Genomic DNA, 125,422 nt, shown 5'->3' with positions numbered 1-125,422 from the left:
GCTGTGTACTAGAAAAGACTATGCACAGGACTAAGGATTTGCACTGAAACTAAAGACAAAACCTTTCACATAATGTGAAACCAATCCTCCGTAAAATCAAGGTCTCCGTCAAGTGGATAAAATCTTAAAAAAAAAAAAAAAAAATTCTCTCACCCCTTCTGCCCCTCCACTACTCCCACATTCTCTAAATAAATAAATGAAATTATAAAATGAAAAGTGTGCATTATGCATCAGGAAAAGGAACACTATTATGTTTGGTCTACTATCTTGAAATCCTAGTGTTTGGTAGTTAAATTAGAAACACCTGAATACTACATTTATTTGTTTAGTAGTTTCTAGCTCTTTAATAGTAAATTCTCAAACAGTGAAACCACCCTTATAATCTAGACACATAGAGTTTCAACAGCAAAAAAACTCCTTTCCACTATCCCTTTATATTCAAGCCTCTACCCACCCACATTTTAGTGATTATATATAGAGTTAAAAGATTCCCATTCTGGTTTTTTTTTTTAAATTATCTCTCTTTTTTAAAGATTTTATTTATTTATTTGAAAGAGAGCATGAGAGGAGAGAGGTCAGAGAGAGAAGCAGACTCCCTGCCCAACAGGGAGCCCAATGTGGGACTCTATCCCAGGACTCAATCCCGGGACTCTAAGATCATGACCTGAGCCAAAGGCAGTTGCTCAACCAACTGAGCCACCATAAATCAACTCAGGCACCATTCAGGTTTTTACGTGACATGAGTTTTTATTTTTGCAGAGTAGATACTCAGGAGTGGGATTCCTGGGTCATGTGGTAAATGTATATTTATAAGGAATCACTGAGATGATTTGCAGAGTGACTCTATCATTTTGCATTCTCACCAGTATTGTAAAAGAATTCCCATTGCTCTGTATCTTTGCCAGTATTTCATATTGGCAGTATTTTTTATTCTAGCTATTCTGATAAGTGTGTTGTAGTTTTAATTTGTACTTTGCTAGTGCAGTGATGTTAACATCTTTCACATGCTTATTTATCATTTTTATATCCTATTTAGTGAAACATCCATTCATGTCTTTTGTTTTCTTATGCTTAAGTTTTGAGCATTCTTTGCATATTCTGGATACAAATTCTTTGTCAGATAGATATGTGATTTGTAAATATTTTCTTCCAACACGTAGCTTGTCCTTTTATTCCCTTAACCGTGTCTGGTAAAGCAAAAGTTTTTTATTTTCATGAAATACAGATTATGAGTTTTTTCTTGTGTAGATTATGTTTTGTTACCATATCTAAGAACCCATCATCAAACTGAAAGACATGTAGATTTTGTCCTATGTTTTCTTATAAAATTCTTATAGTTTTGCATTTTACATTTAGATCTAGTTTTAGACTTTATTTTTGTATGAAGTGTGAGTTTTAATATCAAGTTTCTTTTTTTTTGCATATAGATGTCCAATTGCTCCAACACCATTAGTTTTTATTTTTATTTCTTTAGCTTTCACCATTAGTTTTTTAAGACTGTCCTTTCTTTATTGAACTGTTTTTGCACCATTGTCAAAAATCAGTTGGCCCCCCCCCAAAAAAAAAAAAAAAAAAATCAGTCGGCCATATTTATGTGGATCTTTTTGCTGTTTTGTTAATTTATGTTTCCCCTCTGTGATACCACATTATCTTGACTAGTTTGGGTTTATGGTAAATCTTAAAAATAGGGAATGTGATTCCTCTAATTTTATTCTTCTTTTTTTGAAATTGTTTTATCTATTCTCATTCTTTTGCTTTTCCATATAAATGTTAGAATGAACTGGTTGATATCTATAATAAAGCTTGTGAGATTTTGATCGAAATTATTTGACTATGATGTATTTAGGTGTGGATATTTGGGGATTTGTCGTTTTTGGAGTTTCTTATAGCCTCTTGAATCTGTAGGTTTATTTGCCAGGTTGGGAAATTTTCAGCCATTATTTCAAATATTTTTCCAGCACTGTCCAGTTCAGGATGGTATGCAGAGTCTTTTCTTTCCAGGGGTCTGATAACAAATGTTAGACATTTCTTCTTCTGCCACAGGTCCCTGAAATCTGTTTTTTTGTTTGTTTGTTTGTTTGTTTTTTCCCCCTCCAGTTTATTTTCTCTGCCATTCAGAGTGGTTAACTTTTATTGATCTCCAAATTCATTGACTCTTTTCCCATCTTCATTTTCTGTTGAATCCATTCTGTGTGGTTTGGGTTTTTGTTTGTTTTCGTTTTGTTACTGGTATAAAATTTCCATTTGTTTATTATCTTCTATTTTCTGTCTTAATATTTGTTGCAAGATTATTTCTGATGGCTTGTTCAAGTATTTTTTTTTTTAAGATTTTATTTATTTATTTGACAGAGATCACAAGTAGGCAGAGAGAGAGAGAGGAGGAAGCAGGCTCCGTGCTGAGCAGAGAGCCCGATGCGGGGCTCGATCCCAGGACCCTGAGATCATGACCCGAGCCAAAGGCAGAGGCTTTAACCCACTGAGCCACCCAGGCTCCCTTGTTCAAGTATTTTTATAATGACTGCTTTAGAGTCTTTGTCAGATAATTCCAATATTGATGTCATCTCAGCCTCATCTGTTGATTTTTTTTCTTCCACTAGTTGAAATTTTTGTGGTACTTTGTGAAGTAATTTTTTATTGTAGTGGGACATTTTGAGTATTATGAGATTCTGGATCTTGATCAGATTCTATGGAGAATGGCAATTTGTTCTAGTAGGAAATCAACCTGATTAGGTTCAGAATGTAATTGCTAATTAACTTCTGTGGGGTATGGTCCCTATATCAGTTCAGTTTTCAAGGATTGCTTTTTTCTTTGGATTTATTTCAGGTTTGTGCCCCTCAGTAAGGGACCTAGACAGTTTGGGACCTAGCTGATTGGATAGTTTAGTTCTGAAGATGTTCTGGTATGCTGAATAGGGTCATATCCAAGCATTAGTGACTTGAGGGTTCATAAACAACTTTATGAGGTTGCTTTGCTGTGTCCTTCCCATGCCAGGATCTCTGCTGCTTCCTGGTTTCCTAGGGTCCCCTTCTCAAACCTCTGGCCATAAACTTGGGTTTCTTGTTAATCTACATTGTTGCTCTGTCTCATACCTTCATACATTAGCCTACATCCTAACCCATGTGGAGGGACAGAAAGAAAAAAAGCAGAGGGACTTGTTCTACACTTTTGAAACTACAGGTCCACTAAACAGAGAAAAATTCCCTCCTCTTGTATATAGCTCTTATGGGATTTCATCGTTTTTGGCCACCACTGCAGAACTGCTTGGGGGTGGGGGGAGTCTTTGGATGCCAATAGGAAGTCTTTGCTCCAACTAACAGAACTACAAATGTAGTAACTTAGTCTTGTTTCGAAGTTCTGTAGAAATCTATGATCTGCGTAGAGATGATTGCTCAAGGGGAAGTAGTATGAGACACATACAGGACAGATAACCCCTGTAAAGTTGAACAACAGTTTGATCTAACTTAATGCCTATGGTGGGAAAACAGTGATGGCTCATCAGACAGTTACTATTTTACTTATCATTTTGGAAGTGGTACTATATTTTCAAAAGTCCAAGCCAAATGGTAGGGTTTTAATTGTGAAATTTCATGTTTATTTATACAATGTTACCCTTTAAAAATACTATTGTCTGCCTATATTCAGGAGATACTCTTTTGAATGCTTTTGTTTTTATATTTTTTGTTTTAGCAGTTGCTGTCTTACAAACAGAATGCAGTTTTCTTTAACAATGCATACAGAACCATTTTCCAAGGAGGAATTAATCTTCATATTAAATTCATCATTTTTTCCAATAAATTTTGATTGCCTAAACTGTGCCAGACTCAAAGCATTTGAGTATTATCTGTTAACCTTATTACTTCTCTTGGTTATAGGAATTTAGCAGATTAAGTTGAAATGTACATTTAAATGTTAGTAGCATGTGCTAAGCCTGAACTTTATGGTAGAGTTTTTTGTTCTGTTTTGTTATGGTTTTTGTTTTAAACCTGAAATAGGGCTGATTGAGTGAATAGATTGTTTGAATGAACTGGAATCCCATTGATACGCTGTTTTCTTTTTCTTTCATTTCTTTCCTTCCTTCCTTTTTACAGAACAAAAAATACTAAAGTGCTGTCCTTCTATCTGCATCTATTGGAGCAGTTGGTCTCTGCCTGTCTGCTCTTTCTGTGGTTTAATGACAAGTTTATTGTCATACTGTAGGTAATGAGATTGGATAAGGAGAGGAAAAGCATTACAGTTTCTAAAGTTGTTCAGAGGATTTGTATTTGATGAGCATTAGGAAGGTGCTCGATTCCTGAGCTGGAGGACTGAAAGTGGAAACTGAGAAGCTTAACTAGTCTGTCAGTACAACATAGGGTGGCTTCTGTGGGGAAGGAAACAAAACCCTAGATAAAGATTGGGTAGTGAGGTGTTATAATACATAACTTGCTTATACCAGCATGTAAACAGAAGAGGCTGCTCTGAGGGAGTAGTGATGGGCCACTGCAGAGTTCTCTTAGGTGAGAGGCTAATTCTAGAGAACATGGGAAAGACAGGGAGTCCCTCATAGGTGCTCTAGATCTAGTAGGTCAAAGTCCAGTGTGCAGAAAGGCCAGCAGAAGGTAATCAGGAAGCCAGGATAGAGGAAATGTTTCCAGAGTACCTGAGTAAAAAAGTCTGATTCAGCAAAAATTCCTCGTACCTCTTGCCTAAGGCCAGAATTGTTTGTGCTGACAGTTGGAGGAGGGGGTGTCATGGACATGGCTTAAGCCAGGCATGGGAAGCTAGATCATTCCACAGTGACTGCATGGAGTCATCAGTGACGTCCTGGAATAAGGCAGTGGGAATGAAAAGGTGAATATAAAAGATTTCAAAGGAATGAAGGGAAAAACTTCACAATAGGGAATCTAGGAAATGAAGGGGACAAAGGCAATGTTTAGATGTCCAGGAACTAAGTAAGGGATTCTGACAGAAATTGGTAGTTGTAAAGCTACTTGAGTGGAAAAAATAAATTATTTTCTCTTTGTTGATGTTGAGATGTTAGTAGTTCTGCTATGGATTTGACAAGAAGCCACTAAGGGCCTTTGATTAACTTCTACAAAATAAAGAGGACTGAAGCCATATTAGTAGGAGCTATGGAAATAGTTAGAAAGGACACATTAGAAGCACATTCAGACCACATATGAGGTATTCGACAGCACACACACTGAATATAAAGCTGTTATTGTGTGGCAAAGATTGATAGTAAAGAGGCTGCTTTGATAGAAGAGTATGTTTGAGAAGGTGGGATAAATGGGATCTGGGGTTTTGTGGAGAAGTAAAAAAATAAATTAAAAAAAGCTTTTTTTATTGCTTCTGATTAGAGGGGGAGAATTTTGGAAAGATAACAGAGGCTCATGTTGGTTTTAGTCTTTATTTCCTATAAATTGAGGTCATCCATAGAGAATGAGGTAAAAGAAGAATTTGGAGTTAATGCAAATATCTGGAAATAAATACTGCAAGATGTCTTTATAAAGTAAAATAATGGATAAGAACTACAAGGAGGACCTTCACATATTAAGACCTTTCCAATCTCCTAGTATCTCCTCCCTCTGGTGAGTTTTCCCATTTTCTGGTCCTGAACACCATTCTTTCCCTTTCATTCCTCAAGTCCTCTACCTTTGAATCCAGTAATTGTTAGGTTCACAATATTCCTTTCAATTTATCAAACTGATAGACAGAAATCAGGTGAAGATTTTGAAACAAATTTTATTGGAAGAATTTTGATACAATTATTTATTCTTTTTAAATACACCTGAAGTTAAAATATATACATGAATATCTTCAAGTAGAAAAAAAATGAAATATACATGATGGATTCATTGTATATTTAGGCAAATCATAATTGCTCACTTTAGCACATCCAAACCAAATTACAACAGTCCTTGAAATTTGACATTCCAATCTAGCCTTGTATTCAAATGTTTGTTTAGAAATGTCTTGGTGCCAAAATCTTCATATAGGAAGCAAATCCAAAGTCAAACTTGGTCATGTGATTAGAAACCATTAAAGACAGGGAGGTAAAGTGTTGTAGGGGTGTTTGGAATATGTCGAGAAGGGATTTGGCAATTTTTAATTCACAGTATTTCCGATATTAAAGATCGATTCTGTTTATTGATCAAACTCACAAGTGTTGGCAAAATATCACTTGGGAAGAAATATCACAGAGTTTTTGCTATTAGAGGAAGCAATGTGATTATTTGGCAAACTCCTGACAGGATACATCTAGTTCAAAATAGAATCTTCACTGAGGCTAACTGATACATGATATGTGGTACCTAAACAAAATTCCAATATTAAAATTAAAAATAAAGCTTTTTTTTCTTTTTCACTAGTAAAAAGGGGAAATTTTACCATGGCAGCAGCAATTAAAAGATGAAAAATAAGAAATATAGAGAAGCTCTACTAAAATTTGGTATTTATAAGGGAAAAAAGAGAAAAAAAAACTTCTAGGAATATTTAAATCACTAAATGAATATATGTAGTGTTTTTGGTTTTGTTTTTGTTTTTTTAGAAGCACCTTCAGGTTATACCCCTGAAAGAGTTTTGGATAATAATATATCTGGAGATAAATGAAACAAGGTATGTCATACACAGATCCTTAAAGTAGTATCAATAGGGCAATTTTCCATAGAAACCAAGGAGGCAATGTGGTTTCTCATTTGGCAATACATAATGTAAAAATTCAAGTGACCCAGCTTCCAGTCTCAGTTCTGCCAAATTTCTATCCAAAAACATGGATAACATCTCTTTATGTCTACTGTGCCTGGATTAAAAGAGTAAAGCAGCTCACAGGGTTCCTTGAAAAATAGAGGCCAAAGTTGATACAAAGTCACTTATTTGTGCAAAAATGCCAAAGAAAAGCTGAGGTGTCTTCTGTAATAATAAATCACTGGTTCTATCTGTCCCCAACCATTAGTTTTGTATCCACTACTACCTACAATATTTACTCACTAGTTAATCATTTACTGAGCATGTAAGTGGAAGTTCATACTAAGTTTGGGGATAATGAGATAGATGATGAGACAAGGTATTCTTTTCTACAAACTTTCCAACATCATCAGAATTGCCAAGTACTAAATTTTCAAAAGCCACGGGAAGAGTTCAAAATTCAATACTATTACTAAGCATAGACTGCTACTAATTATAAAATAGATTTCTTCCTCAGAAAGGTGTCTATAAAATGTAATGTTGTACATCCTCAGATCCCTCTCAAGCAGCACAAATTATTCTTGGAAGATAATTCCCTCAACAATTATGTTAACCTCTCTTAGCCAGGATGGATTCAGTTTCTCTTTACTTACAGACTGGCAAGGACTCTCTTCTGAGTCAGTCCCTTTTTTAAGCAACTTTGAGCATCAATAAAACTTTCTTTTGTAAAGGTTTTAAAAATTCTTAAAGGAGTTCTGATTATTCTTTTTAGTCTGCACAGTTTAAATTCAATGGCAAAGGTAGGAAATAAGCATGAGAGCACTGAATGAAGGAATGAGTTTAAGCAATGTATATGTAACAACTGCTACCCCATAATCAGTTTTGTCACAGTAATTGTTCACTGATTTTATTGGAGAGTCTGTTCAAATCTGCTACAACCTCTTGTATCTTTTTACCACTGTAGAATGATATACATAAAACGGAGCTGTCATCAAAAAAAGCTCTGGATTTAAAGTCAGTGCGTTACCACTGGCTATCCCTCAGGCAAGTCATTTAAGTTCTCCCACAACAGCTTCCTCATCTGTAAAATGCGGTGATGATTACGAATTCCTTCCCCAGGGAGGGAATTTGAAAATACTCCGTCCATCATAAAAGCATGCAAATTTTCTTTCTTTATTGAAATGTGAAGCTTTCAAATGTGACAACACGGAAAAGGCCATACAAAGACACAGAAATACTTAATAAAGGTTGAATCCCACCCTTTCCATATAATTTGTAGTTGGGAAATGGTTAAATACACACCAAAGATGCCCTCATCAAAAAGACTCACATCCATTTGGTCTTTAGATATAATGATACTTCTCAGCAGATGCCTTTTTTGATACATAATTTTTCACTGTAAATCAGTCTATCTCCATGGTAGAGATCTGGATCGCTAAGGCTGCTGGTGGGTCATGTCTTGAGACAATCTTCTTCTATTAATAAAACTTTTAATGACTGTTCTCGAAAAATAAAATTTCTCTCTCTTTTTTTTTTTTTTTTTTGCCAAAGTTCTTGTGAACTGGAAAATGATTTCTTGTTTTGAAGATGGTAACAGAAAGAAAAAAGTTCAATTTTATCAAGTTAATGCTTTTACATTAAGAGTAAGCAATTTAACATTTGGGGTTCTGGTGAGACTTCAAAATTTCACCCTATTGAATTAAAAGACTTGTTTTGTTCTCTATTTCATTTAATGCCCAATTTTGTGTGGTTCTGAGGATAAATGTTAAAAATCCAAAAACCTCCCCACGTAAGTGAAAATTGAAGTATCAAGACCAAAATGACATGACCTATGAGAATTAGCCTGGTTTCTAGAAAGTACCAGCTCACAGACTATAAACAAAATAAAGAAACTAAGCAATCCTTAAACTGGATTTAGCCTTCGGCAATTAACAGAAAAATTCACTCACAAGTTAAAAGTATCCAAAGTACAGATGTCATCATATTTTAAAAACCAGGAACTGGTTTCATAAGAGTAAAAAAGTAAAAGAGTACAAAAATTATTATTTTCCATAAAGAATATTCTAAACCTCATAATGGAAGTATGGAAATAATATTCTGAACCTCATATTTATGAAAAATAAGACAATAAAACTCCATTATAAAGTGCCTTAATGTACCAAAAATGGAGGTCAGCTTTCCTTTATTTACAAATGCTTTTTCATCACATTTACAGAAAGGCAAATATTACACTGGAGAGGCAGCACAGTAGAATAGAAAGAACTTGACTTGGAGTCAGAAGACCTGGATTCTAGTCTTGGCTTTGCCACTAATTATCTCTGTGACCTTGAGTAAATGACAGCATTTCTGGGCTTCAATGTTCTCATCTGTAAAATGAGAGGTAGAACGAGACTGCTTTTAAGGACAGTCCCTTAGATGTAAAATTCTGTGTTCAGCAATGACGTATTTTTGCTCTTAAATCCCAGCATTATATAAGGATGCCACCATATTAGTAATCTTTATAAAACTGATAATTCCATAGGTAAAAACATTATAGAACTCTGATCAACTGCATTTGGAGTCACCAACTGGGCTGCTTTACAAGGTACACAAGTCACAGTATTTTAGTTACTGGTGTCTACACGGAGGCTTTGAAGAATGCCGAAGCCTCTGGAGACAAGGGACTTTCCGATGTCACTAAACGTCTGCTGCTGCTTGCTTATGCCTCCGCAGAAAACCGCTCGGCGATGACAGGAATACAGAGATACAGTTGAACTACACACTGTCCTTCACAAAAGTGCACAGGGAGTCAGCAAAATAAAGCCACACATATGGTAAGCCCTTTGAGTAATATAATCTAGACTTTAAAACACAAAACTAATATAGGTGTATTTCTGTTTGGGGATGTTTACTAAGCAAGGTAAACTTTCCCAGAGCAAAACAAATTTGTTCTCCAGGGAATATTCTGATTTTTTAAATTTATTTATTTTTTTTAAGATTTTATTTATTTATTTGACAGAGATCACAAGTAGGCAGAGAGGCAGGCAGAGAGAGAGAGGAGGAAGCAGGCTCCCCGCTGAGCAGAGAGACCGATGTGGGGCTCGATCCCAGGACTCTGGGATCATGACCTGAGCCGAAGGCAGAGGCTTTAACCCACTGAGCCACCCAGGCGCCCCGAATATTCTGATTTTTAAAATACGAGCAAACTTATACTCAGAGACTCACTGCCTGCCTTCCCACCCACCCCAAGAGACTACATCTACATCTATTTCTCCCATCTATTACAACAATCAGGTAGTTTCTCAGTGAAATTACCTACTTTAGCACTAGACCTGTGCCAAAAACACAGGTGAGACAGAGTATTTGTTAGAATGAGAACAAAATTGCTTTTTCTCACACTGATTTGTCACTGCTGCACACACAGGTTTAAGGACATTTAATTAAAGCATAAATGTTAATGCCAACCTGCCAAATGATACGAACTGGAAATCTCTTAAATAAGGTGCAAAATTAGAGTTCCATATCAGTGTAATCATCTGTATGCTCGATGATTATCAAAGAAAAAACACATACGCATGCGCTTGTGTATTCAGAGTATAGTTAAAATGATGCATACTTTCGCATAGAATGGAGGGCCTGATGAAAGGCAGAATTCGACCTTCAGAATGCCCTGGTCAGGTATACAGGCCAGTGCAAATACTGTGTCCATATGTGAACAATCAGTATGATTAGATATAATACTAGCTTTTAAAGGCACACATCCGAAATTCCCACCTTCCTCTAGATCTGACATTTTCCACAATATGCCAGAATGCACAGAATATCCCAGGCTTGGTAGCGGATACAAACTTCCAAATGGCCATTTACACATAGAATGAAAAAACAGTACATTATCAGAACGTTTCCTTTTATACTTTCCCTCCCCAAACTCTCAAGAACTGTTTTAGTTAAACACATTCTACTGCAGGAATTCTTAGCTTTAGAACGGCCTGGCAGTAAGTAAACATGTTTTGAAAATACTGCTTAATCTGCAAAAAGGGGACTATCAACAGCTCATAGCAATCTGCAGCAGTTTGGGAAAGCATAAAGAAAGTAGTCCAGTTCTCCTAATACACTTTCGTTCATAAACTGTAGATCAGAAATAAGGAGAAAGATACTCTAAAACTTACACAAAATCAACAGCAATTTCTGCCCCATCAGTGAAAAAGTGCTTATTATTGGCCTACATTCTAAACAATCACATTTCCATCCTGCAGAGTTTTTTCCCCCCAAGAATTCTCGTTGTTTTTTTTTTTAAGTTAAGAGGGAACATACATTGTGATAAAATGAAGAACAATGGGTAAATATCTCTCCAGATCAATATTTCTTCAGAAACACAGAGAATATTTGAGTGTTCAAGCACTTGCATCTCAAATCACAATTTTATATTTCAAATAAACAAAAACCTAGAAATCAACTTATTAACTTTTAAGACACCTGTTTTATCACAATTGATCTGTATCTTCAATAGTTCAAACTCAATAAAATGTTGCTTTTAGGATTTTTGAAAGCAACTCTATTTGTGCAATGCTTGCACAGGAAAACAAATTGTATGACTTGGCATTTGAAGAATGAGAAAACAAAGTAACACTGTCACAACCATTTCTGCCTTCCCTCTACATTGCCTTTCGTTAATAAAATCCATAGGGGCTCCTGGGTGGCTCAGTGGGTTAAGCGTCTGACTCTTGATTTCGGCTCAGGTCACTGTCTCAGGGTTGTATGATAGAGCCTGGTGCCAGGTTCCATGCTGGGCGTAGAGCCTGCTTAAGATTCTTTCTCTCCCTCTGCCCCCCCACTAGAAAAAAATAAAAAATAAAAATAAAAATAAAATAAAACCCTTAAAAATAGCAAAGAGACACACAGGGAAGTTTTCACAGACACAGTAGCTTTCAGAGAAATTTGGGATTTAGCAAATGTTTTAAGTAAGTCAAAACAATCGTCTATATAACATGTGTTTGCAAAGTTTTGAAAACACAGTCCACAGAATAATGTGGTAACTGAATTTGATTTAGAAAGCAAAGTAACACCTATTTTTTGATCAGACAGAGTAGTAAGAGAAAACTTATCATATATATAAACCTAGGCTGGAAGTACACACAATCTGTATACATCACTTAGAAGAGTCTTACACTTTGTACAGATTATAGAATTATCCATTGGAAAAAACCATACACATGACCTTTGATGGTACATTTTTATGCTGGCAAATACATTTTCTGATACAAAGGCACTTTGAAAACCCAATATGGTTTGGTTCATAAGTTTGCAAGGTACAAACAATTTTACAAACATATGATTATACTGAAGAATGTCAACCATCGTGACATTACATATAAAACGATTTCCATTTTTTTTTTTTTTTAAATAACACTAGTTTTGTGTAAATGAAAGCAGTGGTTTCCAGCAGCTTCAGTGAAGACTTTCCAGAAGACTGGACGCCCAGCATCTGGATTTGTACTGGCTAGGATGACGACTGGGAGTGAGGGCATTTTTGAAATGGAAAAAAAAAACAGTAAACAAAAAATAACATTCTGGGACAAAACTACAAACGTCAGAAATCAAAACGGTTTGGAGGGAAGAGCACAAAAGACAAGACCAAAAGTCCAAGAGAGATCCTCTTAATTTTGCTCCCTTAGCTGTGTGCTCCTGCCCGAGCACAACTGCGGACACTACCTGGTCTACTTGGCGCTGGGGAATTGTAGTGACGAGTTTTCTGTTTTAAAAAGCTAGCTACAACATTTTGAATTGTACAGTACCGGAAATATTAGGTCCCCCAAGAAGGATAATTTCTTTCATTTGTTACATGGCCGCAAAATCAATCTGTACATAAAGCTGTCTCACTCCAGCCTGAAAAGTTAAAAAAAAAAAAAAAAAATCAGAAAATCGAACCAATCAATAGCACCCTATACATTTTAGAAAAATAACAGAAAACAAAAAAAAAATCTCATTTTTTGAAAAAGGAAAGCATTATTTTTCTTTTCTGTCTCTGGAAAATAATTCTCCATTCTTCATCAGAAAGGGCCAGTCATTTTATCTTAGAAATAATTATATTCATAATTGCAAAAAGATCCTCCATTTACCTCTACAGAAGCCATGCTCTTGATTATAAACAGTGTCCAAGTGAAATCTGGAACAGTAAGGTTACCCATCTACTGGTACTCTGCTAGCGAACAGTACAGTGCTTGCCTAACTGGCTACAAAAATCATAAACTGATTCAGTCTCAATCTTCCTGTGACAGACGATGAGCGAACACTTAAGTAGGACCATCTGTTGGTTATTTAATTACATTCTAACGCCTCTCTTCAATTTTGGATATGAACCCGCTATTCAAGGACTGCTTTCAAAATTGCTCCCAGCTCTCCTATATTATCAATTGTTGCACATTTGCTGCCTACAATTCCTTTTCTCTATTCTCTCTTGAACGCATTTCAACTGAACTTTTGCCACCCAGCACTTTGCAGAGCTGTTGGTCAAGGTCACCTCCAAGTTGCTTGGACCAGTGCTCACCTGTCCATCCTCTAAACATTTACTCTAAAGGCAAGGACATGGGCACATACTCTTTCCTACTGAAACACTTCCCTCTCACTTGGCTTTCAGAGAAGACTCACTGGTGACCTTTTACCTCAATTATCAGTCTTCCTCAGTCTCCTTTGCTGGTTCTTCCTCCTACCTTTGAGCACTTAGCACTGAAATACTTAAAGGCTCAGTCCTCAGATTCCTTCTTTTTCTCCATTTGTTCCCTAGCTGATCTCATCTAGTATCCAGACTTTTAGTACTATCTGAGTGCTCACACCTCCCACACTTGTATTCCCCCACTGGGACCTACTTGCCATCTACTTCACAGTTCTACCTAGATGTCTGACTTCCTCCCTGAAAGCCTGGTGATCTTGTATATTCTGTGGCTCAATGCCATCCTCGGTGTTACAACCTAAAGACCTTTCTTTCTCTCACACCCATTAGGAAAACCTGTTTGCCTTACTTTCAAAGTAGCCCAATCCCAGAACCTGATCATTTTACATCACCTCCACTGCTATGTTTACTGTCACTCACCCGTTATAACGTAACCTCTACATAACAAGGATTTCGTCTTTTTTTTTTCCATTGCTGATTCCTAGTACCTCAAATAGTGCCTGGCCCATAGTAATTAATCAGTAAATGTTTACTGGATGAACAGAAATTCTGTTAAATTCCTTTCAAACAAAAATAACTTTTAAAAATTAAAGCATACAGTAGTTACAATAAGCATTTTCTTGCCAGTACCAAAGAATGAAAGGTAAATTAGAATATTAATGGAGAGAGAAAAAAAATCAGTCGGGGATTAACACTACAGTCATTTCTAGCATGGCCTTTTTTTCTTTGCATTCAAATAGGTGGACTCTGCACAACTCGAATCAGTGTGTGGGAGAAGCAGGAACTACTCAAATGGGATAAAAAGCTGAGTAGACCCTAGAAGCTTACCAGCACAGAAGAGGTTTTAGCTTTCTTGCCTCATTAAAAAAAAGTAATAAAAATGAAAAAAAAAAAGATAGTAATAATAATAATAATGAAATAAAATTTAAAAATCCTTGCTTTGGTCAAGTTAAAGCTATGCAAAACTGCTTATTTGTTATTCAAATTTATGGAAACTACATTTAAGAGCAGCCTTTCCTTAAAGAGGCTTATGGCAGAAAAAAGACAACTCAACATCTGCATGATTTTGAGCTAAGATTTAAAATCAAATCTCAGTTTTTCTCATTTTAAAAGCATTGATACATACCAAGTTTACCTATCTCATAAAATTGTTCTTTGTTCATCTAATATTTGACATGTATTTAATAAACCCTTGTTACAACCCAGGACTGTATATGAATATATGAGAAAGGTTTTCATATGCTGTAAAAGGCTATTTAAATAAACTATTATGATTCGTTGTACGTATATCTGATTTACTCAACCGAGACTGTCTCTGAAATAAGTAAGGAACTCTTCTGCAAAATTCTTCTATATCTAACCTTAAGAAAAAAACTACTGCCCAAGTAAATTGGCTTAATTCCTTTTCTCCTTTTCTCTTTTAACAAAATTGTTAATGAAAGTAAAATGGGCAAAGTGAGTTGGTTTCCTATTACTATCCCTGCCACTTCCCTCAGCCCCAGATTAACACAGTGAAGACGGTAATAAGAAATGAGGTTAGCCCAAGGCAATAAAAAAAAAAGAGGAAAAACAAAGAGGCTAGGTAAATTGATCTTTGCATAATCATGAGTTAATTACTCAAGCTTGTATCTTTCCCCTGAGGGGCTACAGCTTTACATAAAAAGTCAGTCTAACAGAAAAAGTCATTTTGCTTCATCCAGCTGTCCTGAGAGGGATGGCTTCAAGTTTTCCACCCTCCCATATTCCTTTCTCAATTTCCTTCAAAGTAGAAAGAAAAGCAGAATTTCCAAAGAATCCTATAGTGAGTCACCTACTCCCTGAATGCAAACTAGGTTTTCTATACAGTTTATCCACACCATAAACACAAGACAAATAGTCTAGCAGATCAAAACAGGGCTCCGTTGCATCAAACACTCTACCGCTGGGATGGCACTGGGAGCTGGAGCCTGGTCTTTAACAAGTGAAAACCATATAATATTGTGTCTTATATCATAAGTCATGTAAACCATGATTCAGTCAATACTTTTTGGATCATTAAGACATTTTTAACACAATGCGCTCCTAAGAAAATACATGTGAACCTGGTGCCGCAGACTTAGAATATCCTCATTATCAATATTCATCGTTGCAGAAGGGAAACAAATCAGGAGTAAAAAGAAAGAAAGAAAGAAAGAAAGAAAGAAAGAAAGAAAGAAAGAAAGAAAGAAAGAAAGAAAGAAAGAAAGAAAGAAAAGAAAAGAAAAGAAAAGAAAAACACGCAGGAATATGGCTATAGAAAATTATTGGTTTGTCTATATTCTCTACCAATTCCACAGAAACTTTATACTTTAGTTTTTGACTGAACATATAACATTAATCTTTATCCCTTTAAAATGAAGTCTTGAAAACTGCCTTCGTCCACCATGTGAAACCTAAATCGTCTCAGAATTAGTGAAACAGTGAGTGAATATGATGAAACGGTAAGTCATGAGCAGTAACTTGGGCCTGGGTTCCTTTTTCTGTAAACTACAAACAGCAGCACCTGTTCTGCAGGAGGCTGGGGCGAGGCGTGAAGCAGCTGTCGCAGCGCCTGGCGCGTGGTGGGCTCTCAGTGAAGGCCCGGCTGCTGTTGCTGCTGCTGTTCCTGCTCTCTACCAACCAACCAGTGAGGGCTTAAACCTTGTGGATTAATTAAAAACAACGAACCTAGGGGCCTGTTGGTCTCCCATCCCATGGCCGTTTACTCCAACCTCCTCAGGAGGTTAAGTTCTGGTGGACATCAAGCACACAGGATGAAGAAAATGGAAAACTGGCTAAGGAGAAGTTGCAGAGTTGGCAAGCAGAACTGACACTTAGGACAGATGAAAACCTTCTACAGACAGGAAAACAAACAAAGGGTGGAAGACTAGCTAGCCCCCAGGAGAGGGGTAAGTAGCTTCTCCCACTCGCTGCCCTTCCCCTCCAGCAGACAGGAGGCTGGGCGGGGTCAGTAGTCAGGCAGGAAGGGATCAAGAGCATGGAGGCTGGTGAGGTTCCTGAAACTAGGGGAACTCCCATTTGGGCATGGGAGGAGGCTTTCTGGTTCCTTCCTGGGTATCAGTGTGAACTTCTATTTTGAGGCTAGAGGCTAGAGCACCAAAAGCTGAAGCAGGAATCAGGGGGTTCAGGACTTAATATGCACAACAGAAATAGGCAGAAAAGGAGAAAAGATGAGGAAATCACAACAGAAGTTCTATCAGGGGGGTGCCTGGATGGTTCAGATGGTTAAGCATCTGCCTTCGGCTCAGGTCATGATCCCAGAGTCCTGGGATCAAGCCCTGCATCAGGCTCCCTGTTTGGTGGGGAGCCTGCTTCTCCCTCTCCTTCTACTGCTTCGCTTGCTTGTACTCTCTCTTTGTGTCAAATAAATAAATAAGATCTTTTAAAAAAAAGTTCTATCAGGGAACAAAGTGGGTTTGTCTTCTGTGCTTTGTGGAACTGAAGAGGGTACAAGTGTATTCTAGATTTTTCTTCTAACATTATTTCTAACAAAATAGTATATTAAAAAATTAACAGATGGTATCAGCAAGTTTAAAAGACACATAAAATGTTAAACTGCCATCTTAATCTTCTTGTTCATATATTAAATACAAAAAATATCTATTTCATCAATTCCCAAAGGATAACTCCCTTTTAAAGAGTTAGTGCAGGGGAGAATGGAAGAGAGAACTTTTTCTATGTCAACAGAAAAACTTGTAGTTTAAAAACTGGATTATCCCTTACCTAATAATCCTTAAGGAATCTAAGTTCACCCAGTCACTTATTTTACTCTCTAGTAATGCACAGCTTTAGCTGGCCATTAAAGACTTATACCAGGGAAAATGAGAATAAAATCATGCCTAATATACAGTTCTAAAATAGTCATGCAGCTTAGAGTTTTATCAACAGAAAAGAAAGCTGTAATTCTCAAACTGATGTTGGGTTTTTCAGTTTAAAGTTGTCTTCACAGATATTTTAACAAGGACAACTTTTTTAACCCAAACTATCATTTAAATTCTGATTTAAGATCAGTTATAAGGGTGTCTGGGTGGCTCAGTTGGTTAATCATCTGCCTTCAGCTCATGTCAGGATCCCAGGGTCCTGGGATCGAGTCCTGAATCAGGCTCCTTGCTCAGTGGGGAGCCTGCTTCTCCCTCTGCCTGCTGTTCCCCCTGCTTATGGTCTTTGTGTCAAATAAATAAAATCTTAAAAAAAAAAAAAAAAGATCAGTTATAAGAAAGATACCTGAAAATGTCATAAAACCAAAAAGTAGGGGCACCTGGGTGGCTCAGTGGGTTAAAGCCTCTGCCTTCGGCTCAGGTCATGATCTCAGGGTCCTGGGATCAAGTCCCGTATCTGGCTCTCTGCTCAGCAGGGAGCCCGCTTCCGCCCCTCTCTCTGCCTGCCTCTCTGCCTACTTGTGATCTCTCTCTCTCTCTGTCAAATGGCTAGGTAAAATCTTAAAAAACAGCAACAACAACAACAACCAAAAAGTATTAACTTATTACTGAGGAAATCCTTCTTTTAGTCTTTCGGAGCTTCAATTCTGCATATGTTAGAACTAAAACAATGATCACTAAGCAATTTGAAAATAATGAAAGGTATGAAATATAAGTCATTAGTAGGGTGATTCCTCCTCGCCTCTGGAAAAAATGTGTTGAACCATCTTCACTGCAAGGCCCTGCTCTGCAAGGAATGAAATAGAGTGGGCTTGACCTTGGTTGATGAAAGGGCTGAAAATATTTTTCAGAGCTTAAAAATTTCAAAACCCCAATACAGATTCCAAAACCAAAGAAGCAGCTGAATAAACTTTCAGCTTCAGCCATTGTAAAAGCCAAGATGTCTAAGGTTTCCAGAAGAAGCTCCTCCACCTACTGCAGTTGCGACTTCAGCAGTTCCTAAGCCCGGACACAGCTGCTTGCGCATTTCTAAACCTAGAAACAGCATTCCTTTTCAGAGGGAAAACCGTAACTAAGTGCCCAAGTCTTGGGAGAGTACTGCGGCATGTCCTGGAGGTCAACAGAAGCTCACACTAAGGAGGGCGGAAGGACTAGGAGACAGGGGAAAGGAGAGAGCGTTGACCTAGAAATGACAGTGAAAAAGCAAGGTTATTGCGGCCACATTCTCCTTTTGCCTCCAAAACTCCTCCCGTTTTGAGATGTGAGAAGGATTCAGACATACTGTGCAGGTCTTGCATGCCTCATTACGACATGACAGTCATACAGACTTCAGAGTGTCTCTTTAACAAGATACCTAGTTCTTAAAATTCTGGAGTAAGCGGTACAGCATACAGCTTCCCAGTAGAGTAAGTCTTGCTGTTGCCTACATAAAATTATTTCATTATTTATCCCCAAAGGAACATAACCATACATTTCTCATTATTAGAGAAGAGAGATCATTTAATTTATGCTAAGATCCTGAATTTAAACTGCATATTATGTTCTGTTATCCATGTCTGAAGATACAATGTGTCTGTTTCTCTTCCTCTCCTCTGTTTTCCCACCTTCTTTCCCTCTGTGTGTGTGTGTTTGTGTGTGTGTGTGTGTGTCTATCTCTCTATTTCTATATATCATTACCACTTTTCATGCTGTGGTTAAACAGACCAATGGGAACCCAACCATATTTTTTCATACTTAGCACATGTAAAGATGGTGTTGGTCAAATACAGTTTGAAGAATTTGTTTATTCAACAAATTTTTTATACACATACATTTTTCTTAAGCATTGAGAATGGAAAATCATGACGTTTGGAAGAAACCTGCAGATAAATATGTGTATCACAAAATGAAGTTATGCAGCTTAGAGGGGTCTTTAGGCTTCAGAGAGAAAGTAACAACTAAATTGCGCCTTTATGTTAGAGGAGAGGATCTTTGTCCCACACAGAAAAGTAAACAGTCTAAGTAACAGAAAAGTAAACAGGGGTATGAGGTATATAAGAATGAATAGTGGGAGGCTTGAAAAGTTAATGGGGTCATGCTAAAAAGTTTGGGTTTTATCCTGGTGACAATGAGGAACCTCCAATTTTTGTTTTTTTAACTTATTTTGAAAAAATAAAATCAACTATCTTTAATATTTTGCCACATTTGCTTTATTTCTCTATATTTATTTATAATCTTTGTACTTCTGTTGAAACATTTGAAATTAGACATCCTGATCCTTTGCCACTAACTCCTTCATGGATCTGGTAAGAATGGGGACATTCTTCGATAACCACAATCCATTATCACACCCAAGAAATCTAACACCTACACAATTATTATGAACTATTATGCAGTCCATATTTAAATTTCCCAATTACCCAATAATTTCCTCTGTGCCTGTTTTTCCCCCCCAATCTAAGATTCAGTTAAGGATAAGACACTGCATTTAATTGTGAAGTCTCCTCTAATCTAGCATAACCTCCCACTATTCTTCCCCCCTTTGCAGGCTAACAGTCTCGTACAAGTTTCTACAAGCTGGGTTTCTCTGGTGGTTTGCTACTGATTAGATTCACATTAACCATTTCCGGCAGAAGTACCACACACTCTCACTGCATCACACCAGGAGGCACAGGCCAGTTTTTAAGTACACATTTTTAAGGCATGGAAACAGTTGCTCATTAGATCTACGTGTTCGATAATTTTGGCAGCAGTGTCAACATCCAGATTTTTCACCAAATATTTCTAGCAAACTAGAATGAAAAAAGAATTTGTATTCTCTCACTCTCTCCTTAGATGTTCTTGACATGATGTTCTTATTCTCCCAACAGATACCTAGTTGATTATCAGTCACATGACTATGTCAACTTCAGACAGCATAAGCATCAAGTAAAGTGATTTGGCTGCAAGCTATGTACTAATTTATGATTCCAAATACAATAGCATATTAAGCTTTTAAATCTCACAAAACTATGGCTTTGCTATCACACAAAAATGTTAACATAGTCTACTTTTAGCTAAAGCCACTGACAAGGCATTATTCTTATTCCAAATGTTATTTTAGTTCTTGGCTTTAAACAGCATTTAACATGTCTTATAAGTAGTATACAGTAAAGGAGAATCTACTTTTTCTTTCTTTTTAAAAGATTCTTATTTATTTATTTGACAGAGATCACAAGTAGGCAGAGAGGCAGGCAGAGAGAGAGGAGGAAGCAGGCTCCCTGCTTGAGCAGAGAGGCCGATGCGGGGCTCGATCCCAGGACCCTGAGATCATGACCTGAGCCAAAGGCAGAGGCTTTAACCCACTGAGCCACCCAGGCGCCCCGAATCTACTTTTTCTTAAAGGAATTCCAATCAGTATAATGACAGAATGAGACTATCTTCCTTAAGAGTATTAGCTAAAATAAGAACTCCCAATTTTGACTGTATGGTTGAAAGAAAGTACTGTTATGTTTCCTTATAGTATTGTGTGTGTGTGTGTGTGTGTGTGTACGTGTATTTATATACATACATATTTAACATGCTAAGTAGTAAATATTTCTTAAACTAGTAGATAAGATAAATTCAAAGAGTTAAAAGAGTTAGTGAAAAAGTCATACCTGAGTAAAAATATTATGTGTTTGGCTTAAAATCCACCTGGCATCAGCATCAGGGGCTACTACTAATTTCAAGGTCCCAACATAAACATCAGAACATAAGGTCCAGAAATGCTGTTCTTGTAAACTGTAAACTCCTTGCAACTGCTGCACCTGGAACAGAAAGGGCAGATATTAACACTGTAATCAAACATAAGGGCCCCCTTGTTTTATTAGGTATGCTGTTTTATTATTTTTATTCGTCAACAGTTCAGTAAACTGCTATTTAGATTATTAAATGTAACACTGTTATTATACGACATATCAGTAAACATGGATTCTATTCTCTAGCTCAAAGGAGGAGTCAGAGATTATTTGAGTTAGTTAACAAATACTTATTGAGTACTCTTTATGTGCCATGGCAGGTGTCTGGGAAATATGAATGATCACATGCCAAAATCTGCAGGGCACAGCTGAGAGAGCACCTAGACAGAAATTTACACTTTCAAGTACACTGATCAGAAAACAAGTATAAACTCATTTGCATTTAGAAACTAGAAGAACAACAAAGTAAACTCAAGGAAATAGTAAGGAAGGAAATAAAGGACAGAAATTAATGGTCTAGAGACTTAGGAACTATTAGAAATCACAATATCAAAAAACTAGTTCTTTGAAAGATTACTGAAAATAGAAAAGTCAGTGTTTCTCAAAAGAGGCAGATTTAGGACAGGACGGTTCTTCCCTGTGTCAGAAGCTATGGGACCCTTTGTATCTATCTCCAAGCCCCTAAGGAGCTAAATGCCAACATATACTTTTCTCTGAATCATGTTACAACAAAAAGAAGAAGGACACCTCTCAGTTTTTCCAATGGCTCCTTAAGGTTTCCACAGCCTAAGGCTGACAACCACTGGCAAGACTAACTTTGATGGAGGTTTAAAAACAAAACAGAGGGATGCCTGGGTGGCCCAGTCGGTTAAGCGGCTGCCTTCGGCTCAGGTCATGATCTCAGTGTCCTGGGATCAAGTCCCATATCGGGCTCCTTGCTCTGTGGGGAGCCTGCTTCTCCCTCTGCCTCTGCCTGCCACTCTGCCTGCCTGTACTCTCTCTATCTCTCTGACAAATAAATAAATAGAATCTTAAAAATAAAATAAAATAAAATAAAACCAAAACAGAAAAAGCAGAATGAAAAAATAAAACTACAACCACTTTTAAAAACCATAAAAGGGAATACTGATGAATGTGTAGCTTGTGAATATATAAAGTACTGCCACTAAGTGGAATCCAAACACTTCTCACCGTCTCTACCGTTATCAGCATAGCTGACATTATCTCTAGTGTGAATTATTATAATAGTAGAAGTGTAAGAATATAGTATTATAATAACTGGTCTATTTCTGGCCTTGTACCTTTTCCTCCTATTCTCATCACTGTATCCCACGTGCGATCCTATTACTTTAGGTCAGATCCTGCCTCTGTTCAAAATCCTCCAATGGCATCCCACCTTACTCTGAATAAAAATCAAAGCTTTCACAATGACTTATATGGGCCCATGTCACATGGCCTGCTTGTTACCTAATCACCTCCTCTCCTACTAGGCATCCCCATGCTCTCTCTTTATCAGCTAAATCAGCCTCCTCACCATTGGCTGGAAAGTTTCGCACACTCCTGGTGCAAGGTACTTGCTATGCCCTTTGCCTGAAGTGTACCTTCCTTCCACATTTCTACTGGGTTCATTTTGTCTGGGTTTTTACTCAGATGTCATCTTCTCAGTAAGCTACTGTAGCTCCTGTACTCTTGGTCTTCTATTACTCTATGTAAAATAATAATGTTTTCATTTTTATGTTTCTTTGCTATGTTTTACTTTTTGGAGCATAATATCACACACTGTATTATTCATTTATATTATTTATACTTTTTATTGTCTGTCTCTCCAGCAGAACTTAAGCTCAAAAGGGCAGGGCTATGTGTATTTTTTAATGTTTTGTATCCTTACCATCTAAAACAGTGTCTGGCCCAAGTAAGTGCTTAGTAGATTGTGTGTGTATAAAGACTTAGAAACTCACTCCTTAGAGTACTTTTAAGGAGAGTAATTTTAAGGAGACAGTATATGTGTATAACACACACACACACACACACACACACACACACTAAACACACAAGTTTGAAAATCTAGACAAAATGGATAAGTTTCTGGAAATATAGAAAATGCTATAATTAAAAAAAAAAAAGAAAATGCCATAATATAAGAAAAATAGAAAATGTGAAAGGACCATTAAAAATTGAAGAGGTAAAAAAAAAAAATTCAAAAGGTAGAGGTTCATATCCAAAATATAAAAAGAACTCATATAACTCAATAGCAAAAAAACAATCTGATTAAAAAATGGACAGAGGATGGGAACAGACATTTTTCCAGAGAAGACATACAGATGGCCAAGAGCGAAACGTGCTCAACTCACTAATCATCAGGGAAATGCAAATCAGAAACCACAATGAAATGCCACCTCACACCTGTTAGGATGCCTATTACCAAAAAGACAAGATCTTTTTCAATTCTGAGATTCTCTGATTTTTAAGTAACCTATTTGGGATGTTAATTAAGAACAAGTTGACCTTAGAGCTATCAAAAAATATTCCTTTTTTTTTTTTTTTCAGATTTTGATCAATGTAGGCATTATTTTCTATAAACTCTAAAACAGTTGGTAGGAAATTTGAGAAAATACTAATAATAGCCTTTTTAAAAACTGCTTTTACTGGGAAAGTGGTCAAGGTGGACTTATTCTTCCTCTTTCAGGACTCTGATGACACAGTGGCTTGAACCTGATATCACTCTACATGTTTCCGAATGGCATCCTCACGGGATGGTCTACTGTGAATAAAACAACCGACTAAATAGATCTCCTCTACCTCTAAGAGTGCAAGTACTCTTGTAGCCAAGACTGAGGAATGCTCCTATACAAACTGGCTTCAACTCTGCTCAAGTTAAATAATATGGGGAAAGCGTAGTCATAGATGCTTTTCCTACTTGGACAGTGTGGTATAATAGAAAGGGCATGAGCTTGGGAATCAGACAGATATGAACTAGAATTCTGGCTCAGCCACTAGCATTTGTGACCTTGGATAAGTTACTTAAATTCTCTGAACCTCGATTTTATCTAAGGAAAGGAAGATAAAACTTAGCCTATATAAATATGGTGAAGACAAGAAACCATATATGTAAAACAGTTAGTTCAGGGACCAGCTTATAGTAAGCATTATTCAATAAACTGACCCTTTCTCTTCCACAGTTATGATGCCTACCCTACCTTAACATGATAACTACAAATGTCAAATGAGTAACACTTCATTTTCCATATCTAAAAAAACCCCTTTTATACTTTCTTTTTCCTTCTTCCTCTTTCTTTCTCTCTCTCACTCCCCCTTCCCTTTTCCCTTCATTTCCTTTCCTTCTTTCAAGATTTATTTATTTGGCAGAACACGAGCAGCAGGCAGAGGGAGAGGAAGAAGGAGAAACAGGCTTCTTGCTAAGCAAGGAGTCCTATGCAGGGCTTGATCACAGGACCCTAGGATCATGACCTGAGCCAAAGGCAGACACTTAAGACTGAGCCACCCGGGCACACCCCACCTTTTTTTTTTTTTTTTTTTAAGATTTTATTTATTTGACTGAGAGAGCACAAGCAGGGGAAGAGGCAGAGGGAGAGGGAGAGGCAGGCTCCCCACTAACCTGAGAGCCTAATACAGGGTTTAATCCTGGGACCCTGGGATCACTCTGGGCTGAAGGTGGACACTTAACCACCTGAGCCACCCAGGCACCCCTCCTCTGGCATTCCAATCTGTTTGATGACACTGCCTTATAAATGATAAAATAGAAGTACATAAAAATCCCTTATCTTGTACCACCAAATCCACCAGTTGACCCTCATCTATGTCAGCACTTTCTGCCTCCCCTCTAGGGGTACGGTAGCCCTGCCTCCCCTCTACACTGAATTCCTCCATAGTGCTTCTGGTTCTACCATTTTTTTCTTCTTTAGAGAGAGAGAGAAAGAGAGAGAGCGCACGTGAGCACGCAGGGAGGAAGGTGGGTGGGAGGGGCAGAGAGGGAATACAGAGCTCCATGCAGGGCTCGAGCCCAGCACCCTGAGATCATGACCTCAGCTGAAATCAAGAGTCTGACTCTTAACTGACTGAGCCACGCAGGTGCCTGTGGTTCAGTTCTTTTCATCTTCTCAAGAACTGCATTCCTGCAGTGGCCACCTTCACTACCATATCATTGATTTCTTCCTCTAGGATGGCCCGTTCTTATCAACAAACATGCTCCAGAGCTGCACTGTGTAATACGGAAATCACCAGACACCCGTGGCTATTTAAATACAGGAGAATGAAACTACATTAAAAATCAATTGTGCTACCCATACACCTGGTGTATGCAGCCACATTTTGCTTGTGATTTCCATACTGGGCACTGAAGATTATATAATATTTCCATTACTGGGGAAAGTTCCATGGGACAGCACTATTCCAGCATATCCTATTTTAAAAACAAACAAACAGCTCCTGCCGTAATACTATATCCATACTCAGGCTGTCAGCTCATTTCTTTGCTCCCTTTAACAGACATACTTCTTTTTTTTTTTTTTTTTTTTTAAAGATTTTATTTATTTATTTGACACAGAGAGATCACAAGTAGACAGAGAGGGAAGCAGGCTCCCTGCCGAGCAGAGAGCCCGATGCGGGACTCGATCCCAGGACCCTGAGATCATGACCTGAGCCGAAGGCAGCGGCTTAACCCACTGAGCCACCCAGGCGCCCAACAGACATACTTCTTGAAAGAGTTGTCTGTAGCTACTATCTCTACTTCCCCAACTCATTTTCTCCTAATCTACTCAAATCAAGGTCTCCTTTCCAAACGCCTCTGAAACTGGTCTCATCAAGTTATTAGTGTTCTTGATGCCGATCAATGATCACTTGTCTTCCTACCTTGCTCGCCCCACAGAAAGGGCATAACTGCTTCCTTCTTCAGTTCTGAGAGACCACCTCTTCTGGTTTTCCAGCTCCCTTCCTAACCACTCCCTTTCCTGGCTTTCCACCACCTGTGCTGTAAACCTGGAGCTAAAAGTAAAGCTAAAAAGAGCTGAATTCTCCCAAGGAAATCTCACATAACCCCAATATTTTAAATATTATTCATATATCGATGACTCAAAACTCTCCCTAAAACACCAGATTTGCATATTCAACTACTTCACTGACATTTCCCCTAAGAGTATAGAAGGCATTTCAATTTTAACGTATCCAGAATAGAACTCTTGATCTAGAGGGAGCGTCCATCCTCAAACCTGCATCAACACAGCCTGAATCTTAACAAATGGTACCAGCATCTACCTAGTTGAGTGTCACCACTTTTTCTCCCCGTCACTAACATAATCCATCTCCAAAAATGTATCCCAAATGTGTCCTTACCTCCATCTTCACTGTTCCCTTGGTAGTCCTAACCACCATTTTTCCCCACTTAGATGACAAGAACCTCATAACTGGTTTTCTTTGCTATCATTCTCTCTGGAATTTGTTCTCCAAATAGCAAGCAGAATAATCTTTTAAAAACATAAGTTTTATGACCCTCTTCCCACCTAAAAACTTTGTCATACTTCTCCCCGGATTAAGATTAAAACTAAACCTCCAAATAAGATCCAAATCTCTGTATGATCTGGGCCCTACCATTCTCTCCAGCCTTTCCAGCCACTCATCCCTTTATTGACTATGCTTTAGCCACAGTGGCCTTTTCTTGTGGTCTTCACAACTCTAAACTAGCTCCAGCCGTAGAATTCCCGCATTAGCATAAAGAGTTCCTTGGCCTAAAATACTCTTCTCCAGGATTTTCACAGGGCTGGCTCCTTGTCATCAGGGTTTCAATATCCTTGAGTATAACTTCCTTAGTCAATCTAACGTGATCATCCCTGTCTACCACATCACTTTGTTTATTTCTCTTATAGTAACTATCATGGATATTTTCTTATTTACCAATTTATTGTTTAGTGCCTGTTTTTCCCCACTAAACCGCAACCTCTTTGAACACAGACACTCTCCGTCTTGCTTACCCTTATATACTTAGTACCTTATTAGAATACCTGGCACAAAGTAGGAGCTCAAAAAATATGTTGAATAAATGCTTACATTATCTGCTATTCATACACGTATTTTAGAAGAACTGCTCAAATTCTAAATGAGGACAATCTCTGCCACATTTTCTTTAGTGAAGTTCAATATTTTCCAATGATTTTATTCTGGTTTGTACAAATGGCATTCATGGTTAGCATTCAATCTTGGAAGAAACACTAAATTATACACATATGCTACCCTTATTTGTAAAAGTTAAAAACCCTAATGGCTTGAAAACAACATAAAATCTAATGGTTTGGAAGCTTTGAAACTTACCCTCTGATAGCACTGAGGCAGAGTATTTTCCAACACCGGAGGAGTTCTCTGCATTAATATTCCAACAGACTCTCTTAAAAGAGGAATAACACTAAACAGAAGTAAAAAAAAAAAAAAAATTATTAAAGCCACATTCTGATAGTCCCATTCTGCAAGAAAGTAGTCATATAATGCTTCTATAATAGAACAAAACAAGATTTATCAGAATAATATGAGGAAAAAGAATCTAGTCGTTCTAAATTTTTCATATGATCAGCAAGTTATTATCTAAAATAAAAGAGCTAGGGGTGCCTGGGTGGCTCAGTCATTAAGCGTCTGCCTTCTGCTCAGGTCATGATCCCAGGGTCCTGGGATCAGGCCCAGCATCAGGCTCCCTGCTCAGCGGGAAGCCTGCTTCTAACCCTCCCACTCCCCCTGCTTGTGTTCCCTCTCTTGCTATGTCTCTCCCTGTCAAATAAATAAATAAAATCTCAAATAAAATAAAATAGCTAGACCAAAATACACCAATGTATGAAACACTAAACTATACTACTGAATAGTATTGGAGCATCTAAAAATCTAAACACAGCAGTCATTCAACTACTATTTAAAATACAATTTCAGTTGGCCAGAAGCTTCCAAAGTAATCTATAAGGGACATCATGGCTGACTGGTCCTTAATGTTTATCAAATATTGACATGTATATATCTGAACAGGACACATACAAAATATATGTTGTAAAAGAATATACAAAAAAATTAATATGGTACATTAGTCCATTCATCCAATATTTTTATAGCCCAATTATATATCAGTATTCTTTCATTATTCAAAAAATACAGAAGCCTGGATATAACCACAGATCTAGTGTATCAACACTTTTAGTGATGGGGCCCAAACATCCATCTGTACTGATGTAGCTAGTCCTCCACCAATATTTGGAAATTACTATTTTAAGCTATTCGGATGATTAAGTGTACAGAAACAAGTAACAGTATAATGATAAGGGTGATTCAGTGCAATAGTTCTCTTATCTAGACATCAGGTTCACCTTAGTACAGTCTTACTTGTTTTCATTTCTGACATAAAATATCTGAGGGAAGGCCAAGGCATCTGTTTTTAAACAGCTCTCCACACGATTCCACTGAATCAGGGTGGCAATGCCCTGCTCTACTGCTTGAAGCAGACTAAGAGAGAGGTCAGACAGCTTCATTACACTTAATAGCTTAAACCAGTGCTCTCTTTCAAATGTGGAGAATCTCAAACTTCCCGAAGTAAAAAACCCTCCTAATTATAGCTGTAGGAGATAGAGATAAAAGGAACAAATATACATTTCAAGAAAGGCAGAAGTTGAGACGTACCTTAAAAATTAGTGATATTTCTTTTTTAAGTTTTATTTTTATTTAAGCAAACACACACCCAACATGGGGCTTGAACTCAGGACCCCAAGATCAAGAGTCACATGCTCCTCTAACTGAGCCAGCCAGGTAACCCCCAAATTAGTGGTATTTCTGACATGTGGAAAGGAAGAGAAGACATTACAAGAACAAAGACAATGAGAACAGAGACAATGCTTGTCTTGTTCACAATTAAATTCCCAAGGATGCCTAGTAAAATGCCGGTCATAAAGTGGGCCCACAGTAAAAACCCGTTGGTTAAATCAATGACAGATTTATAAATATTAGATGTTTTAGAATCTAGATTAAAGATAGGAAATAGCCACAGGGAGGCATTGACAAGTCCATTCCCACACTTTATGTGCACAGTGAGAAGTACTTGGATAATGAGAGTAAGACAGGAACAGAGACAACTAGGAAAATTAAACAGATACTGTGAGAAATAACCAGTGTCTAATTGGATATAGTAAAGAAATAGTAAAGCAACATCAAGGACAAGCCCAAAAGGCAAAATGTATGGAGGGGATGGCAATAGTGAAAATCAAATTATCAATGTAGAGAGGAGGTTAAGTCATATTCAAGCCAAAATATTCTTTAGTCAGATTAAGAGCTAAAAATAATTAGATACCACCCTTAATTCCTTCTTCTCCCTTAAAACCCTCATGCTCTAAATCACCAAGTTCTCATGATTTAACACCCTACATATTTCCTGACTCCATTCCCTCCCCTTCATTCTATTAAACATGTCTACAATAATCTCCATATCTTCACTTGGATTATTATAATAGCCTCCCAAGTGGGCCATTTTTTAGTATATGTGCTGCCGAAGCGAGCACTAAGTGGGTCATTTTTATCTCTAGTCTTATTTCAAGTACTGTGATAGTCGGCTTCGAAGATGGATCCCAATAGTCCATGTCTCCCTAGTATTCATGTTCTTGTGTAATCCCCTACTCTTCTCTTAAGTGTGGGCTGGACCTAGTGACTTGCTGCTAATGAATAAAGTACAGCAAAAGTGACAAGATGGGACTTCTAAAATTAGATTAAAAGACGCTGCCTTCCATCTTGTTCCCCTGCTCTCTTGCCCTCTCACTTCTTCACTCATGGCTGTCATGCTGTGAGCTGTTCTATGGAGAGGCCCAAGGGACAGGGCACCGAGGGATGCCCCTGGAGAGGAACTGAGACCCTCAGTCCAATAGTATAGAACGAACTGAATACTTTCAACAACCACTTCAGGGAGCTTAGAAATAGATTCTACCCCAAATGAACCTTGGAATAACTGTAGCCCTGGTTGACACCTTGACTGCCACCTTTGTAAATGACCCTGAGCCAGAGAGCCTCACTGGATATGACCAGGTTCCTGAAGCAAAGTAGACTATAAGATAATGCCTATTATTTTAGCTACTAGGTTTTTGTATAATTTGTTATTCATCCTTAGATAACTAATACAACCATTCTTTATAAAACTATTAGACTAATTTATCTAAAATCAGTTACCTGATCCTGTCCCTTCCCCATTAAAAAAATCCCTTGAAAGCTCCTCCATGACTTGGGGATTAAATGTAAGCTCTTTAACATGGCATATTTTTGGATCTGCCCCACCTAGCTTCACCTTCTATCAATCCTTGCTTCACATTTTCAGCCCTCTAAATAAACATACCTGGACTTTACTTTTGGCTGTTCCTCCTTTCATGCTTTGCTCATGTTGTTACCTCTGCCTAGAATGTCCCTAAACAGCCCTGTAGTCTGGCTTCTATTCCTTCTTTAAAATCTCAAGTGTCACCCCTTCTAGGGTATATTTCCTGATCCCAAACTGTTTTCCAAACTGTATGAAATGTCCTCTCTGTGCTCCTATTTAAAAAAAAAAAAAAAAAAAGGAAAGAAAATCAAAATCTGATACCTATGGTAATGTTAGACGGAGAGCAACTGAAGTGGAATTAAGGATTTTGACAGTAAAAGAATATGGTTATTCCTTCAACTAACCTGAAGAGCAGTGTCTGTTTCTACCTACTGTGCCATTATTATACAGGTGAGGATGCCCTGGATTTATAAAAAAGGCAAAGAAAAACAAGATGGTAGACTGATAAGGTACAATTCAACCATTATGACATTTTTCTTTCCTCCCTCCTTCATTTTTAGGGAAAAAGTCAGGAGTATTTTTATATACCTTATAATTTTTATGTTTTCCCACTTTCCTTACTATTATTCAGAAAGTAAGGCACCAAAATGGTCCTCCTAGAATAAGAAAAAAGTTTGAGAATAAAAAAAGTTTTTTTTTAATGCCTCCTCTAGGAGGCACATAGAAAAGTTTCACTCTTTTGAGCATTTTTTCTTCAATCTTTATCCCAAGGAACTGCTAATAATGCCTAAAGATATCTGAGGTGCAAAATACACTCGAATAGAAACCACTTGAGATACTTGAGATATACCTGGCAAATTGATTTACTCCATCATTAATTAGGTAATCCTGCTAATGAATTTTTATTAAGCAACTGCTAAGAATAAGCAATTATTAAGCACTACTGTATACTCTGCTTGGCATCAGATTTTCTAGAACCAGATGGAATCCAACTCTTGAGTTGCAAATGAAGGTCTAGAACACCAAAGGAACTTGCCTAAGGACACAGCTAGTGAGGAGAGCCAGAATAATAAGACCGAGTCTTTTGACTCTAACTTCAATTTTGAAAAGTTAAAGTCAACAAACATTTATTATATGCCTACCATTTGCCGAGCATGTGCTAAGCACTGAAAATAAAAAGATAAATAATATACAATAGCTACTTCAAAAGGATTCATAAGTTTTGGTGAAAAAGCCTCTAGACAGGTGACTGGAAATCAGGCAACAAACACTTATTCAGGGCCTACCATTTGGAAGAAGGCACATATGAATGCAAAACAACTAGACATGATGCGTATACCCATTTTCATTTCCCATGAACTTCTGGCAACAGTTTTCTTTATTACTATGTTGTAAACTTACTTTTAAATCTACTTTTAAAAATAAAGAAGAGTTGGGAAAACTGGAAAAGAACTCAACTCTACTATAGCAGAAGGCATACAATATGAACAATGATACTATTAAGCAACAGGTGTGAAACATCTTTTTGCAAACAACTTTAAAATACTTGATGTTTTAGAATACCCTAGGCTATTATAGTCTTATTTTTCGAATTTATGTGTGATTTAAAACACAATAAAGAGATGACTGAGTCCAAGCTATAATAATCCTTGAAGGGACTGGCCTTCAAACCTGGAGGACATTCCTCTAATATACACTCTCTCTCTCTCTTTTTTTTTTAAAGATTTATTTATTTGGCAGAGAGAAAGAGAGAGAGAGAGATCACAAGTAGGCAGAGAGGCAGGCAGAGAGAGAGGGAGAAGCAGGCTCCCTGCTAAGTACAGAGTCCCATGTGGGACTCGATCCCAGGACCCTGAGACCATGACCTGAGCCACCCAGGTGCCCCTCTAATACAGTCTTTAATAAGTCACCCAGGAAAAAAAAAAAAAAGTCACCCAGAACCATCTACAAATTTATCCAAACTTTGTTCAAATTTTTATGTCTATATTTCATGTATGTTGCCCCTCAAAGCCAGCTGCTCCTAACTACCACATCAGTTAAAAAAAGAAAGAAAGAAAGAAAGAAAAACCCTAATTTTTTCCCTTTTTCCATAAAATTTGTTTTCACATGTGGCCCTTAGTTTGAAGATTGTAGAACTGATGAAGAATTTCCATGATCACAGATAACAAACTATTAAAAGTAACAGGGAATTTAGAGATCACTCATTTTAACACTCAGTTCAAGAACTATAATGCATAATCCTAATAGGCTTAGTCGGTTAAGCCTCTGACTCTTGATTTTGGCTCAGGTCATGATCTCAAGGTGGTGAGATCAAGCTCGTCTATGGCTCCACGCTCAGCAAGTACAGGGAGTCTGCTTAAGATTCTTTCCGTCCCCCACTACCCCTGCCCCTAGTGTGAGCAAGCACATGTGCTCGCTCTCTCTCTCAAAAAAAAAAAATTAAAAAAAATCATAATGCAAATGAACATTTTAATAAAATTAATTTTAAAATAACTAAATAAAATTATCACAATTGATATAAGGAATTAATAATAACAACGTATTTTTTAGGTAACTGTCAATGAGGTATTTACTGATTTTGCCGTTATTATAAAATTCAAAATGGTTGCCTGCTTCAGTGGAATTTTAATAAAATGTTTACATTCAATAGCATTTCACCAAAGCACACTGATGTGTCACACTAATTTTGTCCAACAGTAATTCTGAAATTATTTAAGGATTTCAGTTGTATCTTTAAGTAGGTCATGAAACTGTGGTGGAAAAAGAAAGGTGCTTGCTAAGTTGCATGGTGATATAGCAATTTAGAAGGAAGGTCAATTTCTATAACAATTTCAAAGATCGTAAAATGTAAAAGAAACCTGCAGAAATTTTAGTTTTGCCTTTTAAAATTGTGTTTAGCTCAGGAGTTTGTGTCCATATTTTTCTGATTATAGTAATGGGATATCATAAAACAGATTTTAGCATGCATCTATCTACCCATAATGAAAGGATATGGGGGAAAAGACAAGCTTAGCAAATTCCTGACTTAGCTAACACTCAGAGCTGCATCCAAACCCAAAAAGTAAGCATTTGGAAACAATTAGAGGTTCACTTCTGGTTGACTAACTCAATTCTAACTTTAACATTGAAACACCATTTTCCTAGCATATATAAAAGGCATGAGTCATTCGGTATATGAGTTTACCAGTAAAACAGGGTAATGGTTTAATTCTTCAAACGCTGAAGGTAAATTAAATGTATAATCATATAGTCATAAACATAAACTTAATGTAGGCTTAAATGCTAACAGATTAAATAAGCAATAGTTATTACTCTTTATTGCCAGTAACTTTGCAAATGAAAATATATTCAAATTTCACTTGAGAAGCAGCTTTTAGTGAGTCTCACTATTTCAACTGTAAATTATCTAGCAGTAATGATAAGCCAAACAAAAGAAAAGGGGATACATTATGAAAACTTCTGAAGAACAGACTAGTGATAATCGTAATGCTAGGCAATAAAAAATTTCAGAGCTGAAACTATTACTTAGATCTGAGAATAAACATCTATAATAATAATTAAAACATAATTATTGATTCAACTTTTTGAATTGGCTTATGGGCTCAGTCCTTCTGCATATTATCAAGGGTTCTTACAATCTATGAACCTAGAAAAAGATAGGTGTACTTTTTAAAGAACCCATAAACATTGAAGGTCTGGTATATGTCATATACTTGAAAATGTTTAGTGGACAAAAAGCCAAAGAAAACTGACCCAAAGTTGAAATATACTTTACATTTAGACACAGTAGTCCTAGGGCAAGCTATAAATAAGCAGCTATATTTGCATAAATATGATTATTTCATAGTGATGAACAATTACCTATTAACACAGAATTTCAAGAATCATAATGCAGGGGTGCCTGGGTGGTTCATTCGGTTAAGCCTCTGACTCTTGATTTTGGCTCAGGTCATAATCTCAGAGTTGTGAGATCAAGCCCCAAGTGGGGCTAATACAGAAGAGATAACTCCATACCACAGGAACTGTGGTTTACCTTATAATTATGCTAGGTTTCAAAACCTACGGTTTAAAATCAATGCACACAGTACCTACTTTAGTCAATAATGGTGATAACTGGATACCCGAAAATACCCCTAACTCAGAGCCAAAGTCATGAAAAGGTCACCCTTTCTTTAAACTTCTGGAACTTAGTTATAACACTTAATAAATCTGGTCTTTGGACCAAAAGCATTAGTAAGTAATGTCATATTAGTAAGTAATTAGTAATGTCTTTGTTTAGACAACACTTAATAGTGTTTAAAGTGCTTTCATAATTTTTTTCTTATTTGATCCTCACATCAGCCTTAAGTAACCTTAAGAAAAACATTCCATTCTGAAATGACAGAATGTCAGATATAGGCAAGATTTTAAGAGATATTTAGGCCAGCTCCCTCATTTTGCCTAAGAGAAAACCATCTCAGGGAGATCAAGACAACTTGCTCTTTGTTACATACTAGGAAGAGGCAGAGTTGGATGTGCTGATTCCAATGCTAAAGTTCTCTGGACTCCACTACAGCATCTCATCATGATTAAGTCCTCTAGAGTCAGAGATCGTGTCATGTTCTTTTTAGTCCCAGTGCCCAGCACAGTACTTGAAATATATAAGCACTTGGCACATGTCTGCTGAATATATAATCTATTTAAGAATTTCAAACACTCTGGAAGATTTTAAGATTATAGAATATCCCTTGTTTGATGTGACTTTCAACCCTTCAAAGTAAGAGCTAAATAGAAAAACAACAGGGGTCCCCTCAATTTAGTTACTCCCCCAAAGAATTTTTTGTTGAAGATTTATTTATTTGACAGAGAGAGAGATTGTGAGATAGCAAGAGACAGAGAGAGCAGAAGCAGGGGGAGCAGCAGGCAAAAGGAGAGGGAAGCAGCAGGCAAAGGGAGAGCGAAGAAGCAGGCTCCTGCCAAGTCAGGAGCCAGATGCGAGGCTTGATTCCAGGACACTGGGATCATGACCTGAGCTAGAGGCAGATGCTTAACTGACTGAGCCACACACATGCCCCTCCCAAAAGAATTTCTAATAAAAAGAAGCAAAAGTATCTTATCCTCTATTCAAGTACAGATGAGAAAGAATTAAACTCAGGCAGGAGCAATCATTGTTCCCAATTCTTGATTTGCAATTTATTATCTTAATAAAAGCTCCTTTCTTTATTCTCATGAATAGGAACTAAAATCAGACCCGCTATATAAGAAAAAAATTATTAAATCATTTATTATATATCCATAAAGAACAAGGGTATAGATAAAAAAAATGAATGCAAATTCACACTGATATCCTGTCAAGAGGCAGTGAACTGGAAAGAGACAATGGGATCAATGAAGGAAAAGGGCAAAAAGCTCCACAAAATACACAGTTTTCAGAAGAAGGGGCAGGAATAAATTCACATTATTTGTATTACATATGGTGACATTTGTACTGAAAAGATAATGAGACCTGGAAGAACCTCCCCACTACTTCAGTAACCCATTTGAAAGCAGCAGCTGGAGGATAGACAAAAGCAGGAGATAAAGTTCTTTAAGGAAATCTGCATTTTGCAAACAGTTTAGAAGTGAAGACACAGGATCTTGTTTAGAAAAACCAGATAAGATGGCAGGAAATATTTATCACCATTATCAAAATCAAATTAATTATCATTCACATAGGTTCAGTGATCACAAATTTTAACTCAGAACAAAAAGGACTTGAGGTCAGCAAGAAAAATGCAAAAGGACTGGAACCAAAGTGCTGATTAATCTCTAGGTTCAACAAGGTTATTAGGAATCTGGGCTAAACTCTCTGGTGAAAGTTAAAAAATGGTATACCTGTAACTGATTCAATCTGTGCGGTATTCAAACCATAAAATTTCCTCACCCTATAGTAACAGAGCTTTGCCTCTAGATGTGTGTGTTCCTGTGAAGAACCTGGTATCTGGGAAAGAGGGCAGAGACAAGTAGCAAAGGGCACTGTTAATATGCAGCAACTCATCTGACCTCTTAAATGATGGAAGCAGTCACCAACATACTATATTTCTTTTTTTCTTTCATATTTATTTTATTCTTTCCCTCCTTTCTCTCTGTCTCTTTTCCCTCACTTGATAATGAATGAATGAGGCAGTTAACTATGGGGGAAGAAAAAGGGGCAGGTGAGAAACCTTTTAAGTGAATGGTGCCTGCTTTCCAAAAGCATTCTTTTGGGGACAGAAGGGAGGCAAGCAATTAACACACAATGCTTCCCAATTTTTTGCCAATTTGTGCTAGACTTTATATATCTTAACCCACTTAATCCACACATAACAAATTATGAGGTAAGCATTACTGTTAACCCCACTCTAAAGCTGAAAAATTGAGGCATAGAGAGGCTAAGGCACCATAGAGCTAACTGGTGAAACCAGAACTTGAACCCAGGCACTTGTGCTCCACAGCAAATGCTCTTAGCCACACTGCAGTATTTCCTCCAATGAAGTCAACATGGCTTTGTTCGCTCTCACAAAGCACCTCTGTCTACAGGAGAGGTCTGACTATTAGGAAAAGCTGACCCTCAGGGTGAATAGGAAGCCTGGACCACAAAAAGAAATTTAAAAGCTCAGGAAAAGAGGAGCAGTAATAACAATGTAAATGTTTTCCACTATCTGAGAGCTGATTGGTATTGTCAAAACTTGAATAGAAGCAAATTCCTACACCTAGTTACCATTATGGGCCCATCTTCAATGATAACTTCCAAAGTCACTGTTTGTGAGAAGTAAACCAAACATGGGAAATATAAAACAAAGGCAAAAGGACCCTTATTAAATTATTTATACAAATCAAACTTTTAAAATACCACTCTGAGAACAGACCTTTTATTGAGTATCTCAAGGTAGATTTCTAATTGCTACATTACACTGGATGCTGACTACATGAAAATACTTAGTTGCTGAGATGGTGGGGGGGATCATGTTTTCCAAGGATTAATTAAGCAAGAGAACAGAGTAACTTAAGTGCAGGCTATAGCTAGTGGGAAGAGAGTTTGAAATTAATTACACACAACTTAACAATTAATATTAAAACTGAAGAACCAAGAGGGACTATGTTTTTTTCTTTTGGCAGCCAAGTGAAAAGTGGAAAAAAAAAAAAGAGTAAGAATGAATAAGTGACTCAGAGTTGAAAAAACAATATGATTTCTACCTTTAAAGATTTATGTTTACTTTTTATTGTATTTTTTTTTTTAAGATTTTTATTTATTTGTCAGAGAGAGAGAGAGACAGACAGCGTGTGCGCACAAGCAGGGCAAGCAGCAAACAGAGGGAGAGGGAGAAGCTGGCTTCCTGCTCGGTGGGGCTCAATCCCAGGATCCTCAGATCATGACCTGAGCCAAAGGCAGCTGCTTAACTGACTGAGCCACCCAGCTGTCCCCACTTTTAATTGTATTAAAAAAAAGTATTTTAATTCCAGTTAATTAATATACTGTGTTATAGTAGTTTCAGGTATACAATATAGTGATTAGAAAATTCCATATATTATTCAGTGCTGGTGATAAGTGTACTCTTAATCCCCTTTACCTCTTTCACCCATCCTCCACCATACTTTTTTTTTTTTTAAAGGTTAAAAATGTCAATGATTCTAAAGTCAAAAGTATATTAAAAAATATATATATATACACATATATACGTATATATGCACATATATATACGTATATATGTGTGTGTATACATATATATGTATATATATGTATATATTTGAAGTCTCACTTCTATTCCCTTCCCTTTGCCAAGAGGTAGACACACTTGCTTTTGGTTCATTCTTTTAGAGTTTCTTTTGGAAATTTGTAAGAAAACATGCATGTTATATATGTATCCCTTCTCCTGCTTCTATAAAAGGTAGCATGTGGTGCATTATCAAGGCGTTGCTTTTTTTTTTTTTTTTTTTTTCTTTTCTTTTCTAAGTAGGCTCCATGCCTAGTGTGAAGCCCAAAGCAGGGCTTGAACTCAGGACCAGGAGTCAGATACTCAACTGACTCAGCCACCCTGGCATCCCTCAAGTGTTTTTTAAATAATATATCTTGACAATCACATATTACCATATAGAGGTCTTCCCTATTCTTTTTTTTTATTATTATTATGATAAAAAAACATTAAGTTTTCTGTCTTGACCGTTTCTCAGTAACAGCAGTGTTAACACTGTTGTGCAAAAGATCTCTAGAACTTTTTCGTGCTGTAACAGTGGAATTCCATACCCATTAAACACTAATTTCTCCTCCTCTCTGCTCTGGCCCTTGTCAACCACCTTTCTATTTTCTTTTTCTGTAATTCTGACTACTTTACCTATTTCATCTGAATGGACATATCATATAGTACTTGTCCCTTTTGGACTGGCTCATTTTGCTTAGCAAAATGTTAAGATTCACCTATGTTTTATCAGGTGACAGCACTTCCTTCTTTTTAAAGACTGCCTAATATTCCACTGTATGTATATACATTTCCGTTAATCCATTCATCTGTTGATGGACATCTATCTGGGTTACTTCCACCTCTTACCTCTTGCAAATAATGCTACAATGAACACAGGTATGTGCACATCTCTTTGAGATCCTGCTCTGAGTTCTTTGAGATGTATATCCGGAAGTGGGATTGCTGGTAAATCTATTTTTTACTTTCTGAAGAACATCCATATTTTCCATAATCGTTGTACCATGCCATGCCTACCAATACTGTACAAAAGTTCCAAATGCTCTACATCCACATGAATATGTATTAACTGTTCTTTTGATAATGGCCATCCTGATGAATGAGAATGAGTAATTTGGATTTCCCTAATGATTAGTGCTGTTTGAGCATCTCCTCTTATGCTTATTGGTCAGTTGTATATATTCTTTGGAGAAATGTCTATTCAAATCTTTTGCCTGCTTTTTCATCAGATTATTTGTTTGTTGTTACTGTTGCTTGAGCTGTACATTTTCCTTATATATTCTGCATATTAACCCCCATCAGATATATAATTTATAATTATTTGCTCCCATTCCACAGGATGCCACTTTACTCTGCTGATTTTACTCTGCTGATTGTTTCTTATGAGGCACCAATAGTTTCTAAGTCTCATTTGTCTATTTTTTATTTTGTGGCCTATCTTTTGGGTTCATAGCCAAGAAATTACTGCTAAATCCAATGTCCTGAAGCTTTCCCCCTAAGTTTTCATCTAGAAGCTTAAGAGTTTTAGATCATATATTTAGGTCTTTAATCCATTTTGAGTTAAAGTTTGCTTGTGGTTATAAGGTAAGGGTCCAACTTTATTCTTTTGTATGCAGGTATCCAGATTTCTTAAAACCATTTGTTGAAGACAGACTGCATTTTCCCCATTGTATAGTCTTGGCACCCTTGTCAAAAATAATTTGGCTATATACATATGGTTTATTCCCAGGCTATTTGTTCCATTGGCCTATCTTTATGCCAGGACCACACCATCTGAATTACTCTTGCTTTGCAGTATGTTTTGAAATCAGGAAGTGTGAGGATTCCTTCTTTCTCAAGATCGTATTGGCTATTCATCATCCTTTGAGATTCCATACAAATTTTAGGAGTTTTTTTATGCAAAAAAAAAAAATGTTATTGGGATTTTGATAGAGGTTGCATTGGACCTGTAGATCACTTTGGGTAGTATATATATTTAAACAATATTAAGTTCTGAGATTCATAAACAAGAGAAATCTTTCCCTTTATTCTTCATACCTTCTTTGATTTCCTTTAGCAGTGTTTTATAGTTTTCAGTATACAAGGCTTTCACTTCCTTGGTGAAGTTTATTACTAAGTATTTTATCATTTTTGGTGCTGTAGTAAATGGGATTATTTTCTAAATTTACTTTAGATCAGTCATTGTTACTATATAGAAACACAACTGAGTTTTGAGTGTAGATTTTGTATTCTGCAACTTTGTTAAACTCTTTTATTAGTCCTAACAGCTTTTTAATGGAATCTTTAGAGTTTTCTACATATAAGAACATGTAATGTGTGAACAGGAAATTTTAATTCCTTTTTCAATTTGTATGCCTTTCTTTTTCTTGTCTAATGGCTCTGGTTAGGATTTTCAGTACTATGGTTAACAGTAGTGGTGAAATTGGGCATGCCTGCTTTGTTCTTGATCTTGGAAGAAAACTTCCAAGTCTTTCTCCACTGAGTATGATGTTAACTGTGGGTTTTCATATATGACTTTTACCACATTGAGGTAAACTGTTTTAAAAGTTTTAAAATGTTTTAAAAGTTTTAAAATGTTTAAAATGTTTTAAAAGTTTTAAAATGTTTTAAAAGTTCTTAGTTTGTTAAGTGTTTTACCATTTCATTGCTGTTGAATTTTGTCACATGATTTTTCTGAGTTGATTGAGATGATCATGTCTTTTTTCATTCACTTTCCATTTGGCATATAACATCAATTGATTTTTTTATGTTGAACCATCCTTGCATTCCAAGTGTAAATTCCACTTGGTCATGATGCAAGATCCTTTTAATGTACTGTTGAATTCATTTTGTCTAATATTTTGTTCAGGACTTTAATATTAGTCAATATTCATGAGGAATATTGGTCTATAGTGGTTTTGTTTCTTAAAGATTTTATTTATTTACTTGTTAGAGACAGAGAGAGAGCACAAGTAGGGGGAGCAGCAGGCAGAGAGAGAAGCAGGGTCCCTGCTGAGCAAGGAGCCCATTGCAGGACTCGATCCCAGGTCCCTGGGATCATGACTTGAGCCGAAGGCAGACACTTAACTGATTGAGCCACCCAGATATCTCTTGGTCTATGGTTTTCTTTTCCTGTCATGTTTTTGTCTGGTTTCAGTACCTGGGTCACTCCTGCCTCACAGAATGACTGGGAGTCTTTTCTCCTCTTTAATTCTTTGGAAGAGTTTGAAAAAAGAATTGGTGTCAATTCTTCTCTAAATGCTTGGTAGAATTCACCAGTAAATTCATCTGGTTCTGTGCTTTTTTGTTGTTGTTGCTGTTGAAAAGTATTTGATCAGTGCCTTAATTCTTTAATTACCGGCTCCTCACTATAGGTTTGTTCAGAGTTTTTTGCTTCTTCATGATTCAGTCTTAGTAGGTTGATGTTTCTAGAAATACATCTATTTCTTCTAAGTTTTCCAATTGTTGGCAAATAACTGTTCACTGTAGTTCCTTATACTTTTTATTTTTGCAATATCAGTTGTAATGTCTCCTCTCTCAGTGTTAACTTTAGATATTTGAGTCTTTTTTTCCTAGAGTTTGTCTAGCTAAGGGTTTATCAGTGTTGTTGATCTTCTCAAGAAAACTAAGTCTAGGTTGTGTTGTTTTCTATTCTCTGTGTCAATTATCTCTGCTCCAATCTTTACTATTTCCTTCTTTCTGTTAACTTTCTAGTTTTTCAGTTTTCTTTTTCAAGTTCCTTAATGTATAAAGTCAGGTCGTTAATTTGAGGGTTTTTTTTTTTTTGCTTCAAAATTAAAATGAGATAAAATAAAGTCATGTGACTATCCTGAGATTTTTAAAATGTAGGTTATTTATCACTATGAACTTCCCTCTTAGTACTGCTTTCACTATATCCTCTAAGTTTTTTTTTTAAAGATTTCTTTTTTTTTTTTAAAGATTTTATTTAGTTATTTATTTGACAGACAGAGATCACAAGTAGGCAGAGAGAGAGAGAGGAGGAAGCAGGCTCCCCGCTGAGCAGAGAGCCCGATGTGGGGCTCGATCCCAGGACCCTGGGATCATGACCTGAGCTGAAGGTAGAGGCTTTAACCCACTGAGCCACCCAGGCGCCCCTATCCTCTAAGTTTTGATATGGTGTGTTTTGTTTTCATTTGTCTCCAGATATTTTCTAAATTCCTTTGTAATTTCTTCTTTGACCCACTGGTTGTTAAAGAATATGTTATTTAAGTTCCACATAATTTTAGATTTTCATGTTTTTCTAGTTATTTCCAATTTCATTCCATTTTGATCAGAGAAGATATTTTGTATAATTTAAATCTTCTAAAATTTGTTAGAACTTTTGTTGTTACCTAACATGTAGTCTATCTGGCATATTGTTCCATGTTTGCTAGAGAAGAATGTGTATTCTGCTGTTATTGGATGCGGTGGTATACATATTTCTGTAAAGCCCAGTTGGTTTACAGTATTGTTCAAGACTATTCTTTTCTTATGGACCTTCTACTTGGTTGCTCTATCTGTAACTGAAAACAAGGTACAATATTCTTCTTTGTCTCTTGTGGCAATTTTTGTCTTAAAGTCCATTTTGTTTGATATACCTATTTTGTCTGATGTAAGTATGGCCACTTCAATCTCTTTAGATTCCTGTTTATATAGAATATCTTTTTTCACCTTTTCACTTTTAGTTTGTATATATTTGGATCTAAAATCCATCTCTTATAGGCAGAACAAAACTGGATCATGTTCTCTTTGTTTTTGTTTTTTTTAACAGGGCAAGGGGCAGAGGGAGAGGGAGAGAATCTTAAGCAGGCTCTACACCCAGCACAGAGCTGGATGTGGGCCTCAATCTCACAACTCTGAGATCATGACCTGAGCCTCAATCAAGAGTCAGACATTTGACCAACTAAGTCACCCAGCTACCCCATGCTATTTTTTTAATCCACTCAGCCAACCTATGTCTTTTAATAGGTATGTTTAATCTGTTTATATTTAAAGTAATTACTGGTATGAAGGACTGCTATTCCTATTCATTGTTTCCAGTCTTATAGCTTTTTGTTCCTCTTTTCCTCTCTTGCTTTGTGTTTCATTGATTTTTCTGTAGTGACATGTTTTGATTCACTTCTCATTTCCCTTTGTGTATATTCTACAGACATTTTCTTTGTGGTTATCCTGGCATGTGACAAGTTACTTTCCTCTTACTTTCAAGATTCTCACTTCATATGTGACATGTGACAGTTTAATTATGATGTGTCTCAGTGTATGCCTCTTTAGATTTATCCTAATTAAGTTTCCTGAATTTGTATGTCCATTTCTTTTCTCAAAGTTGAGAACGTTTTGGCCATTATTTCTTCAACAGGTTCTCTGCTCCTTTCTTTCTTCACTTTCTAGACTCCCATATTCGTAGGTTGTTGTTCTTGTCCATCAGTCCCTTTGGCTCTCTTCACTTTTCATTTTCGGTTTATCTGCTTTAGTAATCTTTGTTAAGTCCTGTGTTCAAGTTCACTGACTCTATCTTCGGTCTGGTCAAATTCACTAAGTCCTACCAGTAAATTTTTCAATTTAGTACTGTTATTCTTCAGTTTCAGAATTTCTTCTTGGCTCTTCTTCCTAGTTTCTACCTCTTCGTTCATATTCTCATTTTGTTCATGCATCATATTCCTAATTTTGCTTATTTGTCTATCTATGCTTTCTTTTATTTTTTTTTAAAGATTTTATTTATTTATTTGACAGACAGAGATCACAAGTAGGCAGAGAGGCAGGCAAAGAGAGAGGAAGGGAAGCAGGCTCCCTGCCGAGCAGAGAGCCTGACGCAGGGCTCGATCCCAGGACCCCGGGATCATGACCTGAGCTGAAGGCAAAGGCTTTAACCCACTGAGCCACCCAGGCGCCTCTATGCTTTCTTTTTAGTTAATTAAGCATCCTTATCATGGTAATTTTTAATTCTTTATCTGGCAATTCATATCTCCTTCTTTTTAGGATTTGGTTTCTAGAGATCTAAGTTACTTCTTTAAATGTATCGTAGTTGGCTATTTCTTCACATGTCTTATTTTTTGTTTTTGGGATTTTGGCATCCGAAGAATCAACCAACTCTCTCAACTTTATAGTCTGGTTTCATACAAGGATGACTTTCTCTACTCAGCCTGGCTAGAGATTCTGGGGGCCTCAAAAGTCTTTTCTTGGTATGTGTCCTCTATGTGCTTTTTTGCAAATAATCTGTCCTGTTTGGAGAGGTTTCCTGGCTTCTACTCAGGAGCTTTTATGTGTCTGTAATATTACAGCAAGCTAGGCTGTAGTAAATCCAGTCCTAGGGTTCCATCTAGTGTCTGTTGGGGGTACTGCAGACTCTAATGCAGGACGTTCTCAGTCAGGGATGCCCAACCAGGCATCCTGTTTGTCAGTACCTGGATACAAGCAAGCAAGACACTCTCTCTCAGGCAGTACCTTCCAAAAGTCTGTTGGTGGTATGTTCAACTCCGTTCCCTCTTTAAGGATAATGTGGGAGTTGGGGTTTTCCTCCCAAACATTCCACCCTGTGCAGGGGTGGGGGTAGGAGTGGCTCTAATGATAAGAGTTACGAAGTGTCAAACATTTCCTACCAAGCCTCCACATAGTTGGCTTCCCACTAGCCTGGGATGCAGGAAACTTTGAACTAGTTTCAGGATTTCGGCAAATCTATTTTGTCAGTTTGTTGTGTTAAAGTTCTGTCCTTAGTGAAGGAAAGAGAATTTAGGGCCTCCTGTTCTGCCACCTTGCTGATGTCACCTCTCTTCCCCCAACTTCTTCTTTTTAGGACGGCACAGAACTCCCTTTCCAATTTTTGGCTGTAACAAATAAAGCCACAAAGAATGACCTTATATATTCTTTTACATTTTTGCCAGTTCAAATTCAGGACACAAATATTTCTAGAACTAGGACTCCTTAATCAAAGATAAATGCACAATTAATTACGCTAGATACTGTCAACATTCATTCTGCAGAAATAGTATCATTCTCATTTCTGTCAGCAATGTTCTGCCTATTTTACCTAGAGCCTTGACAAAAAATTATGCAAACTTTTGGATATTTATCCACCTGATAGAGGAGAGGTGGTGTCTCAATGTAATTTTAATTTGTGTTTCTTTTTTATAAGTGAGGCTGAACTACTTTTATATGTTTAAATGTCAGTTGTATTTCTTTTCCTGTAAACTAAAACAAAAACTTATATTTTTGTCCATTTGTTTATCAGGCTGTTAAGTCTTTTAATTTTTTAATTTTTAATTTTTAATTTTTCTTTTTGGAGCTCTCTCTATATTAGGGAAGTTAGTCTTTCATGTTCTAAGTAGCAAATATTTATCAGTTTATTATGTCTTTTACTTCCCTTTTAATTTTGTTTTTTATTTTTATTTTTTTGAAATATTTTATTTATTCATTTAAGAAACAGAGAGAGACAGAGTATGAGGGGAGGTCAGAGGGAGAAGCAGACTCACCATGGAGCAGGGAGCCTGACACGGGACTCGATCCCAGGACTCCAGGATCATGATCTGAGCCGAAGGCAGTTGCCCAACCAACTGAGCCACCCAGGTGGCCTTTGCTTGTTTTTTAAAGTTAGAAAACCAATGTTTCCTTTCTAAAATTCTGCCATATATTTCTAGGGGGTGCCCATGGTCACCTGCTACCTTTGGCACCAGGTTTTCTATGTGGCTGGCAAACAGAGGGTGACCATCAGCAGACCAGGTATACAAGGGGGCTGGGCTTTGCAGCTGGTACCAATAACTTCCTACTTCACTTCCTACTACAAGATAATGATCTTGCCTCCCAAGTCCCAGATCTTGATGCTGGGGCCCGTGGCAGCGCAGAGACAGTATCGGTTAGGACTGAAGCACAGGGCATTGATGATGTCCCCACCATCCAGCATATAAAGGTGCTTGCCTTCATGGAGATCCCACAGCATGGCTTGGCCATTCTTGTCTCCAGAAGCACAGAGGGACAGTCACAGTGTTCAAATAGCTGATGTGGCCAATGTGATTAGTCTTTAGCTTGCAGTGTGGCAGCTTCCATACCTTGACCAGCTTGACCCAGCCACAGCAGATAATAATGGGATTGCTGCTACTGGATGGAAAGCAGACACAAGACATCCACTCCACATGGCTCTCATCCTGGACAGTATATCTGCATACAATCCATAGCTTGATGGCTTTATCTCAGGAGCTACTGACAACTTGTCAGTTGTTGAAGGCCATACTCAGCACATCCTTGGTATGGCCTACAAATCTGCATGTGGTGACACCGTGGTACCTGTTGTGAGATCCCTGAGATGAAGGAGTCCATCCCAGGAGCCTGAGAGGGCAAAGTGGACACCTGAGGAAATGACCACATCACTAACAAAGTGGGAATGACCCAAAAGGGCATGCTGTGGGATGCCATCATCAGTCTTATCTCTGGTCAGCTTCCACATGATGATGGTCTTATCTCAAGAGATGGAGAGTATCATGACCAGGAACTGGGGAGTGGTGGTGATCTGGGTCACCCAGCTGTTGTGGCCCTTGAGGATGCCACCAAGTTTCATCTGCTCAGTTATGGTGGCAGCAAAGTGCAAGTATCAGCGTGGTGACAAGAATGGAGTTCGATAATATTTACTGTAGGAGTGCTTTACTTGTTAATTTTGTTGTACCTATGGAAATATTTAAATGCTTTAAAAAAAAAAAAAGAATGGAGTTGGATAGCTCAGAGAGACAGTTGTGGCTATGCTGAGGAAAAGAGCTTGACTTCCCTTTCGATGCTTTCTTTTCTATGCCCAAGTTTTTTCATGTAACTTAATTCACCAATCTTTTTTCTTACTGATTCTAGGTTTCGAGCCATAGTTATTCCCCTAATACTCTCTTATTATAAAATAATTCAGACATGCTTTCTCCTAGTATTAGCATGGTCTAATGTTTTACTTTCTCATCAAGTTTGGAACTTGTCCAAGTATACATAGTATTAGCTACAGTTCCAAATTTATCTTTCTCCAAATAGCTGTCCAGTTATTAGAAAGCCCATCTTTTCCCCACTGAGTTGAAATGCCACCTTTATCCTTACTAAGTTTGTATTTGCACATAAATCTATTTCTGGGGGCATCTGGGTGGCTCAGTCAGTTAAGTGTTTGCCTTCATAGTGTCCTGTGATCAAGCCCTGAGCTGGGCTCCGTGCTCAGCAGGGAGCCTGCTTCTCCCTCTCCTGCTCCCCCTGCTTGTGCTCTCTGTCAAATAAATAAATAAAATCTTTAAAAAAAAATTATTTCTGGACTTTCTGATCTGCTCTGATAGATTTGCTTCTTTAGGCACCTCCCTATTTTAACTCTAAAGGCTTTCTTTACATATTTTATTTTCCAGGGTTTTTTTGAGCATTCCCTCCTGCTTGTTTGTTTTTCCTTATAAGCTTTAAAATCAACTTTTACTACCACCCTCCAGGGAAAAAAAAAACCTGTTGGTATTTTTATTAGAATAGTTTTAAGTTTATAAATAAATGTAAGAGTTAACATATTTATGATATTGAGTCTTCAAAAACAAAAAAGGCTCTGTTCAAGTCCATTTGTATTTAGAAGTATTTAAAAACTCGTCCTCACACAAGTTTTGCACATTTAATCTATAGACTGGATTTTTTTAATCTATAGACTGGATTTTACCTTTATATATAAAGGGTATTAATTTTGTACATCAATTTTATATCTTTAACTGTACTAAATTATGCTTGTCAGTTTTTCCATTATTTTCATGAGTTTTACAGAAATAAAATGATAGGTTTTACATAAAATAATCTCTTCTTTCAAATTTTTTAAGTCTCAAACACTCTCGTCTAAAGTAGTCTCAAACACTCTCTTGTCCAATAGGCTAATGATCACTAATACATTACCATATTTTCTCTGCTCTTTCCAATATATGTATTTTTAAGATTTTATTTATTTGAGAGAGAGAGAGAGAGAGAGAGTGCAAGCGAGCCAGGGAGGAGGAGTGTGGGGGAGGGCAGAGGGAGAGGGAGAAGCAGACTTTCCACTGAGCAGGGAGCCTGACGCAGGATCATGAAGTAGAGCTGAAGTAGATGCTTAACATACCGAGCCACCCAGGTTGCACTCTTTCCAATATTTCTAAGACTGTCCACCACCCTCTTAACTAGGATTCATGCTCTGAACTACCAAACACACAAAATAATTTGAGTGACTATTTCCAAATTTCCCCAAGGATAGTAACATAACCAGTACTTTTCTAGATGCATAGGTGAGAGGTTAATACTTATAAACAAATGAATTCCTTAGGGATTCTCTCCCAGAATGCTGGCTGAGAAAGGCTGTTAGACTAATTAGTGTTTATAAATGCTCTCACTATGATGGTTTTATGTATGATTTAAAAATAGTTATTATACAATGATGTTCCCATTTATTCAGTTTTATAATTTAGACACATATACAAATAAGTAAAAAAATTAAGAAACTGCTTACCTTACCCCAGAAGTATAGTTCATAAATTATAACCACTTGAAGGATGAGGCGCAAAGGAATTAGGCAAAACCACTTTTGAAAAAAAATGCCGTAATTTCTTATGTATATGACTATTTGAAGATATGACAGCTTCTTACATGTTTTAAAAAATGCTACTTTTTAGTTAATAATTATCTATTTATCTATTAAGTTAATAATTATCTATTATCGGGGCACCTGGGTGGCTCAGTTGTTAAGCGTCTGCTTTTGGCTCAGGTCATGATCCTAGGGTCCTGGGATTGAACCCTACATCGGGCTCCCTGCCCAGCAGGGAGCCTGCTTCTCCCTTCACACTCCCCCTGCTTGTGTTCCCTCTCTCTCTGTCTCTCTCTGTCAAATAAATAAATAAATAAAAATCTTTAAAAAATAATAATAATTATCTATTATCACAAATAATTATCTATTTAACCACAGAATCAACAAGATTTTTCAAAATCAGTATCTGGTCCAAATTCTGTATTCATTAACAATGATGATCATCCATGATTTAGAATTTCAAGTACATAATTTTGTTTTCATTAGTGTATATTCTTTCTATTTCATATCTCTATTTATGATGATAACTGTCATTTCTGAAGTCTGTACTTCAGTTTGCCTCTGCAAGTTGGGCTATTTTTTTCTTCAAAATGATGAGAACTAAATTACTTGAAAAACTTTTACAGCTAACAAAAGACAATTTCTTTTGTTCAAAAGTTTTTCTTTGTATTTACAAATGATTATGGTAAAAATAATCCATAAAATTAACCAATTAAAAATAAACCAGTTTCCACAAATGGGAACTGGTGAGTTGTAGAAAACCAATTACGAAAAAAAATTCCAGCACAGCTTCAAAGATACCACACCAGAAACAACGCTCTTTCCTGCATCCTGTTTATGTATTTTTTCCCCATCATACATAGGTACCTCTTTTATTTAAGTGAATCAAAAATCAAGCTACAGATCTATGTAAAAGGCATCACTTTTAAATAAATCACAGTGTGAATCAAAGCTACAAATAATTGTTCAAATTTCTGCATGCTAAGTTATGAATGTACTTGCCATTCCAACTCAACTACTTAAGGGAAAAGGAGAAAAATGACTCTGAAATCTCTTAAAAAATGTATTTTCAGAAGATAAAAAATGACATTCTCACTGCTGAACTGGATCGCTGCTTTTCACTGAGAAACAAAATTCATCACAGCACAACTCAGTTTTACTGAGCAATTTAAAGCATCCTTCGCCTGTGTTAGAAAATGTTGAGAGAAAAACTTTTTCTAAGAAATCACTTTCACTGTGAAAGTGAAAACGGAACACTGGGCAGCCTACAAGAAGAGACGCCTATTTTCATAGCATGTTCTCAATCAAGAAACATTTAGGTCCAGAAAACATATAGAGCCCTATTATTTCTTTTGCTCTTGGTGAACTGCAAATACATATATAAAAATTAAGGGTAAGGAAAATTACTTCTTTATACTAATTTTGTTGAGTTGCTAAGAATTTTCATGTATTTCCTAAAATCAGTTTTGGCTAACCAGGCAAACTCTTACTTAATTTGAAAAACATCTCAGAGTGATCTGCTTACAATTATTCATTATCATATGAATATTTAAGCAAATTAAGTTTGCTCCCTTAACATAAAAATAGACAACTGAAATGTCTTTATTTTTGTCTTTATTTTGTACTCTAGAGCTATTACTTTTTTTATTACCATCTATTTAAAAAAATATGTTTTTGAGGTAAAGTCAGAAATGTTAATTTGCCTTAGAGATGTTAGGAAAGAAGCACAATTTTAGAAATGCATCACACCACCCAAAATAAATGTAAAATAAAATACAACAGCACCTCCCCAGAGAGACCCAAATAATGTATATATGTATATATATGCACTCTGATATTTTCCTGATACATATATACTTCAGATATAGACTCTTATTTAATAATGAATCATTCTATGTGTTGCCCTGTACCTCATTTTACTTATTATCATTGAATGAAAGACCTGCTACCTAATAATCATTATGAAACTTTACTGACTTAAAATAATAATTGTATTTTTACTTTTCATCTAGAAACTTTGAATGCTTTCATGCTGACCAAGATTAATAATCAGCATATATAGTAGAAACTCAATGTAAACAAAACAAAACACCACTCTAAAAATAACTGTAAAGAAATGTTATTAACAGTAGTAATGTGACTTTCAGGTGTTGTGATCCCAACTGATTTTTCTTTATACTTTTTATTGTACATCATTTTCCAAGTTTTCTACAATGACTATGTATTATAAAAAAACTAAAAAAATTTTCTTAACAATGTAATTTTAAATACATGCTATAATCAGAAATACTCTTTTAAAAAGGGGGCTCAGAATAAAAGAAAAAAGCCAAAATAAAACCCACAAAAATGTTTACATGGTCCTTTTGGCTGGTGGAAGTATGAGAAATTTTTTTCCTTATCCTCTTCCATACCAAGTTTCTCTATCAATAAACTTATTTCCATAATTCAAAAAAAAAGTGTAATTTTCATAAAATCCCCAGCCTCTTCTCTCAATAGCAGGAGCAAAGAAAAAAAAAAACCAACCCTGGCTATTGCCTGAGGACACTGTTGTCCCTACAGCACTGTTTTCTCTCCCACACTCCAGTACTGCTGGCGTTAGTGATAAGGTAAATGTTCTCACTACTATTTCCAGATCTCTGCTCCACCTACTTACCCACCAAAAAACAGTTCCTTTAAGGCCCAGGCCATCAGATTATTCCACCTCTACCCATCTTGACTCCCAGTGCTATGATTCTGGATAGCTCCCCTCCGTCACTAAAGAGTGTAGCCATGGGCTTATTCTCTTTCCCCCTCTACCTTTCTCATGACTCTTACTTTAAATACCCATGTGGGCAGCCCATCCAGCACACATGGCCTCGATCTGATGAGTTTATCCTGGACCCACGCCTACAGCCACTCCAGAGACCTGCAGATGCCAAGTTCAAGCCTCTTACAGCCTGAACCTCCCTACTCAACCGCACTCACCCTCCTGCCAGAGTTCCGAACTGCTAACCCTCTCTCTTGCTTTTCTCCTCTTTTTCAGCATCTATTACCACCTTTTTAAATCCTTATTTCCCACCGCTATAATCCCTGCTGTGCTCCGTTCTTATTCTGTCAGCACTCCTCTGACAACCCCAAACGGACTGAATCTATTTACTCCATACCTTTCATCAAGTAGCTGAGAAGACTAGAGAAAAACATACAACGGTGCTGGTGGTTTTCACTTTAAATTCATGACCACAGAGTGGGCCCCCAGCGCTGGCTGGCAATCCTGTTGCTCCCCTTTACAGCAAAAGTCCTTAAAGAGGAGTTAACTACAGTTGCTAACCCCATTTCGCTCCTTCCCATTCTCTCCTGAAGTTCCTCTGAAGAGGCTTTCCTTCTCATTACCCTTCCGAGTGTCTTGGCTAAGTTACCAATTATCTGTCATAGCAGCATTGAACAGGGTGGATCACTTCTTCCGTTTGAAACACTTTCTTCACACGGCTCCTAAGACAATGTGCGTTTGTGACTCTCCTCCCATCTCACTGGCCACTCTCCTTAGCTCGAGCTGCTGTCTGTGCCCTGCCTTTCAGGGTTCAGTCCTCAGACCTCTTCTCCTCTCTACCAGCTCTCAGTCTCTGGGAAAACTCATCCAATCTCATGGCTTTAAGTACCATACACAAGCAGATGACACCAGAGTTTATCTTCCACCCCAACCTTCTCCCTGAACTCTAGACGCTCTGCACTCTGTCCTGTATATTGCACTTCAGCTGTACTGTCCTTCTCACTGCACCTTACACAGGTCAGGCAGCTTCCCACCTGAGTATGTTTACCTGAAGTTCCCTCTCCCAGGAATAATCTTCCTTTGAACAGTTGCCTGCCTTTCTCCTTCACTATTAAGGGCTCTGTCACCTTATGCAGAGTACTTTCCAAGCCCTTCTAAAATAACACCCCCTTACCTTGCTTCATAGCATTCACCACCCTAAGACATTACGTTATCTATCTGTACGTTCACCTGCTTTATTCACTGTAACCCCTATTAGAATATAAGCTCTGTAGGGGTTGGGTATTTGCCTGTGTTATTTACTGTCTAGCACAGAGTATGCACTAAAACATTTATTGAATTATTTTTTTAAAAGATTTTAATTACTTATTTATTTGACACAGAGAGAGAGAGAGCACAAGCAGGCAGAACAGCAGGCAGAGGGAGAGGGAGAAGGAGAAGCAGGCTCCCCAATGAGCAGATAGCCCATGTGGGGCTTGAACCCAGGATCCTGGGATCATGACCTAAGCCAAAGACAGATGCTTAACTGACTGAGCCACCCAGGTGCCAATGATTTTTAAGAGATGTTAAAGTTCCCTGGTTTATCTCCAAGAGGTGAGATTATGAGAACACTTCAATAGATAAGTTATATATTTCACTAATGTTTGAGGTTTTTTTATAATTAAACGTATTGCTTTTGTCATCAGAACAATGGAAAAGAACACATAAAAATATTAAAGTTTAACAATAATGAGAAAGAATCAAATTATATAAATTTGAGACTTTATGTAAACTAGTGAGAAAACGTTTTACAAATAAATTTGAAAGACTTACATAAGGATGATACACAGGTTTTATCTTGAAAGTTAACTGTAGTTGACCAATTGTGGCTGCGTGAAATACTATACTGAAAGGAATCCTGAAGCTAAATTGGGTTCTCCAGAATAGAAGGACGCTTTTCAGGAAAATGGAAGGGGTGTGAATTGTGATTCATGCCAAATAAATGCCACTCAATGACTTTATATCTGTATGTGTACCATTTCCAATCCTTTGTATTCAGCTGAGTTCTCCCAAGAATTCCACATTTGTACATCCCTGCCTACAAGAGATCTCTAGACAAACATCTAATGAGAGACTTCACACTTGGTCACAACCAAAACAGACCTTTTGATCTGCAGTGCTTTTCAAAAAGAAACAAACATCATTCTTCCTCTAGTCTTTCCTCTTGCATAAGGACACCTTCATGCAGTAGGCTGCTCATGTAAAAGCTCTAGGAATTATCCTTGATTCCTCTTTCATTCAACCCTGTACTAAACATTCATAATCCATAAGCAAAGCTTATTAGCTCTAAGCCCGAAGCATTTTCTAACTTTATCTGTATCTTTCCAGCTCTTAGATGAGACTGAGAAGTAAACGGGTAACATGAGCTACCATGGCCTTTCATTTCATCGACTCTAATAGGTTTCTAGCTGCTCTGCCTTTTTTGCACTCTTGCTCCCTGTAATCCATTACCTACATACCAGCCAAAGTAATTTTTAAAAATACAAACCAAATAATGTCACTTCCCTATGGTTTCCCACTGCAGTTGGGAAACTGCAGTGTTTCCCTAACCCTGGCTAATTTTCCCAGGTCTGTCTCTCCAATTTTATCACAAACCATTCTCCTCTTACTCCCTACACTCCTGCCATATTGGTCAATGCTGTTTTCACTCTAGGGTTTTGATACTAGCTGTTTCTTACAGAATGCTCTTCCTCTGACAGGCTCTCTGGTAACATTCTGGTATCAGTTTAAATGTCCCCTCTTTAGAAGACTTCCTTTACCACTCAATCTAAAGTAGCAACCCAATCCTACATCCTATGTTAACTCTCTACATGCTACAAATAACTATTTGATATTTGCATAGTTTATTTATTATTTGTTGTCTCTCTCTCTCTCCTACTGTAATGTAAGATTAAAACAGTATCATATCACCACTCTGGTGAGAGGGTCTATTTAATAAATATTTGCTGAAAATGATTTGTACAGTTTTTAAATGTGTCATATTCCAGTAAAAAAGTTGTGAGTATGTATTTATTTTTTAACTGAATGGGAACAGAAATAAATAAGAATTCCTTATTTGGGAAAAGAAAAAGTAATTGTCCAAGGCTATAAAAACATTAATTTATTTTGATTCAAATCCAAAATATACAAGCTTTTTGCCTGGCAGATTCCAGTGCTGACTTTACAACAATGAAAAAAGAACTTGCCCTCATGGGGCTTAAAAGAGAAGAAACAAGCTATTTCAATTTGATAAGTAAATGCCACGAAAGGAATAGTAAAAAGTGCTATAGGTGTATATATATATAGCCTGAGAGGTGGACAATCAGGAAATGCTTCCTGAAGAAAGGGCTGTTTAAACTGCAATCTGATCTGAAGGATAAGCAGTAATGATGGACATACTTGTGGGAGGAGGGAGACAGGCACTCAGGATGTAAGAGTATCTTGGGCAAAGGATATATGGTCAAAGCCCAGAATCCAAGCAGCTCATAACATATTTTCAGGAAACTTAAAGTAATTTAATGTGGCTGGAGAAGATATAAATTGAGAAGGGGTGAGAGAAAGACTGAGAAGTAAATGGGTAACATCATAATGCCCCACTGAGCAGTTTAGACTTCTTCTGAAGGTAAGAAAGTGCCACTGAAGAACTTAAAGCAAGGTAATGTTTCTCCATTTACCATAATCTTCATTTAAGAAAGATCACTGTGGCCACATGGTAAAGAAGAGTTTAGAGAGAGACAGAGAAGCCCATCTCTTCAAAGCGACAACAAATAGAAGAATTAGGATAGTAAGAGCAGAGCCAAAGTAAAAAAAAAAAGCAATTATTAAGATCCTACTGTAAGTATTAGAAGCAACTAAAACTTCTAATACAAAACAAAATAAACATGGGACATGCAAATAGAGAGGTATAAAAGTTACCAAATCCATCAAGAGTTAAGTTTTATAGAATTCTCTGAGATGTTAGCTGAACTTTCAAGAAAGTATAGTTAAGATTTCCAAAGATGGGGGTGCCTGAATGGCTCAGGTGGTTAAGCATCTGACTCTTGATTTCAGCTCAGGCCATGATCTCAGGGTCATGAGTCTGAGTGCCGCGTTAGGCTCCAAGCTGCGGATGGAGCCTGCTTAAGATTCTCTCTCAGTGGGCTCAGTCAAGTGTCTGCCTTTGGCTCAGATCATGATCCCAGGGTCCAACCATGGCTGTCTCCCCGCTCAGTGGGGAGTCTGGTTCTCCCTCTCCCTTTGCCCCCATCATGGGCACACACACACTTTCTCACTCTCTCTCAAATAAATAAATAAAATCTTAAAAAAGATTCTCTTTCTTCCTCTCCCCACCACTCACATGCTCTCTCTCAAAACAAAGCAAAGATTTCCAAACTTTCAAACTTTATAAGACTTTTACACAGTAGCATTGCTTTCTAGTATAAATAATTTGAAGAAACTTAAAAAATAATCTGCATGTTTAAAATGTGTAAATTTCTTTAAAGCAAGAACTTCAAAATCTGTATTTATGAGTAATTGATAAGATTATAATTCCTCATAATTAAATAAACATATTCTATTCAACCATAAGCTGTAAAAATTATCATATGCCCTCTAGTTATCATCAGAAAGCAAGTTTTGCTGACAGTAAAATCATTATGGATAAATAAAAACAGTATAATCAAGACATATGTATATATATTCACATAAAATAATTCAAGACTGAATAATTCAAGACTGAAAGGCACTTATTATTTCATTATTCTGATAAAAATTAAATCAATAATAAAATATATTTCAGACTGTGATAAATTTGAAATACTATTTAATCTAATTCAGCAAATATTTATCAAGAATTTATACACACACACACAGACACACACACTTCGCATACACATTAGCACAACAGGGATAAACTATACTAAGAGACAGACCCCTCCTCAAGAATTTTATAAAACTAGCTAGGGAGACAGACACTTATATACCTCAATAAGCATTTTTATAAGACTTCTGCAATGATAATGTAACTTTATAAATTAAATCGTTGTAGAAGAGACAATAACATTCTTTTGCATTTGTAAGATACAGACTAAGATTCTAACTATAGTTAATATATTTTATATTATCAGTGTTCTACTCTACAGATAGAATGTTAGATTAAAAAATATCCTACTAATTTGGATTGCAAACCCAAAAGACTAATTGCTAAATACCAAAAAGAAACATTAAAACCTAAACAAGAAATAAATGGCAAAAGAAAAAAGTAGGAAGATGCAAAGAGAAATAATCTACATAGGAATTTGTTAAAGGCCAAAAGAAAGCCAACACAATCATAATTTGCATTGTAGATCTGTAATTTAAGTACCACATTTCTCACCTCTCATTTTATTTTATTTTTTAAAGATTTTATTTATTTATTTGACAGACAGAGATCACAAGTAGGCAGAGGCAGACAGAGAGAGAGAGGGGTAAGCAGGCTCTCTGCGGAGCAGAGAGACCAATGTGGGGCTCGATCCCAGGACTCTGGGATCATGACCTGAGCCGAAGGCAGAGGCTTTAACCCACTGAGCCATCCAGGTGCCCCCATCACCTCTCATTTTAATACCTGAAAGTAACATACAACACTTACCTTACAACTATAAGCATGGCTATCAGGATTGAACAAATCGGATCTGCTATCATTAGACCAAAATTTTGCATCATGATGGCAGAGGCAATTACACCAATACTCCCAAGTGTATCTGCCAGAATGTGTAAAAATACACCTGGGAACAAAGCATAATCAGAATCAAAATAGTATCTTCTGATCAATGAAAAATACAAATATTTCTTAAAACTGTATTCTTGACTTTATATATTAAAAAACTAAATACCAATCTGAAAATCAGAGAGAATTTAGATTCACTGCTCAATAATGAAGTAATAATACTTCCGAAAATTGAAATAATCTTTCCTTTTTTATATCAGCAGGGGTTAAAATATCTGATTCATAAATTATACTTGTTTTTAATGTTCCTTAATATCTGATATAACATACATGAGGGATAACAGAAACAAGTTTATTTTAAGCACATTCAGCTCTGGTTAAAAAATTCCACAAGTTAATTAAAAATTTATTAGAAGAAAATTGTATTAGGCTGAAAGAATTGTTCAAGAAAGTGTTTATGATTACAAATACATGTATACACAGAGCCCTCTGCTGGTAATTAAAATTATTACTACTTGAGACTAAATTTCCTATGGACTGTAACTGTAAATCCTGATATACTTATTAATTATCCTGAAGGTTTTGTTACCTAAAATTATACATTAATCTCAAACCTGATAAGAAAGAAAGTAGAGATATGAATATTTAAAAGCAAATATAAAATATTTTAGAGATTTTAATAAAATAATAAAATAATTAAATTAACACTTGCTAAATATTTAATATTTAAATATCAAATATTTAAATATTAGTAGGATACTGATATTCTGTCTTGAAACCTATATAATATTGTGATATTGTGATTATAATAAGAAATACATATTTGGTCTTCATTCTGGTTTCTGGAAAACCCTTGGAACTTCCTAAGTGACAGAGACAAAAGTGTCTCTCATTAATGTTAATATACTTTTGGACCCCACCTAAGGATGGGAGCTGGCTGCCAGGAGAATCAGTCATATGATTAGAGGGTTGGAACTTTCAGTCCCAGGCCCCTCTGACCTCCGGTTATCAGAGAACTGCTTGCTGGTATGAGAATACATTCTTCACTCTCCCATTGGAATTGGGCACAGAATTAGTTCGTGGTCAGAAGTTGGGATCAGAACCAGAACCCAGTAAATATTAACACTTAATAATCATATGGAAAACCATTAAAAAAATCAAGAAGTTTAAAATACATTATTTCTTAAACAGACTTAACTAAGACAATAAATTATTCAACATTTATATCTTTAATAGGTAAAATTTACTGTATAGTAAAACATTGTCTTTGAAACAAACTTAAATCATATTATTAAAAATGGAACATTTTAAAATAGCATTTATTCTATCTGAAAAGAAATAATATGTAAAAAGCATGTGTCTACTTTAGAAGTATTTATTCTACTTCTTTATTATTCACTGGACAATTAAAGGCAAACCATTTATTTTTTAGGTATAAAACAGATTTGCTAAAACTTGAAAACACTTTCTAATAATTTAAAAACAGACTATTACTGAATCAAATCTTAATGTGCTCTAGGAAATTATCTTCGCTTCGACTACTGTGTAATTTTATATCAAGTATTATACCAAATATAATTCATCCCACCGTACTTAATATATTTCTTCAATCGTATGGAGTATTGACCTTTATAACTATTTTTCAAAAAGCTAAATGGCTCTATTTCCTATAACAAAAATATGCTGAAGCATACTTAGAGACAAAAAACTCTTCTTCTAGGGTATTTCAAATAGCAAAGAATTAAACAGACTAATAAGTTTAAGTTTAAAAAGTTTAAAAAATAAAAGTTTAAAAAATAAAACTGAAGAAAAAAACCCATCAAAGAAGACTGAAGGTATCTATGCTTCAAAACTCTTAAGTGACATGTGATTTCAAGTCTTTATATTCTTTAATCAGTGTTTTAGTAGGATCAGACATGAAAACAGCTCTAAATACTGAAAGGGAAGAGAAAAGAATCATTTGTTCTTGATTTTTCTTTGACTGAAAAGTCCCCAACCTGAAAATTGGCTTTATTAGCAAGTGTTATTAATTACCTAAACCCTACTTACTTTCTAGTAGTAGAAGTACTACTTCTTGAAAAACTGTTTCACGAAGAAAAATCACTAAAGAAAAAAGTTTAAACCAGTATGTTTAACTGATTTAAAAGTTGAGAGCTGGACTTGGTAGCATATGGATATTTTCACTGCCCAAGAACACTCAAGCCAGAGGTCATATATATATTTTCTTAATTTTTTGTACTTCGTATCTGGTAATTTTAATATGTGAGTCATTGGGGTTCTAAATCTTTGCTTTGTTGTTGTTGATCCTTTCCCCTAGCCAGAGGTCGTATTGAAGATGCTACAAATAACTGAAAAACTCATTTACCTCAGTTTTCATGTATGAGTATCCACGTGGAAACTCTGAATGCCAGACACTTTTCCCTATCCTTGAGATATCTATTGGGCTGCTGCAGCCACCATTAACTGACGGATACTCAGAAAACATAAAGTAATTTTCATAACAGCTTATATAAAAGATAATTAGGAAGGCAAATCTAACCTCCCTCCTCTCAACTTGTGATGATTTCCAAAACTAAAAATAAACTCATATTATCAAGGCTAATTTATAGCATTGGATATAGATGCATTCCATATGCATGATTACAAGCTATTTCAGCAAATGCTGTTCTAAACCAATTCTATATATTTTGCAAATGGAAAACTAGTGACTGGAAGACACATTTAAGCCTCCTGAAATAAACTCCTCAGTATGGAGGAGCACATTCATAGTGGGGGAAAAAAAGAAAAGCTAGAGCTATATCAAGAAATAGTGGAGAAAAATAGGCACACTAGGGATTGGATCACAAGCTATTGAGAGAGTCAGAGTGAAGTCAAAAGTTAAAAGCAGGAAGGTGGGGAGCTGGGAATTAGGAAACTTTGATGATGAAGTCTAAACAGAAATTCAGAGCCAAAGATGGGCTCCTACCGCAAAAAGAAAAACTGTCATAATTCACAGACAAAACTGATTTTCTCTGCTTTATAAAATTTTGTAATGTACTGTTTTACATGGCATGTAAGCTCCTGCTTAGCATCGTCATTTGATGCCAATGGATATGACAAAGGTTTCACTTTGCATTTTATATATAAGTTAATATTAATATAACAGAGTTAATTTTTTAGAGCAAGTTTACATTCATAGCAAAACTGAACAGAAGGTAGAGAGATTTCCCATATACCCCTGTCCTGGGCATAACATTCCAAATTGTCAAAATCTCCTAGCAGAGTAGTACATTTGTTACAAGGGATAAAACGACACTGGCGTCATTATCACCCCAAATCCAACTACATTAGTGTTCACTCTTGGTCTTCAATTCTGAAGGTCTGAATGCATTTCATTTTTTCCTCTAAATCTTTCCACAGTGTAAATACATACTAAATACTGAACTTGGAAAAAATATTTAGTAATTCTATGAAGGCAAATATATTATACTATAATATTACTGTAGTCATGGGCATGACTATTATTTATAGTTAAGCAGTATAGTTTCTAACCTCTGTAATCTTATTAAATCTATGAAAATAGCCAAGTGATAGTTTGCTAGTGATTTCAAGTCTTTATATTCTTGAAATATGCTCGCTAATATGCCTAATGTTCGCTAATATGCCTAATAGTATATATTTAAAAAGTCACAAGGAAAGATAATACTATAGACACAAATACTTTTACGTATTTTTCTTACAGGAAAATTTCAGATAGCTCAATACAATGAAACCTGTTTCATAAAACTGAGAAATACACAAATTGCTTGTCATACCTTGTAAAATCTGTCTGCTGGGTCCTGCTGTTTCTTTTAAGGAGGGACCATCTGTAGAGAGTTAAGTTATTTTAAAATATATCTTCAATTACCAATTCCATTTTTCCAATTCATTCAAATATATCATGAAGAATGCATGACTATATACACAACAGACTTACAAAATTATTTTTTAAATTTAATATAATAATTTAATGGAGATAGACATGGGCAACTTCAAAATGCATCAATGGTACATATATTTAGGAAATTAATATATTAAGCAATCTGGTAAAAAATGGTAAATTAAGAACATAGTGAAAAGTCTCCTGCTATTCATAACATATCTTATACTACAGTTTGCTACATTAATTTTACAACTGGAAAACTGAAACAAAACAAAACTATTGCTGAAAGTTACAAGAAGTCCAAGAAATGAAGCCAGGTCAGCACCCAGGGTAACGGGACTGTGGCAAACAAGTTTTCCAACAGCTTCTAGATGGATGTGGCAAGCTTTTCAAAGAAAGGAGATAAAATACTTTCCATTTTACCTTTATGATGAAAAAATTTAAGAATACTGTAATTTCTATACTGACTCTGAAGATACTATGAGCTTTAACATCAAAGCAGAAAACATAGGTAAATGATGTAAAAGATCAGCAATACTGAGATCACCAGGAGGTCTGACAAACTTTCTGAACATATCTAACAGAAAGCCTGCCTGGGGTCATGGTTCTTGGCCCACAGTACCAAAGAGCTGACAAGCCTTCCCACAGCTTTGATAAGAGATGGTAACAATGCTAGAAGACGTTGCCCAGGGATATGGCACTGCATATGGTGGGGAGAAAGACGTAGTCACCTTAAAAAATCGTGCTGATTGTCAAAAGGGTTAACTGTCCTAAAAATCCAGCTCCTGATCAAGGCAAGAGATTTGTCTAAAGGTAGTAGATCCAGATAAAGACAGTAATTTTTGACATAATTATGTGGAAAGGTATATTCTGCTATACTAATATAATGGTTGTATAAAACAACATAACTCCCACCTACCTATGTAAAATCTGAAAAGTCCTTCTGGACAAAAAAATCTGTTATCTGTGGTAGAGACTAGCTACTTGTTTATCACCCATTTCTTCTTCTTCTTTGGTAAACAAACTACATTTCTCATGCTCTCTTAAGTTATATATCTAACAGTGTTAAGCAAAGAAATATGACAGGTAGGGTGCCTGGGTGTCTCAGCTGGTTACATGTCTGCCTTTGGCTCAGGTCATGATCCCAGATCCTGGGATCTGGTTTGCAGGGAGCCTGCTTCTTCCTCTCTCTCTGCCTGGCACTCTCCCTCTGTCCAATAAATAAATAAAATTTAAAAAAAAAAGAAATACGACAGGTAAACCACTTCTAGGCTCATAAAAATGCCCCACATGATATTCTATGCACCCTATCTCCAGGGAGATACAGGGAATCCAGTGAAGGATTCCAAGGGTCAAGAATCTCAGGGATGAAAGGAACCTAGATCCCTGAATTGAATGAGAAACACTCACCATCCTTTACACTGTTAACCCAAGAGCAATATATATACTTTTACTGCTTGGGTCACTGAGATAGGAGCAGTTAAACCAAGCAAACAAAAAACTGGCTAGTTTAACTGACAGTGTAGCATTTCAATAAATATAAAGCTCACAGTATTTCCCACTGAGACTATGATGTCTCCCAAAATGGAATCATGGCCCTATTACTTGTGTATCCTCAGACTGGCTAATAAACAGTGGAGGCAGAAATAACAGTAAAGAGAAGATTCTGGAGTCAGATTTCCTTTTTTTTTTTTTTTTTTTTTTAAAGATTTATTTATTTATTTATTTTGCAGAGTGGGAGAATCTCCAGCAGACACCCCACTGAGCAAGGAACCCTATTCAGGGCTCAATCCTATGACCCCGAGATCATGACCAGAGTCAAAATTAAGAGTGGGACACTCACCCAACATAAAAAACTAGGAGGCAGACGCTTAACGGACTGAGGCACCCAGGAACCACTGGAGTCTGATTTCCTTGTGTTTGAAGCCTAGCATTTCCTTTTACTAGTCACTATGATCTCCATGCGCCCTGAGGTCATGTAAATTCTTCTTTGCCACTTACCCTTCTCCCCCTTGGCTAAAAAAAAGCTACCTTTCACCTATTTAAATTCATACTGCAGTGCATTACTCAAGGTATAAAAAAAAATTCTAGGGCAACAAACAAGGAGTCAATTGCAAATATTGGTGGTAATGCTACAAAAGTAATGACTCTATTGACCAACCAGCAAAATCCCTTTGTAAGCAATACAGTTTCCAATTGTTTTTAATAGAATGCTAATGAAACTATCAATCTATAGATCATCAAAAATAATTTTTGATAACAGATCACTATGTAATTTTTGGAATGTAATTCTGAAGGTGTTCAAAGAATTGACTGGAACTGCTATAAACACAATTTCTTCTATTTAAGGTTTCTTATTACTTACATTATAAAGCCAGAAAATAGGAACAGAATTATTGCCAAAACATTTTTATATTAAGTGTCACTTATCCATACACTAATTGAGGAAAAAAAGAGCTCAAATTATCTCACTAAGATATGTATTTTAAGTAAAATGTTGCCTCTTATGATTATACATGTATCAACATTTTTCAAATAGAATTACTTTAATTTTTAGTAATAACTACAATAACTCCATCCAAAAGAAGTGTTTAGGGACGCCTGGGTGGCTCAGTTGGTTAAGCGGCTGCCTTCAGCTCAGGTCATGATCCCAGCGTCCTGGGATCGAGTCCCACATCAGGCTCCTTGCTTGGCAGGGAGCCTGCTTCTCTCTCTGCCTCTGCCTGCCATTCTGTCTGCCTGTGCTCGCTCTCTTTCCCTCTCTCTCTGACAAATAAATAAAATCTTTAAAAAAAAAAAAAAAAGAAGTGTTTAAATGCTAAATCTTATGTTTCTAGGAAATAAAAAATTTAATTTATATATGCATTTTATTGCCAAGAAGTAGAACACATGATCAATCAATAACTTAACCTAATATAATCCATTATTATAAAATGCTGGAATGAAAATAAAAATTCAAAGATAAACAGGATGTTGTTAAATTTATAACTATTTATAAGTTTTTGAATGGGTGAGAGTAGTTCTCAAATCACTAAGTTATTTGGAGTCCACTGAATATATTCCAGAGTAATAGAGAAGTTCCATTCTAGGGGCACCTGGGTAGCTCAGTTGCTTAAGCATTTGACTCTTGGTTTTTTACAGTATGTTTCTTACAGTTTCTCAAAAAGTTAAAAATGGAACTACCATATAATCCAGTAATCACACTACTGGGTATCTACCCAAAAAGTACAAAAGCACTAATATGAAGGGATATATGTACCATTATTTATTGCATCATTATTTATGGTAGCCAAATTATAGAAGCAACCCAAGTGTCCAGCCATAGATGGATAAAGAAGATGTGGAAGGGAAGTATCAGGCAATATTTACCAAAAATTACAATGAAAATGTGCAAAACTGAAAATCCCTGTTGTATTTTTATAAGCCTATATGTAGTACAAAAGGCCTTATTGTACTTCAAAAAATTATAATTTTCATTTGCTAAAATGTAATTGTTTTTCATTCACTGACACTCATTTAAAATAGTGGCACACAGTATAATGTAGTCACTGAAAAAAAGCTATATCCATGGAATTATACTGAGTTAATTTCATTATATACTAAACATGAATTAGCCCTGGGAACCATTTAGTCTGATTCATTAGAAAGGCAGTTGATTACAAAACCTTTTCAAGAGACTCTTTCAACTAAAAGAGTAATCTATACAAAATTTCTGTGTATTTGGAAGGCTGTCCATTTGAAAATATTTTGGCTGTACTCACCATGAGAATGAAAGTGCCCATGCCCATGAGCATGATCATGACTATGTGCAGCACTGTGTTTCAATTCGTGACTATGGCAATGATCCCCATGGCCATGTGCCTGATCCAGAACACCATTAAAAAGGGAATGACTGTGTCCATGGCCTAAAAAGTAGAACAAAAAGTATGTAAAAACATATTATGAAAATGGTTATAATAATGCTGACATTAGTGAAAATAATTAGCTTTAAAAAGAGATTCAATTAAATATTTACTTGTAAAAAGTGTTACAGATTCATTAAAACTGAGTTCCTACCATGGAATATGGGAAGGAAATGAAATATGGAGGGAAGTGGTAGACTTTACTAGAGATGAAAATAAGTGAGAAGTACACAGAAATATTTAGAGATTAGATAATGTTACTCATTCGTTAAGAAAATACTTATTTGGAAGATACTATGTTATAGACACTGTTCCTATAAGGCACTGGGGATAAAGCAGTGAAGACCACAGATAAAAATCTTAGCTAAAACTTTGTGAAGTACTATTATATATACAATCAAAGATGAAACAAAATGTATGCATATGGTCACTTTGAGGCAGAGGCAGGGAAGCCACTGTATTTGATAAAAGATCAGCAGAATTACATTATAGCAGGTAGAATCTTTAGAAAAAACAAAAACAAAATAATGCTGAATCCTCTGTCCATAGCAGACCTAAAAAGTATTAAACCACCAAAGAAACATCTTATACAAGATATTCCAAAGCACAGAAAAAGATCAGATGTTACCCAACTCAAAAACATCACTAATATTCACAAAAATCCTAAATACCAGTAAACCAAATCCAGTATTGCATTATATGAAAAATCATGAATAAGGGGGAGATCAACTCCAAAATGGTAGAGAGTTGATACTGGCAAATTAGCTCTCTCTCTAAAACAATACAAATATAAGGGACACATCTAAAAATTAACCAGTTCAGAACTCTGGTAATTAACCAAAACCAGATAACAAACTAAAAAGCACCCATCCAAGAAGAAACTATCAAACTTCGTAAGACTAGATGGTTTTTGCTGTTTTTACTTGGGGCTATTCCTGTTTCACCTCCTGTACCACCTCAGCTGACAGTAGCTAAAAGCCAGCAGCACTGCAGACAATGGAAACAGCTTCTTTGAAAGCTGTTAAAAGCAGCATCTCCAGAGCACAGTTAAATATTTTGTTCAAACTTGCAGATCCTTAGGAAAATCTCTATTCTCAGTGTGGCGAATATTAGAGTCAGCTCTAAAAATTCAGTGGCCATACACTGCAGGAAAGCAATAAATCCAAGACAGTCATGCAACAAGAAAAACAGCAATATTAGCAACAACAAACTCTGAAGGGAGAGGGTAATGACACCAGAGTCATTATGATATAAAATGTCCAGTTTTCAACAACAACAAAAATTATAAGACACACAAAGAAAAATGAAAGTATGCCACATACACAGAAAAAGAAAAGCAACCAACAGAAAATGTTCCCAAAGGAGACCCCGATTTTAGACAAAGACTTTATTTAAATCAGCCATTATAAATACGTTCAAAGAAATAAAGAAACCCATGTCTAAAGAATGAAAGTATAACAACAATAACTCACCAAATAGAGCATATCAATAAAGAGAAATTATAAAAAAAGAATCAAACAAAAAATTCTGGAGTTAAATATAATAACTGAAATGAAATATTTATTAGAAGTGCTCAACAACATATCTGAGCTACAGTTAGGCAAACCTAAAGATGGATCAATAGAGACTGTCCACTTTGAGGACCAGAAAAGAAGAAAATTAAGAAAAATAAGCATAGCCTTAGAGACATGTGGAAAATCAAGTATACCAAATTAAGCATTAAGGAGTCCCCAAAAACCAAAGGAAGTAAGAGACAGAAAAAAGTATCTGAAGAAACAATGGCTAGAAACTCCCCAACTTTGATAAAAAAAAAAATACTAATCTACACATTCAAGGAACTTAGGAAAATTCAAGAAGAATAAACTCAAACAGAGCCATATCTAGAAACATCATAGTCAAATTGATGAATGTCAAAGAGACACTGAAAACTGTACACCAAGATAAAAATAATTTACCATATATAACAGAACTTGACTAAGATTAACTGGTGACTTCTCCATAAAAACGATGGAGGTCAAAAGCCAGTGGGATGACAAAATCAAAATGTTAGAAAAAGACTCAACCAAGAATTCTAAATTCAACTCTCTCCATTAAAAATAAAGGAGAAATAAGATATTACCACATAAACAAAAACACTACCTGCAAATGAAATGAAAGAACACTAAAGAGTAACCAAAATCTACACAGAGAAATAAAGAGCACTGGTAAAGGTAATTATGACAGAGGATAAATGTATTTTTAAATTTGTGACTTGTTTCTTCTCCTGCATATTTTGAGAGACAACTGCATTAAGTAATAATTATAAAACTGTACTGATGGGCATCATAAAAACACACAATTTGTGTGACAATAATAGTACAAAGAAGGGAGGTGAACAGGGAAGTATATTGGAGCAAAGGTTTTGCATATTACTAAATTACTATTAATCTGAACTAAACTGATTTAAATTAAGATGGTACTTGTAATCCCCAGGACAACAATTAGGAAAATATTCGAAAATACATAGTAAAAGAAACAAGAGAATTAAAAGGTATACTAGAAAGTATCTACTTAAAAACAGGAATCAGGGAATAGAGTAACAAAAAGAACAGAAGATAAAGAAGACAAATATTATAATGGCAGATGTAAATCCTACCTTAATAGTAATTACATGAGATGTAAATTGTTTAAATTTCCCAATCAAAAGACAGAGACTGTCAGAATGGATTAAAAAAATATGATCCAGTTACATTTTGTCTATAGGAGACATACTTTAGAGTCAAAGACATAATAAACAGGTTGGAAGTAAAAAGACAGAAAGAGAAATACACCATGCAAGCAGTTAAAAAAAAAAAAAAAGAGCTGGAATGGTTATCATAATATCACCCAAAATAAACTGTAAGCCAAAAATTACTTTAAGGAAAAAAAAACATATATAATAACATGTTCAATCTATCTGGAAGATATGATGATTATAAACATATTGCATTGAACAACACAGCTCCAAAATGCATGAACCAAAACCTAAAATAACTGACTGAAAAAATACACAATTCAACAGTAACAGCTGGAGACTTCAATACCTACTTTTAATAATAAACAGATAACTAGGCAGAAGAGCAACAAAAAACTAGAAGATTGAACAACTATGGACAAATTAGACCTAACAGACACCTACAGAACACAGCAGAATACTTACTCTTCTCCAGCATATATTTGTCCATACAGACCAAATGCTAGATCATAAAATAAGACTCAGTAAACTGAAAAGAACCTGAAATCCTAAAAAGTGTATCATCTGATCACAATGGAATTAAATTAGATATCAATGACAGAAGAAAAATGAAAGACAAACTCTTAAATAAGAAATTACAAGGGAAATTGAAAAATACTTTGAGATGAACAAAAATGAAATGAAAAAACATGACATACCAAACTTACAAATTATATTTCAACAGTGCTTAGAAAAATATTTCCCTACGACCGAAAGGGCATTCTTAAAAAAAAAAAAAAAAATTGATAAACCTTTAACTAAATTAGCCAATAAAAAAATGGCAGAAGGTACAAATTACTAAAACTGGGACAAGAGGACTTCACAACTGACCTTATGGAAATAAAATGAATTTTTAAAAAAGACATACTAAAGTAAACAAATAAGATAATTTAGATGGAATGGACAAACATTCCTAGAAATCAAATCTGAATAGAATTTTAACGAGCAAAAAAAAAAAAAAAAAAGACCAGTATTATCCTGATACCAATACCAACCAAAGACATCAAAAGAAAACTACAGGCCCAAATTCCTTAAGAATATAGACACGAAAGTTTTTAACAAAATACTAGCAAACCAAATGAAGCAATATATAAAAAAGATAAACCATGGCCAAATGGAATTTATCCTAAGAGTGAAAAGGTGATTTAATACCCCAAAACCAAGCAATGTAATACATCGTCTTAATAGAATAAAGGATAAAAACAAATTGATCATCTCAAAAAATGGAGAAATTTGTGAAAAAACCCAATACCCTTTCATGATTAAAAAAAAAAAAAAAAAAAACTAGTAGACTAGGAATAGAAATGAACTCCCTCAATCTGATAAAGGGCAATTCTGAAAAATACAGGGCTAACATAGCTAACCATATTTAATGAAGAAGAAGAAAGCTTTATCCTAAAGTCAGTAAAATAAGGATATCCTTTCTCAACACTTTCTATTTACTGAAATGTATGGTACTAAATGTATGTACTAAAGTAGGGTGCCTGGGTAGCTTAGTTGGTTAAGTGTAGGACATTTGGTTTTGGCTCAGGTCATGATCTCAGGGTCAGGGGATGGAGCCGGGTCTGCTGGAGATTCTCTTTCTCCCTCTCCCTCTGCTCCTCCCCACACTCACATGAGTGCATTCTCTCTATCAAATAAATAAAAAAAACCTTTAATATTGTACTGAAACATCTCATCAGGGCAATTAAGCAAGGAAAAAAATTCAGATGCAAAAGGAAGAAGTAAAATTATCTCTATTTGCAGATGACATGATACCAAAAAATTCTACAGAATCCACTAAAAATGTATTAGAATATTGAACAACTTCAGCAATGTGGCAAGATGCAAGATCAATATCCAAAAATGAACTGTAACCCTATACATTAGTAAAGAATAATCAAAAAATGAAATTAAGAAAGCAATCACATTTACAATTAGCAACAACCAAAAAAGCCTAATTGTAAAGTTAAGAAGTGTGAAACATGTACACTAATAATAATAAAACATGTTGAAAGAAAATAAAGAAGCTATAGCAAATGGGAAGGCATCCCATGTCTATGGATCAGAAGACTTAAAATTGTGGGGCGCCTGGGTGGCTCCAGTGGGTTAAGCCTCTGCCTTCAGCTCAGGTCATAGTCTCAGGGTCCTGGGATCAAGCCCTACATCGGGCTCTCTGCTCAGCAGGGAGCCTGCTTCCCCCTCTCTCTTTGCCTGCCTCTCTGCCTACTTGTGACCTCTCCCTCTCTGTCAAATAAATAAATAACTTAAAAAAAAAAAAAACTTAAAATCGCTAACATGACAGTACTTACCAAATTGATCTACAGATTCAATACAATTTCTATCAAAATCCCAACTGCTCTTTTTTGCAGAAATTGGTAAGCTGATCTTAAAAAAATTTTTTTAAAGATTTACTTTAGAGAGAGTACACATGCACACATGGGAGTGAGCAGAGGGAGTGAGCACAGGAAGAGGAAGAGAGAAATTTAAGCAGACTCTGTGCCGAGCAGAGCGCGGGGCTTGATCTCATGACCCCAACTGAGGTCATCACCTGAGCCTAAACCAAGAGTTGGATGCTTAGCCAGATGCACCATCCAAAAGCCCCTATGGAAATATATATAAGTAAAATAATCTTAAATTAGTAAGGAATAGGTAAAACTATCTTAAAAAAGAAGAATAAAGTTGGATAACTCCTATGTTCCAATTTGAAACCTACCTCAAAGGTACATTAAACAAGACAGTAGAGTACTAGCATAAGGATAAACATATAGATCAATGAAATAGACTTGAGAGTTCAGAATAAACTCTCACATTCATGGTCAACTGATTGTTGCCAAGAATGCCAAGATAATTCAGTGGGGTGGGGAGGGATAATCTTTTTAACAAATGGTGCTGAGACAACCAGAAATCTATATATAAGAAAATGATATTGGTCCCATACCTCACACCATATATAAAAATTGACTAAAAATGCATCACACACTTAAATGCAGACCTAAATGGATACATTATAACCATAAAATTTAAGGATAGTTTCTTAAAAGAAATCTATCAATGTAATTACAAATTTTAAATTGACTAAAGAGAAAAAATGATTACTTCAGATGCAGGAAGAAAAAGTAATATCCTTAATTTGATAAAATAGTTTCATTAGAAGCAGACCATAAACATCAGACCAAAAGGTAAAATTTCAGTAGCATTCTTCATTGACTTAAGAAGAATGCACATTAAAGTCATCTGGAGAGCATTAAAACATGCTGATGTTTGGGGCTTCCTCCAGAGATTCTAACAAAAATGTTCTGGGATAAACCTGGACATCAGCATTTTTTTAAGTTACTCAGGTGATCATTCAGGGACACAAGGATACAAACCAAGTATATCTAATCAACACTGTGCTAGAGGTCCTGGTTATGCAATAAGACAATCAGGAATAATAGTTTTTATTCCTAATAGTAATAAAAACACTCAATTACCTAAAAATGAACTGACCGAAAAATACAAAGATCTTTATCGAAATAGCTAAGACAATTTAGTAAAAGACATAAAAATTCTTTTATGCATTCCCAGTCAAAATCCCAAAAAGATTTTCCATACAACTTGACAAGCTGATGAAAAAACCAGTTGAGCAAGATAAGCCCAAACAACTTTGAAAGGCAATTTAATATAGGCTAAAAGTGTTCTTTTACCTCAATGGGGTAAAAGGCAGGTTAATAATTGGTGCTTGGAAAACTGCTTATTCACACTGAAAAAAAAACAAAGTTAAGTCGTAACTCACCCCATTATGAAAACAAATTACATACAGATGAAGGAACAAAATGGATGAAGAAAAGAACCCTGACATTTTAACAGTATTAAAATAGGAGTATATGTTTATGACTTGGGAATAGGAAACTTCTCAAACAAGTAGAAAACATACCAGAAAAAAAGTAAGACAGAAACACTAAGACTACATCCAAATTAAGAAACCCTATATAAAAGTTTAAAGATAAGCCATAGATTGGGAAAAGATGTTTGCAACACAAAAAACAAATGATTAGTATACAAAATATATAAAAATTATTATAAATGGATTAACAGGAAGACCATAGAAAAACAAGCAAAAATAAATAGACAATTCTAGGAGAGGAAAAACTTGAGTGGCCTAAAAACACAGAAAGATTTTCAACCTCACTACTAATCAGAGAAATAATAAATAAAATGAGATAACATTTTTATCAAAGTATTAACAAAACAGTGTTAAAGCCATAATAGTAAGTTTTGATGTGAATGGGATGAAAGCAGGACTGATATTCATTGCTGGGGTAAATGTGGATGAGTCATTTTGGAGGGCAATTTGCCATTGTCTATTGAAACTAAAAAACTGTGTTTCCTGTGTTCCAGCAACTCTGCGTATATTCCAGCACATTGCAATTCAAAGAACTTTGTGTGGTGATAGACATGTTCCACATCTGCTATCCAATATGATAGCCCTATGTGGCTTCAGAGCACTTGAAGCATCACTAGCGTAATTGAAGAAATGAATTTTTAATTTTATTAAATTTAATTAACCATAATTTAAATTTAAATAGCCACATGTGATTAATGGCTACCAAATGGGTCAATACAGCTTTTGAAAAACACTTGCACATGTTCACAAGGATATGCTTCATGTGGAAAGAACTTTCAAGTCTATATACAGAAGACCAGTTTAAAAAAGCCATCGTATCCCACACCATGGAGCTTTATGTTCACAAGAGAAGGCAGACTAATGTATACCAAATAAAAGGATCTCAAAGACAGAGGATATAATGAATCATACCCACATACCCTCTAATTTTTAGGAACTAGATTTGTTTTGTGTTTTTTATGTTTATTTGTTGGTTTCATATAAATGGTGTCATACTAAACAGATCAGATGCAGGGTTTTGGAAGAATCCACACTAAGCTGAGAACATGTGTAATCCTGAGATGGCACTCAGAGGGAAGAACATGGAGAAGGGGGAGTGATGGTTCAGGAAGACATTAATAATAGTCTATTAACATATTATTTTTTTCATTAAAAATCAACATAGGCTTTAACTTTAAAATTTATCAATTTTCAAAAATGACAATTATGAGGGAAAAAAGAAAAATGAAGAAACGTAGTGTTCTAACCATCATACCAGAGCCATGAGAATGTCCATGACCTCCATGCTTGAAAACAAATATTCCTACTAGGTTTACCACAAACCCAAGAACTGAAACAAGAAGCAGTCTCTCATGGTGTACATCGGGAGGGGCTAATGCTCTCTAGAAAACACATAATACAAACAAAGAGCATCGATATAATTTCTGATTGATCAATTGGTAAAAACAAAAAGCAATCTTTAAAAATTTATTATTTTCAAAATTAAAAGCATTCTAAAAATATATGCCAAGACAGTTTATACGGAAAAAACAAAAACAACAGTGCTCACTTACTGTAGACAAGGTAATAATTACTATTTTTAAATATTTAAAATATTTAAATAAATAAAAACCCAGATATTTAAAAGCATGACTACTTCATCTAAAACCTCTCTCTCTTTGGTATCTTAAATAATATTGCCATTCATTTTAAGTTCACTGATCTTTCAATTTTCTCTTTCCGTTTTTTTATTGTACCAAATATTAAAGATTCACCCGCAAAACTCTCAGGTTCTTTTTAAGAACTCTTTCCAACAGACCTCACTATCCAGATTGTGCTTTTAGTTTTCATAGAGTCAACACTTCATTCATAGCCTATAAAGCACTATCATTTGGTTGTTTTCAATTTCAAGTAGTTTCACATATACTTAATTTTTTCAACTATTTTATAAGCTCCTTTTACATAATATTTTACCTAACCCAAGACTGTCCTCAATATTTAATAGCGTGAAAGAGCTCTGTAACATGTATCTTTAGTTCATAAACATTTTCATTATAGAAATGTAATTTAGTGAGTCTAATCATTATTTACAATACCTCAACTCCTTCTGAGAAAATAAAAAAAGCAGTGAAGATCAAAAATAGGCCATTGACAAAGCCAGCCAGAACTTCCGCTCTAACATACCTAAAGAAGAGCAAAGCAAACAACTGAATTATTATTTCTTAAAAATTAAATAATAAATTTATACATATTCAGAGGTTCTAAACCATATTTATATGGTTATAAGTAGCCAGCAAAGTTCTAGTATTTATAGTAGAATGTGTTTTATTCTACATATATTGTAGAAATGAGGAAATGAATTTAATTACAATGAATTATGTATAATAGCACAATACTGCAAAATACATCCATTCTACATGCCAATAAAGACCTTCTTAGAATAAGCAGATTTAGAAAGACCTTTCACAGAAATGTAAATCTCAAGTTGCCCCTGGAGAAGGAAAAACTAGACTAGACAAGTAGGCAAAGGAAGGATCTAAAGATAAAAAGGAGAAGAAAAGGACTTGAAAGAGGGGTTTTTCTAACTTACTGGTTGCTTTTTTTCTAAGAATTCCTTACATTTTTTTGTTTTGTAACTTTCTGCTCAAATATTTGGAAAATGGAGCTTTGATGTGGAGGAAAATAAAATTATTTCTGAATTACCCCAGAGATAATTTGAGATTTATATTTCTATCACTCTTTTCTAAGATAAATAAATTAAACAAAAATGTTTCAATTACCTGTTTTTACAATCAATTCTAGCTTCACATAATACTCATTAAACTATGTTAAAAATACCTGTCTTTTTCTGCATGGACTCCTGAAGCTTTCTGCTTCCTGCCTGCGTGAGGCATCGGGGAAAGGTTTTATTTTTTCCATAAGGTACTATTTGGCTTAGTTAAAGTCATCAGAAACAACTTTAACTCGGCAGTTTTACATGTCCTAACATTATTCAAAGGGTGCTGACAGCAGTTAATCACTCTGGTCCTTAAACAATATAATAGGAGAATCAGAAACACTGCTTCTTCTAGCTTTCTATGTCAATTTCTAGGTAATACAATTTTTACTATAAGAACTATGTTTAAAGTAAAGAGAACAAACTCTTTAAAAAGCACTCTATTCAGTCCTGTTGGGAGTTTGCTCTGTCAGTACATTCCAACATAGTACATATTTCTCCACTCAGAAATAATGCATACTTCTACCTTCTAACACATACAAATAAATTAAATTTACATAATATTTGTCAAAGCATATGCCTTTTTATTTTTCAGGAGAGAACATTCATTAAATTCAGCTGGCTTTTCATAGTAAACACTTAGGAATTGATCTAATACATCAGCAGGGTTACTAAGCTCAAAATGAAAAGCACTTTCTTTTAGCCCACTCTTCTACTCCCATAGCTAATACCTGATAGAAAGTCTTTTGTCCTTGAGTTCCATTAAATTTCAAGATCAAAGGTAGGAATGTTATCCAGGTGTCTTTTTGCCTCTAATGCCTAGCTTAATAGGTGCTCCATAAATTCTGATAAACTGCTGGGCTAAAGTGACTTAATTAAGCTTAATATATTTGCTAACCTTGGTTGCAGGATTGAAGTGAAAAACATGAAAACCAGACATACTTGCCTTTACAAATGACTACATTTACTTGAATACAGTGAGTCTTGGAATGAAAACAGCACATTCATGAAAGTGCTATTGCCTAATGAAGTATGATGGTATCTGAATTCTTTAGCCACGGCAAAAAAAGATACAAAGATACATACATATATATAAAGGCATGTACATGTGCATTCATCTACCTTTCAGACATATATTACTTTTATGCTGGCATTGCTATTTCAAAAACAGGAGTGTGACCAGACACGAAGATGACTTTTCTATAAAGAAATACTGAAAAGTCTTCCGCTTCTCATATTCCTCCTGTTACTCTTCTACCAGTCAGTCTGCTGCCATGATCATACTGAACTGGGGGGTTAGGGATTCATCCCCAGGCTTAGCCTATTTGGTGTCACTTTGATGTACTGGTACCTACATTTTACTACTGCTGCTACTTACTACTATAGCAACTATTAATAGTTTCAAATGTTGCATTAGATTTTACTAATTTTTCCCTTCTCAAAAGAAAAAAGCAAACAAGAAGACAAAACAAGAAATAAAAAGGTGGCAAGAATATCACTCTCCTATATTAACTAGTTAGAGTTGAATAGTTAAAAGCTGCTATGATACTGAGGTATTCAAAGCTGTTCCTAAAAACCATCTTAGAATGAGACACTGTGCTTTTTATAAATAGAAAAAAATAGGTACCCTAAGATTTAAGGTACTGATAATTTTAATTGTCACCTACTGTTTATCCTGAATATTTTTTTAATTTTTTCTGAAAAATTGTTAAATAAGATATTCTAATCAGATTTTTTATTTATAGTACATATGAATTACTTATTTTCCAACATAAGATTAGAACTTTACATGCAATCTTTCTTTAATGATCCAAAATACACTTAGGAATCTTTTGATTGCATAATGCCACGGAAAATGTTCTCTTCTGAGCTATTTGGATTTATAGATATAGAGATCCCTCACTGTAGTCAATAGAAACAGTATATTAGTGTTTTTTGTCTCACTTTTTATAATCTTACAAATAGCCACATCACTTTGGTTATACCCCAAATCAGCAAGTTCTGTCACAGAATTTCATCTATCTTTCTTTTGGCACTTGTCACAATGTACAGTTTTTATGGTGTTTTTTTACAGTATTGTTTCCTCATTAGAGCACAAGTTCCTCCAAGGCAGAAGCCATCTTTTATTCATCTTTAAAAGTAGCAAAGAGCCAGACTCATATGGGCCCTCGATAAATATCTGAAGAGAACAAGAGCACATACAAGAGAAAGTGCATGCGTTCTGGCTTGAGAACAAAAGCGATGGTGGAGAGAAAGAAGAAGCAGTGAGGGAACAAGAGTAAAAGAAAGAACAGGAAGCAGTGTGCATAAGACAGTGGATGTGAACAGGTAGGACAGAAGGAGAGACACTATAAAGGAAAGGGAACCTTCTGGAAGGAGGATAAGTGAAAAAAGGAATGAGACTGGGGATGGGAGAGAAGAAAGAACTAGGGCTAAGAAGTTGAGAGGGAGGAGGAATAAGAAAGAGCCTCAAGAGAGACAGTGGCCGAGGGGAGAGAGAGAGAGAGAAAACAGGAGAAAAAAAAGATAAAAGATGTGTGGGAGAGAGAAAGAGAAGAAGGGGTGTGAAAGGCCGAGGAACAGGGAGAGATCATGAGCAGAGGCACAAGGAACTGGAAAAAAAGAACAAGAGAAGGGAGACAGGAGTTCAGGAGAGACGGCAGAGAAGATGAGGATGGAGATGAGAGTAAAAGAGAAAACAGGTAAGAATGAAGAAAGGAGATAATGCGAGAAAGCACTCACAAGGGAGGGGGACAGAAGAGAAAGAGTCAACAAGTAAGAGGTGAGAGAGGGGAACAGGAAAGAGAAAGAAGGTGGAGAGACGGAGAAGGAAGGTATTACCCCCAAGTGCTGCTTACACATAAATATAACTACACTGCAAAATACTCTATGAACTTGAAAAAGAAAACATTCAGGCAGAGTCAATCAAACACTGGACACTCCACTGCTTCTCCCAATCAGTGATGGCAAAAGGTAAACTCTGCCTCTAAATAATACTAGGCTCAGAAGTGAGACCAGATGTTCCAATATAGTCTCTCCAGCATAAAAACACTCTCCAACATTTGACTAATTATCCAAATTGAGCAAGAGTATGAAAAGAAACATTTTTCATAAAAGCAGAGCTTGAAGAGGGTAAATAATATAAAATCATATCAGGAAAAGATAACTTTAAATAAGTCAGTAACAAAATATCCCTCTAAAAAAGAAACATGACCATTTTTATATACTGAAACTTTCTTCTTCTCCACCCCCCTCCGCGCCCAAAATAGGTTAAGAGTTAAGAAAGTCTCCTATCTAGCAAAAAATTTCACTTAAAATTTTTTGGTAAAACCAAGATGTCCTACCTCTAAGCAAAAGAATGCAAAAGAACTTAGATGCAAAAAAAAGTACATGCTGTAGATTCCAATTAAACACTGTTCCAAAACAGGTAAAACGAATCCACCGAGTTAGGGAGTACTGCACAGGAAGGAACCAGAAGGAGGCAATGGGGGGCAGGCGGGTTAAGGGCTCAAGTTACACAAATGTGTTCAATTTGTGAAAATTCATGTGCTTAAGATTTGTATTTTTTCTGTATTTCTTATGCTTTTTAAAAAAAAAGGTTTTTAAAAAGTCTTACCCATAAGAGAAAGCATCATTATCTCTCCATTTTGAAATAACAGATGCTGCCAATCCAGCCAAAATGGCAGTGCTATCGAAAAACATGTGAAAAGAGTCGGAAATCAAGCCTAAGCTGTAAAAGAACAGACATATTGGCATATTATAATAGTAACCAAATAGTAAGCATCCTTCTCTAAATTCTCTCAATGTCCTTCTGCTTATCAGGAACTAATCTTCTAAAAAGAGAACCTTGAAATACCATATATAGAAAAATATTAAGGATAAATTTTAAACACCCTAAGAAGGAAATCCTAACAACCCTTGCCCAAGGGGGGGGAAAAAAAAAACAGCTTCTACTGAAAGAGGGGTAAAAACAAAGCTAGCTGCTACTGGAGAAGGGGCAGGAATTTGTCCACCCTCTGATGACTGGGAGAGGTCAGCTGCCACTGAAAGAGAGAGAGAAAAAAAACCCAGCCATCTACTGCTGGGGGCAAGTCTGAAGCCACGTTGGGCCCAAGATCTTACATTGATAAAAAGCAAAGGTCTGCTGCTATTGGAAGAGGGTAAGACAACTGTTCCTTTTTTTGATAAAAGGCTGTGGGGAGAGGTGGGAGAAGGGGCAGGAACATTAATAATACCCACTCTGGCTCTAAGTATGAAGGGACTGCCTAAAAATAAGGCTCCAGCAGGAGAACCAAATTCTCTCTCCCCTGCAACCAAAGCCTTGACTAGAGTACAAAACAATAGCAATCTATCTGCGAGAGCTGAGCAAGAACAGAGACTCCCCTGGGGCAAGGTGTGCAGGGCTTGCTGAAAACTGACAGTGGAGCAAGAACACTGAAAAAATCCTCCAGGACCCCAAGCCCTACCCTAAACAGAAGGTGGTAAAAGACACTCAAAAAATCTGAAGTCAAGGGCACCTGGGTGGCTCAGTGGGTTAAGCCTCTGCCTTCGGCTCAGGTCATGATCTCAGGGTCCTGGGATCAAACCCCATATCGGGCTCCCTGCTCAGCGGGGAGCCTGCTTCCCCCTCTCTCTGCTTGCCTCTCTGCCTACTTGTGATCTTGATCTTTCTCTGTCAAATAAATAAATAAAATTTAAAAAAAAATCTGAAGTCAGTGGCTTGTTGCTAGTCAACTCTTGATCAGAGACTCAAAACCCCCACACTAACGGCCTGACAAAGTAACAGGTGTGCACATTTCTGGGCATCAATACTATTAACCTTGGTCCCTATTATTTTTTTAAACATAAATTTTACCAAACATTTTTTTTTTTTTAAGATTTTATTTATTTACCCGACAGACAGAAATTACAAGTAGGCAGAGAGGCAGGCAGAGAGAGAGCAGGAAGCAGGTTCCCCGCTGAGCAGAGGGCCCGATGCGGGGCTCGATCCCAGGACCCTGGGATCATGACCTGAGCCGAAGGCAGAGGCTTAACCCACTGAGCCACCCAGGCGCCCCTACCAAACATTTAAAGAACAATAAATACCAATCCCTTACAAACTCTTCCAAAAAAACAGATGATGAAGAAATGCTTCCCAATTCACTGTATAAGAGCAGTATTACTCTCATACCAAAATGCATACCAAAATGAGACAAAAGACACCACAAGAAATGAAAGAGAGTAATCTTTCACAAATATACATACAAAAATCTTCAACAAATACTAGCAAATGGAATCAAAGAATATATATTTTAAAAAGTATACACTGTGACCAAGTGGGATTAATCCCAACACTGGAAGGTTGGTTCAATATATGAAAATCAATCAATCAATCAAACACATCATATCAATAGGATAAAAGACAAAACCACAAGATCATCTCAACAGGTGTCAAAAGAGTTGGACAAAATTTAACATTCCCCTTCATAACAAAAACACTCAACACACTTGGAATAGAAAGAATTTCCTCAATTCTTAAATGGCATCTACAAAAATCCCACAGCACAATTAATGGCTAATGACTGAATGTTTCCCCCTAAGATCAGGTATAAGATAAGGATGTCCCCTCTCACTACTTCTATTTAACATTATACTGGAGGATCTAACAAGGGAAGTTAGGAGGAAATAAAAGACACCCAGACTGGAAGTGAAGGAATAAAACTATCACTATCTGCAGATGACAGGATCTTATATATATAAAATCTTAAGGACTCTACTAAAAACCTATTAAAATAAATAAGTTTGGCAAGGTTGCAGGACACAGTTATCAACATACAAAAATGAACTGTATTCCTATATAGGAATGATACAAAAAATAAAATAAAATAAAATTTCCATTTGCAATAGCATCAAAAAAAATACAAACACATTTAACAAAAAATATAAAATTTATACTCTAAAATATAGAATACTGATGAAAAAATTAAAAAGACCTAAATAAATGGGAAGACATCCATATTTATGGATCAGAAGACAACACTGTTATGATGCCAATACTTCCCCAATTGATCTACAGATTCAACTCACTCCTATGAAAATCCCAGCTGACTTCTTTGAAAAAAGTAATAAGCTGTTCTTAAAATTCATACAGAAAAGCAAGGTGGAGGACTCAAACTTCCCAATTTCAAAGTTTACTACAGAGTTACAGTAATCAAAACAGTGTGGTGCCGGCACAAAAGTAAACCTATAGAGCAACGGAACAGAATTTAGAATCTAGAAATAAATCCTCACATTTATGGTCAACTGACTTCTGACAAGGATGCCAAGATACAAAGAACAGTGTTTTCAACAAATGCACTGTTACACCTGGAAACCCACATGCAAAAAATGGTTTTTGCCCTTATTTCATACCATACACAAAAATTAACCCAAAATAGATCAAAGACCTACGCATAAAAACTAAAATATTCACCACCTTGGATTGGGCAACAGTTTCTTATATAAATAAGACATCAAAAGCACAAGTAACAGCAAAAACAGAAAACATAGACTGGACATCACTGGAATTTTAAAACTTATGTTCCTCCAAGGACAATAATAACAAAGTTAAAAGATAATGCACGTGTGTGAGGAAGTATCTGCCAATCATATATTTAACAAGGGGCTTGTATACAGAGTATAGGAAGAACTCTTTTTCTGTTTTTAAAAAAAAAAATTTTTTTAAAGATCTTATTTATTTATTTGACAGACAGAGACCACAAGCAGGCAGAGAGGCAGGCAGAGAGAGAGGAGGAAGCAGTCTCCCTGCTGAGCAGAGAGCCCAACGTGGGGCTCGATCCCAGGACCCTGAGATCATGACCTGAGCCAAATGCAGAGGCTTTAACCTGCTGAGCCACCCAGGTGCCCCTTAAAATATTTTTTTAAGTAATCTCTACACCCAACATGGGCCTTGAACTCACAACCCCAAGATAAACAGTTGCAGGCTCCACCGTTTGAGCTAGCCAGGTACCACTATATGAAAAACTCTTAAAACACTTCAAAAAGTAAAAAATCCATTTTCTTTCTTTTTTTTTTTTAAGATTCATTTATTCATTTGAAAGAGAGCGAGCAAGCACCAGAGGGAGGGGCAGAGGGAGAGAGACTCTTAAGCAGTCTCTGCACTGAGGGTGGAGCCTGATGCAGTGCCAGATCTCATGACCCTGAGATCACAACCTGAGCCAAAACCAAGGTGTCACTTAACCAACTATGTCATCCAGAAGCCCCAAGATAAATAATCTAATTTTTTAAATGAACAAAGAACCTGAGTAAACATTTCTCCAAAAAAGAAACACAAATGGCCAATAAACACATACAAGATACTAAACATCATTAACTACCTTTCAGGGAAATGCAAATCAAAACAATGAGAAACACCTTCATACCCACACTTTGATAACTAAGTCAAAAAAAACCAGTAAGAAGTGTTGGTGAGGATGTAGAGAAACCAGAATTCTCACACACTGCTGGAATATTATTTGGCAATAAAAATAAATGAATGCTAACACATGTAGAATATGGATGACCCTTGAAAACATCATGCTAAATACAACAAACCTGTCACAAAGGATCATACATTATGATTCCATTTATATCAAAGGCCAGAGTAGGCTAATATATACAGACAGAAAGTAGATTAGTGGTTGCCTAGAATTAGGGCAAATCAGGGGATAAGGGAATTAGAGGGCAATGGCTACAGGTGCAAGGCTTCTTTCAGGGAATAAAACTGTTCTAAAATTTATTGTTGTGATGGTTTTACAACTCTGTGAGTATATTAAAAGCCATTTAATTATATACCTTAAATCAGTGAATTGTATGGTATATGAGTTATCTCAATAAAGCCCTTTTTAAAAAATGATAACTATCTAAGGCAGAGATCAGCAAGCTATGGCCCAGATCACCATCTATTTTTGTAAATAAAGTTTTACAGGAACACAGTTACACTCATCCATTTATATACTGTCTACTGATGCTTCTGTGCTATAACAGTAGAATAGAGAAGTTGTGAGAGACCTTATGGCCCTTGAAGCCTAAAATATTCACCATCTGCTGTTTAGAGAAAGTTTGCTAACTCCTGGTATAAAGCAAACACAGGTGCACTGTATTGTGGAGTTTCAACACATAAAAGTGAAATGAATGGCAATAAGCGCTTAGGACAGTAGAAAATATAAGTTTTTTTAAAAAAGATAAACATATTTGTGGTAAGTTAAAAATCCATATTATGCATACTAAAGCAACCACTAAAAACAGTCACTAAAGGAGGGACATAGAATTCTGCACCAACACAAAGCAGATGTTCTGCTACCCCTGGAAAAAGAGCAGGAAACTCACTCTCACCCAAGACTATCCACATGTACACAGCAGAGTTTTGCTTTCACAAGAGGGGCAAAAATGTTGAAAACAACACAAAACATACTCCCAAGGCCAGGTTCACAGGGCCTGCTTAAGACTGAGGCAGGGTTAAGTTAATGAATGCCCCTCTGCTGTCACTAAAAACCTAGCACTGAGTAATAAGAAACAGCAGCCTACAGCTTGGGGGGAATACTAGTAGGGAGGGTGGGAATGCCAGGAATATGAAGAGAAAGCTTCTCTGACACATGCAAAAACCTAACCCAATAATGGCTTGACAGAAGAGGCATATCTATTTCTAGTTTATAAATACTATTATTTTAATAACCACAGCTTTTTATTCACTATATCCAGCCTTTGATCAAAAATTCCAAGATAAAGAATAAAGAGTAAGAGAAAGAACTCACTGTGAATAGATAAAGCGGTCAACAGAACCAGACCAAAATACTGGCTCAGATACTGGAACTATCATCACTATAATTAATATGTTAAAGGATCTATGGGAAAAGGTGAACAAAATGTATGAATTACTGGGGAATTCCAGCAGAAAAATATGAGATTTAAGAAAAAAGATTTATTAATGCGAGAGAGAGAGAGAAAACATGAATGGGATGGGCAGAGGGAGTGGGAGAGAATTCCAAGCAGACACTGAGCTGAGCAGGGAGCCTGACATGGGACTCCATCTCACAACCTTGAGATCATGACCTGAGCCAAAACCAAGAGTCTCATGCTCAACAACTGTGTCATCCCAGAGACCCTGAAAAAAAAAATTTTTTTTTTTTTTCAGATTTTATTTATTTATTTGACAGGCAGATCACAAGTAGGCAGAGAGGCAGGCAGAGAGAGAGAGAGAGAGAGGAGGAAGCAGGCTCCCCGCTGAGCAGAGCCCCCAATTCGGAGCTCGATCCCAGGACCCTGGAATTGTGACTTGAGCCAAAGGCAGAGGCCTTAACCCACTGAGCCACCCAGGTACCCTGACCCTGAAATATTTTTTTAAAAAGTAAATGGAAGGGTACCAGTTGTTTGAGTATCCAGCTCCTCATTTCAGCTCAGGTCATGATCTCATGGTCATGGATCCAGCCACCAGTGAGGGGCTCTGTGCTCAGTGAGGAGTCTGCTGGGGATTCTCTCTCTCCCTTTCCCTCTTTTCCTTCCCCTGCTTCCATATGCACGCATGCACACATTCTCTCTCAAATAAATAAAATCCTTATAAGAAAAAAATTTAAAAAAAAAGTGAAAATTAAATGGAAATGGGAGAAATAAAAAAACAAGGTATCAGTGCTGAAGAATTCTTCCAACTGGTTTATGAGAAGACTGGACACAGCTAAGGAAATAATTCAGTGAACTTGAAGAAAGCTCAATAGAAATGTTCTGAAAGCAAGTATATCAACAACTCAATATTTAAAACTAAGGCATATCAGAGTGGTTAAGAGCACTACTTCTGAAGTCAAAGTACCTGGGTTCAAATCCCAGTTCCACGACTTACTAGTTCTGACAATCTCAAATTGCTTAACTACTTTGCACCTCAATTTAGCCCTCCCTTAAACAGGATAATAATAAAAAATGTCATAAATGTTATAATGATTGAATTAGTATCTGTGAAACACTTATCACAGTGCTTGCCACATTAAGGCTATATTAATATTCCTATTATTACCATTATTATTAAATCCCTATATTAATTATTAATATCTCATAATACCTAGTGTTCCCACCATGACCTATAGCTCTTGACAATTTGGCTAGATGCCAGAGCCTTCAGTTATAAGTGCTACAAACTAAAGTGAAAACCATTCCTCACCTAAGTAGAAAAAGCAGTTTTAAAATGTTCTCATAATCTGGAATAATTATAAAATTAGAAAATGAAGTAAAACAATACATTAAAAAATACAATAATGTTTTTAAAAAGATTTATTTATTCTAGAGAGACACAGAGAGAGAGCGAGTAAGGGCAGGCAGCGGGGAGGAACAGAGGGGCAGAGACAAATAGACTCCACACTGAGCGTGGAGCCCCACCTCAGGGCTCAATCTTAGGTCCTGACATCATGACCTCAGTCAAAACCAAGAGTCAGGGGCTTAACTGACTGAGCCACCCGGATGCCCCCCAAAATACAATAATTTGTAAATCTCTTTCAAGTCATCACAAAGTATTTTGGAAAATGTCTTAAATTTTATCTTAAACTTTGTATACCTTATTCAAATATAGATGCATAATACAGTTTAAGCATTGTCTGTACTCATTTAATACCCAACTCAAAGCAGAATGAGAATAAAGGAATAAATAAAGACTAAATAAGAAAACTGATGCCTGAGGAGAACAAAGTAAAGGTTCAATTCTCTCGGATCTGTTATATTATTTTATTTTTTTAAAAGATTATTTATTTATTTGACAGATAGAGATCACAAGTAGGCATAGAGTCAGGCAGAGCGAGAGGAAGGGAAGCAGGCTCCCTGCTGAGCAGAGAGCTCGATGAGAGGCTTTAACCCACTGAGCCATCCAGACACCCCTCAGATCTGTTATTTTAAAAAACTCTCCTTGAATAATTGGATCTCTACAATACTACATACTTGAACCTTAACAGTCATGTAACACTGAAAATAATAACTTTATTATATTTTCAAATATGAAAGACCCATTTGATGAATATCTCTGTACTGTATTATAAAACCACTAGTAAAGACATTGCCTATGATTTTTTTTTTCTATGCTGTGACAAAGGACTAATATGGTAAGTTACTTTCAAAATTTGGTTTCAGAAAATGACCTATACTGATAAAACAATGTAGTCGTGTTGTAGTAAAACCAGACAATGAGAATTTTTACCCATCCTCCCTTAACTTTATGGAATTTTACAACTAGATTTAAAAGTCAATTTCAGTAACTACCTTAATTTACATATTTAGTAGGCTTATTTTTTTTTCACTCTATACATGGTTCTTAACAGTTTTATTTCTTAATTTAAGGATTTTATTATATATGTGATTTCTATTTTAGATGGCCATAAATTAGTTGTAGAAGGTTCAGGGTATTCATTCTAAATAAATATAAATAAAAAAATATTTACTGATATACAGATGTATATATATATTGAGTAAAACCTGGTATGGGTTGAATTGTGTCCTCTTCCAAATTCTTAATTTTAAGTCCTACATCTCCAGTACCTAAGAATGTGAGCCAGTTTGGAAACAGGGTCACTGCAGACATAATTCATTAAGATTAGGTCAGTGAGGTGGGCCCAGGTCCAATGACTATTGTCCTTATAACAAGGGGAAACCTGGAGACAGACAGCACCCACAGAGACCACTGAGTCAAGATAAGGTATCAGATGAGACTTCCACAAGCCAAGGAATGTGAAGATTGCCAGCAAAGCAACTGAAGCTAAGGGAAAGTAAAAACATTCTCCCTGGCTGACCTCAGAAGGAACTAGCATGGCCAATTCCTTGATCCTAGAATTCGAGTCTTCAGAACCACAAGATTGTAACTTTCTACTGTGGTACTTTGTTACAGCAGTCCTAGCAAATTAATACACACTATCTTTTTTTTATGACAAATTTATTTTAAATATATTTAGTGGACATCACACATTGCCCTAAGAGGGGAAAGATGGTAAATGTCTTCTGTATACTATACCAATTAGGTTCCCTTTTCAAGAGTTTTAAATATAGCTTGGGAATTTTAATACTCATCAAAATGAGATTTTAATTTTATTTAAATTTTAAGTAACTTTAATTTTCATTAAAACGTTAATTTCATTTTCAGTATATTGTAAAATATGAGTCTACCTGAAAAACCATTCTCTCTTCTAAAGTGGAAGAACATCATGTTCTTAAAGCATTGCAAATGGTCTTTTTATTTAAACCTGGTATCATGATTTGAAAATACTCAGCGGCAACTATGTAGGCAAACTCATATGAAAAAGAGTATATTTCTAGTTCTCTATTCACCTATCATGTATCAAAATACTACTCATTAGGAAGGTCAATTTTATTGTTCATCTTCAATATTAGCAAATGTTTCTTATTTTGAATTGTCATTTAAACTACATGGCATAAATTTCCTTATAAATGAAGACAGCAGAGTATTTCATGGTATCTAATTTTATCTGATTTATACCAAATGTAACCTGATGAAGAAAAACTAGTTGCTAAAAGCAGCACTCTTGTTTTAGGCTCCCATCTTTAAAAATTGTCAGTTTCTCTATGATTTTTTAACTTTTTTGAAATGACTACTTTCTAAATATATTTTAATAATGAAAACTTCTTAGGATACAAAAGAGAAACCTGATCGTTGAAGCAAAATATAATAAATGTAAATAGAACATTTAGCAAAAGAAACTTTCGGAAAAGATTTTAAGGTCTACTAGAGGCAAAAACGAAGGAAGGAAGCCCATAAATTGAGACTTAAGAGACATATCCACCAAATACTATAGATCTTGTTGGGATTAGATCATGTTTGGATTCTGATTTATTAAAATAACTATAAAAAGAAATTATGAGATAATAAGGGTCATCTGAACACTTAACTAGACAACTGATATTAATAAATTGCTAATTTTTTAATGAATTGCCAATTTTTAAAGATGAGAATAGCATTGAGTAGTATTTTTAAAAAGGGGGGTGGGTTCTTATTTTTTAGACACTCATTCTGAAGCATTAGTATTTCTTTTGAAAGAAATTACAGTTGGTACCTGTGTTAAAATAATCCAGTGGTAGGACACGTAAAAGCATAAGGAAGGTAAAGGCAAGAGGAAATGGAATAGGTTACATGTTGACAAATGTTAAATCTGGGTGATGGGAAGGGACATGAGGTTCATTAAACTCTCTACTTTTACTTATGTTTAAAATTTTCCATACTAAAAAATTTTAAAAAGGTCTATTGGTAACCAAGCTAACAGTATATTTATGGTGGTTGTTAAAGATTAATTAAAAATTGAATATAGGGAATAATCAAGATAGATTTTCCTTAGATGGAATGGAGAAAAGAAACAATTAACTCTCAATTTATTACCAAGAAATCAGAATCCTGACATCTGTATAAATTGTTAAACTAATGAGAGTTACAATGAAAAACCCTCAACTCCACTACATTCCATTATATAATCCCTTACTTAAAAAAATTCTCAGCAAAATGGAATATTTATCTGCATTTTTAAGATGAAAAGTGTAGGAAAGTAAAAGTCATCACCATGGACTGGGAAGTAATGTTGTCTTTTGAGAGAGGAAAAGTTGATAGAAGATTAAGATATACATGTTTGAATTCTATAGAAAAATGCGATTAATGGCATTTTCTTTACCAAAGAGTTACTTTACAAGCATATGCTATGACATATAATAGGAACAAATCAATTGTCCGGTATGGCCTAAAACATTTCCTGAACAAATATTTACTTTGGTAATACAAAGACATTTATCTTTAGAGTTATATGACTTCCCTTTATGTCTAAAGGGAAAATGATTGTAATAGCCTTGGTAAAAAATATTACTGACGGGGGCACCTGGGTGGCTCAGTGGGTTAAGCCTCTGCCTTCAGCTCAGGTCATGATTTCAGGGTCCTGGGATCAAGTCCCACAGCAGGCCCTCTGCTCTGCAGGGAGACTGCTTCCTCCTCTCTCTCTCTGTCTGCTTGCCTCTCTGCCCACTTGTGATCCCTCTCTGTCAAATAAATAAAATCTTTAAAAAAAAAAATTACTGAAATTAAATTTTCTAACAGACAGTGAAGTACACATAAAATAAAACAGAGTAAGAACAAAGGAAACTATAGTAAGATACTAGAAAAAAAAATTGTGTGTAGTGGAAAAACAAAAACAAAAACAATGAGAGGTGCTTCTAGGCTCTCTTGTTACTCTAGGGGAAAAAAACTCTGGGCCTCAGTTTTCTATCTATAAAAGAAGTCAAACTAGCTTATCTCTTTCTAGTCCCACTTCCTGAGCCTACAGTATCTTTCTTAGCAAAGAATCTTTGACTTTCAGCAGGATACCAGTTTGACTGGACCAAAGACATTTGCAACCAGGCATGACCAAAATGATGAAGGTTTAGCCACTGAAATATAAGTCAAAGTGCTCTACATCTGTCCAGATAAATCTCCTTAAGAGACACTATATACACTTTTTATCAGTTTTTCTCTCCATTCTGAACAATCTGCTGCTAGGAATGGCTGGAACTCTAATAGCCATCTTGGAAATAAAGTTTTGTCTTATTTAAGAAATCATTATTTGGAGATTTTTCTGTAATTTCATTAAGAACTTAATCTTTGTACAAAACCACATACTTGGGGCACCTGGATGGCTCAGTCGTTAGCATCTGCCTTTGGCTCAGGTCATGATCCCAGGGTCCTCCGGCTCCCTGCTCAGTAGGAAGCCTGATTCTCCCTCTCCCACTTCCCCTGCTTGTATTCCCTCTCTCCCTATTTCACTCTCTCTGTAAAACAAAAAACAACAACAACAACAACAAAAAACCCATACTTATACTATATTAATTTGAGATTTAGTAGTTACTCAACAATAAATAGCAATGAAAATGCTAGAAGGAAAAAGAACCCTATAGAATGAAAAATCACATATGGTATTCCTACTATTTTCCTACCAACTTCAAAGAATAAGAGAAAAGAGGAGTTTAATGATTTCTCCCCTCTACTAGGGCTAGTTAGTATGTTTAGTGTAGGTAGATTAATTCCATATATTCATTATTTCTTCATTCTTCATTCAGCAAATATGTATTAAGCACACTATGTGCCATGCACTGAGGTGCCTGAATAAGACAGAAAAGATCCATAATTTAATAAAGTTTACATTCTAGTGGAAAAATAAAAAGCAGTGGATATTTAATGGTGGAAAAATACACAAAGAGCTTAGCTATTCTTCCACTGATGACACATTCCCACCATCAAAAATATAAACCAACTATAACTAAGTTCTTCATTTTTTTTAAAAATTTACTTATTTGAGAGAGAGAGAGAGAGAGAGAGAAAACGCATGCACACAGAGGGAGAAAGAAAAGCAGACTTCCCACTGAACAGGGAGCCTGATGCTAGGACCCTGAGGTCAGGGGACCTGAGCCAAAGGCAGACGCCTAACTGAATGAGACACCTAACCGAATGGCCTAAGTTCTTCCTTTAAATAATAGTCTCCAGGAGAGACTGTGGACTCAGAAACAAACAAAGGGTTTTGGAGGGGGTAGGGTGGAGGGTGGGGTGAGACTGGTGGTGGGTATTATGGAGGGCATGTATTGCATGGAGCACTGGGTGTGGTGCATAAACAATGAATTTTGGAACACTGAAAAAAATAATAAAAAAAAATAAAGTCTCTAAATAAAAAACAGAACTATTTAACATTTTTTGCAACTAGTTCAACTGTTTCCATAAACTTTTGTGAAGAGAGAGCATGTTTTATCCATCTTTTAATTCCATAATAGAAAAAAAATTGACATTTCATGTTCACAACATCTTGAAGCTTAATTTTGATAGAATGAAAATGAACACAAAAATGACTACGATAAAATAAATTTTGGTGAGGTCTTTTTTTCAAGTAACTTAAAATGTAATTGAAACTTCAGGAACAGAGATAATCTAGTCAAATAAAGAAACTGTTGATCAGTCAACAGAAGGGACTAAAAACTGTAATATCTGAATAAGACATAGAAATCCAAATTATGACAAGGCCCAAGAAATTTTTAAATATGCCAAGGCTTCAACAGCTATGTACTGGACTCTCATTCCTCTGATAAAAATTAGTATTAGGGGGCGCCTGGGTGGCTCAGTGGGTTAAAGCCTCTGCCTTGGGCTCAGGTCTTGATCCCAGGGTCCTGGGATCGAGCCCCGCATCGGGCTCCCTGCTGAGCAGGGAGCCTGCTTCCCTTCCTCTCTCTCTGCCTGCCTCTCTGCATACCTCTGATCTCTGGCTATCAAATAAATAAAATCCTTAAAAAAATTAGTATTAGGGAATAAGTGGTTATGGATATGGAGGTTAACATGATGAATACCTACTAAATGATTTAGGTATGACAAATACTAGTTCAGAGCTAGATTTCAAATGTGGAAGATATAATAACATAATCAGAGAGAGTAAACTGGAGGAAAAGAGATCCTAAGGTCAGGAGAACAAGCCACTAAAGGGCAGAAGAAAAAGTCATGTACCACTGATGTTTTTCTTATGTACTGATGCATGTAGACAAATGGCCTGGAAAACAATGGTTTTAGTACAGTTGATCTATGCACAACACAGGCTTGAACTGCTGGAGTCCACTTATACGCAGATATTTTTCCATACATTGTAGTACCATAAATGTATTTTCTCTTCCTTATGATTTTCTTAATAAGATTTCTTCAGCTTACTTTATTGTAAGAATATAGTGCATAATACATATAACATACAAAATACATATTAATCAACTGTTCATGTTATCACTAAGGCTTATGGCCGATACTAGGCTATTTGAAGTTAAGTTTTGGGGGGGGGAGTCAAAAGTTATACACAGATTTCTGACTGTACAAGGTTCATGCTCCAATCCCCATGTTGTTCAAAGGTCAACTATAATTTCCTCAATAGACCTCTACAGATCAAAAATTTACTTTACACTTAACTTTCCATGAAAGAAGTGGTTTAGGCACTTCAAATATAATTTCCTTGATCAAGACATTTCACACAGTAATTTATGCATGGAAGGCCATATTGAAAGACAGTGTATTATAATATAAAGTAACAGTAGCTAAAGTGTACATATGCAAACCAAGTTATAGTCTTGATACAGTTAGTACATATGCCACAATATGGCATAATTTAAGAAGAGCAAAATAAATTATAAATACTGTATATTTATAATAAAGCTTGATTTACAATACATCATACTGCTTTTAATACACACAATACATCAAAGGATAGTACTATTATAGGATACTTATATCAGCTTCCCAAAGGATTTAAAGTGGTTATTATGTATACTAAGATTTTGTTATGTTTCAATATGCCTTTTAAAGAGGTGACTAGGGGTGCCTGGGTGGCTCAGTGGGTTAAGCTGCTGCCTTCGGCTCAGGTCATGATCTCAGAGTCCTGGGATCGAGCCCCGCATCGGGTTCTCTGCTCAGCAGGGAGCCTGCTTCCTCCTCTCTCTCTGCCTGCCTCTCTGCCTGCTTGTGATCTCTGTCAAATAAATAAATAAAATCTTTGAAAAAAATAAAAAAAAAATAAAGAGGTGACTAAATCAATAACCTTCATAATGTACTGAGTATTTTTTATAAAACTGAGTTGACATCTGAAATGAAAAGAAGTCCACTTTTTCACACAAAAATGTAAATGTCACAAAAAATGGTGATCTTATTTAATATCATTGTTCATTCTTAATAGAGATTAAGATCAAGGACAGAAAGTCTCTCTGAAAATGGACTAAGGAAAAAGACTAACTCTAATTAATAGAAAATAAAGTATAAATGGCATGAGTTCTTAAGCTGTTCAAGATGTATTTCAAGGAACACAGTATCACCCTGAAGTTTTATATAAAATTTTAAGTGCTGGTTTTTATCAGATTCTCATATGAGTGTGAGATTTAAAGAGCATTCAGCACACTTAGAAGTGTAATGATCTTATTGTTAGCTGAAGAATTTTACAAGCCCCTACGTTATTCAACGGCAAATACCCAGACAACAGTGCTTCATTTACAGAATCCCTGAATTTTACTCTTCCTAAAGAAGTTTCAAAAACAAACAAACCCAAAGATGGCACACACAAACCCATCAATTCAAGAGATGTAAGTTTGTAGAAAACTATATGGAATTTTCTAGTGCAGTCAAAATCAGGAAAATCATGAGGCAGTTGTAACATATTTCTCTGGGTATACCCTTTATAAAGCCCTTTCCCATCCCAAGACCTAATAAATTAAGCTGAACATCTCAGATATTCCCTCTAGGAATCTTAAGGGTGAAAACCAAATGCCACTCCCCCCACGAGGGAAGCAAGGAACACTCCCACCCCAAAGAGGCAGGAAAAGGTTTCTCCCAATTTCAAGAAAGTGAGCAAAGCTAAGGTTTGTAGTCAAGAATGACTATCAGCCAAAATGAAGGAGACTTGTCACTCTTGTTTGACGGGAGGGGTGGGAGGGCGGGACCCAAATCTTAATGCTACTGCACACGATGGGCCCCGGATCTTCAAAGTAGCCTTTCCAGATTGGTGTGAAATTGAGAAAGCAACTCAGCAGCAGAGCGGAATGGCAAAGGCAAGACCTGAACCTCCTGGTGAGGAGCTACGTGGCACTAAGCAAACTGCTTGTCTCCCCCACCCCCTGCTTCCGCCCTGCTTTTCCCTTTTGGTTACCAGTTGCTCCAGATGCCGTAGAGTAGTTCAACAAAAGCGAAAGAGAGGTTCAGGCACAGGAAGAAAAACAGGTTCCGGGACGTCTTGTCCGACAGGATAGACCTGGGAGTGATAAAAGTGGAGAGGCGGGAGTCAAAGGGGTGCCAGGACCCGGAGGTTGGGTGCCCTTTCAAGACCCTCCCAGTCCAAACGCTCCTTTCCTCACAGCGAAGGAAGCTGTCCCTGACGCTCCCGCCCTGGACCTCGGGCCATCCTTAGGTCTGGGCCTTCTCCCCTTCGACCGGATACCCCCTTCCCGCAAAAATATCACCCCGCACCTAAACCAGCCCGAAATCTTGCCGAACAGATTGAACTTGGGTGGTTTGTATTCATCGTCCTTGATGGACAGGGGCAACATCTTCTCCGCCCGGCGAAAGGCCGGGTCTACTCCCCTCTAGAAGTGGATCCGTGGGTGATGGCAGTGACAGTGGTGACGCCTCAGACGGGATTCCCCAGCGTTTGTCCCGGGCCGCGCGCCGCTTCGAGACACAGACAGACACAGACACACACCCGGGAACTCGCCGACTTCCGGCCCGGGCCGCGCAACGCGTCCTGGGACGCGAAAGGAGGAGGCGGGGCCGGGGGCGGAGCCAGCGCGGCAGGGGCGGGGCTTGCGGCGGGGGCGGGGTGGGAGCTGCTAAGAGGTAGCAGGGGGCAGAAAAAGGTGGCAACTGCTGGGTAGTTAGTGAGCCCCCCCTGAGATGTAGGCACGAATAAGATCCCAAGGTGGCGGCCCACAGACTGGGATAGCTGGGAGGCTGGAGGCCCGCTCTCGCCCACCCCGACCGCCTACCACTGATATTCCCGGATGCGCGGGCATCCAGCGCCTGCCCTTTCGCCATTTCCCCCTATTGGCAATAAATCCCGGAGTCTGAGATGGCAATGCTTTAGAACCCAGGCGGCAACCTGTACTGCAGCCGCCAGTCTGCAGGGAGCGCAAGTGATGGTTTTGCTGGGGGAACTCGGGGGGCACCCAAGTCCTAGTACGCCAGTCCCCCGAAAACAGAGCCTGGCCTTCCGTACGGCCAAGTGTGAGGCAATCAATACATGCCTTTCGAAAGAATGTTAAATGAATCCAGAAGAAGCCCTTTAAAGAGAAAGACCGTGTTGGAATTGAGGTTTGGGTAAGGCATCGCCTCCCGGACAGTCTCATTCCGCGAGCCCCTCAAAACTCTCGAGTTCGTGCAGGTCCCCTTCACTTCCAGGTCATCCCGGGGGCCGCAGCGGCGGCTGTAATTCTTGTCAGACCCTCCCTGCGCCTTTGAGGGAGGTGCTGTAGGAGCTGACCCGCCGGTGGTGCGCGAGGACGCGCGGGGCGCAAAGAGGCGAGCTCTCGGGCTTGTCCCGGGCACCCACAGTCGTTGGAACGTTCCTGTAGGCGCCTTTCCGGAAAACTGTTGGGATTAGGTCAGGTGGCCCATCACGTGAATGATTAAAAGTTGTTACCTTGGGGAAGAAATGGGGGAAAAGGAGGACGGGCTTTTTTGGAAGTGGGCTGGAAACTACAAAACCGAGCTTCTTGGGAACTGCCTTTTAGTCTAACAGGAAGTGGAGCGTCACCGGGAGGGAGGGGCGGCCACCCGGGGACTGTCCCCTGCTTCAGGCGCTCACTTTGCGGGCGGTGTGTTTTTCAGGTTAATCGCTCAGCGTATGAGACAGGTTGGATGCACGCTGCTGGGTTTAGAAAACAAACAAACAAACAAACAACAACAAAAACAAACAAACAGAAAATGAGCAAGCGAGACGCCCCTTCCGTTCTATGAGAACCAGGCTGCAAGCAAATAAATCGGCTGGCCCCGCTGCAATCTTCTGCACTCGAGGTAAGGAAATAGCAAATGCTCTTGTGTTAAAAAATGTTTTGCAGTGAGGATATATACATGTTTTGCTCTCGTTTTTGGAACTTTGTGCGTGAGTGGGGTAGTGATTCGTTGTCTTTATTTTTGGGAAAATGTAATTTTTTTCAGTGTTCATGTTAATGAAAACTGCTGTGTAAAACAGCTAGATTCCAGAAATTAAGTTCTGTGAAGAGTATTTTTGCCTTTCTTGGCCTAGGTTTCATTATTTTAAACATAGAAGTATTTTCAATTAGTAGAATTTACTTATTTTTTTTAGGAGGCTTTTATATGAGCCATAGACTTTGAATTTTACTCTCCTGCACTGCTGGGGAAATATTAAGTGGGTGCAAACTAGGTTAAAGATAAATATTTCCACGGTAATTGGGTTTTTCTCCAAAACGGCTTTATTTCAATATGATGTAACTGGGGAGGGGTGGGAGATCTATAGAAATAGCCAAATTTCAGTAACTGATTTTCCGTATTTTCTTAATTCATCAAGGTCAGCTGCAGTTTGAGCCTGTATTTTTGCATTCCACCTCTGAAAATGAATTCTGCATTTTATCCCATATTGCTATGAATGAGAAATTGCTCGGCTGGTTTATGGAGAAATCTGCATTACCCCATTACTCCTTTCAAATACTTTTGAAATAAGTTGGAGAAATTGAAGTTTAATTTCAGTTATATTGGTTTCCTGGGACTCCCAAATTGCCCCACTCCCCTCCCTCAAAGATGTAGATATTCCCATGAGGGCCTTCTCCTTTCAAAAAGAGACAATGGCACTTCACATCTTTCAGTCTTAGATGACATAATTAGTAACTTTGATACTAAAGGCATTTTATTGGAAATAGAAATTGAACACTAGTTAATGAGGGAAAGTTCTACAAGTGGGAAATGTTTGCATTTCACTTCTTTTTTCATTCTGAAATATTTTGTCCACATATGTTGACCAATATATATTGTCATATCAAAGTTAAAGTTAGTTTGTTTCATCAGGAGTCATTTAATGAGTTTCTACTATCTGCTAGGCTCTGTGCTGGGTACAGGGTGGGAGGAGGAAAATAATTATAAAGTCAGTTAAGTCCAAATTCTTTCCCTGGAAGAATTTTATGGGAAGAAGCAGCTGATGTGAGGAGAAGGGGTGACAGGCAAATCAGTCTGGGATTTTAGAATTGTGTGATGTTTCAGATGTGCACTAGGTAAGCCCTTGGTGTATCAAAGGGAGACAACTGTCACTCAGTGAGTCTTTTGATAATATACCAAGCCTTTTGTCCCAGCCATCCTGTTGCCCCTTCAGATAACTTGTTTCATGAAAGAACATTATTTTGGAAAATCGAAAATGATTCTTAAGTTCAATTCAGGTGGTGATTACAGATGCAGATTTTGAAAGATTCCAATCATAATTCTTAATTCTTTCTTGTCTTAAAAGAGTAAAAGGGGTTTCTTAGGTCATAAAAATAGATATTGTAATAAACATTTTAAAATTAATAAATGGATTTCTACCCTGAACTTTGAAATATTTGTTTAGATCATTTTCTACTAGTTAACTGCATTACATTAACTAGGCAGACTATACGATGGAAAAAAACCCAGCTTCTAAAACATGTGATTGAGGACTGTGAGAAATGAATGCAGAGCGGATGAAGGGGCAGACGCTTATCTCCAGTCAGGGTTCCAGCTCTTTTCACGCAGTCGTCAGTAAGGAATAGGAAGGATGCCATCTGTCATTCCTTAGTAATCAACCCTGGCATTTAACTGCAGCCTTATTTTAGACCCCATGCTTTTTTGGATGCTTCAAATTGAATGTCCTGTGAACCTTGACTGAATAAAGAAGCTGTGATGGTGGATAAAACTACAGATTCTTAAAAATCTAGAAATCGAATGTCAGGGTAAATTGCTAATGCATTCCAAGGTTTTGCTCCATGGTACATATATATGGCATATAGTTTTCAAATGTAAAAACACATCAGACAGCCAGGATGATATGAGTTTATTCTGCTTCTGCATACTTCCCAAAGGTGAACACAAAACATAGCAAGGTTAGCTACAGGCTCACAGGAAGACTTTATCTATCTCACTGCCTAACTGTAATTTTTAGAACACAGAGTTACTCATTTTAATTTCTAAAAATAATCTGAAGCCTATAGGCCATGGCATTGAAAGCATTTTTAAAAATTTCCTGATGGTTGACAAAAACATCACAGAACAATCTTTGATTTCCCCTAATAGCACCAAGAGATCCTGTTCCTATCAATTACAGAAGCCATTAAGAAAATTTTTTAAAAAGTTAAAACTTTATCATAATGAGGTAAGTACCAGTATGGGATTTTGTTTGTTTGTTTGTTTTTTAAAAATTGGGGTAAAATACACATAACATAGTATTTGCTATCTTAACCATTTTTAAGTGTGTAGTTTCATAGTATTCAGAATATTTACATTGCTGAGCAACCATTCTCCAGAACTTTTTCATTTGGCAGAACCGAAATGCTACACTCATCAACCAACTTGCCATATCCCCCTTCCCCCAGCCTCTGGCAACCACCATTCTACTTTTTGTCTCTGTGAATCTCTAGATGCCTCATATCGGTTTGTCTTTTTGTGACTGGTTTATTTCACTTAGCATAATAGCCTCAAGGTTCATCCATGGTATAGCATGTGGTAGAATTTTCTTCCTTTTAAAGGCTAAAGACTATTTCATTGTACGTATATACCACATTTTGCTTAGCCATTCTTCTGTTAATGGATATTGGATTGCTTCCATGTTTTGGCTCTTGTGAGCAATGCTGCTGTGCACATGAGTGTACTACCAATATTTTTCTCTAAGAAAAATTATTTCCTCTAGAGATACTCTTGTTTCCTTGGAAAACTTGAGCCAGGGTCTGTTAGAAAATTCTTTAAGGCCTCCTTTAGTCTTACCCATAGAAATAGTTCAGCGTATGGAATAAAGCCAATACCCATAAAGTTGAAATATTCTTGTAGACTAGAACAGAGGTGAAGATAAGAGACTACACAAGACACTGAAAAGACAAAGTGGCAAAAGTGTGGAGTTTGGTGTGACCAACCACTCTTTCTGTGGCTCAGGGAGAATCACTTCATAGTCTCGATCTCCGCCATCCCATCTCTAAAATGGGGGTGGATATATTTTAATTTCCTTGTCTCTTGAGATTTGAAACCTTACTGATTTGAGATACTATATAACACACAGGTGGCAGAAGTCTGACAGTTTTCATTACTATTGCTAAGCTCTGTGAGGGCAGGAACTGGGTTCTCTTTGCGTTACCATCCCTAGTGCCTGACAGTGCTGGGCACGGGGTAAGTACCTCTAAGTGTTTGTTGACTGGTGGATATTTGCCAGGGGGATTCGGACCTTCCTCTAATAAAGTTAGAAAGCTTGTATGAGCCAGGATTGCTTTGATGTAGGTTTGATATCTGAAACTATTTATAAATTATAACTCATATGTATGAAATCTGTTTCTCTTAGCGATTTTGGAATGTGAGTTTATTGCTGAACACCACTGTTTTCTAAAAGAGAAGTTTCCATAGAATATTCCAGAGATCCGTTGCCTAACAATCTTGCCTTCTCTCCGTTTTCCTGTGACTGAAACAGAAGTTCAAATGAAAAGCTCTATTATGCTAGAATGGTAAAAGTAATATATTTGCAGATGTACTTGGTTTCTTTTGACCCATTTCTGGAACTAATTTTGCATGGCACTGTACTGAGCTAAAAATGCTTTTCTATTTCTAGGCTTTCTTCTAAGGATGCATTGACTCCTTGGATCCTTACAAGTCGTGGATGTTCCTCTTAGAAATAAGGCCATTCCTACTCCTGCCCTAATACATGTCCCTGGAATTGGTCCTCTCCAAACATCATCATCATCATTATCTTCATCATAGCTGCAATTAATTGGCAATTCCAGGAGAAAGATCCAAGGCTAAAGTGAACTTTCATCTTGCATAGTTTTATGTAACATAAGCTGGGCGCTTTGAGGGTAGAGAGGACCTCGCTGTCTCTCTCAGTAACAAATGGCTGGATTAAAGGAGGAGGTACTTTTAAAAAAAAGTTCCATATAATACTTATGTGTTATTTCCTCTTAAATCAGTGATAATGAAGCAAATCCAATTAATTGATAGTAGCTATCTGAGGAAGTATAGAAAAGGAATCTGATGCTTTTTACAGGCTTAGGAGCTTAAAAAAAAAAAAAAAAAAAGCCAGGACTGTTGGGCAGCTTTTGCTATGAATAAAGGGTGGGAATGGGGAGAGAAGTGGAAACACAGGTACTTACTGTCCGCTATCCCTGCTTTAAATGCTACCCTTGTTGTTCATTCAGACCTGATTTACCTATAAATGAATGGCTCACTCTGCCTGGCTGCCATGAGGAGAGCGTGATCTTTCATGTGCCCAGTACAGAAATTCTTTCCTTACAGCCTGAAGTGAGAAATGACCTGTCACAGCATCTATCTAGTCAAATGCGATATTGCAGTAAATGTAGCTATTTATCCATCTGCTTTAGCAATACTGTTGCAGAACTACAATTTCAAAATGCAATGAGGGCCAGAACTAAGCCTTCTAAAGGACAGGCTTTTAACTGGCTGTCAGTGATCTTATATATGTAGCCAGTTTTACTGTGACCAGAAAAGACAAATTGTATTTATCCGAACAGCCAGTCCATGACTCATTTGGTCCAGATTGTGGTCACCTAAATGATCCATTCTGAACACTGTATAATCGATCCTAAGTACAGCGGGATCACAAGATGAATCCCACATTATGGACACTTTTCTTATTTATTATTACTCTAAGTCTATCCCTACTCTTGGTTTTCCTATTCCTAAATAATTTCCTATTCCTAAATACAAATAATAAAGAATATTTATTGGTAACACAAAATCAGTTAACTTATTTTGATGTGTTTAGACCTGTGAAGAAAGTGATGGCAGTTAGGAAGAGCCTTGTAAGAACAGATGGGTTCCCCAGGAGGAATAGTGAGGGAAAATCATTTAGGAAGCAGAAGATAGCAGTTGGTAAAGGATGAGAAAAGTGGCATGGCACTTCTAAAATAACAGTGAAAAGAATGAATTTCTTGAATATGTAGAAAATACTAAAGGCAAAACTCTTCTCAGAGTGCTGGATAGCACCTGGAAAAGACTTGTAAAGAAAAGTGACCTTTCGTGTGCTATTTCTGGCATTCTGTGTTTTTCTGGGAAGTGTGTGCAGCTTGAAATTTTCGCGGAAGAGGCTTACGATGGGCCATGGTGAGTGACATCTGGCAACAGTGTTCTCGGTTTTCTTTTTCTGCCAATTGTCTTGAAGTCTAAGGAGTTTTTTTGGTCAGTGTCTGGACCCAATCTAAAATTTCATTTCTCAACTAGGTTATATTTTATTTTCTGTTGGTTTAAATCCTGTATGCTGCCTGCCAGATTAAGTCATCTAGCTTCTAATTTTTGTTAGCTCCTTGAAGTTTGGGGAAATTCACAAGGACAATATTATCTAGGAAGTGATGATTTTCCCCCAAGGCAAATCAGCTCATTCTCCCAAGAGCTTCCATAAAAACAAGGATGTGCAAAGGTATTTTAATGCAGAATATCTTTGAAAAGATTAAGAAAAAAATGAGAGTTCTGGGATGTTTTTATTTATCAAGTAGCTTGGCCACAAAACTAAAAGTAGAAACATGGCTCGTGCTTGAGACCACATTTCTGACGGGCTGTTCTAGTCACCAAATGGGGGATAACTCAGGTCTTTTACATAGGGGTTGGTTTCTTGGTTACTACCCAGTCTTAACTGGGCCTTCATTCACATTTAATTTAAGTCTGTTCTGTTAGTTTCAAGCATTTCTTATCCATTGTGGAGTTGGAGACGGTTTAAACAGAGTCCCTCACCCCATTTAACCACAAAGAGTTGACAGCACTCACTCAAAAGATGGGCCCAGCCCTGTCCTGGATGACAAAGACTAATGGAAACTGCCTTCCAGATACAGTCAGATTCAAAAAGGAGCATAGTCAATGGTTGTGATACCTGGGAACAAAGCCTAGTGGCACCATGTTCTGAGTTCCCAGGAGCACTGAGGATGGCGAGCATGAGCAGTGTTTGCAGGGGAGAGGATGTTTGAAAGAGACTTGGGAGGGACCCAGGAGTGTGAGTTCGTCAGGTGGGGCCAGGAAAGGGCTTTGTAGGTGAGGAAAATAACATGTACCAGCACATGGGAGTCCTAGGCCGGCATACTGGCTGTTGGTATTGTTAAGAGCCAAGTCTTGGAATTTGGCACCATGTGTCCCTTTGCTGTGGATTGAGCGGTGTGTGTCATCTGCGTGCCATAAACCTGGGCAGAAACTGCTCATCCGTTGCATAGCTTGTCTCTTACAACTCGTGCACGTTCACAGAAAGAAAGCCCAGGTTCTGAATTGGCTTCTGCATTCCACAGCGGAGATGATTTTACGTTTTGGCAGCTGAAGGCCCTTTTCTGAACGTCTCTATTCTATAATCATCAGTTTTTCGACAAGTACATATTTTGCAGGAGGAACCAGAGGAGAAAACAATCTGTACGACATGAGACAAATCTAGTAGTGAAATGGCAGAATAGTTATCGTTCCTCTGCCATCTGTGGCATCAAAATGAAAATGACAGCTTCTCAATGTACAACGTCAGACTGCTCGCTGCTTTTCTACTTTATGAGTCAGAGGACATAACTAATCTTTGTTCATACTATGCTCTGGCATATTTGTTTTCAGTTTCAGTCTGGATAATTATTGCTTTTTCAGTCCGAAGGTACTAGCCCCGAGGAAAGGATTATTCATTCAACAGCTTTCCTTCTAGGGAGTTTGGATAGATGATGTAAATAAGTAAGTGACTAGTGGGTCTTTGAAAATTCAGATGGTCCATTTAGAGACACCCATTAGAGAATTTACAACTGTCACTTTATAGACTATGCATTATTTACTTTACTTTTATACCCACATTTAAGAAATTTTTTTAGCATCTCAAATAATGCTCTTCCAAAAGCTATTCAACTCTCAGATGTTAAAAAATTTCTGACATAGTGACCCCACAGTTCTACTCCTAAGTATATACCTAAGAGAAATGAAAACATATGGTCACATAAAAAACTTGTCCATGAATAGTCATAAGAGGATTACTCATAATAGCAAAGTGGGGAAACAACCCAAATGTCCAGCAACTGATAGATAAACAAAATGTGTTTTATCTATGTGGGAATGGAATGCTATGTGGCAATAAAAAAAACATGAGCGAGATACTGACATATATATATGAGGACATGGATGAACCTTGAAGACAATCTGCTAAGGAAAGAAAGCTGGTCACAACAACCACACATCTGATTCCATTTATATGCAATGTTCACAATAGGCAAATCTATGGAGACAGGAAGTAGACTAGCGATTGCCTGGTTGGGGGGGGAGGGCAAGGTTGGGGAAGATGAGAACAGGGTGGGGGAGGGGAATGACTGCTAATGAATGGGTCTGGGGCTTCTTTTGGGGATGTAGAAAATGTGTTAAAATTAGAGTGTGATGCCGGTTGCACAATCCCATGAATACAATGAAAACCACCGAAGTGTTTAGTTGACCCTCAAACAACATGGGTTTGAACTGTGCATGTCCCTTACGTGCAGGTATTTTTTAATTAATACAGTACAGTGCTATCAATGGATTTTCTTTTCCTTATGATTTCCTTAATAACATTGCCTTTTCTCTCGCTTACTTTATTGTAAGAATGAAGTCTATAATACATATAACATACAAACTGTTAATCCAATTTTCGTGTTACACTAAGGCTTCTGGTCAACAGTAGGCTACTAGTAGTTAAGTCTTGGGGGAGTTAAAAGTTATACGTGGGGTTTGATTGTGCAGAGTGGAGTAGTTGGTGTCCCTAATACCTGTGTTATTCAGGAGTCAACTGTACTTTAAGTGGGTGAAATTTAGGGTATATTAAATAAATCTTAACAGAGTTGTAAAAAACACCCCAGCATACCAAGCATAAATATTTATATTATTGTACAGATAGTGACAGTCTTGTGTGGTGATACTTTGCTACACCCTTGCAGAATTTACCATAACACAGGAGGAAGAGTTCTGGACGATGCCATCAGGAGATCTGGATTCTTGTGCTGGGTCTGCCACTGGTGTGCTGGGTGCGTGAGCCAAGGCTAGTTCCTCACGCCTGGACCTTGAGTTCTTTCTGAAGTATGGAAGTGACTTAGAGCTCTGAGCTGTCTTTTGGCTTATGTGTTTGTACAGTAAAGCGTATAAATACTGGGGCAGTTTTGGACCCGTGGCTTTACCCCTTACTGTTCGAGTAGAACCAGGGTGGTAAGGTGTTCAGAGGCCACCTGGCTAGCAGTCCTTCCCTGATCATGTTCAAGTACATCGTGTTACGTAAAGTAGATGTAGAGCAGGGTTTTCAACCTCAACATTATTAGCATGTGAAGCTGGATAATTCTTCCCTTTGGAGGGGTGTCCTGTCCATTGCAGGATTTTAGCAGCAACTCTGACGTCTGCCCACTCAGTAGCATCTCTACCTCAGTCCTGACAATCGAAATTGGCTCCAGTCTTTGCTACGTGTCACCCAGAGGATAGAGTCATCCCCCCATTGAAAACTCCTGGTGTAGAAGATGCTAGAATAACAATATGAAAATAACTAAAAGGATATGCTCTCTACCTATGAAGAACTAGTAAGTTAATGTATATGCGAAAAATATCATTTGGGGAGGTCTTTGATTTTTCAGATGATCAGGAGAAGAGGAAGGAAGACCTTTTGTTTTGTTTTGCTGCCATTTACTGTGTTTATTAAAGTCACATTTAATCTATGGTAGTCATGGATTGGAGAAAGGCAGAGAAGGATTAGTTAAGCTGTCAGATCCTTTTTAGAATGAGACAGGGTGTCAGTAAATATATACAGACATTAAAAAAAAAAAAACCAAAAAACCAAGAAGGATGCCTGGGCGGCTCAGATGGTTAAGCGTCTGCCTTCTGCTCAGGTCATGATCCCAGGGTCCTGGATTGAGTCCCACATCGGGCTCTGCTCAGTGGAGAGCCTGCTTCTCCCTCTCTCTCTGTCTCTCATGAATAAATAAATAAAATCTAAAAAAAAAAAAAAAAAAGTCTAAGAAAAGGGTGTAGGAGTTGAGGGCAAAAGAACTGGGAGGAGCCTCCATTTACTTCTTGGTTCTTTCCATGTAAGATGTAGAATATCCTAGATGTGTTCTTCCTCATATCTCCTGTTCAAAGCTCAAAGCTGTGGATTTGGTGGTAAGTTCTTTCTCTGGAGAAAGAATAGAAGAAAGCTAGACACTGAAATCCAGACAGCCAGTGAAGTCATCGTTATTCTCCAGACTGATCTGAAACTGTTTCTAGCAGGCCTACCATGGAGTTCCAAACTTCACCTGTTCTCAAAGTATAGACTTGCTGCTTGCCCTGCGGTCTCTGAAGTTCTTGCTCTTGCTTTTCTGTACAGACTAAAAATTGCACATGATTGTATTGGGTTGCATTATTTAGTAAATACCATAAGAAATATTTATGCTGTGTTTCTAAAGATAAGTTGCTCATATCTCCCAACACATTTTTTGATATAGGTAAAACAGGGATTAGGAGTTATCTGAAAGAGGAAATTTCTATGATGGTCATCGGGCTAAATCCTACTTAAAAGTATAGGTTATAGTAAAATACTCGTGTGTGTCTTCGACAATATCTATAGTAGGGTATATAATTATGTAATTATATATAAATATAATTATGTAATTATATTTATAGTAGGCTATAGTAATTAATTTCATTACTTTTTCTACACTAATGTTGCCAGATAGTTACCCATGTCTGCTTTAGAAACTAGAAACACCTTTGTGTAAGTTTTGCAATATGCTATTCCTACTCGGCTATAGAAAATGAACACAAAGATCTTAATCAGGGTATATTTTAATGCAATTTTTGGGTATTCTTTGCTCTGAGTGTTTATAGCTAGCCATTTTTATGCAGAACTGAAAATGTGTTTTATGAGACCTGCTTTTGATTCAATATATTAGAAGAATTTTTAAGGCCTTTGAACCAAGATTATTAATTCATAATGGTTTTTCCTTGGTTGATTACATTAGTAGTATGTGTTGTTTTAGTAAGAGGGTATATGCAATGAAAAATATAGTATTCTACAGCATTAAATTACTGTCCTTGAAAAATAATCATAATAAGCTGAGGTTACTTCAAATAAAATTCATTTTACTCATATCTTGAGTGAGGCCATGATAAAAGGAGAAACGCAAAATTGCTTTTCTTAACAGAACATGCCGCAGAGAAAGTCCAGGAGAGAATATTCTTTGAAAACTCTCTGAAAAGGTTACTACAAGGTAACATTGCTTTCCAAATCTGGACTATTGCAAAGTGAGAGCTGCTGAATGACAATGACCATCCCCTTGATCTTATACATAAGCTTTTCTTTGCATTGCACAGGCCTCAATGCACTCTCCAAGCATGGAGCCGATGCCCCTAGCCCTGTCAGAATTCTCCATTCCCCATTCTCATACACTTCAAAGGGAGATGTTAAAGGCATGGTCCATATGGTCTCTCTATGTCCTTGCTGAACTGTATATGGAGAAACCATTTCTACAATTGCAAAACACTCCTTACCACATGAAACATGATCACGGGAGTGGGATTGTCATTTGAATTCCACCACTGCTAACTCTCCTCCAAGAAAAACGAAAGGCTGGCTGAACATCATTCGGAAATTAAAGTGAGATTTCACTGGGAATCTAATCTGGAGATGGGAAGATTTAGGTTACAGTTTTAGGATTGGCTGCGGTACGGTGGTCTGGCTGCACGTGCCCAGTTAAACGACAGAGTGTGGAGTCAAGAGCATAGGCATCCACACACAATGAACTTTTCTAAGGAGATGGCAACAACCAAAACTAAACTGTACAGAGGCAGTGGTGCACAGAACAGAGAGGGTGGCTCGGTGCCATTGGCATACCACTGCTGGGAGGGAGCAGTAAGTAGTTTCCTCCAGCTTTATCACATTTGTCTATATTGTGGAATAAATGAGAGTATTCTTTCATTGTATCATCTAAAAGGAGAAATTTTTTAAAGATTTTTAGAATTTATTTATTTGAGAGAGAGCACAAGCTGGGGAAGAGGCAGAGGGAGAGGCAGACACCCCACTGAGCAGGGAGCTTAATGGGGGGCTTGATCCCAGGACCCTGGGATCCTGATCTGAGCCTAAGGCAGTTGCTTAACCGACTTAAGTTGCTTAACTCAGGCCTCCCTAGGAAGAGAAATTGTATTAAAAATAATAAGAGAGGGGCGCCTGGGTGGCTCAGTGGGTTAAAGCCTCTGCCTTTGGCTCAGGTCATGATCCCAGGCTGCTGGGATCGAGCCCCGCGTTGGGTTCTCTGCTCAGCGGGGGAGCCTGTTTCCCTTCCTCTCTCTCTGCCTGCCTCTCTGCCTACTTGTGATCTCTGTCAAATAAATAAATAAAATCTTTAAAAAAAATAATAAGAGAGGGTAGATGATGGACCCATTAAAGTCATCAAGAATAGTATCTCATTCTTTCCACTTCGAAGATTTATTTTTTTCTTAGAGGTTTTTTTTTTTTTTTTTTTTAAGAGGCAGAGGGTTTAACTCACTGAGCCACCCAGGTGCCCTTAAAGGTGTTTTCTAAAATGAATTTTGTTTTCTGTCTTTTTATGGGTAAATATCTTTGAATATTCTTGTTTCTCATTTCTGGCTTTTGTACTTGAACAGAACAGTTGAATAGCTCTAGGATATATATGCTGAGATGTGTATGAAGGCTCAGCTGCCAAAATACACAAAAAGGACTCACCTAGAAGGCTCATGGAGGCCTGTGGAGGAGCAAGGAAAGTCGAATCAGAAGCAGAACTAGCAGAATAGTAATGATAGTAGTAAATCCGAGCAACAATGCAAAGTCGACAGTGCTCAGAAGAAGGCAGCAAGGATGATAGTGAACTGTGTCGGAGGCTAGGAAATCAGAGCTTCTGGGTCTCTGTAAAACTGCCTATTCGATTTTGTCTTTTCTCACATACGTGACTGAGAGGTCTGATCAGCCAGGAACGTGTGACCAGTGAATGTCCAGACCACATGCATCAGATGTTCACCGACTGTTCTGTGACCTTTGCAGGCGGATCCTTTAGGTATAGTGAGGAATAGGAGAGTATGTAGCTGCTTACAGTACCTTCTGAGCCTCCTGGACTGTGAGAGAGGGTGATTTGGAAGCTCCAGAGTCCTCCCTCCATTCAACCTGACCTTATATCCGGCAGCACATTCCTTAGCCCATAATGAGGAACAGCCTGGCCCTGGCGGCAGATTTTCTTGGGTATAGAGTCCAGATCCATTTCGTAGTGGCTTCATAATCTTGAGAGAGATAGTTAACCTAAGTATCCAGGCGATAGTAAAAGATAAACTAGATCCTGTCCCTGCCCTGATCAAAACTTTCTAATGGCTTCCCATCTCAATTAGAATAAAATCGATACTCCTTATTTGGCTGACACGATCCCTGGTCATCTGGCCCTTACTCTGATGTATTCTCTTTGTTACCACTACACTAACTTATCTTTGAGCTTACTATTCTTCTGCCTCTCTCTACTATTTCCTCTGCATCTAACAGCAGAGACTTTATCTTATTCATTGCTCAATTCACAGATCCTAGAACAGTGCCCGGTACAGTAAACACTCATAACTATTTGTTTCTTTTACTGAGTGAGTAAGTACATACCATGATATGTGAAGCACATAGTAGACGGCCTGATAAGTGGTAAACCTACTATAATTGTTTGTTGCTGCTGCTGCTACCATTATTATCTGTTTCTTTTATTAGTCTTCTGCCTATGATTTCATTTGGAAAAAAGTTTGCTACCAAAAAGTACTTTTAAATTTTGCACATTAGAGTGTAACTGACCTTTGAACAATGTGAGGCCAATGCCCCACACAGTCGAAAATCCACATATGACTTTTGACTCTCCCAAAACTTAACTAATAGCCTACTATTGACCAGAACCCTTACCTATAACATAGTTGATGAACACTTATTTTCTATGTGTATTATATACTGTATTCTTACAATAAAGTGAGTCGGAAAAGTGGAAATGTTAAGAAAATCATAAGAGAAAAATCCACTGATGGTCCTGGGCTTGATTTACTGAAAAAAATCCACATATTAAGTGGGCCCATGCAGTTCAAACCTGTGCTGTTCAAAGTCCTGCTGTATACGTGTATCAGAACATCAGGTTGTACACTTTAAATAGACACCATTCTTATGTCACTGATAGTAAAGCTGTTTAAAGGATTAGTGCAGTACTAAGAGAAAGGTAACCCCATTTGAAAAGATTGTCCTCGGTCCAAATTCTTCATGTTAAAATGAGGGCAGATTTTGGAAATACACTGCTAATTCTTCTGGCTTGTGTGTAGATGAGCTGCAGTCCACAACCGCGAAAGCAAGCAGGCCCAGAAGGGCAGGTCTAGTCACCGCCACTTTTCATTTTTCCCTTAGGCCAAGTCGCTCTACCAAAGAGGCAGGGAGAACTGAATTCAAATCAACTCAAATAAGATTTACCTCCGTGCTCCTTGAAAAAGCAAAACCAAAAATGTGGTAACTACGAAGAGTGCTGATACTGCATTTTATTGCCGTTTCTATTCCAGGTGTTGCCACATCTGCAAACTTCCCGGGCGAGTGATGGGCATTCGCGTGCTTCGCTTCTCTTTGGTCGTCATCCTCGTGCTGCTGCTCGTAGCCGGGGCTTTGACCAGCTTACTTCCAAATATCAAGGAAGACAAGATGCTCACGTTGCGCAGGGAAATAAAATCCCAGGGCAAGTCTGCCCCGGATTCCTTTACTCTAATAATGCAGACATACAACAGAACAGATCTTTTGCTGAGACTCTTAAATCACTATCAGGCCGTGCCGTATCTGCATAAAGTGATTGTGGTGTGGAACAACGTTGGGGAGAAGGGACCAGATGAGTTATGGAACTCTCTAGGGCCTCACCCTGTCCCTGTGATCTTCAAACTGCAGACAACAAACAGGATGAGAAATCGACTCCAGGTCTTTCCTGAACTGGAAACCAATGGTGAGTTGCTACTGGGGTCCTAGCTGGCCTGGGCTGCGCTCCCCAGAGCAGGGGGGCAGGTGTGTGGCTTTCCGGCCTTCTGCTTGTCCTGACCATGTGGAGAAAGCAGGGAGAGGGAATCAAAAGAAAGCACTCTGGAAAACTTAAGGGACAGTTTTCAAGGGGCCAAGCAGCAGTTTCATAGGGAAGAAATCACAGACGTCTTGCAATGGTGACAAAGAGGTTAACATGAATGAGATCTAATTACATATTGCTGTTTCACAGAAAGTTGTAAAATGCCATTCAGCTTACACTTAATGTATTTTTTTTGCCACCTCCCTTTTCCTTCCATCCAGAGCAGTTTCAGGGGCATGGTAATTTGCTTAAAAGACGTTCAGTTTTATTTGTTTATAGGTTCATTTGTTTCTAGGGTAATGGATGAGAGTTGCATGATAGTTTTCTCCTCAGGCAATTACTAATATCAATTACAATTCAAATAAGCACTTTTTCTGCTAGACAAATCTCTCCAGGAATACATTTCTTGTTTACTAATTTTGTTCAGGAAATTATTCATTTGAATGATCTATCTAGGCACCATTGTTCATTACTAGTTTTGTTTTCAGTTCCAAACTGTTGTATATAAATTTTTTTTCCTTTTGTTGCAGCGGTGTTAATGGTAGACGATGACACGCTAATTAGCGCCCAAGACCTTGTCTTTGCTTTCTCAGTTTGGCAGGTAATGTTGCTCTGTCCTTTATGACTTCATCAGTATAAAGTTTTCTCTAGGGTTTAGTCGGGCAGCGTGGTTTATTGTGGGAGTCATCTCAATCAGTGTAGACAGGATTTATCTTAGAGACAGATACATTTGTTGCATGGTAATCAACATGTCTCGTGTTCATTTAAGCCAGCCTGCAAGTTATGGTATCTTTTATCTATATTCGATTTATATTTGATATGGGGGATAAGAGCTAGAGCTACCTTCCAGAGGACAATGAGGAAATGATCTGGTATAGCAAAGACTAGAGTCTAGAGATATTTTTCTTTAAGGCCACAGATGTGTGTCTCAAATAAGAAGTATATTTCTACACAGAAGTATTAATATTGTATATAACTTCCTTTAAAAGAAAGCATTTATTACACCCACAAAATTTAATCCTAATGCTGGGACAACTTTTTAGGAATTAGTAATAGTAATAATTCCACATGCATCATTGTGGTGGTAGTTTTATTTATTTATTTATTTATTTATTTATTTATTTTTTATTATTATTTTTTCCCCTAAATCCTAGCTGGATTAAACAGGCATAAATTGTTCGCTATTCTATGAACACAATTCTTTGCTACTGAGTATGTGTTAATTAATAGTAGTTGGCTTTTACAAGTTGCAGAAACCAGGACTGCACAACAGTTTTCTGAAGATATGTCAAATAAACACTGTGCTACCCAATAAATGGTCTAATTTGCGCTACAGTAACCCTCCTTAATTAGTTACATGGGATATAAGAACATTAGATATTAATGGTAGGTGGTCATAGTACTCAGCAGATACCAGCACTCTCAAAACTTTAGTTTCTAACTTTATGCCAAGATCAAAAAGTTTTTTCCCCCCAATAGCAATTTTTCCAGCCCTGTAAATAAAGCTTCTTAGGCAAAAAAATTCTAATGTAACATTCCAGCCGTGAAATTTCTATTTCAGGTAAAAAAATCAATTTACCTTAAATGTCAGGGATGGGCGGGGTGGGGGAATAAAATAACTGTGTTTAATTAGAAAATCCAAGTAATATGGATAAATATGATTTTGGGGTTTTATTCATAGAAGAATAAACAAGAACAGTTTCAATCCATTGCCCAAGGTAACCTGATTCCTAAAGTTCAGTCCCATCAGTACATGGCATATGGAATGATTCGGGGAATAGAGGCCGGCAAGGCTGGAGTGGACACCTAGCGTGCCTTTGCGCTCACTGGTTACCACTAATTCGTGCTATGACTTTTCCTCCTTTGAACCTGTGAACCTGTGCAACAAGGTTCACCCTCCTAGATGATGTCAATGGCACTTCCTCTCTGAAGCCCCCCACACTGTATCCTTGACTCCCTGCCCATTCCCTTTGCCTCCCAGAAACACAGCTGTCACCCTGTCCTCAGTGGTTCCAACAGGCTTACCCAACTGTGCATACAACCATCTCACACTATGGGAATTCCTTATCCACACAGCTGGATCATATCCTCTCCAGATGATGACTTTTTTGGAAAGGGATTTAACCCAGCCTGGTGTGTGTGTGTGTGTGTGTGTGTGTGTCCCTAGTTTAATGTCTGTTCAGTAAATAAGTGAAACACAAATTACTTATGAGATTGAACTAAACCTTTTAACTCTATAAATTCTTCTTTTCTGTGATTCACTGGTTTTCTCTTGTTTACTGGGTTTTGTTTTAGTTACTCTCATCTTAATTTTATGGTTTTACTACTATCCTTTCTTCAAAGATTCTGACAACGTCTCATTCTATTTTTTTTTTTTTTTTTTACTGGTATCTTTAAAAAGGAAACACCCAGGCTGAAAAGGGAGAAAAATATAACATTGTTTAAGATCAACAGTGACTTTCAGGAATATTGAAATCAACATGGAAAAACAGTAGAATCCTACCTGTAGATTCACAATTTTATATGCTCCTAAGAGATTGAAACAGGTTTTCAAAATAATTTATCTTCTTATCTCCCATATTAAATAGCATTCATACAGTCAGCTTCTTTTAAAGCAAATTTAGAAGAACCAAACTCTTTGGTGACTAGATTTTATTAATATCAGAGAACGTTTGAATTTAGAGAACATTTGTAAGGTTAGAAATTTTGTTAGCAATTTGGGTTGCGATGGAATTTTGACCTGCAAATGTATCAGGGCATAGGTTTATGGAGTCCCCCAGAGTTATATGAAATTGAGATGTAGAAGTCAAGAATAAAATAAAGTTGGTATATATCTATATATTATATATATTAAAATAAAGTTTAATTCTCTCTGTAATAAATCATTGCCTTTCTCACCATGTCTGCTCTCAAGAAATGCCACCCTTAATTGTTCTTTTTCCACCTTTTCAGCAATTTCCTGATCAAATTGTAGGATTTGTTCCTAGAAAGCATGTCTCTACATCATCAGGTATCTACAGTTATGGAGGGTTTGAACTGCAAACACCAGGGTTTGGAAATGGCGACCAGTACTCTATGGTGCTGATTGGAGCCTCCTTCTTCAATAGCAAATACCTTGACCTGTTTCAGAGGCAACCGGCTGCTGTCCATGCCTTGATAGATGAAATCCAGAACTGTGATGATATTGCCATGAATTTTATCATTGCCAAGAACACCGGGAAGACTTCAGGGGTATTTGTGAAACCTGTAAACATGGGCAATTTAGAAAAAGAGTCTAACGGTGGCTATCCTGGAATGTGGCATCGAGCTGAGCACTTTCTGCAGAGGTCTTACTGTATAAATAAGCTTGTTAGTATCTACGACAGCATGCCCTTAAAATACTCCAACATCATGATTTCTCAGTTTGGTTTTCCCTATGCCAACCACAAGAGTAAAATATGAAACTCAAACAAAAACCTCCAAACTGCTTAGTATTTGAGTAGCTTCTCTCTGCTGGATTGTGTTTTGTTTTGTTTGGGGGGGTTTTGTTTTGTTTTGTTTTAAGCAACATCATGAAATTTTATCCACTACAGAAAGTCTCAGCAAAGGAAAAAAATGTACCGTGCTTCTAGGACATAAAATTCCCAGGAACTTCAAAAACCAAGAAGCTGGTACTCTCAAGATAGATCTTTTTGCAAGGAATTTTCATCCCCGGATAGAACTCCTTGGCCAGCAATTTTATTGTTTACATTCTGAGACTGTTCTCCAATTTCTTTGACTCCTGGCATTTGCCTTAAGGACCGATAGCAAGTTGTCTCCAGGATCAGAAACTCCAGAAAAGCATTTCTCCACTTTCCCCTGAAGGATGATTGTTTTCATCTGAAGCCTGAAATGCACCGGCATAGAGAAAAGCCATGTGAAGGGAGAATAGTCTCAATCCTATATAATAACAAGTGGAAAACTCATGACTCTCAGTGTTTTCATTGTGGTCTTTGCAAGCAGCCCTTTTCAGCACTAACTCTGCCGGCATGGTTTTGATGCAACCATCAGGGCTTTGATTTCGTTGATAAGTCCATTGTGACTGGGAGAGTTCATTTTAGTAGCTGAAGGATGTCTAGCTGCTTGCTTGATTTTTGTGAATATTTACCGCATGGATCACAAAAAAGTGCAGCCTGTGTTTCTTATGTGCAACTTCTATGCAGCAAGGAGCAAATGTGTTACCAGATTCAGGTAGTGCATTTTGTCCCTGAATCTGACCATGAGATTGTACATTAATTCTTATATTTCACATAAACTGTGTGTTGTTTAAGAAACTTAAAATCTTCCGAAAGAACGATTAGGAACTGACGAGAGTTACAATCCATAGTATCAAAAGATCTTTATTGTTAGGCATAGGTTACCTCATGGGTACTAAAGAGTTATGTGTATTATACACAAAGGTAATCTCTCGTATTCAGAGCTACTGCTGCTTTTTTTTTTTCCCAAAAAAAGACTCAAGGCATTCATCATGATGATATTTTGATTACATACAGGAAAAAAATAACTGAATCATAACAGAGGAATTTTATAGGGAGTCTGCGTCGGTAAATTAACTTGCTCACTCTGTGAATTAGTATCTGTGTTCCACATGGTGTCTGCGTTTTGTCCTTGTTCACACCAGTAGCAAGGAATACTTAATTAAGCCCATCTACTACCTTCTCCTCTTCCTTTTCCCTCTCATCCTCCTATAATGTCATTGTATTCTCACATTTGCAAAGCTGTGAAAATATTGTAATAATCATGGTTAATGTTCCAACAATGAGGTCTCAAGATCTCTGTGCAGTTAGTGTAGTATATGTTGTTTCTTTACGTTGGCATGTGTATGTGTCTTAATGCAGTCAGATAAAGCCAGTAGAACCCAGAACCTCACTAAAAACCTATAATGTTCACTATCTGCTTTGGCCAACCTTGGTAGTGATTTTTTGCCTCTTGGAATTCACCTGGGAGATAAATAAAATAAACTTCTACCATGCAGATGTTCTCTTAATTAAGCAGACTCACATTTTTGTTGTCCGTATTTTTACAAATTTCTAAATACTCTAATCTATTGCTCAGGGTAAAGCAGAGGCATTGGCTACATTCCCCAGGGGGAAATTCTCCAGTGGGAAAATATTCCCAGATTTTATTTCCTATTTTGTGTTCTCAAACTTGTCTTAAGCACCACATAAGTTAATCGTATCATATTTTCAGACATAGAGCAAATATGATCACAAAGTGAAGTTCGGTCTGTGACACAGAGAACTTTGCATTGTGGCTTTGATTCTACTGAAACTCTTCCTCTGCATGCCTCTTGTTCTTGCTCCAAGTGATCGGGAGAAGAGATGATGCTCAGGTTTGAAACTGCATGAGGAAAGCAATGTAGCTTAGAGGCTAGGTGTGCCAGGGGAGTATCTGGACTCAAATCCTTCCTAGATCTCACATTTACCTAACTTCTTGGAGCATTGGTTTTCTCATCTGCAAAAAATGCGAGTCCTATCTATGTAGGGGTTTGCTTTAAGAAGTAAAGGTCAGGGGCGCCTGGGTGGCTCAGTGGGTTAAGCCACTGCCTTTGGCTTAGGTCATGATCTCAGGGTCCTGGGATCAAGTCCCGCATCGGGCTCTCAGCTCAGCAGGGAGCCTGCTTCCCTCTCCCTCTCTCTCTGCCTGCCTCTCTGCCTACTTGTGATCTCTGTCAAATAAATAAATAAAACCTTAAAAAAAAAAGGAAGTAAAGGGGATAACTTATTTCAACGTAGCACAATGCCTTGCCCATTTTAATGGCCAATAAATGAAAGCCTTTGGAGTAAGTTTTGCTAATAAGTGCAGTTAATTCTACAACTCAGCACCTGGGTATTAGAAAGCCCCGAGGCCCACCAGGTGAGATATTCAAGAAATTGTTCCTGTATAACAATGGGCAGAGAACCACGGCAATTTTCAGGCCATTTTCTTTATTTCAAATGCTCCTCTTCTTATTCTTAAAACTGTAGCAATTTTGGCTTATTCAGAACAGCATAAAGAAGAAATGAGAAGCTCCCCACCACACTAATAATAGCTAAGCACATCTGTATCTATTCGTCCTGACTTTCCAAGACAAATATTTTAATAGAATGATTTATTTGGTATTTCATTGGATAGATAAACTCTGATTTATATAATTAATCCTACTACCATTTTGTTTGATTTCTTACTATCAGGTCAACATTGGGTAAGTGCCCTTCCTTGCCTTTGAGCACATCTATAATGATTCCTTTATAGTAAGACCAAGAACTTCAATACCTGGACCTATGTACGTGTGTTTTTAGAGTTTTTGATACATATTGCTATATGCCTCCAGAAGCATTCCTTAGCTGCACTATTAGTATCACATCTGAGGGCACCTGTTTCCCATCAGACTTCCCAACATTGTATATTTAAAGTTTTCTTTCCTTTTTCCATGTATAAAATTCGCAAAGGTGGCAGGATCTGGAAGGACTTTGGCTGTGTCGAGAACTCTGTTAAGAAGGCTGAAAAACAGGAAGCCCAACTGTCAAAAGATTCAAAGGCAGTGTAAGCTTTAGGAAGCTTTTGAAGTGCTTCTAGAAACTCTTTGTTCCCAGGCTTGAAATATAGGCAATGAACTGCTGACCCTTTGCTTGTCCCAGCAATAACAAAATTGGGGGGCAGGGGGTGCCTGGCTGGCTCACTCGGTTAAGCGTTCAACTCTTGGTTTCCATTCAGGTCATGATCTCATGGGTCGTGGGACTGAGTCCCCTGTGGGGCTCCATGCTCAGCATAGAGCCTGCTTGGGATTCTTTCTTCTCTCCCTCTGCCCCGCACCCCTACCTCCCAATAAATAAATAGATCTGAGGAAAAAATGCTCCTATTCATTCTGCTTGGAAAGACCCAAGACCTTGACTCAAAGATGGGTGTGCCTGCTTCGTTTTGTGCGCTTACATGCTCTATGGGATGCAGGGGAGAGCAGGAGGTAGAAGTCAGGAGGAGGAGCTGGAGTGGAGGGCTATGCTATGATGGAGGAGAGTTGGGGAGGTGCCAAGTCTCACTGGCTGCTAGGGCTTCAGTGGTGAGATGTGATCATCCCTTACCCCATGCTATGTCATAAACCAGTGTTTGGTGTCCTGCTAGGGATCTCCCAACTTTGCGCTCTCTCTCTCTCTCTCTCTACTCCCTTCCTCCTCACTTCCCATTCCTCCTTCTTTCATGAAGGTTCTCTCAATATAAGACCCAAAAATACACTTACTGTAGATGAAATAAAAAGAACATTTCATACATTGGAGACATGCACTGAGTCCTGGCTCCACTTAATTTCCTTCTCTGGAGAATGGGGATGAAAATACCTGCCTGAAAACTTCCCTGGTTGCTTTTTGTTTCAAAGAGCATAATATGTAGAGAGAACTTTGTAGCATCAGGAAAGCACAAAATTTTTTTCAAAGCCATTACAGATAAAGAAAGAGCAGCTTGGCCAAGAGTTAAAGAAACTTGGTCGTGAGTTAGGAGCTGTGTCAAAATTATACCTTGGAGCATAAAGAAGCAAGAATGAATATGCAAGTACTAAAAACAATTTAAGGAACCCACTTTATTAACTCTGGCTCAGAATGGAATATTCAAATTAAGTGTTTATCTAAACTAGAGATGACTCAAGGCTTCTTCTCTTTTTATATGTCAATATTTTATTTAAAAAGAAAAAGAATCAAATTCTCGGTCAGAATATTTTAAGTAGTTTACAAAAATAAACCTGAAGGAAACAGCTTTAATTTACAACAGTAGTTTTTAACTTGGGCTGATTCTACCCTCAGGCTTCACCCAGCAAGGTCTGGAGACATTTTGGTTATTACAATTGGGGGCATGCTACTGGCTTAGAATAGAGCAGCCCCCCAACACAAAGAATTAAGCATCCCAAAATGTCAGTAGTGCTGAAGTTGAGGAAAAACATGCTTGACATTATATTATAGAATATATGGGTGGTAATTTATCTATATAGTGCATACTTTACCGCAATGCAAGTTGCACTGCCAAAGTTTTATCCCATATAATAGTGCCTATTATATGGGACAGAAAACTAAAGGGACAGGGTAAGAAATCCGGTGCATAATTCTGTTACCCCAAATCTGATCAAAGAGCCAGAAATTTTTCTAGTTAAGGTTTATTCCTACCTTTCTTTTTCTTTCTCTCCCAAACCCCCAAATTTGTATGTCTTTATTTTCACATCTGAAGAAATAGAGCTTCAGTTTCTGGGAAGGACCTAGGATAGATACCTATTTCTGAATCACTACTGAGCAATATTACATAATACAGTGTATATTTTAATAACACATCTCTATTTAGAGAAAGTCAGGATGACTGACTTAATGTAAGCTAAATATAAATTCTCAAATTATCATATTTGAGTGTTAAAGTATTTTTGGTTTAAGCGATAAACTTAATAAACAGCTGGGGAAGACAATTTATACAGGAAAGAATGATGCAATGGGAGAATTAGGAAACATTTTTCTCCTATCAGCTAGGTAACAATTTAGGTTATGTAAATTTAACTGGGTCTCAGTTTTCAAATCTACAAAAAAGGGAAATGAACTAAATGATTGGTAAATTTCTTAACAGCTGTAAAATTTGGTGACCCTAAATCAGTGTTGAATTGGTAGGTTTTAAAGGGATGAGGTTAGGGGCATTGAGTGGCTCAGTCAGTTAAGCATCCAACTCTTAGTTTCCATTCAGGTCACGATCTCAGGGTCATGGCCTCAGTGTGGTGGGATCAAGCCCTGAGCTGGCCTCCATGCTAAGCATGGAGTCCGCTTGAGATTCACTCTCTCCCTCTGCCCCTGCCCCTGCCCCAGCTCACATGCTCATGTACTCTCTCTCTCTCAAATAAATAAATCTTTAATGAATAAATAAATAAAAGAACCAGGTTACACTTTCTGACAAGAAAAAATAATCCCTTAGAGTTTAGCTCTGTTGGAGCTTAGTTTCTTCCCTACACCCTCTGCCTATCTCCCCAGGAATCCTTTCTCAAAGTGAATACCAATTCAGTAATAATTCAATTACTATGAATTCAATTAATACACATCATTACTGTTGTACTGTTTTTGAACCAAAAGACATAATGATTATGCCGGGACAACGATGAGGAAGAAGAAGATGATGCCATCAGTTAGTGGTAAACGCCGACTAGAAGAGATTATGATTTATTTAAAAGGCGTGTTACTTCTCAACCAAGCTTCTGTTGCCCTGGCCTTTGTGAAGATCCCAAAAGAGATACACAACAGGGTAACAAGCCACTTGAATCAAACTGAACTCTGAATCAGAAATAATCGGGTACAGCCCTTAATTTGATAAAACCAGATGCAAATACAAGTTTTGAAAACAAAAAAAAATTTTTTTGAAAGACTGAACTGTGTGATTCTATTGAAATTTATAAAACACTACTTTTATGAAATTTACTGTGTTGCCAGCAGATGTCAGTGCAACCTAATTAACATTTTTAGCAGCTCAACTCCCTGCCAGTAAACTGAGTGAAAAAGAGTCCTAAAATAGCAAAGTAAAAAACCGACTGTCAATGTTTTTGATTAAGAATATCTTCTTCAGGGGAGCCATAGGATAATATCGGTCTTTCAGAAGTTACTTAGCTAAGTGGGCCCTGGTCTAGGTACATCGTATTACATAAATTGTAACACATTGGTATTATTATCATCATAGTTTATGTGACAACAGCATTTCTCCATGACCTATAAAAGACATCATCTTAATTAAGTACAAAAGCTAATCTGTGATAAAGTGTAAGAATAACAGTATTTTTAAAACCCACACATCATAGACACTAGTGCCAAACAAAACTCATTTGTCTCTATGAGGCATATTTACAACCCTTGAAGAAACACATTAATTCCTAATGAATCCTGAAATATCTCTAGTGTGATCACATTTGTTTTGGAGAATGTAGACTTTAGCTTTTAGCAAAAGTTGTTAATCCAATGCAGTACCAGCAGCACCTATTATGTGAGGAACACGCACTGACATGATTGCATGGGATTTTTGTAACAAGCCTGCAGTGCAGATACCAGGATCACCCACATTTGAGGATTTAGTAACTGACATTCAGGGAGGTTAGGTAATTTGCCTAATAAATAAAGGTGGCACAGCAAGTCAAAATGACAGACTACAGTTGATTCCAAGGCTACACTCTTAATGCAATACTGTTACCTCTCAGAAGGTAAGAGTATTGGGCCTATTTTAAAGAGGCTCGTGAAATAGCCTTTTATTGTTGCTTTCTCATCACGCTTGGAGTTAAAGCTTTATTTTGCTCAAAAGACTTCTACAACAATGATATTGGAACAATTAGAATTAGTCTAAATATGGATAGAATAAAGAAGTATGTGTAAAATTACTATTAAAAAGCAAAAGCCAGTTTCTTGTAAAGTTAAATATGTCTTTTCCATATAACCTAGCAATCCCATGCCTGGGTATTTACCTGAGAGTTATGAAAATTTAGATCCACACAAAGGCCTGTAGACAAATGTCTACTGAAACTTTATTCATAGCCATCAAAAGCAGAAAAGAACTCAAAATTCCAATAACTAGTTAAAGGATAAACATAATTTGGTTTATCCATACATTAGAATGCTTTTCAGCAATGAAAAGGAACAGACTACTGATACACGCAGCAATAGGACTGAATCTCAAATCAGTTAAGCCAAGTGAAAGACAACAGACACAGAAGATTCCATGTATACGACCTTCTGGAAAAGGCAAAACTATAGAAGCAGGAAATAGATCAGTGGTTGCCAGGGCCAGGGCTTTGAAGGGGGGAATTGACTGTACAAAGGGCATAAAGAAAATCCGGGGGCTGACCGGAACATTTTAGATCTTGTTTGTGGTGGTGGTGGTGTTACTAAATATATTTATCAAAACTCATAAAACCTTGGGGCGCCTGGGTGGCTCAGACTGTTAAGCCTCTGGTTCAGGTCATGGTCCCAGAGTCGTAGGATCGAGCCCCGCATCTGACTCCCTGCTTTGCTGAGAGCCTACTTCTCCCTCTCCCTCTGCCTGCTGCTCCCCGTGCTTGTGCTTTCTCTCTCTGTGTCAAATACATGGATAAACCTTTTAAGAAAAAAACCCTCATAAAACCATATCCTTAAAATTGGTGAATTTTACTTCATGTAAATTTTGCCTCAATAAACTAGGCTTTTTTTTTTTAAAGTAAACGACATTTGATAAAATTCAACATCCATTTATGATAAAAATTCAACAAAGTGTACATAGAGGGAATGTACCTCAGCATAATAAAGGCCATGGATGACAAGGCCACAGCTAACATCATACTCAGTAGTGAAAAGTTTAAAGCTTTTCCTCTAAGATGAGAAATAAGAAAAGGATGCCCACTCTCCCCACTTTTATTCAACATAATATTGGAAGTCCTAACCACAGCAATTAGTCAAGAAGAAGAAATAAAAGACTCATACAAAACATTAGCAATGTCAATAACGGTAAAACTTACGAAAAATTGAGTCCAATAACAAGAGATAGAAAAGAAGTTAACAACTTAAACATTTGTCCTGGAAGATCTTGCCTAATCTGGGAATGCAGGAGAACAGAAACCAGGATTCTCATATCAAATGGCCAGCCCGCTCGCTTGTGACCTTGAGTGAAGCATGACTTCTCTCCAAATCTTAGGTAACTCACTGGTAAAGAAAATGCAACAAATATTTGAACTCTTTGACCTTCTTGAACTTCTCAAGCTAGAAAAACAAAACAAAGATCATATTTGCCATTTGGAAAAAAAAATCTCTCCCTTGTTGGTCATTAAAGGAAAACCCAGGTCTAATATGTAATTCCTTTGGTAGAGAAACGAAATTAATAAAATTAGCTTTATTACTCACCATTCCTTTGGAGAGGGAAATTTTTATAATTTGGCCAGCAGGTGTCATGCACTCATCTTGGAAAAACTGACAAGTCTTCATATCGAGATGCTTTTCAGATTAATGTTTCCCTAATATTTTTATCTGGGGTGATTATGAATGTTGTTTCTCTGTACAAATGCATACAGGAAGGAAAATGTCCTAAAGATTCAATCTTTTTCTCTGTTCTAATAATATATGGCAATTAAATCTATATACTGAGATGGAAATCTCTTACGCCATTATGTTTAATGTTCCAAGATTTTTAGAAAACAGAGTAATGGCTCTTGAACATTGCTTATCCAGTCTTGGCACACTCAGCCCTTTAATGGTATTTCCTTTACTTTCAGTGTCATCTCCAGCATGAAGCCTTCCCCTGGCAACTCACATACCATCAACCTCTATGTATCCAAATAAAGCAACTGCTACCTTGTCTAGTAACTCTTTATGCATAGGTCTATCTCTTCTTTTTTGGCCACGCCCCAAACTATAAATTCCTAGGAGGTGCCTGTGCTGCATCCTCAAGTACGTAGCATAGTAGCTTGTGCTCAGTAATGTTTGTCAATGTAAGTGAAGACGTGAACCAACACTTGAACCAATTCTACCTTCTCCCAAACGAGTAGTTTTTTGATGACCCGGTAAAAAGAGAGAGGACCGACAGGTGGTCAGATCAACAGAAATGTGTAGAGAGACACATGGCTATTTTCCCTGGAGAAGTATTTGGGACAATTGTAGCTTATCAAACAAAATAAGAGCAGTGCCATATAGAAACGAAAAATTTGGGATAATGGAGTCGGTACATGGCTATGTAATAGACCAGCAGGAAGTCTTAACCTTTTTGTGCCAAAACCCTTTTAAGAAAAAAATAAAAACAAAACCCTTTTAAGATCTGGGCAACCCTAAGGATACCTTCTTGATTTGTTTTTTTTTAAAGATTTTATTTATTTATTTGACAGAGATCACAAGTAGACAGAGAGAGAGAGAGAGAGGAGGAAGAAGGCTCCCTGCTGAGCAGAGAGCCCGATGTGAGGCTTGATCCCAGGACCCTGGGATCATGACCTGAGCCGAAGGCAGAGGCTTTAACCCACTGAGCCACCCAGGCGCCCTTCTTGATGTTTTTTAAAAGACATGTTTTTAAAAGACAAAGTAAAATACCTAAGATTACAAAGAAAACTAATTACATTTAAATACAGTTTTCAAAATATGTTTAAATGATTTGTTAATGAGTTCTAGCAGTAGGTTTGATAACTACCATAATTTCATAAAAGTGATGAGTGTAAATGATATTTTGAGACATCTGTGACAACTGTAATATGATATGAAAATATGTTTTTGACAGTCACAGGTACTGCTAATCCTTTGTAGTTTTCCCTACATTCATAATTGATAAAAATGCTAAATTTCAGGCTAGCAAAATTAAAGTTGTACTTCTTCCTCCCTTCTAAATGCAGAGACCCCTTAAATTCTATTCATCAACCACTTGAGGGGGTCTATGGACCAAAAGTTAAGAACCCCTGAATCAAAGGAAGTTAAAATGGCAGAAATTTCGGAGTTATGAAATCTGAAGGAGCAAAAGGATTTTCCTTCTACTAGTAGTCTTCTCTCTTTTCTTTCGTGAATTTCACAGTACTCACTTCTTCACCTCTCATTTACTCCTTGTCCCATCACAGCAGGGTTATATCTCTGTCTTTTCATGAAACCAGCCTTTCCCATTTCTTGCCTGCTGTCTAGACATAACACAGTCCATGGGTATGTCTTGATCCTCACCTTGTTTGATTTCTCTTTGGCTTTTGTACTGTTGACTAATGTCTTATAAAACTTGTTTCCTCTTTTGTCTTGACTCTGTTTTTCTTGTACCTCTTTGGTTTTTTTTTCAACCCTCCTACCCATCTCCTCTCCGGCCTGTGGCTATGTCCTGGGGGTTCTACCTACCTTCTGCTCCTCTTCTCACTCTGCATACTCCCTCTGGATAGTCTCATCGATCTAGACTACATCTTTAGGACAAACCTCTTTCTTGAACCTAAGACCCTATATCCATCTACCTATGACACAACTCTTCTTAAATGTACCAGGAAATCCCTCAAACACTATACATCCAAGATTAAACTCATCCTCATCTCCTCCCTGCTTCTTCCCTGTGTTCCCTGTTTGGGTGAATTGACACTGTAATGCAAAGCTGATCGAAAGTCTGGAAACTTTTTGATTTCATCTTTTCCCTTACTCCCAGATATAAAATTAATCGCCAAATTTTCCAGATTATCTACTTTAAGATCTCTCAAGCTTGTTCATTTTTTTCTAGGTCTACCATAACCTCCTTAGACATTTGATAGCTACTAATCGTTGCTTATGTGTCAAATACTATGCCATCTGTTTTACATACACTGTTTTATTTAATCCTCAAATCACCCCCTGGGGTTAAAAACTACTACTTCTAAAATAACAAATGGGGAGATAGAAGCAAAGGGAGGGAAAGAATAGCCCAAGGTTATAGGGCTTTTAAATAGCAGAATCAGGATCAGAGTGTTGGTCCATTGGACTCCAAAAGCTGTGAGCCTCCTTGTTGCCCTCATGGTCTCTGGGATTGCCTTCCTGAAATCCATTCATTATGGTACCAGTAAAGTTCTTTCAATCACAGGCAAATCTGACTGCCTGTACTTTTGCAGTGTTCCTGAGACTCCTCCACTGGGCTTCCTGAATTCACCTCTGCTTACCTCTCCAGCTTCCTCTCTTGCCACCACCCAGCTTGCACCCCACACTTGGCTGCTTTTCATTCCTTCAGCACACTTCCTTCTTCTATCCAACTCTACCGATCTGCTCAGGCTGCCTCAACCAAGTACCACACACTGGGTGTCTTAAACAACAGAAACTGACCTTCTCACAGTTCTGGAGGCCAGAAGTCTGAAATTCAAGGTGTCAGCAGAGTTGTTTCTTCCGAGGCTTCTCTCCTTGTCTTGCAGATGGCTGCCTCCTCTGTGAGTCCTCACACGGTCTCTCTGTGTGTCCAAACTTCTTTCTTATAACACCAGACAGAATGGATTAGGGCCACCCTAAAGGCCTCATTTTAACTTAAACACCTCTTGAAAGGCCCTAACTCCAAATAGAGTCACATTCTGAGGTCCACGAGGTTAGGGCTTCACCCCATAAACTAAGGAGAAGACACAATTCAGCCCCTAACACACACTCACCCAGCTAACTCCAACTTACATCTCTTGACTCATTCATTTGTACCACCCACTCTGGGAAGTCTTCTCTGGCTACTGCAGGTCTGTTTTAAGGGCCTCTGTCATTAATATTGTTACTGCCCCTAGGCTTCTCTATTATAGCATTTACCATTCTGTACTGTGATTACTTTTTCACTTCTTGAAGCCCCTCCACTCCCCACCCAGCACCTTGAGGGCAGAACACACCTCAGTATTCATTTTTCTAGCCACAGCCCAAAACCCGGTAGGAGGATCACATAAGCTTTTAACTAGCCAATTAGTTCACAATTTGTTAGTTAATAATTTCCAAAAGCTTATTCTGGTCAGGGACTTTTCAACAAATGAAGGATATGGTGGTGAACAAGACGAGGTAATTCCTCCTCTCATGGAGTTGGCATTTTAGCAGGCAAACAATAAATAGGTAAAAACAAACAAACAGGGGGAGGAGTCAAGATGGCGGAGAAGTAGCAGGCTGAGACTACTTCAGGTAGCAGGAGATCAGCTAGATAGCTTATCTAAAGATTGCAAACACCTACAAATCCAACGGGAGATCGAAGAGAAGAACAGCAATTCTAGAAACAGAAAATCAACCACTTTCTGAAAGGTAAGACTGGTGGAGAAGTGAATCCAAAACGACGGGAAGATAGACTGCTGGGGGAGGGGCCGGCTCCCAGCAAGCGGCGGAGCAACGGAGCACAAAATCAGGACTTTTAAAAGTCTGTTCCGCTGAAGGACATCGCTCCAGAGGCTAAACCGTCGTGAAGCCCACGCGGGGTCAGCGTGGCCTCAGGTCCCGCAGGGTAACAGGAGGATCGGGGGTGTCTGAGTGTCGCAGAGCTTACAGGTATTAGAACGGGGAAGCCGGCTACAGAAACAGAGCCGAGGAGTGAGCTCACAGCTCGGGCTTACCTTGAACCGGTCGCAGGCTCGGTCAGCTCGGAGCGCGGCTGGAGGCCAGGGCGACGGGAGTAATTGGGTGCTGTTCTCTGAGGGCGCACTGAGGAGTGGGACCCCGAGCTCTCGGCTCCTCCGGGCTGGAGACTGGGAGGCCGCCATCTTCATTCCCGTCCTCCGGAACTCTACGGAAAGCGCTCAGGGAACAAAAGCTCCCGAAAGCAAACCCGAGCGGATTACTCAGCCTGGCCCCTGGTAAGGGTGGTGCAATTCCGCCTGGGGCAAAGACGCTTGAGAATCACTACAACAGGCCCCTCCCCCAGAAGATCAACAAGAAATCCAGCCAGGACCAAGTTCACCTACCAAGGAGTGCAGTTTCAATACCAAGGAGACCGGCGGAATTTCAGAGGAGGAGAAAGCAAAGCACGGAACTCATGGCTTTCTCCCCATGATTCTTTAGTTTTGCAGTTTATTATTTTTTTTCTTTTTCAATTTTTTTACTTCTTCTGCTAAATTTTTTTAACTTTTACCCTTTTCTTTTTTAACATTTTTAACTAGTTTATCTAATATATATATATATATTCTTTTCTTTTTTATATTTTTCCATTATTCTTTTTTTTTTATTGTTTCTTTCTTTCTTTCTTTTTTTTTTTTTTTTTTCTTTCTGAACCTCCTTTTATCCCCTTTCTCCCCTCTCACGATTTGGGATCTCTTCTGATTTGGTTAAAGTATATTTTCCTGGGGTTGTTGCCACCCTTTTAGTATTTT

General features: G+C 37.2%; 2 protein-coding genes across 5 annotated transcripts; one reads left to right on the top strand and one right to left on the bottom strand.

The window, feature by feature from the left end:
- Positions 1–6,521: 6,521 nt before the first annotated feature.
- SLC30A7 (solute carrier family 30 member 7) lies at positions 6,522–93,203 on the bottom strand. 3 transcript variants are annotated; one of them, XM_032867228.1, is made up of 12 exons: positions 92,930–93,202; positions 92,613–92,714; positions 77,564–77,677; positions 73,328–73,415; positions 72,508–72,634; positions 64,495–64,638; positions 60,627–60,677; positions 56,755–56,890; positions 27,232–27,322; positions 20,830–20,979; positions 12,442–12,532; positions 6,522–9,033 (listed from the first exon to the last, which is right to left on the bottom strand). In XM_032867228.1, exons 1-11 carry the CDS (start codon positions 93,007–93,009, stop codon positions 12,485–12,487), a joined length of 1,131 nt encoding a protein of 376 aa, XP_032723119.1. In that variant the 5' UTR covers positions 93,010–93,202; the 3' UTR covers positions 6,522–9,033; positions 12,442–12,484. The 3 variants fall into 3 exon arrangements, with proteins under 3 accessions (XP_032723119.1, XP_032723120.1, XP_032723121.1); XM_032867229.1 differs by lacking the exon at positions 6,522–9,033 and adding an exon at positions 11,462–11,480; XM_032867230.1 differs by lacking the exons at positions 6,522–9,033; positions 12,442–12,532; positions 20,830–20,979; positions 27,232–27,322 and adding an exon at positions 45,575–46,173 and having other exon boundaries at positions 92,930–93,203.
- Positions 93,204–94,089: 886 nt separating this feature from the next.
- Positions 94,090–113,683, top strand: EXTL2 (exostosin like glycosyltransferase 2). Of its 2 annotated transcripts, XM_032867226.1 has the most exons (5): positions 94,090–94,471; positions 96,713–96,791; positions 108,137–108,564; positions 109,209–109,279; positions 111,631–113,683. In XM_032867226.1, the coding sequence occupies exons 2-5, from the start codon at positions 96,787–96,789 to the stop codon at positions 112,117–112,119; spliced, it is 993 nt and encodes a 330-aa protein (XP_032723117.1). In that variant the 5' UTR covers positions 94,090–94,471; positions 96,713–96,786; the 3' UTR covers positions 112,120–113,683. The 2 variants fall into 2 exon arrangements, with proteins under 2 accessions (XP_032723117.1, XP_032723118.1); XM_032867227.1 differs by lacking the exon at positions 96,713–96,791.
- The last annotated feature ends 11,739 nt before the right edge of the window (positions 113,684–125,422 follow it).

This window comes from Lontra canadensis, unplaced genomic scaffold, assembly GCF_010015895.1.
Source record: "Lontra canadensis isolate GAN:19392208 unplaced genomic scaffold, GSC_riverotter_1.0 scaffold33, whole genome shotgun sequence".
Taxonomy (NCBI): Eukaryota; Metazoa; Chordata; class Mammalia; order Carnivora; family Mustelidae; genus Lontra; species Lontra canadensis.
The sequence above is the reverse complement of the archived record's forward strand: the minus strand, read 5'-3'. Positions and strand labels throughout refer to the sequence as shown.

What these genes read in the sequence shown, in the direction of transcription:
- SLC30A7 (XM_032867228.1), bottom strand. Translation starts at nt 93,009, where the DNA reads ATGTTGCCCCTGTCCATCAAGGACGATGAATACAAACCACCCAAGTTC. An exon ending in GCCATGCTTATAGTTGTAAG is followed by an intron (nt 27,323 to 56,754) that starts GTAAGTGTTGTA and finishes ACTTCTGTTTAG; the next exon opens with TGTTATTCCTCTTTTAAGAG. An exon ending in TGCCTCAGTGCTATCAGAGG is followed by an intron (nt 20,980 to 27,231) that starts GTAAGTTTCAAA and finishes TTTCTGTTCCAG; the next exon opens with GTGCAGCAGTTGCAAGGAGT.
- EXTL2 (XM_032867226.1), top strand. An exon ending in TCCTGAACTGGAAACCAATG is followed by an intron (nt 108,565 to 109,208) that starts GTGAGTTGCTAC and finishes CTTTTGTTGCAG; the next exon opens with CGGTGTTAATGGTAGACGAT. An exon ending in TTGCTTTCTCAGTTTGGCAG is followed by an intron (nt 109,280 to 111,630) that starts GTAATGTTGCTC and finishes CCACCTTTTCAG; the next exon opens with CAATTTCCTGATCAAATTGT.